Below are 143384 nucleotides of genomic sequence, written 5' to 3' on the forward strand. Positions count from 1 at the left end.
CATCTCTCCACAAACCGTGCTAAGCTAAAGTATTAAACTATGTTAATGTATTGGCTGTTTGTGGAAACCTGAATTGCTCAGAGTGTGTTATTCTTGGCTAAGACACGGTGATTGTCTGGCCAGATTGACTTTGTAATGTTGCATACATCATAGAATACAAACTCAACAAACATATTTCCCCTTGCGTCTTATACACAAATAGCATCCCCATTTGGCTGGTATTTCAGAAACAACAATGACAGGTTAGTGTGTGTGTGTGTGGGGTGCGGGGGGTTATAGTCCAGTCCAGGAACAGCATCAGAGCAGTGCTTGGTTAAACAGTAACACAGCCGAGGTCAACAAAGTGTTCTTCAACGTGAGCTGCTCAAGCACTCCAAAAATAAAGCATTTTCATTCTTGCTTTGAAAATACATTTCCCAGTCTGCAGTAATATATCTGCACATTTAGTGGCCTACATATAGGACACGGTAAGAGAGAGAGAGACAGGGTGGAGGAGGCTTTTCCTGCCTGCTGGGAGAAGAGAGAGGACTTACACAACATTATGTAAATATACTAATGTCATATACATTCTGGGGTTTAGGGAACTAATAACTCGTCTGGGAAATAGACTGTTTTGGGATGTGATTTAGAGCGTTTTGGGGAAATGTGGAGTTGACCTTGCATGCCATGTATGAAAAGCCATAGTATAAGTATTTGTATCATAATGTCGCTGTCTGATTAAAACCTCGTAACTCCATTTTTGTCCGTTGTTTTTTTAACATTTATTAAATGCAGTAACTCCACTCAATGTACCTGGAACATTTCATGACTCTAGGACCAAGAAAATGTATTCAAAACAGGTTCTGAAGCTCTAGAATTGCATGCTCGTTAATAGGAAAATATGTTCCTTTTTTTATTTCCTGAAAAGTTTCTGTTTGAAGATGAGGTTTCATCTGTTCATGAGGTTATAGTAGTCGAATGAATAACTGGGCAGCTCTTTCCATCAAGTAAATGGTGTGGGGTATATGTCATTTAATTCAGGATGCATTAGGTCTACCTAACGTCCAGTAAATGGTGTGGGGTATATGTCATTTAATTCAGGATGCATTAGGTCTACCTAACATCCAGTAAATGGTGTGGGGTATATGTCATTTAATTCAGGATGCATTAGGTCTACCTAACGTCCAGTAAATGGTGTGGGGTATATGTCATTTAATTCAGGATGCATTAGGCCTACCTAACATCCAGTAAATGGTGTGGGGTATATGTCATTTCATTCAGGATGCATTAGGTCTACCTAACGTCCAGTAAATGGTGTGAGGTATATGTCATTTAATTCAGGATGCATTAGGTCTACCTAACATCCAGTAAATGGTGTGGGGTATATGTCATTTAATTCAGGATGCATTAGGTCTACCTAACGTCCAGTAAATGGTGTGGGGTATATGTCATTTAATTCAGGATGCATTAGGTCTACCTAACATCCAGTAAATGGTGTGGGGTATATGTCATTTAATTCAGGATGCATTAGGCCTACCTAACATCCAGTAAATGGTGTGGGGTATATGTCATTTAATTCAGGATGCATTAGGTCTACCTAACGTCCAGTAAATGGTGTGAGGTATATGTCATTTAATTCAGGATGCATTAGGTCTACCTAACGTCCAGTAAATGGTGTGAGGTATATGTCATTTAATTCAGGATGCATTAGGTCTACCTAACGTCCAGTAAATGGTGTGGGGTATATGTCATTTAATTCAGGATGCATTAGGTCTACCTAACATCCAGTAAATGGTGTGGGGTATATGTCATTTAATTCAGGATGCATTAGGTTATAAAAATCAAGCAAAAAACATTACCTCTCTAGCCTGACTCCAGTATCAAACTACAATACTGCTAAAACAGCCTTTGACACAAAAGCCTACACTTTTAATCTTAACAAAGAAATCCTGAAATAGTCCTTGAGTGTTGTTTCAGTCACTGTAATATGGGTGGATGGCTGTAATACTGTTGTATGAGCCACAGGAGTCTAAACACGAAACGCAGGAGCTATAGGAAACCAACCAGGTGTCCATGTAATACTAGTTCCCAACCAGGCTGGAAGCCATCAGTCAAAGCAGCAGAGAGACTGTCCAGCCTGGCAATAAGGGCTCAGCTCTCCTCTTCTACCCAGAGATGTGCAGTCAGAGATGTGCAGTCAATATATTCCAGTGAATATTGGCTTGTGGAATGTAGCTTAGCACCAACATTGGTGGGCGTCTGAAGGTCTGGATGTTTCAGTGTGTTATCCTTGTTGACATGCGAGTACTGTCAGGAAGATCATGTGTGTGTGTGTGTGTGTGTGTGTGTGTGTGTGTGTGTGTGTGTGTGTGTGTGTGTGTGTGTGCGTGCGTGCGTGCGTGCGTGCGTGCGCGCGCGCGCGTGTGCGTGTGTGTGTGTGTGTGTGTTTCAAGGCTGGATGGATGGAGGGAGGGAGGGAGGGAGGGAGGGAGGGAGGGAGGGAGGGAGGGAGGGAGAGAGAGAGAGAGAGAGAGAGAGATGGATGGATGGATGGAGGGAGAGAGAGAGAGATGGATGGATGGAGGGAGAGATGGATGGATGGAGGGAGAGATGGATGGATGGATGGATGGATGGATGGATGGATGGATGGATGGATGGATGGATGGATGGATGGATGGATGGATGGATGGATGGATGGATGGATGGATGGATGGATGGATGGATGGATGGATGGATGGAGAGAGAGAGATGGATGGATGGATGGATGGATGGATGGATGGATGGATGGATGGATGGATGGATGGATGGATGGATGGATGGATGGATGGATGGATGGATGGATGGATGGATGGATGGATGGATGGAGGGAGAGATGGATGGATGGAGGGAGAGAGGGATGGATGGAGGGAGAGATGGATGGATGGAGGGAGAGAGGGAGAGATGGATGGATGGAGGGAGAGAGGGATGGATGGATGGAGGGAGAGATGGATGGATGGAGGGAGAGAGGGAGAGAGCGGCAGAAACAGGCACAGAAGATGTATGTAAACCCATGTAGAAACAAATGGTTGTGACTCCGTAGGAACGGGGCCAGATCCATAAGAGCTCAACACATAATCCCCACATGAATCAGACTTCCCACCAGAACGGGACCACACAAGCTCATATGAATAGCACATATCACGCACAGTCAACAATATCAACTACCCCGACTCAGTATGAGTCTAGGGTCTTTTCGTGAATGTGAACACAAAATAATATGCAAATATGGTGGCACTACAGCAACTGAACATATACCAATATATGTCTTCATACATTGCATTAGTATGAAGCTTTCTCCTGAATCTAGCCTAGGGTCCCTTTAAATCTGTGTGTATTCCGCTCATTTGATAAGCACCATAGTCATTTGATAAGCATCATAGTCATTTGATAAGAATTATAGTCATTGATAAGCACCATAGTAATTTGATAAGCACCATAGTCATTTGATAAGCATTATAGTCATTTGATAAGCATCATAGTCATTTGATAAGCATCATAGTCATTTGATAAGCATCATAGTCATTGATAAGCACCATAGAAAATTGCTAAGCACCATAGTCATTTGATAAGCACCATAGTCATTTGATAAGCATCATAGTCATTGATAAGTATCATAGTCATTTGATTAACATCATATGATGCTAGTATGGTCCATTTCTCATGTTAACCATTCAGCTGATGAGGCTGAGGCCAGGCCTAGACAGCCCCTCTGATACCTCCATTCCACTCCCAGTGTGTGTGTGTGTGTGTGTGTGTGTGTGTGTGTGTGTGTGTGTGTGGGTGTGTGTGTGTGTGTGTGCGTGTGCGTGCGTGTGCGTGTGCGTGCGTGTGCGTGTGCGTGTGCGTGTGTGTGTGTGTGTGTGTGTGTGTGTGTGTGTGTGTGTGTGTGTGTGTGTGTGTGTGTGTGTGTGAGTGTGTACGTGTGTGTGTGCATGTGTGTGTAAGCACATCGGTGTGTGTGTGCATGCAGTGGTGTCAGGATTGCATTCTGGCGACGCGGCAACGAGGCCATCATTTATCCCTGATTGGAACGAAGGCAGGAGTGCTGAATTTGTGTTACAATGCAGCCGCGCCATAAAGAGAGGCCACATTTCCTCCCCATTTCCCTCATGAATATCAAACATTGAAACCGTGCCATGGCGCGCCACAACAACACATAAGAAAAATTATGGCTCTGTTATTTTATTTGTATTACCTTTAATAGGCAGCATATTGGGGGTGGTATTTATTACTGTGTCAAGTTCTTCCTGTGGACATTCTCTGATTTATAAGACAGTCGTCATTAGTCAAATTGTGAAGAGATGTCATTTATATTTTTTGCCTCCTTGTGGTATTGCAACGTTTGCTTAGTTTTGAATGGACTACCATTAGGGGCCCGAATCTACATGAGTCTTGAGCCCACATGCCAGCTAGACGTGTCTCTATCATAGGCCCAGTACAGCTCACATCACAGACGTGTCCTGGGCTTATAGCTCTATTCCACGTGGACAGACGCCCAACAGACAAGAAATTGCATGGGTGCATCTGTACAACTCTATCCTGAGCCGTCCACTGCGTTCTGATAGTTTTGTGTTCGTATGTCTCTAACCGATCGAGGAACACGACTCAATCCAATTATGGTGTTTGGGGCTTTTCAAAGCAGCTTCCTACCTCAGCTGTACGTAGCTTTGTAAAACCCCATCCACACTGTTCCACAAAGTTACAACTAGATCCATTAAGTTGGCAGAATGAGCAAGAGACAGAGGGGTGACTTATAGTACTCAGTTCCTCCGTTATCCAATTTGATTGGGGTTTAGGAGTGATTTGTGGTGGCATCCCCCAGGGAAATAAAGAGTTTGATTAATGCAATCCTGGGCGGGCAGAGAGGTGTCACAAACCCCTCTCCTGAGGGAACGTTCCTGTTTGACAAACAAAAACACTATGGCAAATCTGAATCTGAACTCGCATGGCAACATGGCATACTGTAGCAGTCTGCTGCAACTGGCAGTAGTCTCTCTCGCTTTCTCCTACCTTCACTTTAAAGGGATTTGACTTCATGTGGAATTAGTTAGTATATTTATTCATTACTGAAGTTAATAATATGATATCAGTCTTGATTAGCATGCATAATGCCGTCTAATAGAATGCAAACAACAGAAGATGTGTATACTTATTGCCTACACAATATATTCCAGTGAATATTGGCTTGTGGAATGTAGCTTAGCATCAACATTGGTGGGCGTCTGAAGGTCTGGATGTTTCAGTGTGTTATCCTTGTTGACCTGCGACTACTGACAGGAAGATTGTGTGTGTGTGTGTGTGTGTGTGTGTGTGTGTGTGTGTGTGTGTGTGTGTGTGTGTGTGTGTGTGTGTGTGTGTGTGTGTGTGTGTGTGTGTGTGTGTGTGTGTGTGTGTGTGTGTGTGTGTGTGTGTGCTGTCAGAGAGATCAGGCAGGACTGCAGGCAGGAAGGTGAGGAGCCCAGGGCCATGCTGACAGAGCGCTCTCTTTCCATCCCTGGGCTCTGTGGAGTGAGTCTCTAGGAGACAAAGGCACTCCTACACAACACACACACCCACACACACCTTTCTCTCTTCAATCCTGTGTGTGTGTGTGTGTGTGTGTGTGTGTGTGTGTGTGTGTGTGTGTGTGTGTGTGTGTGTGTGTGTGTGTGTGTGTGTGTGTGTGTGTGTGTGTGTGTGTGTGTGTGTGTGTGTGTGTGTGTGTGTGTGTGCTTGCGTGTGTGTGCCTGCGTGTGTGTCTGCGTGTGTGTGCATGTCCCACACACCCTTCTTTCCCATCTTCTGAGAGTAACATTTTATCCTATCCATCCCTCTGTCAATCTCCAGTCTAGAGGGCTTTGTAGGCTCCAACACCTGCCTGAATGCGTTCAGAGACCAGACCCCATACCAAACCCATCTTTCTCCAGGCAGCCCTATCCTGTTGTATACATTCAAGACCTCATGAAGTCAACTTGCGTATAACCGTTTACCTATTACCACCAGCTCTAGTTGGTGAGTATCCCCAACTGCACTTGAAATGATCAAATATCACCCTGGAAATATGTGAAGGTTCCCTTTTCCATATCGACACGTCTGGGCCAATCACGTCGAATAGATACACAATCAATATTTCATACTATAACTACACACTTCGGTGATGTCAAAATGCTGCTGCTATCGCTGATCAATACAGCAATCTCACTGGCCAACTCTAGAGTGGAAAACAAAAGCACGGCCATTATAGGACGATACAAACAAACCCTCTCATTGTATAATTCATTGATGACTAGACAAGCCACCATAAATGCTGTATACAGTATTCTCTAATATTCTCCCTGGGAAGCTACCTAGACATCCATTTAAAGCAAAGTATGACATTTAGATTGATTTCTGATCCACAAGACACAATCAATAAGGGCCAGCTGATATATTTATGAATAATGAGTAGTAGGCAGATGAGGGAGGGAGGGAGGGAGGGAGGGAGGGAGGGAGGGAGGGAGGGAGGGAGGGAGGGAGGGAGGGAGGGAGGGAGGGAGGGAGGGAGGGAGGGAGGGCACATCACAGATCCATGGAAGAAGACCAAGCCAATCCCTCTAAACACCAGGCTGAGAGGAGAGGTGCACTGTACAGGTCAGGGATGCACAGGGAACAGATACAATCAGACTACAATAACTACACTTTACGTTACACATTTAAGTAATTTAGCAGAGGTTCTTGTCCTTAGCCACTTAGAGTTAGTGCATTCATCTTAAGGTAGGTGAGACAACCACATATCACAGTCATAATAAGTACATAATGGGTACATATTAATTGAAATAGATTCCCTGTGTAGTTTACTTTGAGGCTTCAAATTGTGTTTTAATAGCCTATAATGCAACCATGTCGCAAATTGAGAATATCTGTATCTGCTTGCTGTTATTCACTGTGCACCTGGTTTAATTAACTGGATGCATTATCATTAAAGTGCTAGGCCTGGCCTACTCCATTTTGGATTTAGCTTTAAATCAACATTAGGCTTGACACGAACACTAAACGTCTGTTATTAACGTATTTTCTGATTAGTCAGTGCATGGACCAAGTGAAGCAAATACATGATGTATACCTTAAGTAGGCCTTTAATTAAAATGACCATTGTACCAATACATTGTTGACCGTAATAGACGGTCATATGATTTTAATCGCCATTTGCAGTTGTTTTTTCTTCTTATGTCCACTTACTGTGCATGGACAAGATGTCTACTTCTAACACAAAGCATGGATTGGACAGAAAGCTCGTGACGTCGGTAATTAAATGTCCTTAATTCAAAGGTAAAAGTGCCAACCGAAATGGAGAATATGCTGTCCTCTATAAAAACGTTGGTCAAATAAATGCATATGCACCAAAACATGGGTCTAGTTTATACACAAATGGCCTATGAGAATTTGTACAGCTAATATCTTCGGATTTGGTGTTGAACGTAAACCAGTAGTGAAACCCGATATAGGCCATCAATAGAAGTAGCCGCATTATTATTATTATCATCATTATTAACCTATTATTATCATTATCATGATGTATTATTATAAATAATGGGAAATTATATTATGTTGGTGTTATTAATATTGCCTCGTGGTTATATTTCTATAGTGTATGATGATGATGATGATGATGATGATACTCTGAGGTTGTTACAGACTAGTTAAATGGCTGGTCAAGCATGCATGGAACCCACAGGAGCTTAATTCCCCAGACAGGTTCTCGAGGATCTCGTTCTCATTTGTTATTTGTTGTGGTTTCTGATTGAGTAGAGTAACAATTCCATTATATTTCAACGATTAGCGACGAGGTACACTGAAATACGTGTTTATTCTAATTTATGCTTGGCTGCAAACCTATGGGCCTATATGACCCGCAGGATCAAGCTTATAAGAAATAATAACCCCATATTAGCCCTTTTTTTGCATAGCTAGGCCTAGTCCTGAATATAGGCCTACATTAGGATATTATATTAAGTATAATGTGTTTAACTTGATTAACGTCAAATTGTTTTTGTAAATAAAAGCAATGTTGCTCGTGAGTGTCATTACCCTTATGCCTATATCATGTTGATTGTGTGTGTATTTATTTATATGTGGCTTAAAATAATGTTTGCGATAATTCAAAATAATATGAGGATTTTCTAAATATAACCTAATTTCTGCCATTATGTAAAAAATCATGTTGTTTATTCAAAGCATACTCATAATGTGAAACAACAGCTATTTGTGGAGCAGGCAGCGAGATAAAAGGTAGTCCAAGGTTCTTCCTTATTTTCTAAACTTCTAGTGATGCACTGAAAAGCGCGTGAAGAAAAAGTAGATTGCCATGTGGGTTTAGTTTTGTTTCACATCGGCTTACTGCTTGAGGAAAACACTGGGTATATGTTCCCTATCCCAGCATTATCACGATACTTCAAATATTTACATTAATATCAAACATGTGTATCAGTGAGAACATCACATAGGTGTACAGCCTATTGTAATTCAATATAATTGACAAATGCATAAATTAGTAATTGCACAATATTTTAGTGTTAATCCTTTGGAGTCCAGTTACTTAATTATACAGTCTGTTTCTTTCTCTTCCCGATTATAATTGTGTTTTATTGTCCTATATCGTGTCATTCAGCTTCTCTATTCTATCAAGTCAGGTCTGTATTTCTTAAATTGCGTCGCAGTCAACAAAACAATAATGCGACTATTACTCACCAAGGCTGGCCTGCCATCATGAGTAAGCGCGACACCTGCTGGTAGATAATATTTATCTAACCTAAAGTCAACAATGAACTCAATTTAATTTCCCTATCTAAAGCAACAATAGCTCACAGGTGAGGGGAGCGTCTGTCACATTCTAGAGTGTTGGCAATGTAAAGATGGTTCTACATGTATGGCCGTGGTGCCGAGAAGAAGGGGAGTTGGAGTTGTTGGGTCTGCTATAGGCATGCTAGATGGTATTGGCTTCAACAGCTCTTTCATCTCGAGTCCAATGCACAAACATATAGCTTAATGCGACTAGTGTTCCCTCTTTTATTCGGCTCACCATGACAACCGAAAGGCTGGGTTCAGAAATGCCTCCCCATCAATGAAACAAACGGTCTTAGCGGGGCTGCGCGAGACGGCATCTTTAACAGCGAGGGCACACACTGTTAACCCGTGAGAAAAACGCAGGAAAGCGAAGAAATTCGACGCTGACCACAAAAAGTATGAAGTCAGAAAAATAGTGCATGTTATGCAACTGGTATTAGTTTTAAAATGTCCGTGCAATTGTGTTCGAAGCAAACTTGCTTGAGGACCATTCCAGGCGGACTTATGAAAACCTGAATATTGTTGTCCATCTCTGCATCTGCATATAATCGTTTTAATTTCAGTTATCTTAAGGAAAAGGATAGGCTACATATGCTTTCGGAATAGCTCCATGATTTCGCAAGCCAGAATCAAATAGGCTATATGTTCATAGCCTTAGCCTATAGCAAAACATAGACTATAGCCTCATTCTAGTCCGTTGATTAAACTTAAAGTCGTGGGTTATGTCATTATTGTTGCTCAACTTTAAACAAACTTTTCTACAGCTGCACGGGATCGATTGATGTAAACGATTTGATATTCACTGGTGCCTATGCGACTCCTCCAGAGAATTCAACCAAGGGGTATCCTGCTTAAATTTGATTGATTGCACTTTCTCCAGTGGACATTCACTACAAAACAGCACAGCTTAACCGTCTGCTCACTATTTATAAAAGCGAGGCAAGGGAGCGAAAGCCAACACAAAGCATGTATTGATTTTTTGTTTCAAAAAGGAAAAACAACATATATGTTTTTTATGAGAGTTAGAGGTGGGAAATGTTTATGTCGGCAGTGTGACATAACATATGGTCTAAAATGACATCAAATGCGTTAAAATACGTGTTTAGAAATTCGTAAAGCTATACGTTTAGTATGGTATAGGCTAGTTCACATTACATTGCTTTTCCTTCCAGTATGGATACTATAGGAAATTCAAATATTATTTGACTTACCTTATATCCAAGAATAGTCGAAAAATGCTTTACATGTATATTTGTAATCTATTAATGGCCATCTCCTTTCCTACGAGTCGGTGCTCCCTAAGATTTTCTTTCCTCTGCCTCAACTGAGCAGAGCACTCCTCGGCTCCGCTATTATTTTCACTAAAATATATGAAAATTTATGCAAATGAAAATCAGCACTAACTGTTCGTCTCTTGTTATACTTGGGGATTTTTTTCCCCTTTCTTTTTTGCATACAAAACAAATGAACTCCCCAGCAGGGAACTTGGGGACCTTATAAAATAAACAAATAAATAATAAGCACACCATATTTCACAGAGACTGAATTTAGCGGCATGCATTGAACTCAGGGACATTTTTTTATGAAATGTATTTTTTTACTCTTTTCGGTGATCTTTTGGAAGTTAACGTTTTTCATTCCCATTACCCGGTGTCACGTTTCTCACTGCCGCGCTAGCCGCCCTTTGAAAGTGTGCAACCTGAAATGTATAGCAGTAATTTAGACAGATATCCTCACTGTATATTAATAAAAGGACGGCCCCATGGCACCGGCCCTATCCTTTATTCAATGTAAACAACTCCACGAGGCTTCCTCGGTTTTGAGCTGGGTCCAAATGAAATCTACTGGGAATGAAGGAACTCTGGCATCCACTCTGTGCTAAACTACACCAATCTATTATCTTTGCTCATATGCAATAAAATCTCTGCTCAGTCTTTGGCAAGGTGGGTTTTATTAGGAAACAACATGAGATGGTTAAGATCATCGTAATACTTGTTCCTGCTTTCTGACCCTATCTCGAATATAAGGTCATGGTTCAGGGTTATGGTTTATCCTAAACTTTAAGAATAGCCAATAATACTGGCAATAGCTGCTCTACAGTAGCCAACACTGTAAGCAAGCAGTAGCTCTGAAATCCTGTGCGTCCTTGCTAGTGCTCCACGTGAACGTGACTGCGTCTCAGCCAGTGGACGCAATATATTATATATGGTATTTATTCATTAACACTGCTGGGCGAATCCATATGCTGAGGGGGTCCACTTAACATAGGCTCATTCATTTCTGTGTTATGGAGTGCTCTAAAAAAAAGGCGCATTTTATAGGGCCCAAACGTAGACTAGTTGGTTGTGGTATTCAGATTTAAAAGGCAGACTTTTCCCCCTGCAAATCCCCCAAGGGCTGCTCAATTTACCCTTGTTTTGGTTGCCACTTTCTCTTTCCCTGTGGTTCAGTGAGGTTGCCTATGCGTTCTGTTTCCGCATGGACGCATCCCCACAACCTTTGTCCATTAACTCCCGAGGAACCAAATCCCAACCATCAAGCAAGACGTGAGGAATATTGAATATGATGGTGTTTTATGGATAAATGGCACAGAAATGGCATCACATAACTAGTCATATTGTTCAAAACATTCTCAAGGGCACACAATAAATGGTCTGGTTATGTGAAGGTACTAAGAGCATTACTGTCCTAAAGCACATTGACAGTGACGTTTGTAGGCCTACACCAACATCCAAAATGTACAAAAGTTCCCCATCTCCACCAAGCCTTTTACAATAGTTTATTTTAGGTGATCGCTATTATGCATATTAGGCTAATATAAACATATTTTATGCAGATAAATCCAATATATCATTAGGTCTATTTCCACCAATAACAGTTTTAAAACACTTTCTGGCTTTTGACAAGGTTAAATCTATTCTGATTTATATGAAAGTTATAATATGTTTATTATAAACAATAATTAATGTATAGCTCCATATTGCTCACGAATACATTCATCAGATATGTTTTTGTTTATTTAATTTCTTTATTTTGTATTAATTTGCTCATTTATTTATTTATTTTGGATTGAATTAAAAACCAGCCAATTGCAACGTCCGGAAGGAGGTTTACGCGCCTCAAGCGAGGCTGGCGAGCCCTGTCAATCATACCCCGGGTATCCAATCAACGGGAGTCTTGCACTCGACTTCCTCGTATTTGAAGGGGGCGAGACGTGGACGATGTGCGCACGCTTGGCACAGGGTAAACATTCGTGTGTCCTCGAGCTTTGAGGGAGGGACTGAGCGAACTGTCAGAGTAGAGAAAGAGAAGGAGAGAGAGCGAGAGAGAGAGACCGAACAAGCGAATGGGAGAAGAGGCTTGCAACCATCGCAGTGCACTGTAATACTGGATTGTACTTCAGCGGGAGTTAGCGGTTTGGCAGGTTTATACACATCAAAACAGAACAAAGAGAAAGACTCTACAGTACTATAAAAGGAACAGCGAAAGAAAAGAATAAAGCAACAAGGGAGAAATCTCAGCGGCTAAATTTCAAAAGAACCAAGGAGCCAGTGCTTGTGTTTTTCTCCCCTGCAATAGGAACATAAACTGGGACTTTGTATTTCGTGGAGAAATTGCTAAATTTCTTCGACCACTAGAAGTTTGTTGGGGCAAATATATTTTTTCTGTGTATTTTAATTTTAACTCTCAGACGTTCTAAATACGACAAAACTTTCTTGACGGACTGCACATGGTTTCAAACTGCTTTTGAGAACCTGGATTTTTATTCATCGCTATTTTATCCATTTCTATTTGAAATACATAAATGCTGTAAACACAACAAATACGGATTTAAATTCATTTTTGCTATCCTTTTTATTCTTCTGGCGTTTGCAGAACAAGTCAATGGTATTTGCCAAAATTACAACCCAGACTTTTAAAGTTTGAATAATTCATGAGATACAATTTGCCTGCTCGAAAAAAGTAACTGAAAAAGGGAGGGGGGTAATCAACAAACATATTCATAAGGGTTAACGGAATGGCCACCACGGCTTCCAACCCCTATCTGTCCAGCAATAGTATCCTCTCGTCCGGCTCGATCGTGCATTCTGACTCTGGAGGCGGTGGTATGCAGCCGGGCAGTGCTGCGGTTACCTCGGTGTCTGGTGGGTACAGGGGAGACCCCACAGTAAAGATGGTACAGAGTGACTTCATGCAGGGAGCTATGGCAGCGAGCAACGGAGGACATATGTTGAGCCATGCTCATCAGTGGGTGACATCCCTGCCGCACGCCGCCGCTGCGGCAGCTGCAGCCGCTGTAGCAGCAGCCGAAGCCGGATCGCATTGGTCGTCGAGTCCCGTCGGTATGACAGGCAGCCCTCAGCAGCAGGACGTGAAAAACAACTCGGGAAGAGACGATCTACACACGGGCACCGCGTTGCACCACAGGCCCCCACACTTAGGTCCTCATCAGACTCACGCAGGGGCTTGGGGGAGCACAACTGCGGCTCACCTCAACTCGATATCAGGGGGACAGCAGCAGCAGCAGTCGCTGATCTACTCCAACCCCGGGGGCTTCACGGTGAATGGAATGCTCAGCCAACCAGGGAGCCAGAGCCTGGTGCACCCGGGTCTGGTAAGGGGGGACACCCCAGAGCTGGACCACGGCAGCCACCATCACCACCATCACCACCAGCATCCGCATCACCAGCAGCAACACCACGGAGGGGTGAACAACCACGACCAGCACTCCGACGAGGACACACCGACCTCGGACGACTTGGAGCAGTTCGCCAAGCAGTTCAAACAGCGCCGGATCAAACTAGGCTTTACGCAGGCGGACGTGGGCTTGGCCCTGGGCACCCTGTACGGGAACGTCTTCTCTCAGACCACCATTTGTCGGTTTGAAGCTCTCCAGCTCAGCTTCAAAAACATGTGCAAGCTGAAGCCATTGCTAAACAAATGGCTGGAGGAGGCGGATTCTACCACTGGCAGCCCGACCAGCATCGACAAGATAGCGGCACAAGGTAGGAAGCGAAAGAAGCGCACGTCCATCGAAGTAAGCGTGAAGGGAGCTTTGGAGAGCCACTTCCTGAAATGCCCCAAACCCTCGGCCCAAGAGATAACCTCACTAGCGGACAACTTGCAGCTGGAGAAAGAAGTGGTTAGAGTGTGGTTTTGCAATAGGAGACAGAAGGAAAAAAGGATGACGCCCCCAGGAGTGCCACAGACGCCGGAGGATGTGTACTCGCAGGTCGGCAATGTGAGTGCAGATACACCGCCCCCCTCCATGGACTGCAAACGAATGTTCAGTGAGACATAGAGCAGAACACAAGACTAAAAAATATTTTATATAAAATTAAAACTGATAAACACAGACTATCGTCAAGATAGCCAAAACATTTTTGATACTGTGATTGTGATGGAATAGGAATAAGACTGCAAATGTGTTATATATTTTTCACCAGAACAAAACAAAATCCCCTTTTCCACCCAACCCCAAAACGCACCGATAACCTTCTTCCAAGCCCTGAAATGTCTTAACCTAAAAGGTTCCTTCTGCTCTTTCTTTCAGGGACATTTTTTAGTAGATTACTTAAAAGATGCAAGTTTAACTGGGCCGAGTGAACCGACCGACCAGAGGGTGACTACAAGTTCGTTCCATCAGGTAATTTTGGCGCATTAACAACACCAACTGGAAATTTCAAAGCAAGTAGTCCTATTAGAATTTTAAAAAGATTCCCCCTGTACCCTGTATCTGATTTGCGAAAGACAAAAGAGGCAGGCATTTGTATATTTAAAAATGGGACATTTTAAACCCCTACTTTAACAAAGGAACAAAAACTGCAACAGCATCAATACGAAGAAGAGTGGCATCCACGAAGCTTCCAACATATTTTTTGCGGGGAGGACTGCATGGTTTAAATTTTCACAAAGAGGAATTGGGATTTTGAGGCCCTCCACGCCTAATGATACAATATGAACTCACCAGGACTGTCCCCGCCATCTGATCTAAAAGATCACCTCTTTTTTTCAAATGGATTTTTTTTCATGGGACTTGAACACCGTGAATGAAGAAATAGAAATGACATTTGAAAAGACTATCTTCAGCTGCACTTATTTGAAATTCTTCTCCTCTCCGTTGCCAAGTGTGACTGAATGGGTGCTGTGGATGTAACTATACATGCTGCCATTTCGTAGCAGTATTCTTTGGTAGGTTTTAATAAACAACAGACTCTGTAAAGCCGGCAATATAGATTCATTATATCAGATGCTGATCTGACTTATTTACTTTATATTTTTCATCAAAATGACTTGTTTTAATATTCTATTCGGAATACATATCAATTATTCCAAACGGTAATTTATTTCCCCCCAGAACTTTGTGTAAGATGTTTTGCTTTCCTGTTTTCATTGTTGACTTCATTTGTTTTGTTTAATTTTGTATTCTCGTTTCTAAAAGGAGCACAAATCAACATAAGCTGACATTGACAGTTGTTAGGTAATAAGGGTATATTTTGATGTGATAATTTGATTGTAATTTAATTTCAGTAGTGATTCCTTACGACCTGATTGAGACCAATAAATTTGTTAGAATGAAATTACGTCATTGTGTGTTTTGAGATTTATATTTGGATTGAATATTTAGCTACGTTTGTTTATGAAACAAGGCATGCATTCGTGATATTATTTGATGTGAGAAAGGTTAACGCAGATAAATTGCCGATTGTTCTTGTTCCAACTACTTTTGTCACAGATTTGCATAACATAAGTATACAAAAAAAATACTATAATTTAGGAAAAATAGGCCTATGTTATATCGAATGCTGAACCTCTGTGCATCTCCACTGTCAATGTTATTGGAGCCCCATAGGGAATTATATTTGACAATTTCACCGGGCTATATTTGATTTATTCACAATTCATATGTATCTTTAACTAATTCGCTTCTCCACCTTCATCATAGCAGCAGCATCCGATAACTTTATTGATTATGTAGCATTTGCATCATCTAGCCTTATAATTAGTCCGTAGACGACTTGTCACTTCAAAGTACGGTCTATGCGTTTGTTTACATCCACCGCGTGACACTTCCGCAGTAGGATCTTGCGGATCTTATTCCAGAGCTCTGGTTAATGCTGTAGGCCTATCTCACCGGAGTTGTGCGTCATGTTTTACAGACAAACATAAAGGTAGATGTTGCTACGGATATTGTTTGTAAAATATTGAATCATTCGCCCTACGTCAGTATAGGAGTAAGACGATTCGATTCAAAGCAGTGTAGTCTATATATTTTAGTGTTATTGTTTTTATGCGCCAGTGTATTCATATATTCAGAGTGAAAGTTACATCTCATGGGCCTCATTTATGTTTTGAGAAACAGTATTGTTATTTTGCAAATATGCTCATAAGGTCAAGATTCTTCATCCCGACACACTCACATGCATGCGCATGTGAACACACTGTATACTATCCACTGTTGTCATTACGTTATTAGAGTTTTGGCATTGGATATTCTACTTTTTAGTTGCAAAGCGATGACTGTATCCTACACTGTTTAGGTTTTCCTTATAGGCCTATGGTGTAAATATGCTCTTGCATGGGATGGTGCAGGGTGCATGGACAACTCGTTTTTCACTGACTATAGCCTAATGCTTCCGAATTCCCATTATTGTAAACATCCTTTTGAGATGATTTAAATTAAACATACATCTCATTAGTGTGATAACAACACAACAAGCATGATGCTGACCTAATGCATAGCGAGTCTAAATATAGCATGTTACCCTCAAAGTATGGTAGTCTTGGCGTTGACAGATTTTATGGTTTAAAATAATACTTAAGAGAACTTTGCGAGTTCACATCGACACCAGGCTTTGGGGCAATGAGTTGGACATTGATTAGGCCTATCAAATTGGACATTGGAGCCAACGAATACAAATATATACAATAATGGCGTATAAACAAGTTTGAATTAGCTTTGGTTGTGTAAAATTGACATTAGCGTTGAGAATGCAATACCTATAAGGTTTGCGCATGTTTGTTTTATGTTGTGTGACTTTGGTCCAGCTTAGGCCTATAGGCCTGTGGATAGGCTACATCTTTATTTGCATAATAGTGCATGCCACGCCATAAATGATGCTACAGTGTAGCCTATATAAACTATTTCGATTTCTTAAGACTGAAATTAGGACGAAACCTATAGCTTGGAAATGCACTCGGCTCTCCAACTTTTTCGCAAGTTGACTATTCAGCTAAATGCACTATCCACGCTCGAAGATTTAAATTTCGCGGATGATTTCCCATACACTAGTTGCTTAGCAACTGAATTCAACGTTATAGAAGAAGTATGCATCACTTTCCTTTGTCCTCATTAATAAAAGTGCCAGTCAGACACGCGGGTAGATTTGGTCATTCGAATCCATGAAATCCCAGAGAAATGGGTGGCTATAGCCAACGTTCTGATTATAGACGCATGCAGTTTGGTTCGAACTGAATTATACAAAAATATTTTTGTAGTATTGGATAGCTTCTACTTGCAATATGCAATTTCCATAAATGCCTATAAAGAAAAGTAGGATAATTTAAGACAAGCATATAAAAAGTAAGAACATGTTTCGATATTTCAAATAGCCAAGATAATTGTGAGCACACGCGTCCATCCATATAGGCCTAAACAACTTTACGCCACCAACGCACCCAATATAATCGAATTGGTATTTGTAAAGAGGGATAACCCATTGACTAAATTTAGTTGTCAATAATTCCAATCCAATAAATGGGTGGGGCATGATATAACACAATATATAATAGGTTCAGGAAATCTATATTATTTTCCATATTCTCCATATTTGATCATCTGGGGCTTATTGCCCACCTTCGAAATGTGATAATTTGTCACATGACGTGTGTGATATGTTTCACACGTCTGCAACATTATTTTGTTCTGAATCGATGTTTCTGCGTTATGGGTCTAGTATAGGGACTATTACCTGCATTGCTTAATAGTAAATGAATTATAACCATTATGCAAACTTAGTGCGTTGTGCGTTTACCATTCATGCATGGGAAAGGTGCTTGTGCAGCATTATTTGTCTGTGTGAAGGGTTCAAAATTATCGACATTAATAGACAATTATACTATTTCTCTTTTACAGCGTGACATGTAAAGACTTCCAAAATAACACAACTGGTTTTGATGTGCTTTATGCACAAACTCTCTCTCGCCCAGCCAGCCTGTTCGCTCAGCATTTCATGTGTCTTCAAAACCTGGTGGGCAATACCCTGGCCTAGTCCTTTGTCTCCATAACGCATAAGGATATTTCTCGTTGTGGAATCTGTATGGCAGCGTAACTTTCTCTTTTAAATCGTGAACAATTGTTACCCGGGTTAAAGGGGGAGGCCCCCCGTCACCCCAAAGCCCTGCAGATTGGACATTCTCTCAACACAATGGGGTTCAACATAAGGCCTTTTTCATAGAGAATATTTGTTTCGCCACCAGACCAACCCATGTAGTGGTAGCAGAAATGTTCATCGACGTTTATGATTTGGTTAGATGTCAGCAAGGCCATCTATGCGCATAGTTTAGGTTTACAGTATGTGGCAGATTAACGTTGAGTGTTTTTTGATTCATTATTCAAATATCAACACTTTCTCTGCACTTCAGAATAAATCCGTTCAGTCACGGCGCAACAATGGACCTAGCATAACGAATGGCAACATTATGGACTGCTGATAGGTAGACTTGGGTGACATATCAACAACAACGACGAAAAACAACAACCTAACACAACAAATTGAGAAATAGCCTGATTCTTCAGATTGTGCTCTTAGACTCGATTAGACGTATAGTCCTAATATGTTATAATCTAGGCCTGTGTGCACCTCTTTACAGGATCTCAACATTCTTATTACGTCATAGCAGATTGAGGAATACATTTCCTTTATACTAAAGTGTTTAATATGGTTTAGTTTAGGTTATTTCTCACAACATCGGTTCTATTATGCATGCACGTATAGTGTTTTGAATTCCTTGGAAGTCTAATATCCCAGTCAAAATTTGACCCACACCATCGTTTCCCCCACATTCTACTTCTCCCACGTGCCGTCCACATGAATATGCATTAAACCGGCGTTGTTTTCCATGGGGAGGCTTCCTCGATGGCCTATAGTTCATATCCTGTTGCGAAAATTGTAGTCTTCTGTCGGTGATATAGATTCCACCACAAAAAAAATCTAAGCCCCCTCAAGTTCTGCTCTTGACTGATGTGATGATAAAATCGAATGTATATTTATTTGATATATTCCTAATCTCTTACGAGTCATGACATGCGTCTCCTTCCAAACTGAACTTCTTCTTCTTAGGCCTTTTGTTCTATTGCTAATAAATAAATAAAAATCCCTTAGCCCAGCTCTTTTTCACTAGGCCAAGTCTAATGGGCGTTGTAATAGGGTACTTCCCATGGTTATGTTATATTATGTCAATACTTCCACATGAAGCTCCATTTCATCAGAGATGGCCCTTGACGACAGAAACTTCCTCTGCTTCCCTTTCTGCGGGCACAGACTCGTGTCTCCCTCTAAAACGGTTTGGTTTGATATTCCTTATATGCATTTCATTGCCTGCAGGTACCCATCCTATTCTCCAGAAAGGGAAGGATAAAACCTTTAATCAACTTTAAATGATGTAACCAGTGATATTATAACAAAAACGTTCAAAATTGTGATGATTGATTTTATGATTTAATTTGTTTTGAAGAGTAACTTGAGCACAAAGGCATTGCGTTGTATATATCTACAATATTATATTATACATGTATTATAAAATAGTCTAATCAGTAGCATATTTTTATTATAATTTTGTATTAGTTTCAAGTTATTAATGTCACGTGCACAAGTACAGTGAAATGCCTTTCTTGCAGCTCTAAAACCAACGATGCAGTTGTCAATATCAATGTAGTACTAAAAATAACAGAAGGTTGAACAAAAACACACGAGAAATAAGAAATATGAAGAACATGAGAAGTAAGAAACCTATATACAGGGTCAGTTAATTAATGTGTGACTGATTCAAAGCCATGAAGGTGTATAAATAGTTAATATAGTGCGTGCTCTCTATAAACGTTGCAACTTCTTATGGCCTCATCCCTGCCTATAACATCTAGGTTATTGGACTTCACTTACAGGTATTTAGATCCAAATTAAAACGGAAAAGGTGGACATGTAATAGCACGATAATAACCACATATACAGAATATAGGTCTACTATATATCATTTATCACTCGGCATTCTGACAGCGAGGGTCCGGAGATTGGTCCGTACAAAGCACAGATTGAATTCCACGGATTGGCATGATGTGCTGCACGCGGGGTGCCTATTCCTAATTCCGACTGCCTCGTGCCTACCCGACCTGACATTCTCACGCGCAAGAAAGGAGGAGGACGCTTTAAAATATGTATGGCGGTGACGCGACTCTTGGGGTTTCCTTTCTATAAATCGTGAAGGTCAGGGTTTCGTGGTCACAGCGGATGGGTAGAATATAGTCTGTTTAACTAAGTACTCCAAACTAACATGCTTCAGTATCTGATCCGCCTGTCAAAAATACAAAAAAGTAACTTCAACTTTAATGTTTTATTTTTTTAATTTGTCATGTCATTAGAATGTGGGCCTACGGCCCTATGCCTATACACATGCATCTAAACGTGTGTGAGACACAAAAATTAACGAACAGTCAACACATAAAGACAATGAAATAGACGTTGATCTATAAACGTATTGTCCGCGTCCTTCCGTTTCAAGACGCTGTATTGATTCACGTTTAAAGAAATGGGTTGACATATCCAACAACCTGAAAATACAGTGGCTAGATGTAACTGGCCGAACAGTTGACAACTCTTGTCAGTTGCAGGTCAGGCACCGTAAAGAAGACAAAGTGCACATCACCCAGTCACACTCATCCCTTCATACTCCATCCCTTCATACTCCTATAAGACAACTTGACCATTGTGAAATAATCAAGGAGGACTCGGCTTTGGTCTGCCCTATAAAGGTCTCTCACCCAAATTGAACCGCGGGGTTTATGGTAGCCCACTTTCAGCCCATGAAGAGCCGTGCGTGAGATCCCGCTACATTACAAACATACCCGCAGTCACGCACGCATGTCTTCATTCACCAACCTCGCCAACCTCCCACAGCATCTATACATCTGATGTATGGGCATTCAGGACGTCATCTGCACAGAGGTAAGATGTGATATATTCGAGCGTACAGCATGTTGGGGGTTTTGAATGGACACTCGCCGCACTCTCTTCCTCATCAGGTCTGTTGCGCGCATCTGTTTTTGACATATTGAGATTTATCAGTAAACTTTGGATAAATCTATCGGGTGGGTTTAAATACAAAACTTGATCAAGCTTTGGCAGGAATATTAATGGCATGTCATTTTAAATGTGATAAAAGATGGCTTCAATTTGTTTTGTTTAAGTCAAGAAAAAACTTAGCCTAAATCCGTTTTGCCTTAGGCCTACCATTATAATGATTAATAGTAAATTAATCTTTATAATGCGTTCAACAGTAGCTGTATTATTATTATTACTAAGCTGGTACTTTACTTGATACAAGGAAACACGTAATGCTTCAAATATTCACATGCGAATCCAACTTTAGATCATGTGCAGGCTTCAAGTTTTCCCAAAAGATGATACCAACGTTTATCCTCGATGCACTTCATATACAGCCATGAAACTGCAACAAAGCCACGTATTTGCTATGGATTGTTTTGTCTCATGTCAAATTTCTTGTAGTAGAAAATATCGCTATGTTATGAAAATAACTTCAAATATGTATTCTTTTATTATTCATCTCTTTGATGTATGAAATGGATTTTGGGGTAAATGTGGCTCTCCAAGCTTCTATGACATTACAGCGCCATCTGCTGGAATTAATAGCTGGGTCTAATATTCTGCAAAATGAAGATGCTTTTTATTTTGTTTCCTACAGTTAAGAAAAAAACAGTATTGCATACAAATAATAATGATGATATTGGAAAGACCACGATAAAAACAAGATTTTCAAGTGGGAACATTCATTTACAAATTAGGCTACTCTGAATGTCTTTGTGCGCTTTATGTGCGCATTATATTCAAATATGTAAACTGTTTTAATCAATGAAAGTCAACTGTTTTCGTCATTGTTTAAACATAAATTATATTTATCATATAGGCTACGTTAATAATACCACATTTTTTTTAAATTCATATGTGAGGATTCGTATGTAGCGAATCCTGATTTTAAATGTATCACAATGTCAGCTGAGAGTTACAGTAGCCTACGTATAGACAGACCTCTTGCCCTGAACGCTTCGGGAAAACGGCGCTGCTGCTATGCACGAGACATTAATAACAACAGCATTTTAAACATGTACTTTCTCTGACTTTTAATTTGTTTGAAAATTGCAACAGGTATACGAAAATTGAGCCTAATTGTTTGTCATGATGCGTGAGTTGATCTTATCTCGAAGTTTTCCCCTTAAATGTAATTGTTAGGCTAGTTTTTTATGTAAGTTTGATTTCGTTCAAGACTGGAGATTTCGTTCAATTTTGGAAGTCTTTCCCATGCAAATTATTATTGTATTTAGAGTAGGCCTATACATTTCATCCAATTTAACTTTGTATATTCTTATCTTACACAAAATACAAAAAAATATTTTTTTAGGATTTTTGGGGGAATATATTCAATACAGAGGACTTGAAATCACATGCATGTTTGACCAACCTGATGTTATTGTTAAATAGCCTACGCTAGAGTGGGGCGACCCTCTCATTCACTTCTTTCTGCACAACACAGTTAAATCACCTATGTCTGGAGGGGCCTTAGTGTGTCTCATACCCACTCCCATAGTTTTACCATTACAGTTTCAACCAGCGTCGTAAGATACAGTAAAACGACAATAAACTAAACTACTGTATAACTCCCTCTCTCCTTTCTTCCTCTGTGTTCTCTGTGTTTTCTCATCAAAGTCAGCTGTTGACCAGTCATTCGCCTACTCTCCTCTCCTTACCAAACCTCTCCAGAGAGTTGGACATCTCCACTAAGGAGGGAGGGGGACAGTTGAGGGCGACACAGTCCTAAAAGAACTGAGTCATCTGGATGATATCATAGCTCTGATGATGTCATCTCCTTTTCAGGAAAATGATTTAATGGGGGCGAGAGGATGTCTGATGGCATTGTTTATCAAGATATTATTTTCTTTCCAACAGGCCCAGCATGTGAGTAAGGTATAGGGTCCACATAAGGTCAGTGGTGACTTCACTGTGTGCAAACTAACTATGTCCACCAAGGGAAAGAACCCAGACAGTTTCAATAATGACAACCAGATTATCTCTTGACATTGTGTGTTTAGTATTTTCAACCCACAATATGATAACTTATTAAGTCTACAGTGCACACTTTGGTCCACAAGCAAACTAAACCACTGCATATTTCAACATATAACTTGATTAATTATGCCTCTGAATTAATAGATTGTTGATCACATCTAGTATCTTTTTCTAGATGTTCTTAATGTCTGTTCTGTCCTTCAGACCTGGGTTCAAATACATGTGTATTTGAGTATCTGGTATTTCAAATACTTTTTCTATTTTCAAATACACAGCCCAAAACAAGTACATTTATTTGAGTATTTGAGTGGTTATAACATTTTATTGAATTTTTTTTTTTTTAAGTCTGCTAAATTGTATTTGACAGGACTTTCAAATACCTGGGTTTAGTGCATGGTCGTGAAGGCTATTTGAGTCAGTGTATTTGAGCATTTCAAATACTTTCCAAGTGTATTTCCAAATACATTAAAATATTAAACTACTTGTCTTTTAAAATAAAAAATATCTGAGAACTTACTTCGAATGTATGTGAAAGTAATTGCGATATTTGAAATAGTATTTGAACCAAGGTCTGCTGTCATTTAACTAGTAAGCGTAGCGTATTCAGCCAGGCTCACCACCACATGTGGTTTGGTTCTCACATATCAATACGCAGCAGAGAGAGGATGTTCAGGCGATCTACGGCCTCAGACCTTGTGTCCGATGGCTGCTCCACACAAAACAGAGCATTCCAAACAACTGACGCCCACAACCACAGCAGGCCAGTGCCAATGAATAACGCTTCAAAGTGCCCTTCGGTAATATTGTTCATACTTTACAATGAGAACTAGTCCAGATGCCTGCCTAGGGCCAAACAAATATATATTTTTTTTAAATGCATTCTTTAAAAAGTGTTGACAAAAAAAAACATTTCTCAACAGCAATTTCACATAGACAAGAGAATAAAAAGTTTCCATCATACATAAACAGACATCTGATATCTAATCTCACGGTGTGGTTATTGGTTACTAATCAAAATGTTACAGGATAACTCTTCAGACCAAACCAAATCAATTCACAACTAATAAAACCCCTAACACTCAAATCTCAATTTAAGGATCACTGAACTGGGCACAACAAAGTTTCAAATTAATAATTGAAATCAATTTTTTATTTTATTAATTTTACCTTTATTTAACTAGGCAAGTCAGTTAAGAACAAATTCTTATTTTCAATGACAGCCTAGGAACAGTGGGTTAACTTCCTTGTTCAGGGGCAGAACAACAGATTTTTACCTCGTCAGCTCGGGGATTCGATCTTGCAACCTTTTGGTTACAAGTCCAACACTCTAACCACTAGGCTACCTGCCGCCATTGCCTGTCTGTCAGGCCCCAAAATGCTAAACAGCTCCCTCCCTCTCTCACGTTTGACTGGAATCAATGTATCCAGAGAGGGTCTGGTTTGGTCCAGCCAGTGACGGGGACATGGAGGCGGCTGGGCTGATGGATCGATGGCTGGGACCGTGAAGGGCCCGTCCTCAGGGGGTCCGGTCGCGGTGACATCCCCTGCCACACGCCCGCCTGCCGCAGCCTCACGGCGGCCCGCCAGCAGAGGTCAGCTATCCCAGCAGGCCGTTCACTTGGGCAGCAGTTACCAAGGTGACAGCATGTCAGCGATGGCCCCTGAGTCCTGCGGGGCGAGCCGGGAGCCGATGCATCACTGCCTGTGATGGATTTGTCAATAATACTTAGACCGCAAGGAGCGAGGCCTCGCGTGAGAGAGACACACACACACACACACACACACACACACACACACACACACACACACACACACACACACACACACACACACACACACACACACACACACACACACACACACACACACACACACACACACACACACACACAGACAGACACAGACACAGACACAGAGATGTAGAACTGGCCATCCTCAACACACACACACACACACACACACACACACACGGAGAACTGGCCGTCCTCAATACACACACACACACAAGTACGCATATATGCACAAACACGCAAACACGTACAAACATGCCAAAACAGGCGCGTACTATATGTACAGACTCAAACACACACATTCACTCACTCACACACCCTTCACAAGAACGCAGCCTCACACATGCACTAGTGACATGCTGATTGTTTGAGGAGACATGTGCGTTTGCATACATGCATGGATTAAACCATGGGAGCAGGAGGCTAGAGCAAGCTGGCAGATAGAATTACTGTATACTCTGAGACCCAAAGGAAACAGAGAGAGAGAGAAAATGAGAGAGAGAGAGAGAGAGAGAGAGAGAGAGAGAGAGAGAGAGAGAGAGAGAGAGAGAGAGAGAGAGAGAAAATGTGAAAGGTAGAGAGAGAGAGAGAAAATGTGAAAGGTAGAGAGAGAGAGGGAGAGAGAGAGAGAGAGAGAGAGAGAGAGAGAGAGAGAGAGAGAGAGAGAGAGAGAGAGAGAGAGAGAGAGAGAGAGAGAGAGAGAGAGAGAGTGAAAGGGAGACAGAAAATGTAAGGGAGAGAGAGGGAGACAGAGAGAGAGAGAAAATGTGAAAGGGAGAGAGAGAGATGAGGAGAGAGGGAATGTGACTCTGTATCTCATTAACCAGAGTTAGATTGAAAGCAGAGAGAATCTGGTGGGTTTTGCCTCAGAGGGGTTGCTGTGTAACCATTTATAGGTTGGGGTTTGAATAGATTACTAATGGTTGGACACAGGTATTTTCAAGTTAGGTATTAAGGCCTCAGGCCCAAAGATAGATTGTGGTTAATTCATGCATTCTCACCTCTCTTTGGTTCTTTAGTTCTGTCCTACGAACTACACATGGAATATTTGCAGAAGAATGTGAGTTTCTGGTAGCGTAGGTACAGGGAGCTTTGAGGGATATTACACACGTGTAGTTTCAACTCCACACCAGAGAGGATATGGAGATTGAAATCATGTTGCCGTGCTAGATTACGTCTATAATGTTTATACGCTGGCTTCAGGTCATGACCTATGCCCTGGATTTATACAGTACGTATTCAATGACCAAGCCTCTGAAAGACTTGAGGTAGGAGCACAACTCACTCTTCATGATGGAGTGACATTTTTACCATCCTTTTCAGTCATTGGTAAATAGCAACCACACTGGTCCTTCAGCCACTGTACAGTGGGACGGAGGGAAGAAGGGAAAGGGGAAGGAGAGAGGGAGGGAGAGGTTAGAGTGTGAATAGGACCTGTGTTAGTCCTGTGTCTCTGCCAGCTTGGCAGCACCAGTGGATGGCAGTCTGCAGCGTAGAATGTGTCATCTGTATAGAGAGGAATGAATGGGGAACTCACATGACAAGTAGTGTGCAGTACACCTGGAGAAGCCGGGGGAGAGTATTGGTCAATAAATGACCAAATAAGTATGCAAGATCATAAGATGACAAGGAATTGTCTTTGACTCCCGAGTGGCGCAGCGGTCTAAGGCACTGCATCTCAGTGCTAGAAGTGTCACTATAGACCCTGGTTTGATTTCAGGATGTATCACAACCGGCTGTGATTGGGAGTCCCATAGGGCGTCGCACAATTGGCCCAGTGTCGGTAGGGTTTGGCCGTGGTAGGCCGTCATAAAAAAAATAAAAAAAGGTAAATAACAATTTGTTCTTAACTGACTTGCCTAGTTAAATAAAAACACATGCATTCAGACTAGTGACGTAATTCTAATGTGACACATCACAAAATAACTGCTTGTAACTTTTTTTGCAAACAAAAAATGGTGAAGAAAATATTCCAATGAATCTACATAATGTTAAAGATTTGCCTCTGGCTCTGGTCTACTCTTCTCTGTCAGGAGCACATTTCTATCACAGAGATACTAACTAAATAACTAAATATGCCCGTTTTTAAGTATGTGCTCTATATGAATCAGCACGTACCGTTGTTTAAAGAGCTTTGCTACTCGCTGAAATAAAAGTAATTAATTGGTGTTATACACCAAGGACATAATTATCTTTTTCAGTAACTGGCAGATATTTAATTACCAGTAATTGTTCCTGAGCCTTGTTGAAAAGTGTTGTACACCAGACACTGGTACTGTATTATACATTAATGCTGGTGCTGATACACACTCATTACCACACTGGTGTCAAAGAGTAGGCATGAAAACAACAGTGAAAGATTATTGCCCCCACCCCCTTCAGTGATGTGATAATGAGCTGACATGTAGGGGAGACCGGGGCACAAAGTAACAGTTTCGGTCTTTTGCTTATTTATGAAAACATTATTTGAGTTAGATTCATAATATTCATAATATAACAACACATATCTCAGCTACCATTGCACACTGTAACTACATTTCTAGGACATACCAGTCGTTTACAAGTGGTGGCAGTCAAAATGTAGGCAGGGTAACAGGCTGCAGGGTTAAATGTAACACTGTCTTCAATTGTAAAAATTAGGGTTAATTGAACAATTTTATGATTTGAAACTGATATGTGAAAATGTTCATTTAATCTTTTAGGTAAAAAATGTATATATTTTATATAAGATACGTTTAGCATTCAAAAGTATGAATATGTTTATGTTTTAAGGTATTGTCTTAGTTGTACTGGGAAACTTGATGTAAAGAAGTGAAATGTTATATCATTATGTAAATGTCTCTATATACCATATAAAATACCATCGGATTTTAGGTAAGGGGTTTAATAGTAACAAATGTTACAATTTGCATCTAATCTGAGTCTTGTGAGAAAATACAAGAATAATTGTAATCAACTACACCAATGAAAATACTTATTCTTACTGATAAAAATCCTATATGATTAGAAACATAGAGGATGTTCCACATGTCAATAATCAAAAAAACACAAAACGACTTATTGTCAATACAACAAAGTATAATAATGTCATAGGCATGTAGATAAACTAACCAATCATTTTCACGTTGATTAACAGCTTTCTAACTGGTTTCTAATTTGAGTTATGTCGTTGTGACTCTGTGCCCCGGTCTCCCCTACATACGTGTAGTACATACACATACAGATCTACTCCTGGGCCACATGTCTTTGTTTCCAGTCCTTACCATCCTCCACCATAGGTGTTAATGCCAGCCAGATTGGAAAAGAGTCATTTAAGACCCCTGTCTACCACAAAGGGCACCAATACTGATTAACAGGACTTTCAGTGAAGTGTGGTCCCATTTAAAAGTGTCAGGAGCTAAACTTACCTGCTGGGCTGATGGGGGGGGGAATTCAGGCCCTTGAACATGAGAACAGGGTTTAATAAGTAAACAGAGACACGGGAGAAAAGGAGAACAGTGCTTCTGATCAGGGCTTATTTGCCCAGCCTCCCTGTATGCCGCAGTAGCTGATTAGCCCTGCCGATTGTACCTTGTAATTGCTCTGCCTTGACCCCCTCCAGGCAAATATGACATTTTAGTGGTTTAACCTTTGCAGGCTACAGTGTGGTGAAATTGCCAGAGCAGATGTCTATGGAGCCCAGCAGTAGTTCCCAGGTCCCTCTGATCAACAGAGAAAATGCCTCCCAGATTGGACCCTTGACTATAGTCTCAATTTGCCGCCGCAGCCTTTCAGTCAGACGGCTGATTTCTTTACAGTGATTTCCTCCAAAATGATTTCACTACTCCTGTCTCTCGGACTACCTACCCTGGCTGTGATTTTGAGGTTGTAAGCGTGGCGTGTCATTTTGTGTCTGTGCAATCACTGTAATTATAGAGGGAGAGAGAGGGAGGGGGATCGATCAAAGGAAGGATTGTCAACTCATCAATCAAACCAGTCTAGCCATCAATCTATCGATTGAATTCAAATATCAATCCTAAGACTCTATTCGACATAGTTAACATTATTCCTTTTTATTGTGTTAATTGCAACCATTTCCCCTGATGAGAAAAGGACAACTTGTAATGGTTCAACCAAGGACTACTCAAAGGTTTCTCTCTCTAACTGAGAGCTCTAGTCTACATGAAAGACTTGACAATGTACAATTTCAGTTATTGACAATACAACAACCAAATCCATTATGTGGTGAAACAGTGGTAACCAACTGGTCGCATCGTGTTGAAGGATCCATGAAGAGTGAAGAAAACAACTCATTCCCACTGACTGTCATTGCTGTAATATTCCATGCATCCACAGATGACTTGAGGAGAATGGAGAGTCAAACTCCTGTCACGCAGTCGGATAAAAGCATTCTTTTCAGACAAATCTTTTTTTGTAATAAACTATGATTGATTTGCGACTACATGCTAGAGTTCTCTCCAAACCTCCATCCAACCCGCAGGCAAAATGAAAACAATATGAATATAGTCGCAAAAAGCTCACACAACCACATTGCACACAGACTGGAATTTCCCTGACTTTCAACTTCCATGTTCAAATATCTGAATATTTATTTGCCCAGATAGGTCTTCATTCCAACTAGCAACAGTCTGATTCAGCACAGGCATAAAGTAGGCATGCTTTTGATTTGATTGTGAAATCCTTCAGGTGTTACAATAAGTAAGATAAGCTCACTGTGAAACAAGTTGTTTCAACTTGAAAAAGAAAAAAAGGTTACCCAACTGCTTTATTAGTGTATGAGTCCTGTCTCTCTAAGTGTCTCTGGTGTAGGGTATGGGGAAAGCTGTGGGGAGACCCCTACTCATCCTATTTGCAGGCTGAGACCATTATGGGAAATGTTGATGGGACGAGGCGGGCGGCTTTGCCCTAAGTTGCCCTAAGTTTTTCTTAGGGCATTCTCAGCTATTTCCAGGGGCTCAGGTTTCCCCTGTCCCGTCTGGGTCCCCCCTCCCGCGCACCTCTTCCTCCCAAACCGCCGCCAGCTGGCTCCCAGGGCCCCCAGCGCCCCTCTCCACACAACGCTGTAATGACTTCCTTCCTGCTGCTCCCTCTCTCCGGTGCAGGGACTCCCTGCCTCTGCCTCCACCTCGACACTCACCTGAAATGAAAAAACTGTCCGGTGGAAGAGGGAGCAGGAAAAAGAGACTATTTCTTTATTTTATCCTGGGAAAGAACTGAAGTAACCCCTTCAGTTTGTTTCATGGGGGAAACCTAATACAGCGAGAAAGAGAGAGAGAGAGAGAGAGCGCGAGAGAGCAAGAGAGAGGAGAGAAAGAGAGAGAGAAAGAGAGAGAGCGAGCGGGAGGGGTCTCCAAAGTGGTTCCATATGATAGACGGAAGCCAAGCTTGGTCTGGGAGCCACACTGGTCCACTCCAGGGACACAGACACCTGATGGTCACACTTAGACCCATACAGACAGAGACATCCCATAACTAAGACAGAAAGTCCAACAGATAAAGAGAAGCATAGGGGCTAAAAGGACTGACAAATATCATGTGTTATCTTAGAAAATGGTAAACCGTGTGATGTTATCCTGTATTATATAGTAACTTACTTTATATCATAGCTTGTTATATCTTGTCATACTAAATCCTGTTTACTATTTCATTGTCAAGATCTCTAGAGAAACCTCCAGGGCTGAAGCCCCAATAAGACATTAGATGTGAATCCAGATGTTCAGTCTGAGGGTGGCTAGCTTAATGTAGCTCTCCCAGCCAGCTCTCCTCTCCTCAGCAGGACAGCCAGGCTCCCCATCTCCCTATGGGCCCTTGCTAAAAAAGACTAATATCTGTGGACATCTATAGCTGCTGCGGTCCAATCTGTCTCAGTGGTCGATTCGTTTCACGGCCTGCCAGGAGTGTTTTGTAATTAGCCTGATATTGATGAAGGCTGATTCCAGCAGGTAATCGCTGACAGTTCAGCTTTATGTCTCCGCTCCGCAGAATGTCTCTATTCATTAAAAGGTTTCACGAGTGTGAATTAATTTCCACTTCATGCTTTTGCTCTTTGATCAGCTGTGAGGGGGGATTTCATGGCCATCAGAGATAGGATATCTAGCTAAACAGTCTTCACGGTAGGAGACTGTGTGGCTCAGCGGGACGGGTGGGAAAATGGCCGTGGCCACAGCAGAGTGATCGGGGACATTTGATCTCATACCAGATTCTATGTGGGAATCAGTGATCACTGATGATCAGTTTGGGGGATTAGTCAAAGACCACAGACACACTGATTGTAACACCAATACTGTTGATGGAAGGTCTAATAGTAAACCAGAGGTTTACTGCAGAGTAGTCTGGACGCAGCGGTCTAAGGCACTGCATCTCAGTGCTAGAGGCGTTACTACAGAACCTGTTTCGATCCCGGGCTGTATCACAACCGGCCGTAATCGGGAGTCCTAAAGGGCGGCGCACAATTGTCCCAGCGTCTTCTGGGTTAGAGGAGGGTTTGGCCGGGGTAGGCCGTCATTGTAAAATAGGAATTTGTTTTTAACTGACTTGCCTAGTTAAATAAAGGTTAAATAAAAACATTTAAATGAATAATATCCACTATAGCAGGGGTACTCCACTCTTACCCTACGAGGTCTGGAGCCTGCTGGTTTTCTGCTGATTTAGACCTGGTGTCCCAGGTCCCATAAGTCCCTGATTAGAGGGGAACAATGAAAACAGGCAGTGGAACTGGCTTTGAGGTCCAGAGTTGAGCTTGAGGGTACTTTAACACAGGAGGCTGTTGGCACCTTCATTGGGGAGGATGGGCTCTTGGTAATGGCTGGAGCAGAATCAGTGGAATGGTATCAAATACATCAAACACATGGTTTCCATGTGTTTGATGCCATTCCATTTGCGACGTTCCAGCCATTATTATGAGCCGTTCTACCCTCACCAGCCTCCATTGTACTACAGGGTTGATAGAAAACCATTTTGCCATGAGAGAATGAATAAGGAGACAAAGGGCTGAAGGGAAGTGTTGGTTAGGAGTGGAATAGACATCCATTATTAGAACCACTATAACCCTCTGGCCACCAATGCCACCCACCACCACCCTCCTCATCTTGGCACTGCTGCCTATACCCTGAGGCTGGCTAAGGTGGTGGTGGGCGAAATAGGCTTTTTGACCTCAGGCATTATAGAATGACAACAATTACCTCAGCTCGTCTATTTAGCGTTTTGGTCAAGACAAGCTGGCTGCAGTCTGACTGGCCTCAGGCCAAGCTAGGCCATTAGTGCCTGGCCACATTAGAGATGCATTAGGTCAGAGCCTAAACTGTCCTGCACCCCAGCTGCTAACCGAGGCCCTCAGTGAGGGGCCATGGTGGGGCGAGGACCGGGACGGCTGCTCTCTGGGCTCAAATGGTACTATGGGGTTTTACACACAAACACACGCACGCACACACACACAGCCTGTTTATCACAACAAGGTAACTCCATGCCGGCCTATGTGTTAATACTGTATGAAAACTTAAATTGGACAAAATGGTCAACAGTCCTTTTGAACTTTTGGTATGTGTGTACTAATATACTAGTTGTTCAGGTGTGGCACAGTGTGTGCATCTGTGTGTGTGTTGTTCTGAATGTGTGTGTGTGTTTTGAAGGCTGCTCACTGGGCTGGCTCTTCAACACCATGTGGTCGCCTCATATCCCCAGGCTGCCTTTTCCAATCACTGCCTGCCTCTCTCTCTCTCTCTCTCTCTCTCCCTCCCTCCCTCCCTCCCTCCCTCCCTCAACTCACAACAGATAAGAGGCCAATCAGTGTTGGCTTGGGTACACATGCTTGTTCCTGAATGAGGGAGGAGGTGGGGGTTGTTGAAGAAGGCCTGGGGATATGTGTGGTGCGCTGGCATCCATGACAAAAGCATACGCCTGTTTCCACAAGGGGGGGGGGGGGGGGGGGGGGGGGAGAGCAACTCTCTCTCTCTCTCTACTCACCTCACGCCTGCCTCTCCTCTGAGATTAGTTATTAAGCAATTTGGGGGATACACACACCCTCACACTCATACACACACACACACACTAAGAGGAGACAAGCGGTTTACACTATGCAAAGCATTCTCTATGAAGGATGAGTTGGGGGAACTCTTGACAGAGAATAGCAGGGTCTTGAATTAATGTAGGTGGTTGCAAGCCTGTTTGTCACGAAAGAGTACCAGAGGAACGAGAGAGCCAAGGAGAGGAATAGGAAACACTATTAATAAATACGGTCGGCAGGTAGGCAGGCAGGCAGGTAGGTGGGTAGGTGGGTAGGTAGGCAGGTAGGTGGGTAGGTAGGTAGACAGGTAGGTAGGCAGGCAGGCAGTCGGGTAGGTAGACGGGTAGGTAGCCAGGCAGGTAGGCAGGTAGTCAGTCAGGCAGGCAGGCAGGCAGGTAGGTAGGTAGGTAGGTAGGCGGGTAGGTAGGTAGGTAGGTAGGCGGATAGGTAGGTAGGTAGCAGGGTAGGTAGGTAGGTAGGTATGTAGGTAGGCAGGTATATAGGTAGACATATAGAGAGGGAGATCATGTCTTTGATGTATTGATGCTGTCTACTGCTGCAGCTTGTTAGGCTTGGTTAGAGAGGAGAGGGGCATCACCCAGCTTATCTTAGAGGACATCAGTACAGGCTGGGGGAGGATGCCCTTGGACATGTTCTCATTCCCACAACACTGTATGACTACCTCTCTAACGGTCTATGTCTAACTTGGTGGAATCTTTACTAATATACATACTGTAGATACATACACATGAATGGTAATAATATAGTTAGTACAAGGTATACTCCAAGGGAATCCATTGATCATTTACTGGCCATGCACAAATGTGTTGCAACAGCCCCTGTAGTCCATTGTGATGTATAGGAGGTTCTTTGTTACATATCAGTGGGGTAAATACCAGGGAAAATGAGCTTGTGCAGACTGGCCCTCTGAGTCCATGTTTGTGGATGGACCATAATGGATTCTTAAAGCGATGAATGGCTTATAGGCATGACAGCCATGTTTCAGCGGGATGGGCTTATCCACGGCACAGGGCACTAAGGATATTAGGGAATCAGCGTAAAGCGCAGAGGAGACGACGACAGGAATAAAGCCTTGGCTCGCTGGTAAGCCCTCTCCCTCCTCCCTCGCCAGCCAGACCAGCCTGGAAACGTACGTGGTGGAGATGATGAAGCAAGAAGACTTGGCACATAGCCATATTGTGTGTTCATATCCCCATTACTTATTGCGTGGTTCATTTTGTGGGCCATAGCCAACAATTAATAAGTGTCACTCAATCTGCCATCATAGTGACTGGAGGTCATCGTTGTCTGTTGTGGCAGTGTCTTTCAGGATGAATGTCTGCTGGAATGCCTTGGTAGTCCATATGGAACAATGACTGGATTGGATGAAAGCCAATTTCCTAATGACTGTGAGTGAGGTAGCCTATCATAGATGTGCCAACAAGCAACCAGGCATCCATAATATAGGCCCAATAAATGAATGTACTTCTCCTTATACAGTATATCTCTTTCAGTCTAACAGTTGGCAAGGTATTTGTTATCTATTTAGATATATTTTTAACTAAACGCAGAAATCCAGATGAATAAAATGCTGTTATTTAATAAAACACAGTAATTACAACCTAGTGTCATGTTTCACAGTTTACACATGAAGAACGCTCTCCTCGGCGCACACACACACACACACACACACACACCCACACACACACACACGAATATCTCCACAACCCAATCTGCTGAGGCTCCCCTGTCCTGTCAGAGTGGGACTGAGGCAGAGGTTTGATTTATGTGGCACCCCTCACCCCCCACTGTGAATTAGAGACCACGGGTCGAACACTATTTTTCTTTGTGAGCAGGAGCATGCTCGTGGCTAAAACCGGGGCAAACACCGTTTATCATTAGCTCCGCGACAGCATTCCTTAGGCGAATTAACCACGCCACCATATCGACTGGCACGGGCCGGGAGTCTGCGCCCCTTCACTTTGATTCATCTCCCAGAATTCCCATTCCAACTCTATCAAAGTAATCTCAGTGAAGACACAGCATTGATCTCTAAACACCACACACACACACACACACACACACAAAACAAGTCAAACCAGGTCTGCAGTGTACTTCTTACCTCTTCTTCTAGATGCAGAAATGATCTGGACTTGCATACTACTTAATAGACCTATGAAGTGATGTTTACCCTTGCCAATTCATGTACTGTAACCTGTTGCTGCTCACTGCCTTGTGCCTCAGTCTCTCAATAATATCAAATAAGTGTCTGTACCAGAGGAGGCTGTTGAGGGGAGGACGGCTGATAATAATGTCTGGAAGGGAGTAAATGGAATGGCATTAAGTTATTTGATACCATTCAACTGATTCCTCTCCAGTCATTACCTCGAGTCCGTCCTCCCCAGTTAAGGTGCCACCAACCTCCTGTGGTATGTACTATGTATCCTACTTTAGTAAAATATTGAAAGACACCAACAGCACCTCTGCTTATTGTATCTAAAAGTAGAACGTTAAAAAAACAGAACATTCTAGAAACATTTTATTACAAACAATAAGGAAAAGCAATAACAACTAGAGATTTAAAATGGGAGGTTTTTACAGCAGTGGGGTGATTCTAGTTACAAGGTCAGTCAACTTTAGAGATGTACGGTATATTCATGTCAACTTACTCATTCATGTCATGATTAGAGTGAAACGTATCCCATCAGGTCACCCAGATGTGATTGAACAGGAGTATGACTTCTCTGAAGACTCTGGTGTTACTACAGGACACAGGAGGTTATTTGACCTGACACAGGGTCACAGTCCCTGTGTCACCCCCTACATAAAACCCTGGGTAGACAGGCTCAGTGAATGTAGAGTGGAATGTGTGCAAGTGGGTCAGTGTGTCAGAGGAGACGCTGTAGAAGGACAGAGTGCCGGCCGGCCAGTCCAGATACACTCCTACTCTGTTGGAGCGGGACGAGGGGACAGGTATGTCAGTTCTCTTATAATTGTGCCTGGCAGAGTAGCTGTCATAAAAGCTGTTCAGATTCCAGGACTTGTCATTGGCTCCAAGCCGACTGTTAGGACCCTTTCCTCTCCTGCTGATTCCTTTATATGTTACTGCTATACAAGCCCTCCCACTCAACTCTACCTCCCAGTAACAGCACCCAGTCAGACCCTCTCTACACAGCACCTGTTCATAGTCCTCAAATCTCTCTGGGTGATCGGAATATAGCTGCTCCTTCCAGGTCCATTCCACCTTCCTGTTCTCCTCAGACAGAGAGAGGGTTCTGTGTGCTGTGTTTGGGTCCAGTGTGAGATCACAGGCATCTAAAAATGGGGAGACCAGGATTTAAATATATTGTATTTGGGGGAAAAAACACTTGGAAAGCATGTATTTGAAAATACACAGTATTTACACAAACATTTAAATACTCCCATGCATTTGACCCCGGGTCTGTTTGGAATTTGAAATAATGTATTCAGGAATATGTTTTTTAAAAATACTTTAAAGTACTTCCAATAGAAGTAGTTGATTAGGGCCACATTATTTGTGAAAATACTAAAATACACAGAAAATAAGGATTTAAACAACACATAATCAAACACATGTATTAAACCCAGGTCCAACACTATGTCCATGCATTAAATAAAAAACTCACATTTCTGGGGCCCTGATTTTAACCTGCACCCTCTACCATGGTCCACACTATAGGAAAAGCAGAGGAGCAGACAGTCAATTAGTCTTACACACACACACACACACTTTACTGTAGACACACAGAGGAAGGAGACATACTGGGGAATACATTGTGTTACACTGAGTACTGATTGATCCAAAACCTCAACATACTTGAGTTTCTCCAGTTTACAGTGTGGATTCTCCCGTATAGCAAAGAGCAGCTTCACTCCTGAGTCTCCTGGGTCATTGTAGCTCAGGTCCAGCTCTCTCAGGTGGGAGGGGTTTGACCTCAGAGCTGAAGCCAGGGCAGCACATCCTTCCTCTGTGACCTGACAGCCTGACAGCCTGCACCATGATTTCACATGAATATCAAAAATGACAGATGCATTTTGCTTCTTCTCTCAAAGTTGATATGGATTAAACTTCAGTCTAAAATGTGATGTTCACATTGGATTATGATAAGGTACTAAACTATTTCAGACACTTCTAAACCATGTTGCTCACAAGCAACGAGGAAAACTAAAGTATTGCTAAAATAGTTATATTCCTATCAGCATGGCTAAAATACTGCTAAAAAATAATTGCTGAATTAATTATTGGAGAAAATGAAAATGATGTGGATTTAAAAAGTTTGTTTTACAGGACTTTTGTTTTGCAGTATTGAAACTGAAAGTTAATTAAATTGAAATTGGCCTCCAAACACATGTTGATCTAATGAACAATTATTACTTGTTGAACAAGTACAGGAATACTCACTTCAGTGTCACCAGTTTACATTGTGGACTTTCCAGTCCAGCAGAGAGTAGCTTCACTCCTAAATCCTGCAGGTCGTTGCCACTCAGGTCCAGCTCTTTCAAGTGTGAGGAGATGAGAGCTGTGCCCAGCGCTTTGCAGCATCGGTTTGAGAGGTTACATTGATTCAGCCTAAATGAGATGTTTAAAATAGACAATTTGAGATTTTACAGCATGTTATTTGAGAAGTAGCATAGGAGTATAACTATTTATACACTGCTCAAAAAAATAAAGGGAACACTTTAACAACACAATGTAACTCCAAGTCAATCACACTTCTGTGAAATCAAACTGTCCACTTAGGAAGCAACACTGATTGACAATAAATTTCACATGCTGTTGTGCAAATGGAATAGACAACAGGTGGAAATTATAGGCAATTAGCAAGACACCCCCAATAAAGGAGTGGTTCTGCAGGTGGTGACCACAGACCACTTCTCAGTTCCTATGCTTCCTGGCTGATGTTTTGGTCACTTTTGAATGCTGGCGGTGCTCTCACTCTCGTGGTAGCATGAGACGGAGTCTACAACCCACACAAGTGGCTCAGGTAGTGCAGTTCATCCAGGATGGCACATCAATGCGAGCTGTGGCAAAAAGGTTTGCTGTGTCTGTCAGCGTGGTGTCCAGAGCATGGAGGCGCTACCAGGAGACAGGCCAGTACATCAGGAGACGTGGAGGAGGCCGTAGGAGGGCAACAACCCAGCAGCAGGACCGCTACCTCCGCCTTTGTGCAAGGAGGTGCACTGCCAGAGCCCTGCAAAATGACCTCCAGCGGGCCACAAATGTGCATGTGTCTGCTCAAACGGTCAGAAACAGACTCCATGAGGGTGGTATGAGGGCCCGACGTCCACAGGTGGGGGTTGTGCTTACAGCCCAACACCGTGCAGGACGTTTGGCATTTTCCAGAGAACACCAAGATTGGCAAATTCGCCACTGGCGCCCTGTGCTCTTCACAGATGAAAGCAGGTTCACACTGAGCACATGAGCACATGTGACAGACATGACAGAGTCTGGAGACGCCGTGGAGAACGTTCTGCTGCCTGCAACATCCTCCAGCATGACCGGTTTGGCGATGGGTCAGTCATGGTGTGGGGTGGCATTTCTTTGTGGGGCCGCACAGCCCTCCATGTGCTTGCCAGAGGTAGCCTGACTGCCAATAGGTACCAAGATGAGATCCTCAGACCCCTTGTGAGACCATATGCTGACACATGCACATTTGTGGCCTGCTGGAGGTCATTTTGCAGGGCTCTGGCAGTGCACCTCCTTGCACAAAGGCGGAGGTAGCGGTCCTGCTGCTGGGTTGTTGCCCTCCTACGGCATCCTCCACGTCTCCTGATGTACTGGCCTGTCTCCTGGTAGCGCCTCCATGCTCTGGACACTACGCTGACAGACACAGCAAACCTTTTTGCCACAGCTCGCATTGATGTGCCATCCTGGATGAACTGCACTACCTGAGCCACTTGTGTGGGTTGTAGACTCCGTCTCATGCTACCACTAGAGTGAGAGCACCGCCAGCATTCAAAAGTGACCAAAACATCAGCCAGGAAGCATAGGAACTGAGAAGTGGTCTGTGGTCACCACCTGCAGAATCACTCATTTTTTGGGGGTGTCTTGCTAATTGCCTATAATTTCCACCTTTTGTCTATTCCATTTGCACAACAGCATGTGGAATTTATTGTCAATCAGTGTTGCTTCCTAAGTGGACAGTTTGATTTCACAGAAGTGTGATTGACTTGGAGTTACATTGTGTTGTTTAAGTGTTCCCTTTATTTTTTTGAGCAGTGTATATATATATATTCTTTTAAATATTTCTTCCTGATGATCAGTATTTAAAATGTCCTAACAGTTACTCACAGGGCTGTTCTGGAGGCTTTGACTACTGGCAGCATCCTCAGAAGACCCTCCTCTGATCTAAAGTATTTCTTCAGGTCAAACACATCCAGCTCTTCTTCTGAAGACAGCAACACAAACACCAGAGCTGAAAACAGTGCAGGTGACAGTTTGGCTGCTGAGAGACTTCCTGAGCTCAGGTATCTTTGGATCTCCTTCACTAGAGAATGGTCATTCAGCTCACTCAGACAGTGGAACAGATTGATGGTTCTCTCTGGAGAGGGATTCTTCCTGATCTTCATCTTGATGTACTCAACTATTTCCTCATTGGTATGTGAGCTGCTTCCTGTCTGTGTCAGTAGGCCTTGTAGGAGAGTCTGATTGGACTCCAGTGAGAGGCCCAGAAGGAAACGGAGGAACAGGTCCAGGTGTCCATTCTTACTCTTTAGGGCCTTGTCCACTGCACTCTTGAGTAAGTTCATCATAGGTTGTTGTTTCCGAAATTTCCGCAAAAAGGAGGAGTTCTGTTGGACCAGTGGGTTTTTATTGCAGTTTATGAATGTGAAAAACACATAAACAGCAGCAAGACACTCCTGGATGCTCAGATGAACAAAGCTGAACACTGTCTTCTGACTGGTCCTCCCCTCCACCTTAAAGATCTCGGTGCACAAACCTGAGTACACGGATGCTTTTCTGACTCCAATGCCACACTCGGTCAGGTCTTCCTCATAGAAGATAAGATATCCCTTCTCCAGCTGATGAAATGCCAGCTCTCCAAGTTTGAGGACTATGTTGTCACTTCCTACGGAATTCCCTTTTGCTCTCATCCTGTCTGTCTGAAAGATCAGGAAGTGTAAGTATGTCTCAGTCAGGGTTTTGGGCAAATCTCCACTCCCTGCTTGATCCAACAGCTTCTCTAGAACAGTGGCTAAAATCCAACAGAACACTGGTATGTGGCACATGATGTGGAGGCTCCTTGATGACTTGACATGGTTGATGATTCTGCTGGCCAGGTTCTTATCACTAATTTTCTTTGTGAAGTACTTCTCCTTCTGTTGGTCATTGAACCCTTGTACCTCTGTCCACTGGTGGATGTGTTGACGAGGGATCTGATTGGCTGCAGCAGGTCGGGAGGTTATCCAGATGAGAGCAGAGGGGAGGAGCTCTCCTGTGATGAGGTTTGTGATCAGTTGGTCCAGCGAGGCTGGCTTTGTGTCGTCTGTCAGAACCTTACTGTTGAAGTTCAGAGGAAGTCGACTCTCGTCCAGACTATCAAAGATGAACAGAACTTTAGAACCTTCCCCCAGTGTCTTCACCGGTCCCATGACAGTGAAGAATTGATGAAGCAGTTCAATCAGACTGCAGTCCTTATCCCCTATATTAGAATTAATTTGGCAAAAAGGAAGTGGAAAGATGAAATCAATGTCTTGGTTCTCCTTTCCTTCTGCCCAGTCGTGAATAAACTTCTGAACAGAGACAGTCTTTCCCACGCCAGCGATGCCCAGTGTAAGCCCTGTTCTGATTGGCTTTTTTTGATCAGGTCGGGGTTTGAAAATGTTGTTGGCTTCAATAGTGGCCTCTCCTGTGGCTGGTGTTCTGGATTCCAGATGTATGACCTCATGCTCATCTCTGACCCCTCCCCAGGCCCCCTCGATCACATGGAGCTCAGTGTAGATCTGGTCTAGGTAGATGGAATCACCTTCCTTTGACGTCCCCTCATATATACAGCCGTACTTCTTCTTAAGGTAGGATTTCAGTTTGTCTTGGACAGCAAGAAAAAACAAAGATCCAGTAAATTTACTTTTTATATTACTGCCATGGTAACGGTATGTGTTTGTTTGTGTGTGTGTATTGACGTCATTATGACATGTTTTGGTCAGGTTGTTTTGTCAAACGTCTTTTTAGCAACCATAAATGATCTGGTTATTTCACCAGATAATAACCAAAATATGACGTATTTTACATGATGTCTCGATGTCGGCATGAACAAATTCTTATTTACGATGACGGCCTACACCGGCCAAACCCGGACGACGCTCGCCCATTTGTCCACCGCCGCCCAAATCACGGCTGGTTGTGATACAGCTAGCTTGATAAGCTAGATAACGTTACTAATAATAAAGTTAGCAAGCTTGCTTAACATTGACAATATGGTCAAACTAGATACATTATCCATATTGATGATGTCGTAGTTGTCAAAAATAGATTTATTGTCATTTGGTTGAGAAGGTCAAAGGTCAATCACCACAACATTTTCTCTGAGTTTCCCACTTATAATTGCGACTGGGAGGGTTGTTCAAGTGAAACTTCCCAGTCGGAACTAGACATTTCCAATTTTACCTTTATTTAACTAGGCAAGTCAGTCAAGAACAAATTCTTATTTACAATGACAACCTAGGAACAGTGGGTTAACTGCCTTGTTCAGGGGCAGAACGATAGATTTTTACCTTGTCAGCTCAGGGATTTGATCCAGCAACCTTTCGTTTACCAGCCCAACGCTCTAACCACTAGGCTACCTGCCGTCCAATAACTCCAATAGTATGTGAACACGACATATGCACGTTTCAAATTCTGCCCTCTGGGTGCTGTTGTGTTGATTCAAACAGCTTACCTCTGACTTCTAAAACCACTGGAGCACTCGGGGCTGAGAGAGAGAGAGAGAGAAAGAAAGCTGTTTTAGTACATCAATTTCGTCTGTGATTTTCTGCTGCCTGCCACGTGTCGCTGCTTGTTATGTAAAAATGATAATAATCTGAAAAGTAGTATAATTGTCTAACCTGCTGCTTCTGTTGTCTCACCCTCATTGTACTGGTTCTTTAACGTATCAGACAGTTGGTTCTGATTCATCTTCCTCAGGATTTCCAGTGAGATCTTCACAGCTCCCTCAGGACCGTAGGTCTCCACCATCGTGTTTGTAATGTCCAGTCTGTCAGCATTCTCCAGCTGGCTCACTGGAATGTGAGGAAAGCCTTCCAGCACGTCCTGGGTCAGGCGCCATTTAAACATCTTTAGATCTACTTCGAGCAGGTCCTCCAGAGTGGCCAGCAGAAGCTCAGCAACAGAAGACATTTTGGATCACTGAGGATAAGACATGAGGAAGTTATCTGCAATAGACTTTAGATACACATGACTCATCTGCCATGGTAGTCATGCAGCATTCTTAAAAGTCAAATGCATCCAAGCCATTTCCCCTACCCGGGAAAATCATTACAGTCTCCCCGTTGTAGCTAGTCAGGTGTATTAGTACTGGGCTGGAACTAAAGCCTGCACACCTAGCTTTCCAGGACCAGGATTGGTATTTTCTTGCGACTCAAGCTAGAAAGTGTCTATAACCGACATTACTGGCTAAGTGAAAAACAACACTTTGAACATGCAGTGCATTCAGAAATCCAGACCTCTTTACTTTTTACACATTTTGTTACGTTACAGCCTTATTATAAAATGGATTAAATACAATGCTTTCCTCATCATTCTACACACAATACACCATAATGACAAAGTGAAAACAGTTTTTTAGAAATGTTAGCAAATTTATTACAAATCCAAAACAGAAATACCTTATTTACATAAGTATTCAGACACTTTGCTATTAGACTCGAAATTGAGATCAGGTGCATCCTGTTTCCATTGATCATCCTTGAGTCCACCTGTGGTAAATTCAATGAATTGGACATGATTTGGAGTGGCACACACCTGTCTATATAAGGTCCCACAGTTGACAGTGCATGTCAGGGCAAAAACCAAGCCATAAGGTCGAAGGAATTGTCCGTTGAGCTCCGAGACAGGATTGTGTCGGGGAACAGATCTGGTGAATGTCTGCAACATTGAAGGTCCCTAAGAACACAGTGGCCTCCATCATTCTTAAATGGAAGAAGTTTGGAACCAACAAGACTTTTCCTAGAGCTGTTCCCCCGGCCAAACTGACCAATCGGGGGTGAAAGGCCTTGGTCAGTGAGGTGACCAAGAACACGATGGTCACTGACAGAGCTCCAGAGTTCCTCTGTGGAGATGGGAGAACCTTCCAGAAGAACAACCATCTCTGCAGCACTCCACCAATCAGGCCTTTACAGTAGAGTGGCCAGACGGAAGCCACTCCTCAGTAAAATGAACATGACAGCCCGCTTGTAGTTTGCCAAAAGGCACCTAAAGACTCTGACCATGAGAAACAAGATTTTCTGGTCTGATGAAACCAACATTGAACTCTTTGGCCTGAATGCAAAGCGTCACGTCTGGAGGAAACCTGGCATCATCCCTACGGTGAAGCATAGCGGTGACAGAATCATGCTGTGGGGATGTTTTTAAGCAGCAGGGACTGGGACAATAGTCAGGACCGAGGGAAAGATGAACAGAGAAAAGTACAGAGCGATCCTTGATGAAAACGTGCTCCAGCACGCTCAGGACCTCAGACTGGGGCAAAGGTTGAACTTCCAACAGGACAACAACCCTATGCACACAACCAAGACAAAGCAGGAGTGGCTTCGAGACATGTATCTGAATGTCCTTGAGTGGCACAGCCAGAGCCCGGACTTGAACCAGATCAAACATCTTTGGAGAGACCTGAAAATAGCTGTGCAGCGACGCTCCCCACCTAACCTGACAGAGCATGAGAGGATCTGCAGAGAAGAATGGGAGAAACTGCCCAAATACAGGTGTGCCAAGCTTGTAGCGTCATACCCAAGAAGACTCGAGGCTGTAATTTCTGCCAAAGGTGCTCCAACAAAGTACTGAGTGAAGGGTCTAAATACTTATGGAAATGTAATATTGCCATTTTTTAAAATTCTATACATTTGCAAAAATGTCTAAAAACCTGTTTTTGCATTGTTATTATGGGGTATTGCGTGTCGATTGATGAGGGGAAAAAACGATTTAATCAATTTTAGGATAAGGCTGTAACGTAACAAAATGTGGAAAAAGTCAAGAGGTCTGAATACTTTCCAAATGCACTGTATCACTAGCATATTACACACGACCCAACAACTTACAGTAGTGATCATTAATTTATTTCTCCCCTTTGTGTGAAGCTCTGCTCTTCATTCTGCTGTCTGGTGAACTGAAGGGAGAGTCAAGGTACAAAGTGTTTCACTGATCCACCTCCTCCCTGTAGGAACCAGTTGGTCCCCAACATTGTCTCACCACTGTAAGCCTAAACATGTTGTAACAGAGAGAAGAATGTTGGTGAATATGTTTGTACATCAAACAGAATTCAAGTGTACACACCCAAATATACTCACAGTCAGTGGTGGAAACTACTTAAGTAGTACTTTAATGTATTTTTACTTAAGTAGTTTTTTGAGGTATTGTTGACAACTTTTACTTCACTACATTCCTAAAGAAAATAATGTACTTTTTACTCCATACATTTTCCCTGACACCCAAAAGTACTAGTTACATTTTGAATGCTTAGCAGGACAGGAAAATTGTCTAATTCACACTTATCAAGAGATCCTCCCGAACGCCTCCAATTTGGCAGACTCACTGAACACAAATGCTTAGTTTGTAAATGATGTCTGAGTGTTGAAGTGTCCCCCTGGCTATCCGTAAAACAAGAAAATCATGCCGTCTGGTTAGCTTAATATAAGGAATGTTAAATGATGTATACTTGTACTTTTAATTTTGATACTTAAGTATATTTTAGCGATTACATTTACTGTTGATACTTTAAGTAAATTTTAAACCAAATACTTTTAGACTTTTACTCAAGTACTATTTTACTGGGTGACTTTCACTTTCACACCATTTCCAACTAAGGTATCTTTACTTATACTCAAGTATGACATTTGGGTATTTTTTCCACCACTGCTCACAGTTCATAACCCATCTCCTCATGTCCATCCGTAAGCCCTTCCTCTCCACCAAGTACAAGTTCATTAACTACACAAACACTTCATATAGAGCTAACAAACTGGTTTGATAAAAAGTAAATTTAAAGAAAAACATTGTGAGGCACTACCTCCCTTTAACAGTGTCTGTACTGATCCACGTCAGGCGTAACACATAACATTAAGTCACTGTTCTCTTACTCAGTCCAGGCGATACTACTCTCTCTTATACTATATAACCCTTACTCAATTAACTCACTCTGCCGTGTGGATTCATTTCTGAAATATTTACTTTATGTCATCTCCGTTTTGAAGATGATATTCTACTTTGTCGTCTCATAATAGATCATGTGCAACAAATCGTTTTTTTACTCTGTTAACTTTTCCGGAGGACCTTACACAACACCAGGAAGCCGCAGTGGAGAGAAGAGTTTCTTAAAGGAAAAGTTCAGTATTTTAACATTTGGAAACTAGCAATGGTGGAAACTCCCTCCAGCCAATGCCTACAACAATCCTATATGGTTTTAAATCCATGAGTCCAAGTATCCAACACTTATGTCACAGCTGAAGCATAGTGAATAATTTTATTATAGTATACTTCTGTATAGTTGTATAGTTTATAGTTGTATGGTAGTTTGCATAGTTTTATAGTGGTAAAGTTTTATAGTTGTATAGCTGTTTGTTATTTAACCCCCCCCCCCCAAAAAAAACTCACCATGTCAACAAATCGTTCTGCAGTCTATGTGGTCCGATAGCTTCCAGCTTGGATTAGTTTTCGTAGCTCAGCTGAACAGGTGTAGTAGGGTTGGGTGATTTGTACCAGTTTAAATGTTCCCTACTATGTAGGGTCCGACACGAAACGTTGACCAAAATTATGAATGCTACCCTCATATCCCATTGTAAAGAATAATAATAAAATCACATATTTGTTATAATACCTATCTGTTCAACTAATTGTAGGATGCAACAAAGGGACTGAACAACCTATACATTTATTCTAGTTATTCTATGGATTTATCAAATACGGTTATTGTTTTGTAGAAACAAATACTTTGTATCCGAATTTTGCCAAATATACTGTGAGAAATGAAATGTAGCAACATTGTAACAGTTACATTGTAACACAAATGCATTGCTATCGACGTACTTCCTGTTTTCACGAGAGCGTCGTACAGCAAACATGGCGGCCTCCGGTGGAAGAACCGTGGGATCTTTTCTCTGGAAATGCGGCAATTGCTGCTTCAATTTTAACACAGTCTCTTCAAATTTAACCTGCCAGGTAAAGCCAAGAGTTTAATTCGGCATGTTTTCACGGTAATGTCAACGGGGCTGCACTGCAGAGAAGGGTTGAGTTGTCCTTGAAATAGCTAAGCGCTAGTAGCAATGCGCTGCCTTGTCAACTAGCTCACATGTAAACTGTCATTGAAGTAAGACAGCCAGCTAGCTAAGTAACTTAGCTAGTTGACTTTCTAGATGTTGTTCTTCTTGTCTCAACATGCATGCCATAATGGACATAGCTAGCTAGCTACATGAACATAGTGGACATACAAGGCTCAATATTTTGGTTTAATAGAACCTTAGTTAGCTAAGCCTCACAGAGCTTGTTGACATAGCTAGCTAACGTTATACTACGTTAATCCAAGTCCCATTTACTAGTGGATACCTTGCTGTCAAATGCACATCAGTTGTACTACGTTAATCCAAGTCCCATTTACTAGTGGATACCTTGCTGTCAAATGCACATCAGTTGGTCTATTTGTCAATGCCAAATCTCACCGTTTCAGACTAATTTAATGCACCTAAAAGACCAGAGCCACCTACAGAGACGGTCTATTAGCCCAGATAACTGACATTCATCTATCCCTGTAAAAACCAAGGCCCTGGGTTATAAAAGCACCAGTTCTATACTACAGTATGTATCCTAACATAAGAACCTCCTCTTTCCTCCAGGTGCTGTCCAGACAGCTATGTGTGAGCGCTGTGCTCCACAGGAAGAACCTGGCTGCAGCGGGCCCAGAGAAGTTCTCGGAGGAGTTCATCAAGAAGCAGGTGGAGGAGTTCAACATCGGGAAGAGACATCTAGCCAACATGATGGGAGAGGACCCCGAGACCTTCACTCAGGGGGACATTGATGTAAGAAAGACTGCACTGATGTCTAACATATGAATTTCCTTATTGATGCCAACATGTACCTCTCTGAATATTCTAACTCCTGTACAACTCCTGTCTTTCGATAGAGGGATGTAGTGTAATGCAGTTTTTTGTCCTTACCCTACAATCAGAGATGGATTCATACCTCAATAAGTCTATGGTGTCCCCCCTCAACTCAATTGAGATATGCATTTGGCTAGGCTATGTTTAGAAAGGTGGCACCTTATTTGGAGTAGATAAATTATGCTTTCTTTCTCACAGGAGATGTCACATGTATTTAAGGCGGTTTTCCAGCCATATTAGTTTAATTCCTGGTCTGTCTCTGGTCTGTCTGCATGCCATCAGCAGCATCTGGTGTAGCCGATCACACAGACACGCTCTAACAGTCACCAGCAGGGGCCAGCACTGTGTAATGTGGTGTGTCCACTGTATTAGCAACGCCTGATACACACACACACACACACACACACACACACACACACACATACATCCCATGTTTTATTCATTAAGAAGGAAGAATGCATTAGCTTCGTTTGCCCCACTCATTTAGTTTGATTTCCCATGATTCTTCACTTCCCGGCGGTCTCTAACCATTGTTCTATATAATGAACAGAACTGTTAGCACTTACCAGTGGGCTGTGTAAAGCAGTTTGTGGTCATACGCATGTCCTTAAAACACCTAGGTGATGGGGTAAGGAAGTTTAATTGAAAAGAACAGAAAGGCCCGCACACTGAATTTGCCCCCAATTACCACCTTTAATGACAACGTTTCGATCCAACACGGATCTTCATCAGGTCAAGTAGACCTCGTTATCCCATCCCCTAATATATCCACATTTTACCCCACATAGTCATTACACATACGACGCATAGTGGGTGTGGATGCTATACAAAACATGGCCGTACAAAAAGCTACACTTTATGCACATTCAATAATCAGGGAGGTACATGTTGGCATCAATAATTAAATTAATATATACAATCAGGCCGGGTTGGAACCTAGACAGCAGTAAGGGAATATTACGTTCAAAACTGTAAACACCCACCTACATTACCATTACGTGTGGGACGCACGGTGGTCGTGCATATAATTACAGAGTGACCTACTTCAAAACAACTTGTGCGCCTCTACTATTCTGGTATCCATAAGATGTGCACATATAGTCATTATGAAAATCAACAATAAGACCTGGATCTGATCACACAGACAGACTCAGCAGGGGCCAGCACTGTGTAATGTGCTGTGTCCACTGGATTAGCAACGCCTGATACACACACATCCCATGTTTTATTCATTACTTAAGGAAGAATGCATTAGCTTCGTTTGCCCCACTCATTTAGTTTGATTTCCCATGATTCTTCACTTCCTGGCAGTCTCTAACCTTCATCCTATCTAATGAATATAGCTGTTAGCAGTGGGCTTTGTAACAGGAAGTGACATGGAGCGTCCCGTCGTCAGATGAGTGGAGGAGAGGGAGAGATGTGGAAAATGGGGAGACTGGAGAGGGAAATGGGGGAGACTGGAGAGGGAAATGGGGGAGACTGGAGAGGGAAATGAGGGAGACTGGAGAGGGAATGGAGGACCACTGGAGGGGGAATTAGGGGAAAAAGAGGGGTAATGGGGGAGACTGGAGGGGGAAATGGGGGAGACTAGAGAGGGAAATGAGGGAGACTGGAGAGGGAAATGAGGGAGACTGGAGAGGAAAATGGGGGAGACTGGAGAGGGAATGGGGTACCACTGGAGGGAGAATTAGGGGAAAAGGAGGGGTAATGGGGGAGACTGGAGAGGGAATGGGGTCCACTGGAGGGGTAATGGGGGAGACTGGAGAGGGAATGGGGTCCACTGGAGGGGTAATAGGGGAGACTGGAGAGGGAATGGGGTCCACTGGAGGGGTAATGGGGGAGACTGGAGGGGGAATGGGGTCCACTGGAGGGGGAATTGGGGAGACTGGAGAGGGAATGGGGTCCACTGGAGGGGGAATTGGGGAGACTGGAGAGGGAATGGGGTCCACTGGAGGGGGAATTGGGGAGACTGGAGAGGGAATGGGGTCCACTGGAGGGGGAATTGGGGAGACTGGAGAGGGAATGGGGTCCACTGGAGGGGGAATTGGGGAGACTGGAGAGGGAATGGGGTCCACTGGAGGGGGAATTGGGGAGACTGGAGAGGGAATGGGGTCCACTGGAGGGGGAATTGGGGAGACTGGAGAGGGAATGGGGTCCACTGGAGGGGGAATTGGGGAGACTGGAGAGGGAATGGGGTCCACTGGAGGGGGAATTGGGGAGACTGGAGAGGGAATGGGGTCCACTGGAGGGGGAATTGGGGAGACTGGAGAGGGAATGGGGTCCACTGGAGGGGGAATTGGGGGAGATTTGCACCTGTGTGTTGTTGTTGACTCTGGTTCAGTTGATGTGACATTCTTATTAGTGCAAACAATGCAAGTGTTAGCAGTTGAGATAATAAAAGGGAAACTTAGTTTCGAAATTAGGCACTGTGCAGAAACTATTGTGTAGCAGTACTCTCTAAGTTGTTTATTGACATCGATGAAGTTGAGACAGAGTGGAGGAATCTAGAGTGCTGTGAACAACACAGTGAAATCTGTGGCAGGGAGAAGGTCTCTCCCTTTCCCCTCTCTCTGTCTCTCCCTAGGGGACTCTGCCATATTGCAGCCTAGGGTATGAAATGAACAGGTGCTGCCTTCATCTGGCACAGTGTTCCACTCTCCTCCTCCCCTGTCTTCTTCTTTTTACCTCCCCCTCACCTGCCTCTCTCTCTTCCACCTCTCACTCTCCTTCTCTCTCTCTCTATCTTTCTCTCTCTCTCTCTCTCTTTGATTCCCCTCGTCCTGACAGCCCAAAAGGCTGCAGCATGCTCTCTCCTTCTAGCACCTGTTCCCTCTCTTAATTGAGCAGACAGAGTGAAGGAGCAAAATAAGTTAAAGATGAGGGAGAGGAGGGATGAACAGACTGGCTGGAGAAGAGTGGCAGGGTGGACACTACCTGTCTGTCCCCCTCCCACACACACACACAAATGCACACCTTCAGAGACACGCGCACACACACACACACACCTTCAGACTCTCTCCCCGCCCACACACACACACCTTCAGACCCCCTCCACACACACACATACACACACACACACACACACACCTTGTCAAGAGTAGTGCCATCTGTAGCAGCACTAATGACCTGGCTCCACTCTGCTGCCTTCACAAGGTGTGTGAACTTAGGGTGAACTGGTGACTCTAGTCTGTCCTCTGGTTCCTGTCACCTAGCTGTTTGTTTGTTCTCTCTCCCCTCTAACTTTCACTGCTGTTCTCTAGGAACTTCCCTCTAGCCTTTGTCTGAACTCTTACAAGACTTGAGTGTCTCCTCTCGAACCTGTTAGCTAGCCTGGCTGCTAATATAATTTATCCCTGTTCAGAGCTGGCTGTAAAAACTAAAGGTTCAAATCAAATGTTATTGGTCACATACACATGGTTAGCAGATGTTAATGTGAGTGTAGAGAAATGCTTGTGCTTCTAGTTCCGACCAAGCAGTAATATCTAACAAGTAATCTAACAATTTCACAACAACTACCTTATACAAACAAGTGTACAGGAATGAGTAAGAATATGTACATAAAAATATATGGATGAGCGATGGCCGAATGGCATAGGCAAGATGCAGTAGATGGTATAGAGTGTAGTATATACATATGAGATGAGTAATGTAGGGTATGTAAACATTATGTAAAGTGGCATTGTTTAAAGTGGCTAGTGATACATTTATTACACCCAATTTTTAATTATTAAAGTGTCTAGAGATGATTCAGTATGTTGGCAGCAGCCACTCAATGCTAGTGGTGGCTGTTTAACAGTCTGATGGCCTTGAGATAGAAGCTGTTTTTCAGTCTCTCGGTCCCTGCTTTTATGCACCTGTACTGACCTCGCCTTCTGGATGATAGCGGGGTGAACAGGCAGTGGCTCGGGTGGTTGTTGTCCCTGATGATCTTTTTGGTTTCTCCCTGTTTAGAGCTGGCTGTTTAAACTAAATGTTTCTCCCTGTTCAGAGCTGGCTGTTTAAACTAAATGTTTCTCCCTGTTTAGAGCTGGCTGTTTAAACTAAATGTTTCTCCCTGTTCAGAGCTGGCTGTTTAAACTAAATGTTTCTCCCTGTTTAGAGCTGGCTGTTTAAACTAAATGTTTCTCCCTGTTCAGAGTTGGCTGTTTAAACTAAATGTTTCTCCCTGTTCAGAGCTGGCTGTTTAAACTAAATGTTTCTCCCTGTTTAGAGCTGGCTGTTTAAACTAAATGTTTCTCCCTGTTCAGAGTTGGCTGTTTAAACTAAATGTTTCTCCCTGTTCAGAGCTGGCTGTTTAAACTAAATGTTTCTCCCTGTTCAGAGCTGGCTGTTTAAACTAAATGTTTCTCCCTGTTTAGAGCTGGCTGTTTAAACTAAATGTTTCTCCCTGTTTAGAGCTGGCTGTTTAAACTAAATGTTTCTCCCTGTTCAGAGCTGGCTGTTTAAACTAAATGTTTCTCCCTGTTCAGAGCTGGCTGTTTAAACTAAATGTTTCTCCCTGTTTAGAGCTGGCTGTTTAAACTAAATGTTTCTCCCTGTTTAGAGCTGGCTGTTTAAACTAAATGTTTCTCCCTGTTCAGAGTTGGCTGTTTAAACTAAATGTTTCTCCCTGTTTAGAGCTGGCTGTTTAAACTAAATGTTTCTCCCTGTTTAGAGCTGGCTGTTTAAACTAAATGTTTCTCCCTGTTTAGAGCTGCTGTTTAAACTAAATGTTTCTCCCTGTTCAGAGCTGGCTGTTTAAACTAAATGTTTCTCCCTGTTCAGAGCTGGCTGTTTAAACTAAATGTTTCTCCCTGTTCAGAGCTGGCTGTTTAAACTAAATGTTTCTCCCTGTTTAGAGCTGGCTGTTTTAAACTAAATGTTTCTCCCTGTTTAGAGCTGGCTGTTTAAACTAAATGTTTCTCCCTGTTTAGAGCTGGCTGTTTAAACTAAATGTTTCTCCCTGTTTAGAGCTGGCTCTTTAAACTAAATGTTTCTCCCTGTTCAGAGCTGTCTGTTTAAACTAAATGTTTCTCCCTGTTTAGAGCTGGCTGTTTAAACTAAATGTTTCTCCCTGTTTAGAGCTGGCTGTTTAAACTAAATGTTTCTCCCTGTTCAGAGCTGGCTGTTTAAACTAAATGTTTCTCCCTGTTCAGAGCTGGCTGTTTAAGCTAAATGTTTATCCCTGTTTAGAGCTGGCTGTTTAAACTAAATGTTTCTCCCTGTTCTCCCTGTTCAGAGCTGGCTGTTTAAACTAAATGTTTCTCCCTGTTCAGAGCTGGCTGTTTAAACTAAATGTTTCTCCCTGTTCAGAGCTGGCTCTTTAAACTAAATGTTTCTCCCTGTTCAGAGCTGGCTCTTTAAACTAAATGTTTCTCCCTGTTTAGAGCTGGCTGTTTAAACTAAATGTTTCTCCCTGTTTAGAGCTGGCTGTTTAAACTAAATGTTTCTCCCTGTTCAGAGCTGGCTGTTTAAAATAAATGTTTCTCCCTGTTTAGAGCTGGCTGTTTAAACTAAATGTTTCTCCCTGCTTAGAGCTGGCTGTTTAAACTAAATGTTTCTCCCTGTTTAGAGCTGGCTGTTTAAACTAAACGTTTCTCCCTGTTTAGAGCTGGCTGTTTAAACTAAATGTTTCTCCCTGTTTAGAGCTGGCTGTTTAAACTAAATGTTTCTCCCTGTTTAGAGCTGGCTGTTTAAACTAAATGTTTCTCCCTGTTCAGAGTTGGCTGTTTAAACTAAATGTTTCTCCCTGTTCAGAGCTGGCTGTTTAAACTAAATGTTTCTCCCTGTTCAGAGCTGGCTGTTTAAACTAAATGTTTCTCCCTGTTTAGAGCTGGCTGTTTAAACTAAATGTTTCTCCCTGTTTAGAGCTGGCTGTTTAAACTAAATGTTTCTCCCTGTTCAGAGCTGGCTGTTTAAACTAAATGTTTCTCCCTGTTCAGAGCTGGCTGTTTAAACTAAATGTTTCTCCCTGTTTAGAGCTGGCTGTTTAAACTAAATGTTTCTCCCTGTTTAGAGCTGGCTGTTTAAACTAAATGTTTCTCCCTGTTCAGAGCTGGCTGTTTAAACTAAATGTTTCTCCCTGTTCAGAGCTGGCTGTTTAAACTAAATGTTTCTCCCTGTTTAGAGCTGGCTGTTTAAACTAAATGTTTCTCCCTGTTTAGAGCTGGCTGTTTAAACTAAATGTTTCTCCCTGTTCAGAGTTGGCTGTTTAAACTAAATGTTTCTCCCTGTTTAGAGCTGGCTGTTTAAACTAAATGTTTCTCCCTGTTTAGAGCTGGCTGTTTAAACTAAATGTTTCTCCCTGTTCAGAGCTGGCTGTTTAAACTAAATGTTTCTCCCTGTTCAGAGCTGGCTGTTTAAACTAAATGTTTATCCCTGTTTAGAGCTGGCTGTTTAAACTAAATGTTTCTCCCTGTTCTCCCTGTTCAGAGCTGGCTGTTTAAACTAAATGTTTCTCCCTGTTCAGAGCTGGCTCTTTAAACTAAATGTTTCTCCCTGTTTAGAGCTGGCTGTTTAAACTAAATGTTTCTCCCTGTTTAGAGCTGGCTGTTTAAACTAAATGTTTCTCCCTGTTTAGAGCTGCTGTTTAAACTAAACGTTTCTCCCTGTTCAGAGCTGGCTGTTTAAACTAAATGTTTCTCCCTGCTTAGAGCTGGCTGTTTAAACTAAATGTTTCTCCCTGTTCTCCCTGTTCAGAGCTGGCTGTTTAAACTAAATGTTTCTCCCTGTTTAGAGCTGGCTGTTTAAACTAAATGTTTCTCCCTGTTCAGAGCTGGCTGTTTAAACTAAATGTTTCTCCCTGTTTAGAGCTGGCTGTTTAAACTAAATGTTTCTCCCTGTTTAGAGTTGGCTGTTTAAACTAAATGTTTCTCCCTGTTCAGAGCTGGCTGTTTAAACTAAATGTTTCTCCCTGTTTAGAGCTGGCTGTTTAAACTAAACGTTTCTCCCTGTTCAGAGCTGGCTGTTTAAACTAAATGTTTCTCCCTGTTCAGAGCTGGCTGTTTAAACTAAATGTTTCTCCCTGTTCAGAGCTGGCTGTTTAAACTAAATGTTTCTCCCTGTTTAGAGCTGGCTGTTTAAACTAAATGTTTCTCCCTGCTTAGAGCTGGCTGTTTAAACTAAATGTTTCTCCCTGTTTAGAGCTGGCTGTTTAAACTAAATGTTTCTCCCTGTTCAGAGCTGGCTGTTTAAACTAACTGTTTCTCCCTGTTTAGAGCTGGCTGTTTAAACATCTTTAGGATATGTTAATGATATTTGACTTCTCTTTCCTTTTCTGTTCCAGAGAAGCATTGCATACCTGTTCCCCTCCGGCCTGTTTGACAAAAAAGCCAAACCACTGATGAAGGTAAGACTGGACGTCCTCCCTGTCTCTGTTTTCTGTCTCATGTAGAAGTGTATTAACTCAGAAACTTCAAATTCATTAGTGATTCAAAATCTTCATATTTTCTTCCAGCATCCGGATGAGGTGTTTCCAAAACAGAGAGGTAGGTCCTTTTAAATAGATTTACAACTGAGACGGATTGTTCTACTCCTATGGTCCTTTTCACGCTGTGTGAGAGCTGCACTTTCACAACATCACCAGCAGGGGGACCTCTGTGTTTTTCCTCAATCTCTAACAGTGATTGGGCTAGACAAAGTAAAGTGGTTTACACCAATGGCCTAACTCTCTCTCTCTCTCTCTCTCTCTCTCTCTTTTCCTCTCTCCCTCTGTCTCTCTCTCTCACGCGCTCACTCACTCTCTCTCACACACACACACACACACACACACACACACACACACACACACACACACACACACACACACATCCTCTAGCTGTCCAATGGGGCGCAGATGGACGGCCATTCCACTTTCTGTTCTACACAGGAAAGCAGTCCTACTACACTCTAATGCACGTGAGTACTGGGTGTGTGGGAGAGAGATCGGGAGGAGAGGGACTGAGGGTGGAAGTTTTTCTGGAGGTAGAAAGCCCCGGTCTTAGCCTCCAGGGCCTTATTTATGGTCCCCAGGGAAAGGTGCTCCTGTCACATCCCATTTCACACACACAGCCAGAGCTACAGCTGAATACAGCAGGAGGGCCGGGTGAGGAGGGCCGGGTGAGGAGGGAGGGAGGGAGGGAGGGAGGGAGGGAAGGAAGGGTGGGGAGGTATGGAGAGAGATGTGGATGGAGGTGGGATGGTGAGAGTAGGAGCAGTGTGAGAGGAGGGGGGGGGGGGTGTTTGGGAGAGGTGGGTTGTGGAAGGTAGGGAGGGGTGCAGACAGGCAGGGGGCGTGACTGTGTCTGTGACGGGCCCCTCTGTCCCCGTCCTAAATCCTGTTTCAGGCCTGGCTCGGTGACTACCATGGCTGATAGTCAGGCTTTGTGCCTGGATGAGAGCTGCTCTGCCCTGGGGATTTCACCAGAGAGGTAGAGGGTCCCTGGAGACCGGTGCTGTAGATTAGCTAGCTACCCACCTCTACCCACTCAGCTTACCCTCCATCCCTCCATCTTCTGTATTTTTCCTTCACACCCGCTCGTTCTCCCTCTTTACCTTCCTCTTGTTAATATGGTTGATTTGACCTAGGACAGAGGTGTGTTTCTCTGGCAGATAAGAAGTGTGTGTAACCTGGCAATATTTTGTCCTCTTGTCAACTCCCCCCCCTTCCCATGCCCTGCAGCAACACCTGGCTCCCTGCTGTTAGTTTAAATAGGGATGTCAGACCAGTGTCTGAGAGGGAGGGGGCTGTTTGTCTCTCTTGAGGGAAAACTACTCTCTCTTTCTCTCAATTCAATTTAAGGGCTTTATTGGCATGGAAAACATATGTTAACTAGATAATAAACAAAAGTGAAATAACCAATAAAAAATAACAGTAAACATTACACTCTCTATTGCTCTCTCTCTCTTCCCTTCTCCGTGACGGGGAACTCACCCCCCTCCACTCTTGGCTTTTCTCTCTCCCTCCTCCCCCTCTCAGCCCAGACCCCTGTAGTGCAACCCAACCATGTACAACAAACACCGCAGTGTGCCTTGCAGGGGAGAACTGAGTCAGAGATTAAAAGGTGGACGGGTCACTACTCTCTCTGTTTCCCCCTCTTTCTATGCATCTCTCTCACTACACAACATATTGTTTGATACCTCTGGAAGAATCACAATCCCAACATTTGAGTGTTAATTAACTCTGCAAACACACATCCACTTACATGTGCACAGTACTGTATTTACAGCCACAACACCTCCCCCCGCCCCCATAATACAACACACACACACACACACACACACACACACACACACACACACACACACACACACACACACACACACACACACACACACACACACACACACACACAGCTCTGCCAAGTCATTGGGGTGTAAAGCTGGCTGTGTGTATGAGGAAGAGGCTTCCAGGTTGAGTGCTCTGTGGTTCTGTTGGGTTTAGCCCCCTCACTGCTCCACTGCCCTCTTCATCTTATCTACCCCCTACCCTACCCACTGCTGAGGGGAACCAGGGGTACCTGACTACCCCCTACCCTACCCACTGCTGAGGGGAACCAGGGGTACCTGACTACCCCCTACCCTACCCACTGCTGAGGGGAACCAGGGGTACCTGACTACCCCCTACCCTACCCACTGCTGAGGGGAACCAGGGGTACCTAACTACCCCCTACCCACTGCTGAGGGGAACCAGGGGTACCTGACTACACCCTACCATACCCACTGCTGAGGGGAACCAGGGGTACCTGACTACACCCTACCATACCCACTGCTGAGGGGAACCAGGGGTACCTGACTACACCCTACCCACTGCTGAGGGGAACCAGGGGTACCTAACTACCCCCTACCCACTGCTGAGGGGAACCAGGGGTACCTGACTACACCCTACCATACCCACTGCTGAGGGGAACCAGGGGTACCTGACTACACCCTACCATACCCACTGCTGAGGGGAACCAGGGGTACCTGACTACCCCCTACCCACTGCTGAGGGGAACCAGGGGTACCTGACTACACCCTACCATACCCACTGCTGAGGGGAACCAGGGGTACCTGACTACCCCCTACCCACTGCTGATGGGAACCAGGGGTACCTGACTACCCCCTACCCTACCCACTGCTGAGGGGAACCAGGGGTACCTGACTACCCACTGCTGAGGGGAACCAGGGGTACCTGACTACCCCCTACCCTACCCACTGCTGAGGGGAACCATGGGTACCTGAATACCCCCTACCCTACCCACTGCTGAGGGGAACCAGGGGTTCCTGACTACCCCGTACCCACTGCTGAGGGGAACCAGGGGTTCCTGACTACCCCCTACCCACTGCTGAGGGGAACCAGGGGTACCTGACTACCCCCTACCCACTGCTGAGGGGAACCAGGGGTACCTGACTACCCCCTACCCACTGCTGAGGGGAACCAGGGGTACCTGACTACCCCCTACCCACTGCTGAGGGGAACCAGGGGTACCTGACTACCCCCTACCCACTGCTGAGGGGAACCAGGGGTACCTGACTACCCCCTACCCTACCCACTGCTGAGGGGAACCAGGGGTACCTGACTACCCCCTACCCTACCCACTGCTGAGGGGAACCAGGGGTACCTGACTACCCCCTACCCCTACTCACTGCTGAGGGGAACCAGGGGTACCTGACTACCCCCTACCCACTGCTGAGGGGAACCAGGGGTACCTGACTACCCCCTACCCTACCCACTGCTGAGGGGAACCAGGGGTACCTGACTACCCCCTACCCTACCCACTGCTGAGGGGAACCAGGGGTACCTGACTACCCCTACCCTACCCACTGCTGAGGGGAACCAGGGGTACCTGACTACCCCCTACCCTACCCACTGCTGAGGGGAACCAGGGGTACCTGACTACCCCTACCCTACCCACTGCTGAGGGGAACCAGGGGTACCTGACTACCCCTACCCTACCCACTGCTGAGGGGAACCAGGGGTACCTGACTACCCCTACCCTACCCACTGCTGAGGGGAACCAGGGGTACCTGACTACCCCTACCCTACCCACTGCTGAGGGGAACCAGGGGTACCTGACTACCCCTACCCTACCCACTGCTGAGGGGAACCAGGGGTACCTGACTACCCCTATCCTACCCACTGCTGAGGGGAACCAGGGGTACCTGACTACCCCTACCCTACCCACTGCTGAGGGGAACCAGGGGTACCTGACTACCCCTACCCTACCCACTGCTGAGGGGAACCAGGGGTACCTGACTACCCCTACCCTACCCACTGCTGAGGGGAACCAGGGGTACCTGACTACCCCTACCCTACCCACTGCTGAGGGGAACCAGGGGTACCTGACTACCCCTACCCTACCCACTGCTGAGGGGAACCAGGGGTACCTGACTACCCCTACCCTACCCACTGCTGAGGGGAACCAGGGGTACCTGACTACCCCTACCCTACCCACTGCTGAGGGGAACCAGGGGTACCTGACTACCCCTACCCTACCCACTGCTGAGGGGAACCAGGGGTACCTGACTACCCCTACCCTACCCACTGCTGAGGGGAACCAGGGGTACCTGACTACCCCTACCCTACCCACTGCTGAGGGGAACCAGGGGTACCTGACTACCCCTACCCTACCCACTGCTGAGGGGAACCAGGGGTACCTGACTACCCCCTACCCACTGCTGAGGGGAACCAGGGGTACCTGACTACCCCCTACCCACTGCTGAGGGGAACCAGGGGTACCTGACTACCCCCTACCCACTGCTGAGGGGAACCAGGGGTACCTGACTACCCCCTACCCACTGCTGAGGGGAACCAGGGGTACCTGACTACCCCCTACCCACTGCTGAGGGGAACCAGGGGTACCTGACTACCCCCTACCCTACCCACTGCTGAGGGGAACCAGGGGTACCTGACTACCCCCTACCCTACCCACTGCTGAGGGGAACCAGGGGTACCTGACTACCCCCTACCCTACCCACTGCTGAGGGGAACCAGGGGTACCTGACTACCCCCTACCCTACCCACTGCTGAGGGGAACCAGGGGTACCTGACTACCCCTACCCTACCCACTGCTGAGGGGAACCAGGGGTACCTGACTACCCCTACCCTACCCACTGCTGAGGGGAACCAGGGGTACCTGACTACCCCTACCCTACCCACTGCTGAGGGGAACCAGGGGTACCTGACTACCCCTACCCTACCCACTGCTGAGGGGAACCAGGGGTACCTGACTACCCCTACCCTACCCACTGCTGAGGGGAACCAGGGGTACCTGACTACCCCTATCCTACCCACTGCTGAGGGGAACCAGGGGTACCTGACTACCCCTACCCTACCCACTGCTGAGGGGAACCAGGGGTACCTGACTACCCCTACCCTACCCACTGCTGAGGGGAACCAGGGGTACCTGACTACCCCTACCCTACCCACTGCTGAGGGGAACCAGGGGTACCTGACTACCCCTACCCTACCCACTGCTGAGGGGAACCAGGGGTACCTGACTACCCCTACCCTACCCACTGCTGAGGGGAACCAGGGGTACCTGACTACCCCTACCCTACCCACTGCTGAGGGGAACCAGGGGTACCTGACTACCCCTACCCTACCCACTGCTGAGGGGAACCAGGGGTACCTGACTACCCCTACCCTACCCACTGCTGAGGGGAACCAGGGGTACCTGACTACCCCTACCCTACCCACTGCTGAGGGGAACCAGGGGTACCTGACTACCCCCTACCCACTGCTGAGGGGAACCAGGGGTACCTGACTACCCCCTACCCACTGCTGAGGGGAACCAGGGGTACCTGACTACCCCCTACCCACTGCTGAGGGGAACCAGGGGTACCTGACTACCCCCTACCCACTGCTGAGGGGAACCAGGGGTACCTGACTACCCCCTACCCACTGCTGAGGGGAACCAGGGGTACCTGACTACCCCCTACCCACTGCTGAGGGGAACCAGGGGTACCTGACTACCCCCTACCCACTGCTGAGGGGAACCAGGGGTACCTGACTACCCCCTACCCACTGCTGAGGGGAACCAGGGGTACCTGACTACCCCCTACCCACTGCTGAGGGGAACCAGGGGTACCTGACTACCCCCTACCCACTGCTGAGGGGAACCAGGGGTACCTGACTACCCCCTACCCACTGCTGAGGGGAACCAGGGGTACCTGACTACCCCCTACCCACTGCTGAGGGGAACCAGGGGTACCTGACTACCCCCTACCCACTGCTGAGGGGAACCAGGGGTACCTGACTACCCCCTACCCACTGCTGAGGGGAACCAGGGGTACCTGACTACCCCCTACCCACTGCTGAGGGGAACCAGGGGTACCTGACTACCCCCTACCCACTGCTGAGGGGAACCAGGGGTACCTGACTACCCCCTACCCACTGCTGAGGGGAACCAGGGGTACCTGACTACCCCCTACCCACTGCTGAGGGGAACCAGGGGTACCTGACTACCCCCTACCCACTGCTGAGGGGAACCAGGGGTACCTGACTACCCCCTACCCACTGCTGAGGGGAACCAGGGGTACCTGACTACCCATACCCACTGCTGAGGGGAACCAGGGGTACCTGACTACCCCCTACCCACTGCTGAGGGGAACCAGGGGTACCTGACTACCCCCTACCCACTGCTGAGGGGAACCAGGGGTACCTGACTACCCATACCCACTGCTGAGGGGAACCAGGGGTACCTGACTACCCCCTACCCACTGCTGAGGGGAACCAGGGGTACCTGACTACCCCCTACCCACTGCTGAGGGGAACCAGGGGTACCTGACTACCCACTGCTGAGGGGAACCAGGGGCTCCTGACTACCCACTGCTGAGGGGAACCAGGGGCTCCTGACTACCCCCTACCCACTGCTGAGGGGAACCAGGGGTACCTGACTACCCACTGCTGAGGGGAACCAGGGGCTCCTGACTACCCACTGCTGAGGGGAACCAGGGGCTCCTGACTACCCACTGCTGAGGGGAACCAGGGGCTCCTGACTACCCACTGCTGAGGGGAACCAGGGGCTCCTGACTACCCCCTACCCACTGCTGAGGGGAACCAGGGGCACCTGACTACCCCCTACCCACTGCTGAGGGGAACCAGGGGTACCTGACTACCCCCTACCCACTGCTGAGGGGAACCAGGGGTACCTGACTACCCCCTACCCACTGCTGAGGGAACCAGGGGTACCTGACTACCCCCTACCCACTGCTGAGGGGAACCAGGGGTACCTGACTACCCCCTACCCACTGCTGAGGGGAACCAGGGGTACCTGACTACCCCCTACCCACTGCTGAGGGGAACCAGGGGTACCTGACTACCCCCTACCCACTGCTGAGGGGAACCAGGGGTACCTGACTACCCCCTACCCACTGCTGAGGGAACCAGGGGTACCTGACTACCCCCTACCCACTGCTGAGGGGAACCAGGGGTACCTGACTACCCCCTACCCACTGCTGAGGGGAACCAGGGGTACCTGACTACCCCCTACCCACTGCTGAGGGGAACCAGGGGTACCTGACTACCCCCTACCCACTGCTGAGGGGAACCAGGGGTACCTGACTACCCCCTACCCACTGCTGAGGGGAACCAGGGGTACCTGACTACCCCCTACCCACTGCTGAGGGGAACCAGGGGTACCTGACTACCCCCTACCCACTGCTGAGGGGAACCAGGGGTACCTGACTACCCCCTACCCACTGCTGAGGGGAACCAGGGGTACCTGACTACCCCCTACCCACTGCTGAGGGGAACCAGGGGTACCTGACTACCCCCTACCCACTGCTGAGGGGAACCAGGGGTACCTGACTACCCCCTACCCACTGCTGAGGGGAACCAGGGGTACCTGACTACCCCCTACCCACTGCTGAGGGGAACCAGGGGTACCTGACTACCCCCTACCCACTGCTGAGGGGAACCAGGGGTACCTGACTACCCCCTACCCACTGCTGAGGGGAACCAGGGGTACCTGACTACCCCCTACCCACTGCTGAGGGGAACCAGGGGTACCTGACTACCCCCTACCCACTGCTGAGGGGAACCAGGGGTACCTGACTACCCCCTACCCACTGCTGAGGGGAACCAGGGGTACCTGACTACCCCCTACCCACTGCTGAGGGGAACCAGGGGTACCTGACTACCCCCTACCCACTGCTGAGGGGAACCAGGGGTACCTGACTACCCCCTACCCACTGCTGAGGGGAACCAGGGGTACCTGACTACCCCCTACCCACTGCTGAGGGGAACCAGGGGTACCTGACTACCCCCTACCCACTGCTGAGGGGAACCAGGGGTACCTGACTAACCCCTACCCACTGCTGAGGGAACCAGGGGTACCTGACTACCCCCTACCCACTGCTGAGGGGAACCAGGGGTACCTGACTACCCCCTACCCACTGCTGAGGGGAACCAGGGGTACCTGACTACCCCCTACCCACTGCTGAGGGGAACCAGGGGTACCTGACTACCCCCTACCCACTGCTGAGGGGAACCAGGGGTACCTGACTACCCCCTACCCACTGCTGAGGGGAACCAGGGGTACCTGACTACCCCCTACCCACTGCTGAGGGGAACCAGGGGTACCTGACTACCCCCTACCCACTGCTGAGGGGAACCAGGGGTACCTGACTACCCCCTACCCACTGCTGAGGGGAACCAGGGGTACCTGACTACCCCCTACCCACTGCTGAGGGGAACCAGGGGTACCTGACTACCCCCTACCCACTGCTGAGGGGAACCAGGGGTACCTGACTACCCCCTACCCACTGCTGAGGGGAACCAGGGGTACCTGACTACCCCCTACCCACTGCTGAGGGGAACCAGGGGCACCTGACTACCCACTGCTGAGGGGAACCAGGGGCTCCTGACTACCCACTGCTGAGGGGAACCAGGGGCTCCTGACTACCCACTGCTGAGGGGAACCAGGGGCTCCTGACTACCCACTGCTGAGGGGAACCAGGGGCTCCTGACTACCCACTGCTGAGGGGAACCAGGGGCTCCTGACTACCCACTGCTGAGGGGAACCAGGGGCTCCTGACTACCCACTGCTGAGGGGAACCAGGGGTTCCTGACTACCCCCTACCCTACCCACTGCTGAGGGGAACCAGGGGCTCCTGACTACCCCCTACCCACTGCTGAGGGGAACCAGGGGTACCTGACTACCCCCTACCCTACCCACTGCTGAGGGGAACCAGGGGCTCCTGACTACCCCCTTCCCTACCCACTGCTGAGGGGAACCAGAGGCTCCTGACTACCCCCTACCCTACCCACTGCTGAGGGGAACCAGGGGTACCTGACTACCCCCTACCCTACCCACTGCTGAGGGGAACCAGAGGCTCCTGACTCCCCCCTACCCACTGCTGAGGGGAACCAGGGGTACCTGACTACCCCCTACCCTACCCACTGCTGAGGGGAACCAGAGGCTCCTGACTACCCCCTACCCTACCCACTGCTGAGGGGAACCAGGGGCTCCTGACTACCCCCTACCCTACCCACTGCTGAGGGGAACCAGGGGCTCCTGACTACCCCTCCCCCCCTTCATATCTAAACCCCGTTAGGACATGAGTATGATGTTAGAGCCGGGACACTGGAGCCTCTGAAGCCAGAGGATTTCATTCTGATATTCCTCAGAGCTTTGCTCTATAAGGGCTCACTGGTGAAGCCATATCAAAAGCATGCTAACAGGGTGCTGCTTCACACTGCTTATTGAATTTGAGGAACTAGAAGTGAGTCGAGAGTTGAGTATAAAATGTTCAAGTGTAGGAGGCATTCATTTCTCTTCTGTATCTCTTTCTTTTCTGTATCTCTTTCTCTCTGCTTGTCTCCCACTATCCTCCTCTTTTTCATCCAGGCCTCTATACCTCAATCATTTCCCAGCCATTGTAGGGCCCAGTGTTCACAAATGTGTAACGCCAAACCCCCTCACACCACCACCTGCCCTCCCTTTTTATAAAGATTATTTTATTACTTCTTTTTTTGTGACACAAATTGGTTTTTGCTTGATGTTTGCTTTCCCCCCCTCTGTCTGTCTCTCTCTTTCTGTGGCGGAGTGTCGGCGGATTAGACTCCACTCTATCAAGAAGGAATTAAACAAACATCTGCTGAATAATGGACAGGGAAATGAGTTCTCACCCAGTCGCGGGGGGGGGGGGGGGGTGGATGGATGGATGGATGGGGAGTTGAGGCTGCTTTGGGACGTGACAGAATGCCAGGCTGACGGCCCGGGTCGGGGCCCTCTATCACCAGCCTTAACGTACTGTACCGCGATTGATGGGCTAACGCCAAGCTCGTGGGCTCCATGCCAATTTAGACAAGCGTGCCCGCAGACAGCGGGTAGCTAGCCCTCTCGCTCCGCATGGCGGCTTCTTGGGGAGAAAGGGGGAGTAAGCTTTAGCCCAAGTGCTCCCCAATTCAATTTTCCCACCCAATTAAATCCAGCCAAGGATGGGGACAGATATGGGATCTGCTTTCATAATGGAGAATCCTCTCTCTTTCTCTATCTCTAGGGTGTGGGTGTGTGTGTGCGTGCGTGTGTGTCAGATGTACTCAATACGAGTCTTTTTTTGATACAACACAAATACACATTGTTAATATTGAGTGAAAGGTTCATAGACCATAGGGTGTTCCATGTTGTTTAATCTTGTTGTCTGTGTCCTCCTGTCCCATTCAGGACACCTTCACTAAAGCCCTGGCAGTAGAGAAGCACCAGGACCGTCTGAGAGGAAAGGGTCTCTTCACCCAGGATACCAAGCAGATGTGAGGATAGTTGTTTTCACAGAGCAGTGAAATAAGTTCACCGGTGAATGTTGATATATATATATATATATATGTGTGTGTGTGTGTGTGTGTGTGTGTATCTAACTGTCTATGTTCAGTTCTCTGGTGGGTAGTCGGTGGTTGCTGAAAGAAGAGCTGGAGGAGTTGTTGGTGGAGACCATCTCAGAACACGATGTAAGAAGGAACTCTTTTAATGCCATCCAGATATCTGGTCCTTCTCCTTCTCACTTCAACAGTTCTGCTGTGATAGTATTTACTGAGGAAAAAGACCTTAGATATCACTAGCTAGGTTTCCATCCAATTAGCACCAGATTTTCATGTGAATATTCAAAAATCTGCATAAATAAAATATGTGCATTTTCCCACCAGAGAATAATCAATTCCATCAACTTGAATTGTTGCGGATAAAAGTGCGTGATTAGGTAGTCCACATAAAAATAAGGTTTGCGGTTAAATTCCCATGTACCAAATAAAAAAAGTTAAATGAATTTCTCCCATTTTCAACAATACTGATGGTTTTGTCACACATGTTGCGTTATATAGCGACTGTGCACCCTGATGTTGGCACGTGCACTCTAGCCAACAGCTAGCAGATACATTGTGGGTACAGCCTACATGATGAGATTATTATGGACTAAAGAGCGAGATTCGTTTAATTTGACAAAAGTCACCCAAGCATCAATCATCATGTCACCAGAATAAGACCCTCAATATTTATTGGAAAGGAGAATCAAACTCATCACCTTGCACTTTCACCACCCTGTGAAGTTCATCATTTATTTTATCTGTAGCCTAATAAACTGGATGATTTAAACTGGATGATGTCATCACGTGACTCCAAGTTTACTTCCATATGATGGTTATTACACTGCTCAAAAAAATAAAGGGAACACTAAAATAACACATCCTAGATCTGAATGAATGAAATATTCTTATTAAATACATTTTTTTTTACATAGTTGAATGTGCTGACAACAAAATCACACAAAAATTATCAATGGAAATCAAATTTATCAACCCATGGAGGTCTGGATTTGGAGTCACACTCAAAATTAAAGTGGAAAACCACACTACAGGCTGATCCAACTTTGATGTAATGTCCTTAAAACAAGTCAAAATGAGGCTCAGTAGTGTGTGTGGCCTCCACGTGCCTGTATGACCTCCCTACAACGCCTGGGCATGCTCCTGATGAGGTGGCGGATGGTCTCCTGAGGGATCTCCTCCCAGACCTGGACTAAAGCATCCGCCAACTCCTGGACAGTCTGTGGTGCAACGTGGCGTTGGTGGATGGAGCGAGACATGATGTCCCAGATGTGCTCAATTGGATTCAGGTCTGGGGAACGGGCGGGCCAGTCCATAGCATCAATGCCTTCCTCTTGCAGGAACTGCTGACACACTCCAGCCACTTGAGGTCTAGCATTGTCTTGCATTAGGAGGAACCCAGGGCCAACCGCACCAGCATATGGTCTCACAAGGGGTCTGAGGATCTCATCTCGGTACCTAATGGCAGTCAGGCTACCTCTGGCGAGCACATGGAGGGCTGTGCGGCCCCCCAAAGAAATGCCACCCCACACCATGACTGACCCACCGCCAAACCGGTCATGCTGGAGGATGTTGCAGGCAGCAGAAAGTTCTCCACGGCGGCTCCAGACTCTGTCACGTCTGTCACGTGCTCAGTGTGAACCTGCTTTCATCTGTGAAGAGCACAGGGCGCCAGTGTCGAATTTGCCAATCTTGGTGTTCTCTGGCAAATGCCAAACGTCCTGCACGGTGTTGGGCTGTAAGCACAACCCCCATCTGTGGACGTCGGGCCCTCATACCACCCTCATAGAGTTTGTTTCTGACCGTTTGAGCAGACACATGCACATTTGTGGCCTGCTGGAGTTCATTTTGCAGGGCTCTGGCAGTGCTCCACCTGCTCCTCCTTGCACAAAGGCGGAGGTAGCGGTCCTGCTGCTGGGTTGTTGCCCTCCTACGGCCTCCTCCACGTTTCCTGATGTACTGGCCTGTCTCCTGGTAGCGCCTCCATGCTCTGGACACTACGCTGACAGACACAGCAAACCTTCTTGCCACAGCTCGCATTGATGTGCCATCCTGGATGAGCTGCACTACCTGAGCCACTTGTGTGGGTTGTAGACTCCGTCTCATGCTACCACTAGAGTGAAAGCACCGCCAGCATTCAAAAGTGACCAAAACATCAGCCAGGAAGCATAGGAACTGAGAAGTGGTCTGTGGTCACCACCTGCAGAACCACTCCTTTATTGGGGGTGTCTTGCTAATTGCCTATAATTTCCACCTGTTGTCTATTCCATTTGCACAACAGCATGTGAAATTTATTGTCAATCAGTGTTGCTTCCTAAGTGGACAGTTTGATTTCACAGAAGTGTGATTGACTTGGAGTTACATTGTGTTGTTTAAGTGTTCCCTTTATTTTTTTGAGCAGTGTATATCAATATTTGGAGAGCTTACTGACAACTTTGCTGTTTCCATCATGCCTTCCAATATTTGTATTTAACATGTTCTTTACTCACATAGAAGGTTGGCTGTCAACCTGGTTGTTGGCATGCTAGATACTGTATTACTGGTATGATGCAGTTCACCTAGTCACCACAAGAGGCTGCTGTTTAGATACTGAACAGAGCCCTACAACGCCAATAGAAAGTAGGCGTGTGTACTTATGTTCTTACGCTCCGGGGTGATGTTTCCCCTACAGACCCAGGATCAGCTTCCCCTCCACCAATCCTAACCTTTACCATTAGTTGGGGAAATTATAAACTGACCCACGATCAGCGTCTAGGGGCAACTCCTATTCTTCCATGTTGTGTGTGTCTCTCGTCAGTATGCACGGTTCATCCAGCTGATGGAGAGGTTGCTGTCTCTGCCCTACTGCTCTGTGGAGGAGGACTTTGTCCAGCGCTACCGCAGACAGCTAGAGATCCAGTCCTCCAAGCAGCAGGTCCAGCCCCTACAGTACGACCAGCACGGAGTGGCTTACAGCACTGGAGATGGTAAACAGCAATCAATCAATTAATACGATTGGGCTTTTATCAATCAATGGATCAATAACATAGCATTTATTTACATTTGACAGCAACCCGGGTCTAATCTTTCCCTTTCAAAGAATGACCTACAGTCATTGGTTGGCCAGGGCTTCATGGTAGAAGAGAGAGATCTAGGATAATAAGTTGTGTGTGTGTGTTTCCCAGGCAGGAGGAAGACCGCTACAGGTACTGTCCTACTGAGAGACAGCAGCTCAGGATCCATCAGCATCAACGGGACAAACTATGTCCACTACTTCCCTGTCCTGCAAGACCGGTCCGTATTCCTTCCCAGTAGACATCCACCGTAATGCTTTCAAATAGCATGTGTTTTCAGACCAGTACTGATCAGAGAGGAAGCTTTAGAGGATTGACATGGCTCGTTAGTGCTTCCTCTCCCACAAGTCCCTGCTTCTTTCCACACTCCTCTCCCCACCCTTCCTTAACGTGCACGCCGTGCCACGTGCACTCAAACAAAACACTGTTGAAAAGTAGCTTTATGTTGCACTTCACTGCGTTATAGCCTCTTTTATTTATCTGGGATATAGCAGAGTTAATTACACAACTGAGTGGGTTAGGTGTGTGTGTGTGTGTGTGTGTGATCTCCTGGGCTGAGGACAGACTGAGACAGGACTAATAGGACCTGAAGGGTGACGGTGGTTTGACTGTGTCAGCAATACGCCTTTCATTTAGTCTGCTGGGATGTGGGCCAGAACACACACTCCATACACATTGACACACACACACCCCTCATCTGTCTTTTTCATGCTGAGACAGAAGAGTGACTGCTGTAGTGTCTAAATATGACTGTGTGGCTCTAACAGAGGTTAACATGACTCTATACACACACCGCAGCTCTTTACAATCCTCTAGACAACCACTGCTGTTGATAACTGGTATCTCAGTGCCCACTCCATTGACTGACTTACTTACCCTTTTCTCTCTCTCTCTTTATCCTGTTATCCCTCTTATTCTCTCTCTCTCTTTCTTTCTCGTAACCAACTCCTCTTTCTCCCTCCCTCCTTTCCACCTCTCTCCCTCCCTCCCTCAATCTTTTTATCCCTCCCCTCACCCTTCTTCGCTCCATCCCTCTCCTCCCCTTCTCTCAATCTCCATCCCTCTCCTCCCCTTCTCTCAATCTCCATCCCTCTCCTCCCCTCCCTTCTCTCCATCCCTCTTCTCTCCTCCATCTCATCCCTCCCCTCCCTTCTCTCATCTCCATCCCTCTTCTCTCCTCTCCATCCCTCATCTCTCTTCTCCTCCCTTCTCTCCATCCCTCGTCTCTCTTCTCCTCCCTTCTCTCCATCCCTCATCTCTCTTCTCCCTCCTCTCTATCCCTCTCCTCCCTCCTCTCCTCCATCTCATCCCTCTCCTGCCTCCCTCTCCTCCCTTCATCTCATCCCTCTCCTCACTTCTCTCCATCTCCCTCCTCTCCATCTCCCTCCCTCCTCTCCATCTCATCTCTCTCCTCCCTTATCTCCATCCCTCTCCTCCCTTCTCCATCTCCATCCCTCTCCTCCCTTCTCTCCATCTCATCCCTCTCCTCCCTCCTCTCCATCTCATCCCTCTCCTCCCTCAATCTTTTTATCCCTCCCCTCACCCTTCTTCGCTCCATCCCTCTCCTCCCCTTCTCTCAATCTCCATCCCTCTCCTCCCCTTCTCTCAATCTCCATCCCTCTCCTCCCCTCCCTTCTCTCCATCCCTCTTCTCTCCTCCATCTCATCCCTCCCCTCCCTTCTCTCATCTCCATCCCTCTTCTCTCCTCTCCATCCCTCATCTCTCTTCTCCTCCCTTCTCTCCATCCCTCGTCTCTCTTCTCCTCCCTTCTCTCCATCCCTCATCTCTCTTCTCCCTCCTCTCTATCCCTCTCCTCCCTCCTCTCCTCCATCTCATCCCTCTCCTGCCTCCCTCTCCTCCCTTCATCTCATCCCTCTCCTCACTTCTCTCCATCTCCCTCCTCTCCATCTCCCTCCCTCCTCTCCATCTCATCTCTCTCCTCCCTTATCTCCATCCCTCTCCTCCCTTCTCCATCTCCATCCCTCTCCTCCCTTCTCCATCTCCATCCCTCTCCTCCCTTCTCTCCATCTCATCCCTCTCCTCCCTCCTCTCCATCTCATCCCTCTCCTCCCTCCTCTCCATCTCATCCCTCTCCTCCCTCCTCTCCATCGCATCCCTCTCCTCCCTCTTCTCCATCTCATCCCTCTCTCCATCCCTTCTCCTCCCTTCTCCTCCCTTCTCTCCATCCATCTCATCCCCTCCCTTCTCTCCATCCCTCTCCTCCCTTCTCTCCATCCCTCTCCTCCCTTCTCTCTATCCCTCTCATCCCCTCCCTTCTCCCCATCCTTCTCCTCCCTTCTCTCCATCTCTCTCCTCCCTTCTCTCCATCCCCCTCATCCCCTCCCTTCTCCCCATCCTTCTCCTCCCTTCTCTCTATCCCTCTCCTCCCTTCTCTCCATCCCTCTCCTCTCCCCCTGACAGGGAGCAGTTGATGTTCCCCCTCCACTTCATGGGGGTGCTGGGGAGGTTTGACATGCAGTGCAGTGTGAGTGGCGGGGGCCATTCCAGCCAGGCGGGGGCGCTACGCCTTGCCATCTCCCGCGCCATGCTCAGCTTCCTGTCTGAGGGACAGGTGGAGACCATGAGACAAGGTTGGTAGTGGTACTACAAACACATACACACAACTAACGAGACACACATACACATCATTCAGAAAGCTTCATTATCTTTTTTTGTATTTTTTTGTATTTTTATTTAACCTTTTATTTAACTAGGCAAGTCAGTTAATAACAAATTCTTATTTACAATGATGACCTACCAAAAGGCAAAAGGCCTCCTGCGGGGACGGGGGCTGGGATTAAAAATGTTAAAATCTAGGACAGAACACACATCACGACAAGAGTCACCACAACACTACATGTTGAGAGACCTAAAACATCAACATAGCATGGCAGCAACACAACATGACAACAATATGGTAGCAATACAACATGACAACAGCATGGTAGCAACACAACATGGTAGCATCACAAAACATGGTACAAACTATATTGGGCACAGACAGCAGCACAAAGGGCAAGAAGGTAGAGACAACAATACATCACGCAAAGCAGCCACAACTGTCAGTAAGAGTGTCCATGATTAAGACTTTGAATGAAGAGATTGAGATAAAACTGTCCAGTTTGAGTGTTTGTTGCAGCTGGTTCCAGTCGCTAGCTGCAGCGAACTGAAAAGAGGAGCGACCCAGGGATGTGTGTGCTTTGGGGACCTTTAACAGAATGTGACTGGCAGAACGGGTGTTGTATGTGGAGGAGGAGGGCTGCAGTAGATATCTCAGATAGGGGGGAGTGAGGCTTAAGAGGGTTTTATAAATAAGCATCAACCACTAGGTCTTGCGATGGGTATACAGAGATGACCAGTTTACAGAGGAGTATAGAGTGCAGTGATGTGTTCTTTAAGGAGCATTGGTGGCAAATCTGATGGCTGAATGGTAAAGAACATCTAGCCGCTCGAGAGCACCCTTACCTGCCGATCTATAAATTATGTCTCCATAATCTAGCATGGGTAGGATGGTCATCTGAATCAGGGTTAGTCTGGCAGCTGGGGTGAAAGAGGAGCGATTACGATAGAGGAAACCAAGTCTAGATTTAACTTTAGCCTGCACATTTGATATGTGTTGAGAGAAGGATTGTTTTAATGTACATGAAATGAACAACATTGGCCGCTGTTCCTCTGTTGCTTTGTCGTTGATGTATTGTACTATTTTTGGTTTTACCTTTGACCTGCATCTCTGCCTCCCTCTCAGCTGGGCTGCTGACCCCTGACCCCAGAATTAAGGAGAGGAAGAAGCCGGGCCAGGAGGGAGCGAGGAGGAAGTTCACCTGGAAGAAACGCTGAGGTGAAGGACAGAATAGAACTGGACACAGGGAAATCACAGCAACATCTTCATCATTATCTTCCTCTGAGATCAGAACTGTTATTAGTAAGTGGACAAATTGTTCATCCAACCCCTGTTGTAGCTTTTTATATGTCCCCTAAAGGTGTTTTAGATCTGGAAATGGACACCAAGTACATGACTCAAATACATGTACAAATTCAAAGGGGTTCTGTCCATGTGAGGGTAGAATTCCCAACTCCATATAGGCTGCAATGTTTTTTTTTCTGACACCAGAGGGCCATCTCTGGCAACACACCTGTCCACTGTCTTTGTCTGTATATTGAAAATAAAATGTTTTTCAAATACCTTGCTTATAATATGCTGTTTTTATTCCATATAAAAAATAAATGGCCAGTAACGTTACAGCTGCACCTTAACCAGGCGCTGTCCACTGTCATGGGGTGCTGAAAATCTACGTTAGGGATTCTGCCTTAGTCGCTGTCCATGGTGATGAACCCTGCGGTAGCAGATTCTGTATTTCTATTTCGTGCCTTCAGAACTTTCACCCCTGCGTTAAATTGGAAAAGGTCACCACAGTTCCATAATTTGCCGTCTCAATTTACACCACAGGATGGCGATAAATGCGCATAAAATGCCCTGGTTTAACCAGGGGAGTGATCAAGATGCATGGGCGCTCTGAGCATGCGGTTGTAGAATATGTACAGTGGCTGGTGAAATTATTATTAAATTCAATAGATCTTTATGTGTATATTAATGAAGTCAATTGTGTATGCTTGTAGATTATAAAATATAAATGGTTTAGCCAATATCTTGTGTTATCAAAAGGTAGGCTATAAAACAATTATGTATTTTCACTTTGGACGTAATCTGTCATTCTGTTTTAATAAACATATTTGAAACAAAAATGTTGCACTTTCTTTACGGACACTTATCAATGTCACAACTGTGAAGTTTGAGGAGAGAACGCTTGCACGCACCTGTCCTGAAATCACTAATTAGACAACAGTTCCCGCGGTGGACTCAGCACGCTGGGGGTGGAGACAGTTTGTAGCACGCCACCATCCCTCATTGGGCGGCATCTGAATGCGCTAGTCCTGATGGGCACTATCAAATCACAGTGTGGGCAACGGGTGAGCTGAGACTGAGTGTAGCTTACCCCGTCCACCATTTAATACAAAATATATCGGGTATTTGTACTTTTCCATCCAATGGATGCAGCAGTGATGAACCCCCAGATAATGACTGATATCAACGGCAACAGCAATGCCGCGAACGCGGAACTGGAGGTGAAAAAGCTCCAAGAGCTGGTTCGGAAATTGGAGCGGCAAAATGAGCAATTGAGGACGCGGGCGAACGGCTGCACTGGCAGCCCCCACATTCTACCTCCCTCTCCGGCCTACATGGCCGGGAGCTACTGCATACCTAGTCCGTTACCGACGCTACTGTGCCAGTCTTCCTTGGAGTCATTTTTCCCGTTGGACGAACCGTTCGAATATTTACATTCACATTATGTTGATACTGCTCTCGAGACGGAGGCTGATTATATGGAACTTACGGTTCTGGATGAGGTGGACATTCTGGACCTAGATGCTGTATTCTCTAATGACGACTCTGAAGCTACCTGGTAACTATTTCACAATGTGCAACGGTTTGTATAATGTAGTTGAGGTGGCAAATTTAATCGGACAGATTTCTTTGAAACTTGCAGTCTTTATTTGCATATGACAATTTGTCTATACGATGTACGATGGTGATGCAGTGTTCTGTTTATTTTAAAGGATATGTGACTGTTACTCTGGTAGACGTAGGCCTATGGAATATAATGATGTACCTGCAAATGAGACTCAAATCCTAGTAGGAATGATATACGACAACAAAGCCACACCTTCGGGGCAAATTGGACAGAAAGATGGAGCTGACACTTGTTCCAATGTCATTCGATTTTTCTTTAACAAACACATCGATTTGTTGCAATTATCATAGTCAACGATTATGATTGAGCAGACGGCCACTGCTGTGAAAATGTGCCTGTTGAAATGGAGGCTAGACTGCATCAGTCTGAGACATGTCGACTTGGGGGTGGACGACTAGACACAAAAGTGCTATTATTTTAGTGGTAAAACGAATGCATAAGAATACCCGCTGATAAAAGATGACATTCTACTTTTGACTCATTCTTTATTATGGCAAATCCATTATAGTGCCCAAAACCAATTTTGGACTGCAGTCAGAATTGGCTGCTCCACACTATGCGCCACGGTTTACGCTTGTTGGCTACAATCAATATGATTATTTTCTCAGGTCCTAAGTGAGGTTTTGGCTTGATGTACATTTTTGGGATCATAGTAAAACTGGAAAACGTATCCCTGACCCGAAACCAGTCTTCCCTGTAGGCCCATAAGGGTTGATATGGGACTATAGGGCAGTAAAATCCTCTTCATTCCTCCTCTTCTGGCTCTCATCCTGTCTTCCCTGCAGGCTGTATGTGTCAGCCAAGGCCCGGCTGTGGGGGGAGAGCCCTGTTACCCCCCTCCAGTGGAGCAGACAGGTCCTGGACAGCCCCAGAACAGAGGTGGAGTCTGCCCGCTCACTGTGCCTCAGGTTGGACCAAGGTATGAGGAGGGGTGGAAACTAGGGACCAAAAAGGGTGGATAGATGGATGGCTATATAATAGACCATAGGTTTCTATCAACCTGATGAAACGTTTTGTATTCAAAGACTTTTTCAACAGATGGTTATGATTCTACTTTACTGTGTGTGTGGGTACATGGAGGTGAGGGGGAGGCTAGCACTGTGTGTGTGGGTACATGGAGGTGAGGGGGAGGCTAGCACTGTGATGCCTTGAGCACAGTGTGAAACAGGTCCTCAAGTCTCTCAGGATTATGTAACCAGCCAACTCCAGACTATTTTGGACTCTGAGGTAAAAGTACAGCACCTTTCCAGACAGTCACTAGCCACACACAGCACTGGCTACATCAAACTACACACAGCACTGGCTACATTAAACTACGCACAAGACCGGCGTCATTAAACTACGCACACACGACCGGCGTCATTAAACTACACACGGTGGTCACGCACAAGCGGAGTCACTCCTGAAAAGACAGCCGTATACAAACCTACAGACCCACACATTCGCAGCATGGTTATGACAGTGAGTGCATTCATTTCACCTGGTTAGGTGATGGAGATCACGTTCTAATTCACAGCATCTACCTGAAGAAGGGTTGCAGTGGAGAGGTGGCCGGGTCGAATGAGAATGAATGGGTGGCCGTGAAGTGAAGGTATGAGTGGCCGACTTTGGGAATTTAGCGGTAACGTCAGGGTTAATGCCTCTACTCCTGAGACATTCCATGGTGTCCAATGACCACAGAGTGGACCTTGGGTTAATGTCTGAGAGGAAGCTGTGGTGTGAAACAGGACAGTGGAGGAGTGAATAGATGTGACGTCTCCCACGGTCTTCGCTGAAGGTAATGTATTAATACAGCTTTAGTCCTCTAAGCTCTTAATGAGAGGTGAAGCACTGGCCGCAACTGTCTGTGTGCGTCACTTTCAACAACTTGGAGTAAACACACACATCAGCTTAATTGCATTTCTTTTTACTATTATATATTTGAAAAGTATCTGTTTTTGCACATTAAATCCAATTTAACTTGGCGTTCATATTATACACTTGTCATGCAACAGCTTATCGTTGCATCAGTGAAGCTGCCATTTTATTTTTTTAACCAGGCAAGTCAATTACGAACAATTCTTATTTACAATGACGGCCTAGGAACAGTGGGTTAGCTGCCTTGTTCAGGGGCAGAACGACAGATGTTTACCTTGCTAGCTCTGGGATTCGATCTAGCAACCTTTCGGTTACTAGTCCAACGCTCTAAGCTACCTGCCGCCAATGCATCAGTGAACTACAGGTAACCGCCAAAATAAAGGGAACAACAACATAAAGTGTAATACTTATAAAATATACTTTTATCCCTCATACTCATGTTTCCTTTATTTTGTCAGTTACCTGTATTTTACTACAATATATTGCTGTAAGGATCTCAACTAGAAGCCCGTATATTAATTTCACAGTAGCTGTAACTGCAGGAAAAGATTTCCACTGCTTTCTCACTTGACCTACTATCTGCCTGTTGCTACGTTCACAGGGCCTCCCTCGGCAACCAGAGGGGTAACCATGGTTACCGTGTTTACATAAAAGGCATCTCGCCTCGATGCTGCTAAGTGGTTTATATTCTCAGTGACAGGTATAACATAACCCCACTATCTGTGGTGCAGGGATATATGCAGCGCTGTGTTGAGCAGCACACAGTCGAACCACCACACAGAGGGAGAGAGATGCTTTGCTTTCTCAGCTCTGCCACATTTATTATTCATTCTTCTCTCTCTGTTCTTTTGATCCACCACATCTCCTCTAGATAGATTGCTGGGATATTTGTTTAGCGCGTGTTCATTACTGTAGGTCTCCTCTATGAATATATATCAGAAGGTGTGTGTGGTCGCTGCTCTGGTCCTGGCCTGTGCTGAATGGGTGTGTTGAGCAGTGTGTGTGTGAGGGTTGTGAATGCAGCTTTGTCTCCTGGGCATTGGACAGCAGATGTGTTCCCTGGCTGCTACTGAATAGTGGTTCTGTGACTGTCACAGCAATGTGACGCGCTGGGTGTGAGGTAAACAACCGCTTCACACTGCTGACCTCTGTTCCTTGTGAGGGGCCCGGAAAGCACTGACAGCTGTGTGTGTGTGTTTTTTGGGGGTGGTCCGATACAGTACAGTATGATATTGCCTTTTTCCCTCCCTCCTCCTCCTCCTACCTCCCATGCGTAGTCCATAGGTGGCGGGGGGTCTTCTCCAGCCACTCTTCCCCTGCCCTCCCCCTGAGACGTGTAGCTGGAGTGTCCCCCCTCAGTGCCTCGTTCTCCAGGTCCTGCTCCACCCCTCCGCCCGCTGACAGACCTGGTAAATACACACACAGATTACTATGTGACATGGGTACAGATTGCCATAATGTTACCATAATATTACCATATGACATTAGCTTAACTAGGGGTTTTTCAACCTTGCAACCTGATCAGGAGAAACTCTTGTCCCTATTGAGCAGAATCAGGGCCATATTGAGCAGAAAGATCCTGGGCCTTGTTGAGCAGAAACTCAACACTCCTGATCAGTTCACCAGGTGAGGAAAACCCCTGGTCCTTAGACACGAGGGCTACTCCATCCATGATTACTTCTTAAACATGGTATTTCACAATTGAAAAAAATACCAGTCTCTTCATTGGAATAGTTTTCTTTTTTCTCCATTGAAACAACTCTCCATGATTCTCTTTCTCTCCCCCTTATCCTGTCTCCTTCCCCTCCCTTTCTTTCTCCCTCCGTCAGCCTCATTCTCCTCACCCCTCCATCCTCTCCTCCACCTGTCCCTGACTCCTGTAGGGAAGGCTGAGAGAATTCCCACATTCCTCCCAGCCAATCACTCAGCTAATCGCAGTAAGCCTCGCTCGCTCCCCCGCTGGCCCACGTTGGCTCAGTCTCTATGTCATGTCAAGGTTTGCATCTCAATAGTCTGTTTGAAAGAGCTTCCTCTCCTTGTCTCCTCTCCTTGATTCCTGCTGATGTTAGAGATATGGACAGGTGAAACACCTTAAGTTTCATCTACTGGCTGTCTTGTCAGATCAGAACAGAGGTGGACACAAGAAGAGAGGAAGCCACTATAGACTATTGAGGCCCCCAAGGTCATCATTCATCATTTGTCACTGCACGAGAAGGAGTGTTTCAGTGTGTGTTCAGTTTCTGCTGCTTCAGGTGTTTGCCATGTGAAGTAAAACATAGTGGGATGGTCTGTCCCCTCACTTGAGTGGAATAGTCCCTTTGGTGATGGAAGCGCCACATGTCACACAGCTAGGTCGAGCCTGTGGGACCTGGTTGGCGGCCATAATGGAAAATGGCCATGAGGGCTTGGAGTGGCCATAAACACAATATGGCCTTGTCTAGCTTTGTCTGTGATTTGTGGTGCTTCTATCACCAAAGGCACAATTCCATGACGTGGCCTCCCTACTAACAGTGACTCTGCAATGTTTCTTAAAGGGAGAGTGATGTTTTTTTTGCTGCCAATGTACCTCCTAATCTTGCATTTCATCTGGTCAGTATTCTTTGTGTTCATTGTTAATGTAAAATCTCTGCAATGTAATTTGTCTGTGATCTGACCTTTGAACTCTGTTGTTGTGTGTCGAAGGCCGCAGCCTCCGGCGGTTCCTCCTCAGCCCCCAGTCTTCCATGGACAGTGAGCTCAGTGCCTCAGAGCTGGAGGATGACTCCATCACGCAGGGATACAAACTGCAGGACCTTGTTGACGTCCAGGTCATGGCTCGTCTGCAGGAGGACAGTGAGTCCCTCACCCTTTATTAAAAACTGTTGTTGTTACATAGTTATGACTATATATTGTTTTACATAGTAAGAGGTGAGTTTTCCCCCCTTTCTATGTAAAAGTGTTGAAAATGCTTTATAAATCAGAACTATTAAGCAGGTGACCTGAAAGGGAATAACTCTGGGCCCCAAGGTTAAAAGTAGGGCCCAGAGTTGTTCATGTGGTTTTGGATTCCTGGCCATTTTCTTGCCCTTTATTGTTCCTCTCTCTCCTTATGTTCCTCTCTCTCCTTATGTTCCTCTCTCTCATTATCTTCCTCTGTCCTTCTCTCCCTTCTAACACTGTAACGTGATTCAAGACCTTAGACTTCATCCAGGCTTTATTAACCTTAACCTCAGGCGTAGAAGGTGACGACTGATTGTGTTCCGTGTTTGTGTGTTTGCGCTTGTCCGTATTTCCCCCTCCTTCAGGTCTTCGTCAGGACTACTCCACCACCCCCACCTCCATCAACCGCCGCAGCGCCAGCTTCTCCTTCCTCTCCCTTCAGCACAGCGGCGAGGCCGACCTGGAGGAGGATGAGGAAGAGTACGGGCAGCTACCTCCTCCCCAGCCCCGCCTGACCCGTGTGGGACCCACCCTGCGGCGCGGCCTCTCCCACTCCCACACCTTCTCCAGCATACGGGACTGGAGGAGGAGCACAACCAGCCCCTCCACCCCTCAGTACCCCTCTGGAGGATTCTCCTATCAGCCCCCACCCCAACCCCAGGCCCTGGCCAGCCCCACACTCAGCACCTACACACCCGAACAACAGGGCTTCAGGCCTGGATCAGGTGAGCAGGCCTGGCCCATGCAGGCACTTGGGTTGCGTTCATTAGAGAAAATGGGAGATAAAAAAATATATATATATTATGACAATAAATGTTTTTATTGGACAGTGTTCTCCTGTTCGTTGTCTATTGGACTCAACCCTGGCCCTCTGCTTAAATTTATGAAATCTCACACTAATAAGAATTCTTGATTTGCAAGACTCTCTAATAATGTTTGTGTATTTATGTTCGCTTTGTATTTTGGGGATCACATTTGGAATGCAGATGGATTTGAGTACATTTTTCAAACAAGCCTTTTGTGTTGTCTTGATGGAACATTTGCATAACAATATTAGAAGGGCTACAAAATAATTGACACACGACGTGATGGCCCTCTTATGAAATAGTTATACTAATCTATTTATAGGTTTGTTTTCAACTTGTCATTGTTTATGTTAATAGGGGAACAGGTCATTTTTAAGGTCACCCACTCGTTAGTCACTACTGTACTGGCAGACTACCAGGGATGTGCTCACTGTAAGCCTCTTGAGACACTGACTGTTCTGTAAGCTCTTGGAGGCTATTCTGTTTCTGTTCTGGGAGCTAAACAGGAGAGGGACACTGAATAGAGGGTGGTGAGATTACAGGAGATGTTTATCTTTGGGGCCTCAACTGGTGTTCTTCAAGAGAGACTAGTGAGTGGCACGTATTCCTCTTGAGGGCTCTATGTAGAATCTGAGATGATAAAGTCTTAGTCATCTAGATCTGTGGCCTTGAATTAATACAGGAATTTGTGTGTGTGTGTGTGTGTGTACATTCTATTTAGATAAGCTGCGGAGGAGCATGCCCAACCTGTTCAGGGCTCCCAGTGTGCCTAGCCCACTGAGCCCAGCCAATCACATCGTCTCTCCTTCCACCCTTCGGAACAGTCTGAGCTTCGACTCGTCCAATGGGCTGGCCAGCAGGCTACAGTCCTCCAGTGAGATACCGTCTTCTTTGTTTTAGCTCTGACCATACACATACTATAAAACTGCAGGGCTTGATTAACTTGCCAGAATTCATCAAATTGAAAATGATCATTCTAAGTCGGTGGTCCATACATTATACAGTAGATCTGAGGAAAACAGGAATATTATATCAATCCATTAATAATCCATTAATCTGTATATGATGTATTGTCAACCCCCTGTTCCTCTCCCACTAGTCCCTTCACCCGGTCAGTTGCAGAACAGAGTCCAGAGTGTGGGGAACTTCCAGTCGTTGTCGCGGCAACCCCTCAAAGCCACAGCCTACGTCAGCCCCACTGTGAAAGGGCCAGTTACCATGCCGACCTCCACCAGTCTGCAGTCCCTGAGCGGCATCAGTGGGATCCCCCTCCCCAGTAAACCAGCTGTGGGGGTTGGGGGCACTCCTACACCCCCCCGGAGCAGCCTGCCCCGCCCAGCCTCCTTTATCGGGACCAGCTCCACCCCTCGAAGCAAGATCGCCCAACCCACACGCAGGTAGGCTACTGTAGGACACTAGGGGAGCGCCAACAAGCTCAAAACTAGGTTCTTGTTGTCTGGGATCGTAATTTCCTATTTTTCATCTCAATCTGATCTTTTCCCCAGTTTATTGACGCCTCCTAAGAGCTTGTCCAGCCTGAGTGCCCTACGAGACGGGAGCTGGAGAGATGGCTGCTACTGAGAGAGGGATGAATGGAGACGTGAATGGAGAGATGAGATGCAGAGAAGAAGAAGAGCTGGCAATGTAGAGAGACCCTGCTGGTTGGGGTCGATCACTGCCACACAAAGTGTTCTTGGGGAATTGAGAAGGCAGGTCAACCAAACTATAGGGAATAACAACCTTGTGTAGAACGCCCTCATGATTGGGTATGTGAGGTGTGGTCAGCACTCAAAGTCAAACGTGCATTCTCCACCTGTCCAATTTGGTCTGTGCCAAGGGGAATCGCCCTGTTATTTTTATGCACTAACAAGTTAACCACGTTATGGTTACATTAACATACTAAAGAAAGAGCTGCCACTTTATGCTAATTAAGCCACATAATTCGTTTTTTTTAACTTTGGAACTCTGATTAATAAAAGGTGTATTTTCTCTTAATGGAGAGCACCAAATATGCTGCTAAAAAAAGTCTAAATCACTCCCTATTGTCTGGGTGTATTTGGTCTAATTTTTACATGGCAAGGTATATTTAAAATAAATCTTATATTATTTATTATCTTATGATTAGTGTAGAGACTAAAGTTAACTTTCAGTGTGCATTGTTGGATGCTGATTGTATTGATGCAATATTCTTCATGATTTTTTTAAAATGTGAAGCATATTAACCAAATTAAAGCTAATGTCTGAATCTGTTTACAAAATGTCTCACCAAGACAGGGAAATGACTTCAAGTTGTGTTTTGGACACTTTTTAAACTATAAAGATTCACTGGCATATCTATGAAATATTTGTAATTGTTGCACTGATTGTACAAGTGTGAATTGAAATGTAATTGTTTTTGTTCATTTTATTTGTGATATTGCACTTTTATGGTTAATTATAATTTTGTTGATGAAGAGCACAGGGTAGATGTTTTGTCTTTTTGGATGAAGGATTACTTTTTAAAGATCACTTACGTAGCATTCGCTGTCTGTTTTAATATTTTTTTCAGTATTTAAAAAAAGCAGGTTAGTCTTCATGGCCATCTCTTTCTCCAAAACATTTTTTTTTTACTGTATTTAATTGAATGAGTGTAGTTCTTTTAAAAACTAAAATTAAAGATTTTCAAATGATAAAAGTATTATTTGAACCTGATATTCAATTATGTCTCAAGTTAGTGGGCTACTGGTTATTTTCACAGGTGAAGTAATTACATTTTCGCTAAATTTGTCAGATTGATTGTATTCAGTTTCCGTATCAAAAAAACATGTAACGCTTTCTGTTTTCAAGCCTATCCCAAACATTAACCCTTACCTTAACCATTCACCGTTAATGCCTAGCCTCAAAAATGTGGAGTTAAAGTCTGAACAACCTTACACGGAACCCAAACCGGCTGTGAGCGTGTGCCATTGTGCATACATGTATTTTGTCCCCCCACACCAAACGCGATCACGACACGCAGATTAAAATATCAAAACAAACTCTGAACCAGTTACATGAATTTGGGGACAGGTCAAAAAGCATTAAACATGTATGGCAATTTAGCTAGCTAGCTTGCACATGCTAGCTAATTTGTCCTATTTAGCTAGCTTGCTGTTGCTAGTTAATTTGTCCTGGGATATAAACATTGAGTTGTTATTTTACCTGAAATGCACAAGGTCCTCTACTCCGACAATTAAACCACACACAAAACGGTCAACCGAATCGTTTCTAGTCATCTCTCCTCCTTCCAGGATTTTTCATCTTTGAATTTATATGGTGATTGGCATCTAAACTTTCATAGTATTGCCACGACAACCGGCAACACAGTTCGTCTTTCAATCACCCACGTGGGTATAACCAATTAGGAGATGGCACGTGGGTACCTACTTCTATAAACCAATGAGGTGATGGGAGAGGCGGGACTTGCAGCGCGATCTGCGTCAGAAATACGAATGACTTCTATTTTAGCCCTTGGCAACGCAGACGCTCCTTGGCGCGCAATAATTTAATAACATGGATTTCTACATTTATTTTGCAACGCTCGTGCACGCGACGTGTCCGGTCTGGTCAGCATGTTACACTTAGAAATTTGACGTTTGAGTAATGTTGATGAACGTGTAATTTTGGTGTGAGACTGTGAGCGCTAGTTGTATGCTACCCTAGTAATGCTGCATCGGATAGAGTATTCTATTTAGTCAGTTCGCAATATTTTAACAGTCAAAGCCACAGGCAGGCATATACCGTACCTGTATCTTTTAGCCTACTGTGCATAACATGTTCAAGGTTTAAATAAAAACTCCGTTCCCATACCGGGAGTCGAACCCGGGCCGCCTGGGTGAAAACCAGGAATCCTAACCGCTAGACCATATGGGAGGTTGGAAGACGTATGAGTACTTTAACAGTGAAATCCACAGGTAAGCTTATTGGTACTGTAGAGTGGTAATTTCCAAACCCTTGTACTCCCAACAGTACACATTGTGGTTGTAGCCCTGGACAAACACCTCATTCAGCTCATTGAGGGTTTGGTGATTAATTGAATCAGGTGTGCTTGTCCAGGGTTACAATAAAAATCTGTACTGTTGGGGGTATTCGAGAAGTGATGTAAAGTACTTCAGTAAAAATACTTTAAAGTACTACTTAAGTCGTTTTTGGGGGTATCTGTACTTAACTATTTATATTTTTGACAACTCTTACTTCACTACATTCATAAAGAAAATAATGTACTTTCTACGCCATACATTTTCCCTGACACCCAAAAGTACTCCTTACATTTTGAATGCTTAGCAGGACAGGACAATTGTCCAATTCACGCACTTAAAGAGAAAATCCTTGGTCATCCCTACTGCATCTGACGTGGCAGACTCACTAAACAAAAAATGCTTTGTTTGCAGTGATGTGTCGTTCGCGAACGAGTCGGCTCTAAGAGCCGGCTCGCATATCAGAAAAGCCGAATTTATTTACAAAAAATAAGATATGAATAATCAAAATATTTCAATTAGTTGAATTAATTAATTCAAATAACGAAAAAATAAATAAAATAATATAGGCCTAAATGCTCAAGCGCACACCCATTCGTTCTGACTGTCTGCTCAGACTAACAGTCTCACCTCTTGTTCCTGACAATCAGACACGCAGTGTCAACCAATGAACCAAAGATGCGTGAGGGAGGGCCGAGCCAACTCACTCACAGTCATACACTTAGCAGCCGAGGAGAGAGGAAGGACAGCTGTGAAAACAACAGCTGGAAAATTGGTCTGAAGCACAGTAGCATTTGGATGCATTTTAATAATGTAGACAATGTTAGAACACAGTGTATAATTTGCCAAAACAAAATCTCATATAAAGCCGGTTCTACGCACAACCTACACCGGCATATGAGAAACTGTGCACCCAACCGTGAAGCTAGCTGTAGCGGAGCTTTGAGAAACTAGCGGGCCTGCTAGTGATAGTGGTGGAGCCAGCACCTTCACACGTGGAGATGTATCCACTCAATTAAGTATGCCTACGCGACCCACACCTACGCAGTCTTCTATGGACCAGTTTATGCCAAAGTAGCAAACAAGGCCAAATTGGCCAAATCTGTAGCAAAACAAGGCCAAATTGATATTGCATTGGCTAAAATGATTGCCACCGATTTCCAGCCATTTTCAATCGTGGAGGACAGAGGTTTTAGAAATTAGAGCAATAGTCTAAATCCAATGTACACAATTCCGAGCAGGAGAACACTTTCAAAATCACTTATTCCACATCTGTACGAGAGCACACAGGCTTCAGTGCTGGAAAGAGTCCACTCCCTGACTGCTGGACATCAAGAGTAACCACTCTTACATGTCGGTTACATGTCACTTCATTGAAGATACCCACAGCTTACTAAAGTCATGACAGGGAGACTGCATAGTGGCTACATCCGTTCCCACTGAGAGGGTCTTCTTGAAAACGGGACAAATAATTACTGAGAGAAGAAAGTGAGGCAAATTTGATACTTAAGTATATTTTAGCAATTAGACTTACTTTTGATACTTAAGTACATTCAAAACCAAATACTTTCAGACTTTTAACTTCTTATGGCTGCAGGGGCAGTATTGAGTAGCTTGGATGAAAGGTGCACAGAGGTGCCCATAGTAAACTGCCTGCTCCTCAGTCCCAGTTGCTAATATATGCATATTATTATTCGTATTGGATAGAAAACACTCTGAAGTTTTTAAAACTGTTTGAATGATGTCTGTGAGTATAACAGAACTCATATTGCAGGCAAAAATCAGAGAAAAAATCCAAACAGGAAGTGGGAATTCTGAGTTTGGTAGATTTTCAACAACTATTGAACAAACAGTGGGATATGGATGAGTTTGCACTTCCTACGGCTTCCACTAGATGTCAACAGTCTGTAGAACCTTGTCTGATGCCTCTACTGTGAAGTGGGGCCGAAAGAGACAGGAAATAGTCAGTGCTACCATGACCTGGCCATGCTCTGACCATGTGCGTTCACATGAGAGGGAGCTATGTTCCATCGCACATCTGAAGTCAATGTAATTCTCCGGTTGGAACGTTATTCAAGATTTATGTTAAAAACATTCTAAAGATTGATTCAATACATTGTTTGACATGTTTCTACTGACTGTTAAGGAACTTTTGGACATTTCGTCTGCTTTTAGTGAACGCGCTTCCTGATGTTGGATTTGTTTACCAAACACGCTAACAAAAATAGCTATTTGGACATAAATGATGGACATTACCGAACAAAACAAACATTTCTTGTGGAAGTGGGAGTCCTGGGAGTGCATTCCGACGAAGATCAGTGTCATGACGTTGGCATCAGCAAAGGTAAGTGAAGATTTATAATGCTTTTTATGAGTTTTGTTGACTGCACAATTTGGCGGGTAACTGTATGGCTTGCTTTTGTGGCTGAACGCTGTTCTCAGATTATTGAATATTGTGCTTTTGCCGTAAAGCTTTTTGAAATCTGACACAGCGGTTGCATTAAGAACAAGTGTATCTTTAATTCTATGTAAACATGTATCTTTCATCAAAGTTTATGATGAGTATTTATGTTATTTGACGTGGCTCTCTGCAATTTCTCCGGATATTTTGGAGGTATTTCTGAACATGGCGCCAATGTAAACTGAGGTTTTTGGATATAAATATTAACTTTATTGAACAAAACATATATGTATTGTGTAACATGAAGTCCTATGAGTGTCATCTGATGAAGATCATCAAAGGTTAGTGATTAATTTTATCTCTATTTCTGCTTTTTGTGACTCCTGTCTTTGGCTGGAAAAATGACTGTGTATGTCTGTGATTTTGCGGTGACCTAACATAATTGTTTGTGGTGCTTTCGCTGGAAAGCCTTTTTGAAATCGGACACTTTGGTGGGATTAACAACAAGATTACCTTTAAAATGGTATAGGATACATGTATGTTTGAAGAATTTTAATTATGAGATTTCTGTTGTTTGAATTTGGCGCCCTGCACTTTCACTGGCTGTTGTCATATCATCCCGTTAACGGGATTGCAGCCATAATAAGTTTTAATCAAGTAGTATTTTAGTGGGTGACTTTCACTTTTACTTGAGAAATGTTCTATTAAGGTATCTTTACTTTTCCTCAAGTATGATAATCTGGTACTTTTTCCACCAATGTATTCGAGGAGCAGGGTGAGGAAACACTGCTATAGAGAACATGTTCAATGATGTTTAATTAAACAAAACAGTTGTTCCCATACCGGGAGTCGAACCCGGGCCGCCTGGGTGAAAACCAGGAATCCTAACCGCTAGACCATATGGGAGATCTTGAAAATTGACAGGACTATAGACTATTTGTTCCGTCTACACGGGACGGATTACATATTTATATTTAATTACATCATTCAATCCATTCTTCTCATATTCCTTATAATAAACTGCGACTAAAATGACACTTTCAGACGACTGTGTTGTCAAAATAAAGCCAATAAAAGCGATAACAGTAGCGAGTACAACCAGTTTTGACCCTCAAAGACATCCGTATATACGTCATAAGAAACGGACGCCGTGTTGATGGTTGAGAAATGTTCAACATTTTCTGCTTTTGTGTGTAGCTAGCTAGGTTGTTTAACCTTAATTATATTCACGTTATATTGGATCAGAAGACACAATGTGAGTATTTTGTTTCACGTCACACCCATTGCAATTTCGTTTAAGATTTACTAAAGCTAACTATGTAACGTTAACGTTATTGGTACCGGAGAGCCAAGTCTGTGACCAAAAGGCATCTGAACAGCTTCTACCCCCAAGCCATAACACCTTGCCCAAACCGGCTGCGCGCGTGCACCATCGTGCCCAAATGTAATTTGTCCCCCCACACCAAACGCGATCACGACACGCAGGTTAAAATGTCAAAACAAACTCTGAACCAATGACATTAATTTGGGGACAGGTCGAAAAGCATTAAACATGTATGGTAATTTAGCTAGTTAGCTTGCACTTGCTAGCTAATTTGTCCTGGGATATAAACATTGAGTTGTTATTTTACCTGAAATGCACAAGGATCTCTACTCCGACAATTAATCCACACATAAAACGGCCAACCGAATCGTTTCTAGTCATCTCTCCTCCTTCCAGGCTTTTTCATCGTTTAAATTATATGTTGATCGCATCTAAACTTTCATTGTATTACCACGACTACCGGCAAAACTATAGAACAAACTTCACGTCAGGATAGGCAACCGAAATTAATAAATGTGTGTTATATTAAACAGAGGGAGTAAAATGCTACTAAGATCAGTGAAATGTAGGCTAAACTGACAACAGAGTGCCATTGGAGGACAGAGGTTTCATTAAATAGTACCCGCAAAACACCAGTCTCAACGTCAACAGTGAAGAGGCGACTCCAGGATGCTTGCCTTCTAGGAAGAGTTGCAAAGAAAAAGCCATATGTCAGACTGGCCAATAAAAAGAAAAGATTAAAGATGGGCAAAAAAACAGACAGTGGAGAGAGGAACTCTGCCTAGAAGGCCAGCATCCCGGAGTTGTACTCGCGAGACTTGTGAGACGTCTGTTTCTCAAACTACACATTCATGTATTTGTCCTCTTGCTCAGTTGTGCACCGAGGCCTCCCACTCCTCTTTCTATTCTGGTTAGAGCCAGTTTGCGCTGTTCTGTGAAGGGAGTAGTACACAGCGTTGTACGAGATCTTCAGTTTCTTGGCAATTTCTCACATGGAATAGCCTTCATTTCTCAAAAGAAGAATAGACTGATGAGTTTCAGAAGAAAGTTCTTTGTTTCTGGCCATTTGAACCTGTAATCGAACCCACAAATGCTGATACTCCAGATACTCAACTAGTCTAAAGAAGGCCAGTTTTATTGCTTCTTTAATCAGAATAACAGTTTTCAGCTGTGCTAACATAATTGCAAAATGGTTTTCTAATGATCAATTAGCCTTTTAAAATTATAAACTTGGATCCAACTTGCCATTGGAACACAGGAGTGATGGTTGCTGATAATGGGCCTCTGTTCGCCTATGTAGATATTCCATTAAAAATCAGCCGTTTCCAGCTACAATAGTAATTTACAACATGTACAATGTCGACAGTGTATTTCTGATCAATTTGATGTTATTTTTTTTTTTAACGTGCTTTTCTTTAAAAAAAAACACATATATATATATATATTTATATATATATATATAAAGCAAATTTTTTGTCCATTAAAAAAACATACATTGTAGACATATGTCTTACTTTTTAACTCTGCACCATAGGGAATTGTCTCATAAATTAGCATTTCACTGTAAAGTCTACACCTGTTGTATAACATGACCAATAACATTTGATTTCATATTGTTGCATCTATTCATTAGCTAACATTAGCTAGCTAGTTCAGTTTGTATGACCATGGTTGTGTTTTAGTGTACTGTCCAAATTGCTATTCTGATCAGCTTTCAAACACATGTTTATGAAGTTGTTTATTTTGTTTGTATTACTCAGGTCGGAATATTGGAAGTCCCAGCCGAAGAAATTCTGCCAGTACTGCAAGTGCTGGATAGCCGACAATAAACCTGTGAGTGTTGAGTAAATTGTCATGTAATTTGCACCGGTATGTAAAGTTGGTGTACTTAGCTGACTAGCTACCCATTCAGGCATAATCATCATGCTAGTTATTCAGTCTCTTTGACTAGGCCCTTCTCATGTTTCTAACGTTGAATGAAATCTTACTTGTTCTTGGTGATCTGTGTCAAAGAGAGAGTAGTCTGTTACGTTATGACTGCACGGGGTTGTGGCTGAGGACAAGATTTGATCATGTATTCACCCCTGTGCTTGTTTGTTTCTCATGCAGAGTGTTGAGTTTCATGAACGAGGGAAGAATCACAAAGAAAATGTTGCTGCCAAAATTGCTGAGGTGAGTTGTCATCATTGGGTTTTGCCTTCACTTGTGGAACATAGAAAGATGGGTGCCTGTCAGTGCCAGGGTTGTAGCTACCATACTGCATAAGAAATACAGATGCCATAAATGTTGTGTCAATCACCTGAGACTATACTGTTTTCTATCTGGGCTCTATGTAGTCTGCTGATAACACGTTATTACACAGAGGTATCAACAGGGGTCACTGTTGCAAGGGAAACTATTGATGCGTTGTAAACGCAGCTTGGCATGCATAGCCCTAATGGCTAGCCTAGTGGTGTATTTCAGCAGAGATAAGGTCCAGATAAGCCACTCTCACCCCATGCTGTCATCTCATTGGTGACTTGACTGATACTCCGGCCTCTCTTCTGTACAGATGCAAAAGAAGAGCATTGACAAGGCGAAGAAGGAGGATCGTCAGTCTAAAGAGTTTGCAACGATGGAGGCGGCTGCACTGAAAGCTTATGAGGAGGATATGAAAAGGTTGGGGATAAAACCATCAGGTAACTTCTTAGTTAAGTGTTTTATTGATTTACTAACTTAATAACCTGCCAGTCTGTTTTTATTTGTACCGTCTAATAAGTGTGTAACTTATTACCATTGTTTCTTATAGTTTTTGTATTCTTATATTTTATTATCTCGTTGTTGCTTTGTCGAGAAGGAACCTGTCAAGTAAGCATTTTGTCGGATGATGTATACCACGTGTATACTGTACATACGACTAATGAAACTTGAAGCTTTTAAAAAGTTGTTAGAACACAGTGTAAGTTGTTTTGGATAAGAGTGTCTGCTCAAATGGCTAATATATATCAATGTGATTTTGTGTGTTTGCTTAGGTTCCCCATCTCAAACCAAAGCCCAAACTCCAAGCCCAGTTCCATCTCATTCTCCATCTCCATCTCAATCTCGAAAACAAGAAAAGAAGCGAAAGCCTGGAAAGGAGAGGATGCCCAGAAACGAATCAGAGAACTGGGTGGAGGGAAAGACAGGCGAAGGACTCACATACTACTACAACTCTATGACAGGAGGTAGGCAAGGTTCACACAAGGTGCTTGAAGTGTTTAAAGTAATTGAATTTGGCACTCTGAAATTCAATTACTTGAATACCTTAAAAATCTGAAATTTTCTCAAGTTGGTACTTGAAAAGTACTTGAATTAAAATGGGAGGAGAACAGAAAACTATCAAATATGTTAATATGAAAAATATTAGAAAAATATATTGCTAGACTACCGAGTTTTATTTCATGTGTTTCGCACTCTGGTTGCCAGGCGAGCTCCCTCATTCTACCCACACTGCCACTCAGCCAGGCAGGTACAGAACCGACTGATCAAATCAAATCAAATTTTATTTGTCACATACACATGGTTAGCAGATGTTAATGCGAGTGTAGCGAAATGCTTGTGCTTCTAGTTCCGACAATGCAGTAATAACCAACAAGTAATCTAACAATTCCACAACTACTACCTTATACACACAAGTGTAAAGGGATAAAGAATATGTACATAAAGATATATGAATGAGTGATGGTACAGAACGGCATAGGCAAGATGCAGTAGATGGTATAGTGTACAGTCTATACATATGAGATGAGTAATGTAGGGTATGTAAACATAAAGTGGCATAGTTTAAAGTGGCTAGTGATACATGTATTACATAAAGATGGCAAGATGCAGTAGATGATATAGAGTACAGTATATACATATGAGATGAGTAATGTAGGATATGTAAACATTATATTAAGTGGCATTGTTTAAAGTGGCTAGTGATACATTTTTACATAATTTCCATCAATTCCCATTATTAAAGTGGCTGAAGTTGAGTCAGTATGTTGCCAGCGGCCACTAAATGTTAGTGGTGGCTGTTTAACAGTCTGATGGCCTTGAGATAGAAGCTGTTTTTCAGTCTCTCGGTCCCCGCTTTGATGCACCTGTACTGACCTCGCCTTCTGGATGATAGCGGGGTGAACAGGCACCTTGATCCTTGATGATCTTTATGGCCTTCCTGTGACATCGGGTGGTGTAGGTGTCCTGGAGGGCAGGTAGTTTGCCCCCGGTGATGCGTTGTGCAGACCTCACTACCCTCTGGAGAGCCTTACGGTTGTGGGCGGAGCAGTTGCCGTACCAGGCGGTGATACAGCCCGACAGGATGCTCTCGATTGTGCATCTGTAGAAGTTTGTGAGTGCTTTTGGTGATAAGCCGAATTTCTTCAGCCTCCTGAGGTTGAAGAGGCGCTGCTGCGCCTTCTTCACAACGCTGTCTGTGTGGGTGGACCAATTCAGTTTGTCTGTGATGTGTACACCGAGGAACTTAAAACTTTCCACCTTCTCCACTACTGTCCCGTCGATGTGGATAGGGGGGTGCTCCCTCTGCTGTTTCCTGAAGTCCACAATCATCTCCTTTGTTTTGTTGACGTTGAGTGTGAGGTTATTTTCCTGACACCACACTCCGAGGGCCCTCACCTCCTCCCTGTAGGCCGTCTCGTCGTTGTTGGTAATCAAGCCTACCACTGTAGTGTCGTCCGCAAACTTGATGATTGAGTTGGAGGCGTGCATGGCCACGCAGTCGTGGGTGAACAGGGAGTACAGGAGAGGGCTCAGAACGCACCCTTGTGGGGCCCCAGTGTTGAGGATCAGCGGGGTGGAGATGTTGTTACCTACCCTCATCACCTGGGGGCGGCCCGTCAGGAAGTCCAGGACCCAGTTGCACAGGGCGGGGTCGAGACCCAGGGTCTCGAGCTTGATGACGAGTTTGGAGGGTACTATGGTGTTAAATGCTGAGCTGTAGTCGATGAACAGCATTCTCACATAGGTATTCCTCTTGTCCAGATGGGTTAGGGCAGTGTGCAGTGTGGTTGCGATTGCGTCGTCTGTGGACCTATTGGGTCGGTAAGCAAATTGGAGTGGGTCTAGGGTGTCAGGTAGGGTGGAGGTGATATGGTCCTTGACTAGTCTCTCAAAAGCACTTCATGATGACGGAAGTGAGTGCTACGGGGCGGTAGTCGTTTAGCTCAGTTACCTTAGCTTTCTTGGGAACAGGAACAATGGTGGCCCTCTTGAAGCATGTGGGAACAGCAGACTGGGATAAGGATTGATTGAATATGTCCTTAAACACACCAGCCAGCTGGTCTGCGCATGCTCTGAGGACGCGGCTGGGAATGCCGTCTGGGCCTGCAGCCTTGCGAGGGTTAACACGTTTAAATGTTTTACTCACCTCGGCTGCAGTGAAGGAGAGCCCGCAGGTTTTGGTAGCGGGCCTTGTCAGTGGCACTGTATTGTCCTCAAAGCGAGCAAAAAAGTTATTTAGTCTGTCTGGGAGCAAGACATCCTGGTCCGCGACGGGGCTGGTTTTCTCTTTGTAATCCGTGATTGACTGTAGACCCTGCCACATACCTCTTGTGTCTGAGCTGTTGAATTGCGACTCTACTTTGTCTCTATACTGGGACTTAGCTTGTTTGATTGCCTTGCGGAGGGAATAGCTACACTGTTTGTATTCGGTCATGTTTCCGGTCACCTTGCCCTGGTTAAAAGCAGTGGTTCGCGCTTTCAGTTTCACGCGAATGCTGCCATCATGATTAGGGACTGCCAAACGTCACATCGATAGCTACAATGCTGGGCAAATATAGAGCCTTTTGTGCATAATAGAACATTTATGGGGTCTGTTATTTCAGCTAATGAAACATGGGACCAACCCTTTTATATTTTTGTTCAGTGTAGTTTACCCACCTTTTTCTTACCACTTCATCACTGGACCTAACCAACCCACAGGGCGGGGTCGAGGTGAAAATAAATGCATCGGACTTAGACATGTCGAGCATGGTGTAACCGGCCCTGGAGGGGAAAGGCACAACGCTGCATCCTGCACTAGTTCTACATTATGAGACTTTTTCTCTCCAGAGCTTTTTTTGTTGTTGCCTCATTCAAGGGGGGCCTGCGATATTCCACTTTATCAAGCGGCAGCCGTGCTCCTGCTGTTCTGGTTGCCGTTCACGTGCCGGTTTCCTCACACAGCCCGCCCTTCTCCCGACCGGTCGACTCTAAAGCTGCCAGTCAGAAGCAAGACGCTTTTTCGTAGCTATTAAGTAGTAGATTCCCAAATGCCAAATAAAATTACAATACTGTCATAAAGCTGGAGTTGTAATAATGCGAATAAGAAATGTGTGTTCACAAGTAGGCATGTCCCAAAACTCTGCTCATCACTACTCTAATTACATCATCAGTACTGATTTACCACTAATGTATGTAGTAAATAAGTAGTGAAACACGTATTATTGAGTAGAGCTTCTAAGGTAGTAGCGAATATACCGTAGGTTTTGGCAAATATACCGCCATCTGGTGACGAATAGAAACAATTGCATAATAGGAACTATTACAAATTGATGGTCCTCGAAAGCCCTTGAATTTGGTTTGCAACTATCCGTACGAACCCTGGGTAGGCTGAAGACCACAACAACTCCGCAGATATCAGAGATGACAGGTTAAAAGTCAGACTGACTTTTAATAAATCAGTTTTGAACATACACCTAGGACCATTCACCTTTCTCCTGAAGCATTGTGTTTTTATATCTTTTCAGAATCTCAGTGGGACAAACCAAATGGGTTGCAGGGAAAGAGCACACCATCTCCACAGCCTGGTCAAACTGAGGTAGACACTACTTTTTAATGTATTTTTCTTAATACCTTTCATTTCACCAGGAAGTCTCTTGTATGTTGTTACCCATTTGATATGTTTAGAGTCAGTGTAATGTACCGAGGTAATGCATTCAAGTCCTGGTGTGAACACACTTTTTTTTCTGTAGATCTCCTTAGGTAGTAGTGCCTGGATGGAGGCCGTCAGTCCTGATGGATTTACCTACTACTACAACACAGAGACTGGAGGTCAGTCTGTAAAGACAGGTGATGACAAGAATGATGTATGTTTGACATAATTATGTTTGACATAGTTTTGATGTTTCCCCCACTCTGACAGAGTCCAGCTGGGAAAGACCTGCAGATCTCCCTGCCGGTGGTGAGTCTGGGTCTGGGCTCGGGCCCAGTGGAGAGACAGTGGGCCCCCCAGGGGTAGATGACCCATCTGCCCTGCAGCCAGAACCCCTCTCTGGGGAGGACAGCTCCAACAGTACCAACGGAGCCGGGGAGGGAGAGGATTCCAAACAGGTCACCAAGATTCAGTTCAGGGTGAGACTGAGTTCTCAATACAACCCCATTTGTAGTGAATGGGCACAAACAATAGTGGGCATTAGTTTAGGATTTGAGTCATGGTGACTGGCGATCATTTCAATAATCATTTGCTCTCCCCACAAAAAGAATACACCGCCTTCAGACAAGGAGGGAGAGGATAAAGATGGTGAGGATGATGATGGGGGGAAGGGAGACGAAGGGGCCAAAGACACACCGGCAGCTGTGCCTGAGGAGAAAGAGGAGAGGCCTGCTGTTAAGAAGCCCAGGAAGACCAACCCTTACGGAGCCTGGGAGCAGATACAGGAAGAAGAAGAGCCTTAGTAAGAGACTGTTGTACTGTCAATGTCTTCATTTGGATTTAACTATGAGATTTTGTTACAGTTTGCCTTAATGAACAGGACCCTGTTGCTAGTCTGTCTCTACTTTACCCAACTTGTTGTTGTGTGCCTAATTAAATGCTAAACTAATAACTCACCTATCTGCTCTATACCCCACCCACCACCACACATGTTCTCTCCTCCAGTGAGAAAGTGGACCTGCAGCTACCACAGGTGGAAGGTGCAGCTAGCGCCCCCGCCCCCACGGAGCTGCCACCTGAGCCCAAACCCAAGTTTAGGGAGCGTATCATCACCTCTCTGGGCGACGAGGGTGGCCCCGCGTCGGGAGCCGGGGCCACGTTCAGGAAGAGGAAAGCAGAGAACGGGAAATCCTCCAGGAGCCTGAGGCAAAGGGGAGATGATGACTAATACCCAGGCTAACTCAGATATGAACTCTTTTTAAACAGACACAAGGCTTGACAAGCTGGGGGATGTTGTTGGAGACTATTGTTATTGTGTAAAGGGACAATTCTAGCAACGTCATATCAATACCTGGATACGCAGGTCAGGTCCCTGTGGGCTACAGAGAACCCGAGTTAGCTACTCACCAATATGCCATAAGTTCATAATTGTTCAGGTTGAATTTTACCCATCCAACCAACCAAGTTACAGTATATCCGCAGCTTTTGGGGTTGAATAGGACAAGCAAACGTCTGAAACAAGCTGGATTAGTGGCTTTAGCTGTCTTAACTTGAAGTGTTTGTCTTACTCTTTACAATTTCCTTTTTCAATGCCTGATGCCCTCCTGCTTTTTTATTTGAGTTGAATAGCATACAGCCGTGATGGACAGACAATATCATTCCCAGAGATATTTTGTTATGCGTGTGTGATGTATTTTTAACGGGATAATTTCTGGATGGCTTGTGAAGGACCGCTGTGATGTCCTTACTGTGGTGGTGGTGGTTGTCATTTTCCACATCACCACCAGTACATGCTCAGGCCTGGGTCTCCCAAATCCATCTTAGCACTAAGGTCATCTTTTGTCTATTTCGTTTCAATGGAATTAACATGATCCTAGTGCTACGATGCTTTGGGGAAACCCAGCCCTGAACCGTACCAACATGGTTGGAGTATGCGAGAAGGAGAATGCAAAGCAAGTTTTCTACAGTATGATTGATGAAATATTGTACTTGAATATATATTCTGCTGGTGTGGACATTTCCTCTATGCTTCTTCCTTTAGTCCATCAGCCTTTAGTAATCAAGTCTTCCACGGATTTATTTCGCAGACTTCTGTCAGAGCAACTCAAACATTTCACAGGGGCTCGAGTAGCCTCGAAGGTAATACAACCCTTCATTGGTGCCAATACACGCTCATTGCTATGGCTGTGTAGGAGAGATACTGATGCCATGGCTGGCCAGCTGCCAGACAGCCTGGGTGCTTGAGATTAGAACGTGTGTGTTGGGCTGAAACATAGCTCTGACACACCCAATAGGAGCAGGGCTCATCACCAACTATTTTCGGTAACATTTTAGGACTTTTAAGATGCTAGGGTGTAATTGTGCATATGCTTGAGACTGGTTAAAGAGCTGGGTTATCTGCAGCCAGGCTCTCTGCTCTCTTTTCTCCACCCACATGCCATTCTTTCACAAACTGAACCAGGATCAGTGTTCGCGCCATTGGTTCCATGTCTGGTGTGACTGTTCTCCTGTCAGTGCTGCAGCAGTGGGTCATGTCAGCTAGCTCCCAGAACTAAGGCGTCACACTGTCTTGAGTCAGTATCTCTGACTGCAGGTCACCACCAGCTCCAGCAGAGCCTCCTTGTCTCCGTGTTCCAACAGCTCTGAGATCAGATCATCCAGGGGCTCCCCGCCCCTCATGAACTCCTGCCAAGAGAATACAGAAGACACATTAACCAACTATTACCTACATGTAAAAGCATGACATGACAAACATTACACAACAAATCAACTTCCATTATAGACTGCTTGTTTGCATAGTTAGAAGCCCACCTTGATATCTCTGGTCACATAGCCAGTCCGGTGATCTGTCACGCGGTCCTGGCTAAAGTTGTAGGTGCGAATCCTCTCCGACTGGGAGCGAGTGCCCACCTGGAGAAGGAGTAACATGAATGGCTCTGAGGTGAGTTGGGGGGAGGGAGGGGGGGGACAGTAAAGCGTTTGGATGGGACTGTGTGTCGGGGATCACCTGCTGTTTGCGTGCCGTAAGTCTCTGCTCCGTCTCTCTGCCCATCATGCTCTGGTAGAGGCGGGCCTTCAGCACACGCAGGGCCGTGTCACGATTCTGCAGCTGAGAGCGGGACGTCTGACACTCTGCCACCGTACCTAGGGTCAGAGCAGGGGTCAGTCAGAAATTCCATTTCAATTCAGTCAATATCAGGAGAGCAATTCAAAATCAAGAATTGAGAAGTGCCATTGGTTTTCAATAAAGATATAAAAAATCTTCTTAAAGTGGATTTTCAATACATATTCTGTCTCCCCAAACTGTAAGCTCTTACCTGTTGGCAGGTGTACTATTCGGACAGCACTGTCCGTTGTGTTGACACTTTGACCTCCCGCCCCTCTCGATCTGAACGTATCAACCCGCAGGTCCTTAGGGTCAATGCTGATGTCCAGCTACAAAACAGAATGCCAATTTATTATCGTTCAGACAGACAGACAGATAGGGGCAGACAGACAGGTGTACCTCGTTGGGTTGTGGCAGGACGATGACGGTCATGGTTCCTGTGTGAATGCGTTGCATCCTGGAGGACAGGCCCACCTCGGGGATCCTTTGGACCCGGTGTGTCCCTCCCTCATGCTTCAGACGCCGATACACACTCTCCCCCGCTATCCTTACTGCCGCATGGTGCAGTCCACCTGAGTGAATCAAATCAGACAATAAACACACCAATCAATCATACATACACGCAGACACTTTCATCCAGTGACCCATAAAACACAGAGACAGTAGGACAGACAGAAGAGAAGCATTACCATATTCAGCAGGTGTGTAGTTGAAGATCTCAAAGTCCCAGTTCTTGTAGCTGGCAAGGCCTTGGTACATGTCAAACATCTCTCTGGTGAACTGTTGACAGATGTCACCTGGATCAAAACATGTGTACCAGAGAGGGGACATACATTATCATTAGGACCAGGAGTGTAATGGAGAGCCATTGTCCATGGCCTATGCTGTTCATTGAGTAATTACAGTTCACTGACTCACCTCCTGTTGTCCGCCCTGTTACCACCTCCAGAATGACATTACTGGTGTCGTGTGGGTCACTGGGTACTAGTGTCCGGATCAACTGGGGGAATATGAATTCAGATTTTCTCATCAAGTTCCAGACTGACCAAGGCAGACATTGAAAATGTTCTGTGTCTAATGTCTGTTCGTACATCTTTTCTCAATGACTCGATTCTTTGGGTGATCTGTGCTTGTTCCTCTTTCAGTAGCTGGACCATTTGTCGGTCTTCCTCTTTGGAACCGACTGTCCCTGTAAAAGGACAATATGGATGACTCTGTACAACATTTTCAGTTATATGACACATTTCAGTTCGCACATTGTTATTGAAGCATGGCGACCTCTTCTGGTCATTGCGGCACGCAGGCGTTACAGACACTTATGAAAGGAAGATACAAAAAGACCACTAGCTAGTTAGCAATTAACAAAATACACAAAACAGAACACAGCTTACTTACTCTGAAGCAGAGTTTCAACCTCCTCTAGGTCTTTCACGGCGTGTTCAGCGCTCTGAAACGCAGTGGCCACTGGTGAAAGTCCCACCTGTCTCTTGTTCAACTCTTTCCTGGCGGGCTCGTTGAGAAACCCATGTTGTAATGTTTTGGTGACATCTCTGTACTCTTCCACAAGCTGCCGAAGATATCTTTGTACAGACTCATTCCTGTATAAATCTCCCAAATGATTGTTACAATAACGTCTTGATGATACGAGTGATCGACTTGCTAGTTCCTTCCATATTCTCTTGCGCATGTGGAGGGGCGAGATGAGGCGGGCGCACGAGCCACACAGTCGAATATATTTCTGCATAAGCATCTGGCTACAGTGTATACGAAGTAAGTGTAAACTGGTTACATGAGTTTATCATCTCATATTTAGTAACATTGTAAAGAATATAATCACGCTTCCAGCAAGGTCAAAGAGTGGTGTTGAATTCTGGGATATGTAGTCATAGATAATGCTTTTCGCACAGTATTTTACAACAGCACCCCTGGTGGTGTTATAATGCGATTTAAATTCATCTGTAATCTGATTGGTCCTCAAAGAGGGGGGGTACTAAACTAAGAAAACTACCTCCTAAAACTTCTATTGGTAATGAGAATACACTGAAATACAAACATATCTCGGGGAAAGCATAGCCTAACATTGGGTCTGTTTTTATGAAACACAGTGGATATTTAACGTTCAGTATTAAACAGATCTTTATGAAATGGAAAGCAGTCTGCCAAGAATTCAGCAGCTCAGGAGAACAGAACCAACTTCAAACAGAACTCTTATTGGTACCGTCGTTTTCATGGGATTACTTCAAGTGGTATCAAGTGTTGCTGTTGTACTTCACTTGACAGGTCATCTTCAACAGGTAAGGTAATCATAGTAATACAGATACTACTGCATAGGTCTCTTAGATTGGATTATACCAAGAGTCTCCTCTAAAAAATTATCATAAAATCTATGTAATTCTATAGCACAAAATTGTATTTTGTAAGAAAAAAGTTATTGTCATAACAGTTTGCAGGTGCTGCAAGAAAACATTGGACAAAAAAATGATTATATACAATGATTGCCACAAATACACATTGCACTAAATGTAATCCATTTCAAGTGGTTGCTCTCTCACCACAACATCTATAACACATTACACTTCAAACAGAGGCAAAGTGTTTCATATTGTATGGACGGTTTTACTGGCTATTGTTGCTTATGGCTTACAAAGTAGCCTTATGTATTACAAGAGAGCAACAAATCAAATAAAAGTTGATTGGTTTACACAGATTTGCAGATGTTATCGCAGGTGCAGCGAAATGCTTGTGTTTCTAGCTCCAACAGTGCAGTAATACCTAACAATACAAAACAATATACACATAATCCAAAAAGTAAAAAGAAACAAATTAAGAAATATCAGAATGAATAATGTCAGAGTCCGGAATATAAATATGTATATTGGTGTGTATAGACAGTAGGGACAGTATATCAATAGAAAAGGTGTGTACAGCAGTAGTTATATAGGATGAGCTATGACTAGAATACAGTATATACTGTACATATAAAGTGACCTAGTGGCCTCATGGGTGGAATGTTATTCATATTTTTCATAATTAATAAACATTATTTCAAAAACCTGCAGAAAATCCGATATTTCTATGTCAAACGGTTTTGTTATATTTCAGTCTTCTGTCATGTATATAAAGGGTAATATTGAAATGCAAGCTCAAAATGTAATACATTTCAACTCTATATCTGACATGGTGCAGATGTCTTCTTTTTAAGCCCACAACCATGTGTGTGAAGGTGAATACTTGTTTCAAAGTAGATTTGTTTAAGATTACCAAGAAATACACTGTGTGACCCTGATTTAGCCTACTGCAGTAAAAAAAATTAAGTGACAAGTGGTCAATAACTCTATAAATGCATCTAACAGCAGTTTATCGATGCCCAATGAGGGATTTGGGCTACTGTGACCTCTAACCTCTCTTGCCGCTGTCTCTGTTGGCAACTTCAGGTCACCCAGACCGGACCAGCCCTAGTTGAGACTTCGGACGACCTCCAGAGAGGGGAGTCACAGAGGTGCCCAAAAAACCCCAGGGAGGTCACACCATCAGCCCACCTGCCCATTCAGCCTCCCAGTGGGCACATCCAGAGAGACATCCAGAACACCATGATCCACTGGGACTACGCCCATGGACACCTGTCCAAGATCGGGTACCATGACGGCAGGATCCTGGTCCGTGAGGAAGGCCTGTACTACATCTACGCCAAAACCTGCTTCAGGTACTACGACCAGGTAGAGGAGTCACTGTTGGAGTCTGAGTCTCATGCTCCAGGGAGAAGGGGGGTTTCAGCAGAGCCTAGCATTCACAGAGTAGATGGAGCTGGGGCCGGGGCTGGTGCCCTTCTTATACAATACGTGTTCCACGAGCGTCACAGTCACAGTGCCCCCCCCAAGTCAGCTGTGCTGATGAAAAGCGGCAGCACCAGGCACTGGCAGAGGGGCCACTACCACATGTGTTGTCAGCAGCAGGGAAGGGCTTTCCCCCTGGGGCCCGGGGACAGTATCTATGTCAGCGTGTCCAACTCCTGGCTGCTGGACCCGGAAGCTGAGGGAAGCTACTTCGGGGCCTTCAGAATCAGCAGATGATGAATGAGGAAGGAGACGCAGGGCACTTAATTGATAAATTAGTAACTGATATCTCTTTAATCCCATTCCCAGCTCAGGGCTGTAGATGAGGTGGAATTCATATCTGTTAGATAGCTGGACTGTCTGCATATGGAATAGATTTTTGTATTTTTATACTGCGAAAACAAACTGAATTTGGCTTACTTTTAATTTAGTTTTATGAAGTTTTCAATATTAATGTATTTTCTGATGTCTCTCGTATTCAATTCTGTGTTCAGTTTTTTGTGTTTATAGAACATTCCAATAAAGCCATATACAATTGTAAAAATACAGGAGAGAGATTATAAATGCTCTGTTATTATCACCAATATTGCCATGCTTCAACCCATTTGATAGGAAAACAGGGATACCATTAGACCATTACGTTTCACCCTGAGAAACTGTTTTACCTCAGCACATCTCTGAAAACTTGACACTGTCCCTCAGGCGTACGAGCGCAGGGCGCCTCGATGTGCTTTCTGTGGTTAGAAGGGAATAACTCCAGTTAGTGTTGCATGCTGGGAGTGCTGTGTCATGCACATTTAGAGGCCCCCTACGCTCCTTACTCATTCCCTGATTTCACTGACCCCTATAGTCCTGCCGATCCCCCACCTCACCTCATGTCTCTGATTGAAATGAAATGAGATACTCTTTTGTTGACGCGTAATGTCATTACTATGCTCAGTTTGCCTTCTTCACATGAAAATCCATTTGAAAAGTGAGGAATCGATCTGTCCATGCTTGGATTAGAACAATTCAACACACATACACCATGTTTCCCTTGAAAGCTTTCTTCACTCCCATGTCATTTCCATGTCAAAGCGTGCATTAATGCCACCTAACTACATCATCTCAGCTCTACAGTTGCACTGTTAAGAGAGTATTAAAGTCGTCCACCCAAACAAAGACTGTTTCATTTGTTTTCAGTCTGGCATATAGCTGGCACCACTCTATAACCTTTCAGAAAATGGGCAACAATAGCACACGAATCAGCTCGGCTTTCAATAAAGGTTTAATTTGTAAAACTGCTGATGCCATCAAATTACTATACTTCAAATCAGTAGAGGCTGCTGAGGGGAGGACAGCTCATAATAATGTATGGAACGGAGCAAATGGAATGGCATCAAACACATGGAAACCTCAGTATTCACCTCAAAACACAAGTAGCCCAAATAACAGCAGATGAGATGAATAACAGGGTATTAATGTAGTTGACCACCCACAGCCAACAACCCCTGTTTTAGAGCTATTAATGGTACTGTATCTCCATGCATCCCCTCTTCACTGTCTCTCTTCCTATTTTGAGGAAGGATGGAGTGGACAAAATAATAGCAACAGATACTTTTAGTTAATGTTTTGTTGTGTTGACACAATGCAGACTAGGGTAAAAACAGGAACACCTGTGACCTAGTCAAAACCGTCTCTTTGGCACACACGTTTTAGTGCTGATGAAACACAGGGAATGAGAGACAATGTCAGGGAACCAGACAGGAAATAGTTGTGGTTATAGTGAGTCACAGATGGAGGGAGGGATTGGAAGGAGGGTGGGATTGGAGGAAGGGAGGGACAGTAGGAGGGAGGGGGAGCACCCTGTTGAGTCATACATACAGTTTATCCTGTTGTGTCTATGGGACAGACTGAGATTGACTGAGGAGGGCTCTATTTAATCAAACACACATGAGAAATTCAAACGCATAAAAAGTGCATAGGATGTAATGGCTCAATAGCCTATAAGATCATGATGTTCACTGCAGCACATACGTTTTGTTTTCAGAACTGGTTATGGGGAACCGGCACACACCTGTACCTATTGCGTACACCGTAAACGTGTCTCTATAAAGCCACAAGACTCAGAAACCACAGCAGCTAATAACTCAGAACTTTAGCATCTGGAGGCAAACATGTTAACAATAATAGCCCAGTGTTTTCCCTATACCTAAGCATTCAACCACAAATGGGGAACTCCAACTGTCATCACATTCAAACAATTTGCTATTTTTAGTGCGAAAACAAACCCAATCAAAATATTTACATCCACCAGTGTAACAGTTTTAACTTTAGTCCGTTCCCTCAAACCGTTCCCTCAAACCGGGCGCGAACCAGGGACCCTCTGCACACATCAACAACAGTCACCCACGAAGCATCGTTACCCATCGCTCCACAAAGTGGAACCACTACTTCAAGGTTTCAGAGCAAGTGACGTCACCGACTAAAAGGCTGCTAGCGCGCACCACCGCTACCTAGCTAGCCATTTCACATCGCTTACACCAGCACAAATAACTGTCAGGACCTGTGCTAATAAATCAAATCTATCGGCTATTGTTTAGCAAATGGTGGGTCCCTCACCAGCCTTCAGCCCAGCTAGCGCCTTCACAGCCAAATCCTACTGGGTCATGGCTTTATAGGCTGCATGGGCCTGGGAAAGAAACCTTGTTTTGTTCATCTGGATGGTCGCAATACATTTCCAGTAGGCTGCACAAAAACTGAAAGGACTTGATCCCATCACACACGCGCACACACTTACGGGAAGTGTGCGTGGAAGCGTAATGGGGATGTATCAGTACTGGCTTTGTTATTGTAATATTTGTGTTGTGGAGAAATGACCAGGCAGGAGACGGGAGTACAGTTAGTTTTCGTTTAGTCAAAACCTCTCGTGCTCTACAGCCCCCGGCACAATAGTGTGCATGTGCATTTCCTATTAGGTGTAGTTATCTAACACTAACGCAATACATCACTGCTTAGTAACAGCATAGTAACTAATATAAACAGATATAGATCCCAGATACTACACTTATATCCTTCCTATATTCTGGTTTTAGTAAGGAAACAAAATGGGTGACTGAGTACATATCCTGGAGGGCTGCTGTGTGCAATCAAATAGCCTACAGACACATTTTCTCCATAACTGCCGTCTTTTCATATCATAAATGAGATTTATAAAGATATAGAGAGAGCGAGAGAGAGAATGGTCCCTACTTTATTCGCTAACCCTAAAACACCACTTGTGGACCTAACCAGTAGGCTATGGCCTCACACTGGGAACAAAGAAACATGTAAATACACATAACTGACATTTATACTGTCTCATACCACCAGAAACCTGTCATTTATCACATACAAATTATGTATAGAATCAAATCCGGACATCTGGCAATCCATTGTAAAATAAATTAATACGAAAATTAGGGCCACATTTCCCTTAGTTTACTTCACTGACTAGTGGATTTTAATAACAATCACTATTTATTTCCCCTACATTTTGAGAGGGAATGGCACAAATGAACGTTTCTCCAATATCTGGAAAATGAAGATGAGCCACTCAATTCAATGGAACTCTTTGGGTGTGTCCGAACTTGTGGTTTCTTTAATTGTTTAATTCTTAACATAAGTATATTCTTTTACTCGGCAAAGGTGCAGTCAGTCAATATGGGGCGTATTGGGGGAATCACACCGGAAACCCCCCAAGAACGTCCGCCAGGCCAAGAGAGCGCACGTGCTGAGCTGAGCGCGAAAATCAACTCTGTTTCGCGCACAACAACAAACGTGTCAACATGGCCAACTCTGCTGGGATGACGGTGGAAAATGGCAAGAAAACATATAGCAAATTCCTTATAAAATGTTGGACTATCTGTATTATCTTGGGAAGCTTTGCTAAAACAGCAGAAAGTATGCCTAAAGTTGTTGGGGTTGGGGCTATTAAAGAGCTAACGTTAGTAGGACTACAACAAGCTAATTTAGGAAGCTAGCTAGCTTAACTAATAACAAACCACATTATTTCTTCAGACGTGACAGCGTCCCTTCCATGTATTGCTGTAGAGCCACACGGAGTGCCTGACTTCTCTCTAACACAAGCTTTAGAAGACGTCTCTCAACAAGGATATGCCCAGATTGTGGCCCTCCAGGAGAAACAACAAGTGCTCAGCTCTCTCCAGGTGAATCTCTCCTTACCTGCTAACACACTGACCAGTAACATTTTAAAACTCCAGGAACACTGTAATTATTGCTGCTTACATTATATACATTTTCCATGCAACATTAATATTAGAGCATTTGTTTTAACACTCAGTGTAAAGCAATGCTGTTTTCATCTGCTACCAGGCCATACTATCAGACATTGAGAAGAAAGGCAAAGAAGCTGAAGTGGAGTTAAAATCCAACGTGAGGCAGATTCTCATCCTGGAGGGTGAGATGGAACACCTGCAAGACCTGGGCTTGCGTTCCATCACCGTCTACAACGAAAACACAGAGCCCGACTGCTGATCGAGGAAGAGGAGGACAACTCCAGCTGCGTGTTGGCCGGTTACAACACCTACCGGAACAAGATGGAGGGCCACCGGACAGCCGTCTCGCAAGCGGAGAGCCAGACGAGGGCTCACAGGGAGCTAGTGGAGAAGAGGGCTCTGGTCAGAGTGCTCACAGAGAGGAGCTGAGGGCCGACCTGGAAAACCCAGAGGGGAACGCTGTGAAGCAGGCACAGGTCAGAGCAGCTGAGGAACCAGTGTCGATGTTGACAGATTACAGTCATATGGGATACGTTAAAAAAACACGTTAATTTTGTCCTGTGATCCCTGTCTTCTCCACTTCAACTGTTCGCAAGTTGTTATCGTGAATCAGTAATAAAACTGCAATCTCTTGACAGAAAGAGATGGATGACATGAGGGGGCAGATCTCAGACCGGAGGAAGATGGTGACTGAGAGAAGAGAGCTCATCTTGAAGGAGTTTGAGAGTCACACACTGATCAATAAGCATATCGAGGTACGGTAGTGAATCCCTGTTGTCAGATGCTCACTTACCCCCTTTTTCCTCTAATCCAACAGAAAATAACTCACTCCAGACAGTTTATGTTAGATAAAGACCCACCATGTACAGTATTCATAATAAAAATAACTTTTTATCTGGTACCTTTCGAACATGCAGCTCAAAGTGGTGTACATGCAAAAGGAAAGAAATGCAAGACAATGTCAACAAAAATCAAAAAGTACAATATCTGTTTAAAACCCAAGTGTGTTGTTCTCAGATCCAGAACAGACGGTATGATGCCATCGTGAAGCGTCTCCACTGCCAACTGATGAAGGCCCAGTCCGGCCACAGGCAGTTGTCTGATGATATCTACCACATGGAGAGAGAGATCCAGGACCTCAAGAGACACCTCGAGGTGCCATAAGTTAGCATTCTGGTTCATAAAACTGTATGTTTTGTAGTATGACCTAAGGCTAGGAGTTTTCCCAAGCCAAGACATACTTCAGCCCTAGTGTAGGTCTGTGCATAACAGTTTTGTTGCTGTTCATTTTCTATTTGACATTTTTCTCTCTCATAGTTTTTTAAGTGACAGTAATGAATTGGAAAGCCATTAACCAAAAACATGTTTTTACAGAAAACTGGCTTTCCCTCCCCATTACAAATAACTTGGGTTTCCCCCTGAATTTAGAGATAAAGCTGTGACACTCACTGGCCAGCAGAGGGCAATGGTGTCAACCAAGAAATAGCAACTATTCCCGTGTTACTGTATAGAAGACAATAATCACTGTCAGTCACTTTGTAGACAAAACAACCTTTATTGGTGTGTTTCTCTCCTGTCTCTCATCATCTTGACAAAAACAACAGATCAGAACAGGAGACAAACTGATGAAATGGAGACGTGAAGGAAGCCTTTTATACATTAAACCATGGCAGGGATCGCCTTAGCGTAAATGCTGTACATGATAAAACATAGAACCAACTACCGGCGGATTACACACACTAAGACACGCAACATCAGAGGAACAGAATATTGAGTCATCATCCACGGTTTTAGGGTTAGAGAATAAAGCAAGGACCAAACTTCTCTCTCTCTCGAATAATTGATGGTGCGTTTAAACGGAACAAAAATAAGATGAAACAGGGTAGAAACGTGTCAGTGTTCTTGTTTGTTTCTGTGAACACAGTGCTTTCTCATTATGTTCCCTTCCCGACATTAAAGAAGTCTCGGTCCCGAGACTCTTTCTCTCTCCTTTTCTTTGTTTATTTCTCTCACATTGCCTGTTTCCCTCTCCCCCTCCTTCTCCTCTTCCCTCTGTGGGCTGGGGGTTGCAGCAGTAAATATAGTTGAGTTGCTTTACTGTCCATCAGAAGGCTTCTGAGTGTCAGATCAGAATTTGCACTTTGGAAGTCTAATTAACTGTCCATTTCAAATATAACCATGACATCCATAGAACCATCTTCAGTTAAATTATATGTGATCATATAAACATAACAGAAACACCATCAGTTTAGTCAGTTCAGTCCAGATTCACAGTGGTCATGCATGTGTGTCCAGCCAACTACCGCCACCCACCATCCATGTCCCTTCAGACACCCCGGGGGGGTTAGGGTTAAGTTTAGACTAGGGGCTCTTCATCCATGAATTAGCCCAGGGGCTGTAAATGCTTGTCCTGGGGACCCACAGTGGTTTTTAATCCAGGACTGAAAGAGAGTTTCTCCCTGAGCGTGTGGGGGTTTGAGGGACAGCCAGCCAGGCAGTCCTACAGGCAGTCTTCCAGCAAAGACTCTGGTCTAGGTGTTGTTAGAGGGGGGGGGGGGGGGTCACAGCGATGAGAGGAAGCACAGTAGCAGTGTGGCAAGGCTGGGTATTAGGGCTGGGGCTAGCAGGGACTCTGGGCTCCAGTCTGCAGCTCCATCAGTCAAAAAGGGCTCTGGAGAGTCAAACCCTGAACTGCCTGGAACAGACAGAGAGAATGACAGCATGACTCAACAGAGAGCGAAAACACTGAACTCTGAACAGACAGAGAGAAAGAAAACAACAGAACAGAGAGGACAGAAAACATCTGAAAGGAGAGATGGGACAGAATAGAACAGAGAGAAAGAGAAGGCCAGAACGATCTGCAAGCGGAGAGAAAATGATAGAAGCATTTGGAAGCAGAGTGAAAGACATCTTAACAACCAACTGATTGGAGAGAGAACAACAGAATGGAGAGAAAATGACTAAAATAGACAGAAAATAACAGGAATAATAAGAAGAAAGTGTTGGAATTCCAGATACAGCGAGAGAGAAAGAGAATGAGAGAAAGTGTAAGAGGAGAAAGAGAGAGAGGAGACTAATGTCGCCAAGACCTCAGCAGGGGGTTTAAGCAACCTAATTACAATTTAATACAGTTACATACACACACACACACACACACACACACACACACACACACACACACACACACACACACACACACAGTCACAGTGATAATTGTAGAGTCTTTAGAAGAAGATGAGGTTTCTATGTCAGAGTCAGAAAAAAATTGTAATTACAGAGGAGAGGAGTCATGTCTCTATTAGGAACTGAATTTAAAGGAGAGGAGTCATGTCTATTAGGAACTACATTTAAAGGGGAGGAGTCATGTCTCTATTAGGAACTACATTTAAAGAGAGGACTCATGTCTCTATTAGGAACTACATTTAAAGGAGAGGAGTCATGTCTCTATTAGGAACTGAATTTAAAGGAGAGGAGTCATGTCTCTATTAGGAACTACATTTAAAGGGGAGGAGTCATGTCTCTATTAGGAACTACATTTAAAGGGGAGGAGTCATGTCTCTATTAGGAACTACATTTAAAGGGGAGGAGTCATGTCTCTATTAGGAACTACATTTAAAGGGGAGGAGTCATGTCTCTATTAGGAACTACATTTAAGGAGAGGACTCATGTCTCTATTAGGAACTAAATTGAATGGAGAGGAGTCATGTCTCTATTAGGAACTAAATTGAATGGAGAGGAGTCATGTCTCTATTAGGAACTAAATTGAAAGGAGAGGATTCATGTCTCTATTAGGAACTACATTGAATGGAGAGGAGTCATGTCTCTATTAGGAACTTGAAGGAGAGGAGTCAGGTCTCTATTAGGAACTAAATTGAATGGAGAGGAGTCATGTCTCTATTAGGAACTACATTGAATGGAGAGGAGTCATGTCTCTATTAGGAACTTGAAGGAGAGGATTTCTGTCTGTCTTTCTACTGTCCTGTCTTCTCTGTGTGTGTGTTTGTGTGTGTGTGTGTGTGTGTGTAGTTAGAGCGTGACTTACCTGGGGGTCTGACATACACCTTCAGCCTCAGACACGGCCTCCCTACATGGTTGGGATGAGGAGACGCTGACAGAGAGAAAGAGGGAGGGAAAGAAAATTAGATGGAGATAGTTTGTAGTTTGCTATGTCGGTTACGCCACTGTGAATGGGGTCCAAGTTAGACCTGGGTGATCCCACTACATCTGGTGTCCATGAGGTTGAAAGGGAGACACACACAATTACAAACACACACACACACACACACACACACACACACACACACACACACACACACACACACACACACACACACACACACACACACACACACACACACAGTAAGAGGATAAGAAGAGCCAAGTCTGACCTCAGAGCAACATCATAAAAATCTGCTACTCAGAGGAAATAACCATGACCCTTCCTCTGCCCTCCCTCTACCTTTCTCTCGTTCCTCCTCTTCTCTCTCTCCTCATAGCAGTAGTAATACATATACTAGTAGTTGTACTGTAGCAGTAAGAGGAGTAAATCCTTAACTTACATTGAAGTTTAACTTACATTGAAGTTAAAAATTGTACTTCGTCACGCATTCATGTCAAATTCAACTTAAATGGACATTTCAACTCACCCCATAATATGTTGTTGTTGTACTGCAGTAGTACGACATATTTTTTCCATTTATAGTAGTAGTACTGTAGTAGTACAAGATATTACTCACATTTATAGTAGTAATACTGTAGTAGTACAAGATATTACTCACATTTATAGTAGTAGTACTGTAGTAGTACAATATATTACTCACATTTATAGTGGTAGTACTGTAGTAGTACAAGATATTACAAGATATTACTCACATTTATAGTGGTAGTACTGCAGTAGTATGACACATTTATCCTATTTATAGTGGTAGTACTGTAGTAGTACAAGATATTACTCACATTTATAGTCGTAGTACTGTAGTACAAGATATTGCTCACATATTAGTTATATTGTAGTGGTATGACATATTACGCACAGATATAGTAGTATTCGTGTCCTGGCCTGAACTCGAAGCCCAGGGAGAAAGGCGTAAACAGCTGGAACTTTTCTGAGAAGCGCAGGGGACCGTCAGGACCGGTAGGACGGTTGCACTCCCAGCGTTTGAACCCCCTCATCCTGTGTTGACAGGAAGTGTACCCCTCGTGGTTGACCATGAACAGGATATAGCGTTCCATTCGACCGTGAGCCGGAGGGCCATTGGTGTAGAATGGACAGTAGATGTCGAGGTAGTCATTTATATTGACCGCAACCCTGTAGTCATGGTGGAACCTAGACCGCAACATAACAACATGGTTAAAACACTGCCACAACACAACCACAGGGTTAGGATGGATTTACACTGCTTTCTCTTTCCATCTAGCTGTCTCTCTCTCTCTCTCTCTCTCTCTCTCTCTCTCTCTCTCTCTCTCTCTCTCTCTCTCTCTCCTTGCTTCTGTTTCTCCCTCTCTCCCATTCCTCATATCTCTCTCCCACTCCTCATATCTCTCTCCAACTCCCTGTCCTCCACCATCTATATCCTCTCTCCCCTCATATCTCACCTCTCTCCCCCATCTGTTGTCTGTCTGTAAGCATTAATCAGAGTGCTCAACCACCGTGACCAAGCGGATACACACACACACACACACACACACATTACACAAAGATACAAACACATGCGCACAACTCTACTTTCTGCTGAAAATGTATGTGGGTCTTTCTATTTAATAATGAGGCCAGTGTGACATTGGGCAAAACATTTCTAAATGGTTTGAAACAAGATAAAAAAGGATTTTCATGCTGTTCCAGATGTGTACCTAGAGGAATAAAAGGGAATACATGCAAATTAGCCCATGACTCCACCTATACAACAACACAGGACTAGGACTATACATCCTTTAAGTAGGGTTCATACACACACTGGCAAATCTGATTCAAGGACGTTCAGGGACGCTTTCAAGCCCTCTATTGTCCTTTTCAAGGATCTCAACAATGTTAAACAATTGTATAATTGATATAATTGTACGTGTAGGGCCTAATATAGAACTCCCATCCACCCAAAAAGCATGCAAAAAGTAGGTCATTACCACCTTAAGAAACAGGTTTTTTTTAGGCCTTGATATTCTAAGTATTATTATTACGTTTTAAAATATGTGAGAATAATGTGGACATTGCCTGACTAAATAGATCGGATGCATGCATGGCGATTTTTCACTAGATGTTGTCGTCCTCATAACAACCGCACGTGGTTTTACGGCAACATAGTTGCGTCAGGAAACAAACGAGTGGCAAAAACAGATCAAAAATGAAATCTCAGAAAATTATATGGGAGCAGGAGAACTTATAAATTGGCAACAATAATTAGAAGGAATTTTCAAGCACCAAATTGAGGAAATGTCAGATTTTCAATGCAAAGTAGGCATATTCTAGTACTTGAATTTCTGAGCTCCAAATTCATGTTCTGGTGGGCTACTTCAAGCCCCTTGTTGTTTAAAATGGCAGGTGTAACATGGAAAATAAAATGGATTTGTCATGTATTTCATTACCAGATCATGTTGTGAATAAGCCTACTAGGCTATGTAATTTGTCGTCATTATATCCAGAATAATTAATAGGAAGAGTGTTGGGTGTTGTGCAATAGTCTATCTTACACAATTGCGCACAGCTAGACTCAGGAATGAGACACCAAAATATTCTGGACATACAGTACCAGTCAAAGGTTTGGACACCTACTCATTCAAGAGTTTTTCTTTATTTTTACTATTTTCTACATTGTAGAATAATAGTGAAGACATCACAACTATGAAACAACACACATGGAATCATGTAGTAACCCAAAAAGTGTTAAACGAATCAAAATATATTTTAGATTTTAGATTCTTCAAAGTAGTCAACCTTGGCATGTAGTGTATGATCCCCCTTATACTGTATCTTAATCTAATGACATGAAAAAAAATTGGCAGATTATTATCAATGACTTGTTAACAAGTTGTCCAGTATAAGAAATCCTCACTGGTACCCTAGTTTATAGAAAGACCTGTGTGGATGTGCTTCATTGTGTGTCGAGGTAGTCATTTATATTGACCGCAACCCTGCAGTCATGGTGGAACCTAGACCGCAACACAACATGGTTAAAACACTGTGTGAAGGGTTTAGGTTGTGAGGATTTCTTCTCTAAAACAGAAACGCAGCTTTTCTCCTCCAGTGGCCAAACCTTGCCCCCCACCGATCTAGAAATAGGCATCCGCTCAGGGGGAAACACACACAGACATCAAGCGACGCCCATAGTGCAGCAGCTCTGTTCCACTCTTTCCGTTTTCAACCCTGAGAATGAAAACCAATAGTAAAATGAGAAGATCTACACACATAGCTGGCCGGTCAAAATAATGCAACTCTCTAGCCTCATGGGGTTTCATATAATCAGATTTTTATTTTGTTAATTTACTACCATTTATGTTCTTGACATTGCGAGCTATTCACTGGTGGAGATGTAGAAGTAATCTGAATAAGGGCTGGATCCAATCCAATCGTGCATTACAGGCAATGTTCCCACATTGCTCAATCGGAAATGACCTTTAAATGCCAAGCGTGTTTCAATGTGCGAACGGATTGAATCCCGGCCTAAGTATATTCTGTTACATACCCAATATTGGGGGTGAGTTAGAGAGAGTAGCCTAACAGGGATGATTGAGATAGTGACAGGACTGACTGACTATAGTAACAGGACTGATATAGTAACAGGACTGACTGACTATAGTAACAGGACTGACTGAGATGGTATCAGGACTGACTGAGATAGTAACAGGACTGATTGAGATGGTAACAGGACTGTTTGAGATATTAACAGGACTGATAGAGATGGTAACAGGACTGATAGTGTAACGGTAGTCGTCATATTCCTCCTCCTCGGACGAGGAGAGGCGAGAAGGATCGGACCAATACGCGGAGTGGTTAGTGTTCATGATGAATGATTTATTATAACGGAAAAACTGAACACTGAAAATACAAAACAAATAAACGAAGTGCAGAAAACAGATACAGTACCGTGTGGTGAAAAACACAAACACGGAAACAAACACCCACCAAACACACGTGAAACCCAGGCTGCCTAAGTATAATTCTCAATCAGGGACAACGATTGACAGCTGCCTCTGATTGAGAATCATACCAGGCCGAACACAAAAATCCCAATATAGAAAATCAACCATAGACAAACCCACCCAACTCACACCCTGACCAACTAAAATAAATACAAGACAAAGGAAAACAGGTCAGGAACGTGACAGATAGAGATAGTAACAGGATTGACTGAGATAGTAACAGGACTGACTGAGCTATAACAGGGGTGATTGGATAAGTAACATGATTGATAGAGATATTGACAGCACTAATAGAGATACAGTTGAAGTCAGAAGTTTACATAGACTTAGGTTGGAGTCATTAAAACTAATTTTTCAACCAATCCACACATTTCTTGTTAACAAACTATAGTTTTGGCAAGTCGTTTAGGACATCTACTTTGTGCATGACACGTGTCATTATTCCAACAATTGTTTACAGACAGATTATTTCACTTATAATTCACTGTATCACAATTCCAGTGGGTCAGAAGTTTACATACACTAAGTTGACTGTGCCTTTAAACAGCTTGGAAAATTCCAGAAAATTATGTCATGGCTTTAGAAGCTTCTGCTAGGCTAATTGACATAATTTGAGTCAATTGGAGGTGTACCTGTGGATGTATTTCAAGGCCTACCTTCAAACTCAGTGCTTGACATCATGGGAAAATCAAAACAAATCAGCCAAGACCTCAGAAAAACAATTGTAGACCTCCACACGTCTGGTTCATCCTTGGGAGCAATTTCCAAACGCCTGACGGTACCACGTTCATCTGTACAAACAATAGTACGCAAGTATAAACACAATTGGGACCATGCAGCCGTCATACCACTCAGGAAGGAGACGCGTTCTGTCTCCTAGAGATGAACGTACTTTGGTGCGAAAAGTGCAAATCAATCCCAGAACAACAGCAAAGGACCTTGTGAAGATGCTGGAGGAAACAGGTAAAACATGTCTATATCCACAGTAAAATGAGTCCTATATCGACAATCTGAAAGGCCGCTCAGCAAGGAAAAAGCCACTGCTCCAAAACCGCCATAAAAAGCCAGACTGCGGTTTGCAACTGCACATGGGGACAAAGATCGTACTTTTTGGAGAAATGTCCTCTGGTCTGATGAAACAAAAATAGAACTGTTTGGCCATAATGACCATCGTTATGTTTGGAGGAAAAAGGGGGAGGCTTGCAAGCCGAAGAACACCATCCCAACCGTGAAGCACGGGGGTGGCAGCATCATGTTGTGGGGGTGCTTTGCTGCAGGAGGGACTGGTGCACTTCACAAAATAAATAGCATCATGAGGCAGGAGAATTATGTGGATATATTGAAGCAACATCTCAAGACATCAGTCAGGAAGTTAAAGCTTGGTCGCAAATGGGTCTTCCAAATGGACAATGACCCCAAGCATACTTCCAAAGTTATGGCAAAATGGCTTAAGGACAACATAGTCAAGGTATTGGATTGGCTATCACAAAGCCCTGACCTCAATCCTATAGAAAATTTGTGGGCAGACCTGAAAAAGCGTGTGCGAGGCCTACAAACCTGACTCAGTTACACCAGCTCTGTCAGGAGGGATGGGCCAAAATTCACCCAACTTATTGTGGGAAGCTTGTGGAAGGCTACCCGAAATGTTTGACCCAAGTTAAACAATTTAAAGTTAATGCTACCAAATACTAATTGAGTGTATGTAAACTTCTGGCCCTCTGGGAATGTGATGAAATAAATAAATGCTGAAATAAATCATTCTCTCTACTATTATTCTGATATTTCACACTCTTAAAATAAAGTGGTGATCCTAACTGACCTAAGACAGGGAATTCTTACTAGGATTAAATGTCAGGAATTGTGAAAAACTGAGTTTAAATGTATTTGGCTAAGGTGTATGTAAACTTCCGACTTCAACTGTAGTAACATGATTGATAGAGATATTGACAGCACTAATTATAAATAGATATATAAAGGTAAAGAGACTAAAAGCGTATAAATAAATATTTTTCTTGTTAACAAAGTAGAGTGTTGGGCAGAAGGGTAAGCTATATTCTGAATAATTCACATTACACACACACACACACACACACACACACACAAACACACACACACACACACACACACACACACACACAGGGTAAGCTCTTGTGTGAATTATTCAGGTCAGCCAAACTGTTGCTGCTGTTGGCTGTGCTGTGTAGCTGTTTCATATTTAATGGTCCTTTTGATGTGTATTAATTAACTACTGCTAGCTCTGCTGTTTCTCTTCCTTTAAACACACACACACACACACACACACACACACACACAAAGACACACACACAAAGAAACACACACACACAAAGACACACCTCCTTAGCCTGTGGGCCTAATGGCGAGATGAAAGAGAGGAAAGAGGAGGAAGGGGGATACGGGGGAGGAAGAGAGATACCCCTCAACTAACTGATACAGGAGTAGCTAGGAGAGTTTGTGTCGTTAAGAAGCGATGTGTGTGTGTTCCTCTGGCGCTCTCATTTTAATCCTTGTATAGGGGTTGTGGTGGGAATCTGCACACCATGCTAAATCGATACACACCCTTTCGCTTTAAAGAGAGTGTGTGTCTGTGTGTGTGTCCACCTTAGTATGCAGCTCAGACACAGACATAGCGGGGGAATATTTGGACTGGGGGGGGTTACATAAGACAGACACTTAAGTGGTTTTGACCTTGGTTACAACCCCCTCATACACACACACACACACACACACACACACACACACACACACACTTGCACACCCACCCACATACACACACACACACAAACTTTATTTTAAGCACTGAGTGCAGACATGAAGGCAGCGTGTGTGTGTGTTAATGTAGATTAAGAGCCTGAAAGAGGACACATTGAACTGAGGGAAACAGGGGAATCCATATCCTTTATCCCCCCCTTCTCTCTATTCTTGCCTTTTCCTCTAGGTCTTACCATTCCCTTTCTCCTACCATGACCCTCTCCACTTTCCCTCCATCTCCTTCCCTTTCCTCCATCTCCTTCTCTTCCCTCCATCTCCTTCTTTTTCCTCCATCTCCTTCTCTTCCCTCCATCTCCTTCTCTTCCCTCCATCTCCTTCTCTTCCCTCCATCTCCTTCTCTTCCCTCATCTTCTTCTCTTCCCTCCATCTCCTTCTCTTCTCTTCCCTCCATCTCCTTCTCTTTCCTCCTCCTTTTCTTCCCTCCATCTCTTCCCTCCATCTCCTTCTCTTTCTCCTTCTCGTCCCTCCATCTCCTTCTCTTTTCTCCTTCTCTTCTCTTCCCTCCTTCTCCTTATCTTCCCTCCATGTCCTTCTCTACCCTCCATTTCTTTCTCATTTCTCCATCTTCTGTTTTCTTTTTCTTACCAGTTGTCCTTCCTCTTCTCTAAACAGTTCCTTTTCACCATCTCTCACTCCATCCCTCAGTAAAAAGATCAAACAGGCTGTTTGCTCTCTCTCTCCCTCTCACCCCCACTCTCTCTTTCTCTCTCTTTCTGGCAGGATGACAGCTCTCACTCGTCCCAGGGCAGGCCCTTATGTAAACAGCCCCATCGCACTCAGGCTGTGTGTGTGTGTGTGTGTGTGTGTGTGTGTGTGTGTGTGTGTGTGTGTGTGTGTGTGTGTGTGTGTGTGTGTGTGTGTGTGTGTGTGTGTGTGTGTGTGTGTGTGTGTGTGTGTGTGTGTGTGTGTGTGTGTGTAAACCCTCTCATTACCATATCAAAGCCTGTGATCGCTCCTCTCCTCCCAGTGTTAGAGTGGCATATTAATAGTTGTGTAGGTTAAACTTCCAGATAAAGCAGGCTGATGAAGGTTAGTTCTCTCTGTTTGAAACAGTTCACTTACTTGCATTTCCCTGCGGTGTGTGTGTTTGTCGATTGAAGAATATGATACAGGACTGGGCTTTGATTGGCTGACAGATTTGATTGGCTGACAGATTTGTCTTTTGATTGGTCCTACCCCGAGGCTCTCAGATGACCTTCAGCAACTTTCTCAACTTTCTTCTCTCATCCACCACTTCTCTCCTCTCATATCCCTCTACACTCTCCTCTCATATCCCTCTACACTCTCCTCTCATATCCCTCTACACTCTCCTCTCATATCCCTCTACACTCTCCTCTCATATCCCTCTACACTCTCCTCTCATATCCCTCTACACTCTCCTCTCATATCCCTCTACACTCTCCTCTCATATCCCTCTACACTCTCCTCTCATATCCCTCGGCACTCTCCTCTCATATCCCTCTACACTTTCCTCTCATATCCCTCTGCACTCTCCTCTCATATCCCTCTACACTCTCCTCTCATATCCCTCTACACTCTCCTCTCATATCCCTCTACACTTTCCTCTTATATCCCTCGGCACTCTCCTCTCATATCCCTCTACACTCTCCTCTCATATCCCTCTACACTCTCCTCTCATAGCCCTCTACACTCTACTCTCATATCCCTCTACACTTTCCTCTCATATCCCTCTACACTCTCCTCTCATATCCCTCGACACTCTCCTCTCATATCCCTCTACACTCTCCTCTCATATCCCTCTACACTCTCCTCTCATATCCCCTCTACACTCTCCTCTCATATCCCTCTACACTCTCCTCTCATATCCCTCTACACTCTCCTCTCATATCCCTCTACACTCTCCTCTCATATCCCTCTACACTCTCCTCTCATATCCCTCTGCACTCTCCTCTCATATCCCTCTACACTCTCCTCTCATATCCCTCTACACTCTCCTCTCATATCCCTCTACACTCTCCTCTCATATCCCTCTACACTTTCCTCTCATATCCCTCTACACTCTCCTCTCATATCCCTCTACACTCTCCTCTCATATCCCTCTGCACTCTCCTCTCATATCCCTCTGCACTCTCCTCTCATATCCCTCTACACTCTCCTCTCATATCCCTCTGCACTCTCCTCTCATATCCCTCTGCACTCTCCTCTCATATCCCTCTACACTTTCCTCTCATATCCCTCTGCACTCTCCTCTCATATCCCTCTACACTTTCCTCTCATATCCCTCTACACTTTCCTCTCATATCCCTCTGCACTCTCCTCTCATATCCCTCTGCACTCTCCTCTCATATCCCTCTACACGTTCCTCTCATATACCTCTGCACTTTCCTCTCATATCCCTCTGCACTCTACTCTCATATCCCTCTACACTTTCCTCTCATATCCCTCTACACTCTCCTCTCATATCCCTCTGCACTCTCCTCTCATATCCCTCTACACTTTCCTCTCATATCCCTCTACACTCTCCTCTCATATCCCTCTACACTCTCCTCTCATATCCCTCTACACTCTCCTCTCATATCCCTCTACACTTTCCTCTCATATCCCTCTACACTCTCCTCTCATATCCCTCTACACTCTCCTCTCATATCCCTCTACACTCTCCTCTCATATCCCTCTGCACTCTCCTCTCATATCCCTCTGCACTCTCCTCTCATATCCCTCTACACTCTCCTCTCATATCCCTCTACACTCTCCTCTCATATCCCTTTACACTTTCCTCTCATATCCCTCTGCACTCTCCTCTCATATCCCTCTACACTCTCCTCTCATATCCCTCTACACTCTCCTCTCATATCCCTCTACACTCTCCTCTCATATCCCTCTACACTTTCCTCTCATATCCCTCTACACTCTCCTCTCATATCCCTCTGCACTCTCCTCTCATATCCCTCTGCACTCTCCTCTCATATCCCTCTACACTCTCCTCTCATATCCCTCTACACTTTCCTCTCATATCCCTCTACACTTTCCTCTCATATCCCTCTGCACTCTCCTCTCATATCCCTCTACACTTTCCTCTCATATCCCTCTACACTTTCCTCTCATATCCCTCTGCACTCTCCTCTCATATCCCTCTACACTCTCCTCTTATATCCCTCTGCACTCTCCTCTTATATCCCTCTGCACTCCCCTCTCATATCCCTCTACACTCTCATCTCATATCCCTCTGCACTCTACTCTCATATCCCTCTACACTTTCCTCTCATATCCCTCTACACTTTCCTCTTATATCCCTCTGCACTCTCCTCTCATATCCCTCTACACTCTCATCTCATATCCCTCTGCACTCTACTCTCATATCCCTCTACACTTTCCTCTCATATCCCTCTACACTTTCCTCTCATATCCCTCTGCACTCTACCCTCATATCCCTCTACACTTTCCTCTCATATCCCTCTACACTTTCCTCTCATATCCCTCTGCACTCTACTCTCATATCCCTCTGCACTCTACTCTCATATCCCTCTGCACTCTCCTCTCATATCCCTCTACACTTTCCTCTCATATCCCTCTGCACTCTCCTCGCATATCCCTCTACACTCTCCTCTCATATCCCTCTGCACTCTCCTCTCATATCCCTCTACACTCTCCTCTCATATCCCTCTACACTCTCCTCTCATATCCCTCTACACTCTCCTCTCATATCCCTCTACACTCTCCTCTCATATCCCTCTACACTTTCCTCTCATATCCCTCTGCACTCTCCTCTCATATCCCTCTACACTTTCCTCTCATATCCCTCTGCACTCTCCTCTCATATCCCTCTACACTCTCCTCTCATATCCCTCTGCACTCTCCTCTCATATCCCTCTACACTCTCCTCTCATATCCCTCTACACTCTCCTCTCATATCCCTCTACACTCTCCTCTCATATCCCTCTACACTCTCCTCTCATATCCCTCTACACTTTCCTCTCATATCCCTCTACACTCTCCTCTCATATCCCTCTACACTCTCCTCTCATATCCCTCTACACTCTCCTCTCATATCCCTCTACACTCCTCTCATATCCCTCTACACTCTCCTCTCATATCCCTCTACACTCTCCTCTCATATCCCTCTACACTCTCCTCTCATATCCCTCTGCACTCTCCTCTCATATCCCTCTACACTCTCCTCTCATATCCCTAGGCACTCTCCTCTCATATCCCTCTACACTTTCCTCTCATATCCCTCTACACTCTCCTCTCATATCCCTCTACACTCTCCTCTCATATCCCTCTACACTCTCCTCTCATATCCCTCTGCACTCTCCTCTCATATCCCTCTACACTCTCCTCTCATATCCCTCTGCACTCTCCTCTCATATCCCTCTACACTTTCCTCTCATATCCCTCTACACTCTCCTCTCATATCCCTCTACACTCTCCTCTCATATCCCTCTACACTCTCCTCTCATATCCCTCTACACTCTCCTCTCATATCCCTCTGCACTCTCCTCTCATATCCCTCTACACTCTCCTCTCATATCCCTCTGCACTCTCCTCTCATATCCCTCTACACTCTCCTCTCATATCCCTCTACACTCTCCTCTCATATCCCTCTACACTCTCCTCTCATATCCCTCTACACTCTCCTCTCATATCCCTCTGCACTCTCCTCTCATATCCCTCTACACTCTCCTCTCATATCCCTCTGCACTCTCCTCTCATATCCCTCTACACTCTCCTCTCATATCCCTCTGCACTCTCCTCTCATATCCCTCTACACCCTCCTCTCATATCCCTCTGCACTCTCCTCTCATATCCCTCTACACTCTCCTCTCATATCCCTCTACACTCTCCTCTCATATCCCTCTACACTCTCCTCTCATATCCCTCTGCACTCTCCTCTCATATCCCTCTACACTCTCCTCTCATATCCCTCTACACTCTCCTCTCATATCCCTCTACACTCTCCTCTCATATCCCTCTGCACTCTCCTCTCATATCCCTCTGCACTCTCCTCTTTTATCCCTCTCTCCTCTCCGGGACTAGTTTTGTACGGTACTACCCCTCCCGGGTATGAGAGGGTTGGGGAAGCTTATTGAAATAAATTGACTAAAAGTATGTAACTGCTCCAGTGAATTTGATGAAATTGTATAATTGAATCTCACAGTAGATGCTTCACATTTGTCTGATTGACTGACGACTAACTAACTGATTAACCAACTGACATAAACATAAGAGTTTTCCCCTCATTCCTGCCCCACCCTTCTGTCTCTCTCCCTCCATCCCTCTCTCCACCCATCCATCCTCGTGTGTCTACTGAAGTAGCCTGACTTAATCACTCAAAGCTGGAAAACACTTAGAGGCTCTTCACTAAATCCATATCGAACACACACACACACATCCATATCAAAATGAGGTTATATCTGCGGGCAGTTTGCCACATCTTTGATCAATAATAGAAATTCTGTTTTATTAATAACTCCAAACACTGACATGCCCCGTAAGCACATTACCAGAAAACAAGCAACCATAACCCCTTTCTGCCCCCAACCCTTTACCAGACAACCACCACCCCAACCCTTTACCAGACAACCACTACCCCAACCCTTTACCAGACAATCACCACCCCAACCCTTTACCAGACAACCACCACCCCAACCCTTTACCAGACAATCACCACCCCAACCCTTTACCAGACAACCACCAACCCAACCCTTTACCAGACAACCACCAACCCAACCCTTTACCAGACAACCACCAACCCAACCCTTTACCAGACAACCCCCAACCCTTTACCAGACAATCACCAACCCAACCCTTTACCAGACAACCCCCAACTCTTTACCAGACTACCACCAACCCAACCCTTTACCAGACAACCACCAACCCAACCTTTACCAGACAACCACCAACCCTTTAACAGACAAACCCCAACCCTTTACCAGACAACCACCACCCCAACCCTTTACCAGACAACCCCCAACCCAACCCTTTACCAGAGAAACCACCAACCCAAACCTTTACCACATAACCCCCAACCCTTTACCAGACAACCAGCATCTATAGAGGATTCTCTAACCAGACAACCAGCATCTATAGCGGATTCTCTAACCAGACAACCAGCACCTATAGAGGATTCTCTAACCAGACAACCAGCATCTATAGAGGATTCTCTAACCAGACAACCAGCATCTATAGCGGATTCTCTAACCAGACAACCAGCATCTATAGCAGATTCTCTAACCAGACAACCAGCATCTATAGCGGATTCTCTAACCAGACAACCAGCATCTATAGCGGATTCTCTAACCAGACAACCAGCATCTATAGCGGATTCTCTAACCAGACAACCAGCATCTATAGCGGATTCTCTAACCAGACAACCAGCATCTATAGCCGATTCTCTAACCAGACAACCAGCATCTATAGCCGATTCTCTAACCAGACAACCAGCATCTATAGCAGATTCTCTAACCAGACAACCAGCATCTATAGCAGATTCTCTAACCAGACAACCAGCATCTATAGCGGATTCTCTAACCAGACAACCAGCATCTATAGCGGATTCTCTAACCAGACAACCAGCATCTATAGCGGATTCTCTAACCAGACAACCACCACCTATAGAGGATTCTCTAACCAGACAACCACCACCTATAGAGGATTCTCTAACCAGACAACCAGCATCTATAGAGGATTCTCTAACCAGACAACCAGCATCTATAGCGGATTCTCTAACCAGACAACCACCACCTATAGAGGATTATCTAACCAGACAACCACCACCTATAGAGGATTCTCTAACCAGACAACCACCACCTATAGAGGATTCTCTAACCAGACAACCAGCATCTATAAAGGATTCTCTAACCAGACAACCAGCACCTATAGCAGATTCTCTAACCAGACAACCAGCATCTATAGCGGATTCTCTAACCAGACAACCAGCATCTATAGCGGATTCTCTAACCAGACAACCAGCATCTATAGCGGATTCTCTAACCAGACAACCAGCATCTATAGCGGATTCGCTAACCAGACAACCAGCATCTATAGCGGATTCTCTAACCAGACAACCAGCATCTATAGCGGATTCTCTAACCAGACAACCACCACCTATAGAGGATTCTCTAACCAGACAACCACCACCTATAGAGGATTCTCTAACCAGACAACCAGCATCTATAGAGGATTCTCTAACGAGACAACCAGCATCTATAGCGGATTCTCTAACCATACAACCACCACCTATAGAGGATTATCTAACCAGACAACCACCACCTATAGAGGATTCTCTAACCAGACAACCACCACCTATAGAGGATTCTCTAACCAGACAACCAGCATCTATAGAGGATTCTCTAACCAGACAACCAGCACCTATAGCAGATTCTCTAACCAGACAACCAGCACCTATAGCAGATTCTCTAACCAGACAACCAGCATCTATAGAGGATTCTCTAACCAGACAACCAGCATCTATAGCGGATTCTCTAACCAGACAACCAGCATCTATAGCGGATTATCTAACCAGACAACCAGCATCTATAGCGGATTATCTAACCAGACAACCAGCATCTATAGCGGATTATCTAACCAGACAACCAGCATCTATAGCGGATTCTCTAACCAGACAACCAGCATCTATAGCGGATTCTCTAACCAGACAACCAGCATCTATAGCGGATTCTCTAACCAGACAACCAGCATCTATAGCGGATTCTCTAACCAGACAACCACCACCTATAGAGGATTCTCTAACCAGACAACCACCACCTATAGAGGATTCTCTAACCAGACAACCAGCATCTATAGCGGATTCTCTAACCAGACAACCACCACCTATAGAGGATTATCTAACCAGACAACCACCACCTATAGAGGATTCTCTAACCAGACAACCAGCATCTATAGCGGATTCTCTAACCAGACAACCAGCACCTATAGCGGATTCTCTAACCAGACAACCAGCACCTATAGCAGATTCTCTAACCAGACAACCAGCATCTATAGAGGATTCTCTAACCAGACAACCAGCACCTATAGCAGATTCTCTAACCAGAACCAGCATCTATAGAGGATTCTCTAACCAGACAACCAGCATCTATAGAGGATTCTCTAACCAGACAACCAGCATCTATAGAGGATTCTCTAACCAGACAACCAGCATCTATAGCGGATTCTCTAACCAGACAACCAGCACCTATAGAGGATTCTCTAACCAGACAACCACCACCTATAGAGGATTCTCTAACCAGACAACCAGCATACTTTCTAACCCATTTTTCTGTCTCACTGTATAAACTTCCTCTTTTTCTCTTCAAATGATTTAATTAACACGTTTCTACTTTTAACCCTCTTATGTCTCTCAGCTTTCTCTACTGAAGTGTCGTCTTGAGGATTAATAAAGTATTAACCTATCAGCCTATACATTTGAAAGTCTAAGTGATTTGACGGTAGTTTAGAGAAAGCATTTGGCTAATAACACTTTTGTCAATGTCTACGTACAAAACATAGAACATTTCTAAATAATTAGACACTCTTGTAGTGTAGATGGATCAATAATACATTATTTATCCATCTGACTGTGTAAAAAAAATCTAAAGTATAAATGATTTGCAGAGTACAGGGTTACAGCTGAGGTTAGTGTGTGTGTGTGTGTGTGTGTGTGGGGGGGGGGGGGGGGGTTGAGCTAGGCTTAGAGACGAATGTGGAAGCAATACAGGAGATATTCTTCTTCACAGCTGAAACATGTTAAAGCTGAATAGTACATTTGCAAAATAGCACAGTGCACGTATGCACGTATGCACGCACACACACCTGAATGAGGATGGCAGATAGAACATGAATTATACATCCGGGCAGTCTCTCTGGATTAGTGAGAAAGAAGGAGGGAGAGAGAGAGAGAGAAATTGTGCCTCATCACCTCCTCAAGACTAATAAAGACAGCAGTGTGTGTGGGGGGGGGGGGGGGGGTAATTCCCTCTCTCCCCAACCAGAGAGAAAACAGCCTTTGAACTCTGAACCAATGAGGAGATGTTGCTGGGAGCATTTCCTCACCAGCTGTGGCACACACACACACACACACACATCTCTGAAAACCTCTCTCTCAAACAGACAATTATTTTCTTTCCAATTGTGTTTCTCTCACAGATGTAGACAGCAAGAAAAACTTCAGAATAATAAGCTATCACAATCCCTTTCCAAAACAATCACACACACACACTAATGCTTAAAGTTAGTGGTTGGTCACCATGAGTAAACACACCCAAAGCATGGATTACAGTCTGTCCTTGTCCATAGGACCGCTTTCAGGGTAAGGAAACTAATAAGGCATTTAATCATTTGGGTGAACTATCCCTTTAAGAAGCCCAGCGTAAAGCTGTTAGTAATGTTAAAAGGTAGCTGCACCGCCACTTTCTCAGCAGTCTAGTTTTTAGGACCGACCCAGTTTAGAACAGTGCACCATCTCTAACACGCACACACACACAAAGACACACAGTTCTGGGATCTGGAAGGAAGAGAGAAGTGTGCGTTTGAAGTGTGTGTGATCAAACAGTGAGTATGCAGCTCCACAGCCGTACGCCACAACTCATACCTCACACACTCCTCCTTTATCTCCTCTGTCTCTATCCCCGCCTTTCTAATAGTCTATTTCTCTACTTCTTTCCTTTCTCACTCCTGTCATTTCATTGTCGTGTGTGTGGGTGGGCGTGCGTCTGTGTCGAATACCTTCTTTCCATCTCTTATCTATTTCTATGTAATATTGAATGTTTCCATCTAATATCTCTAGTATATTGTGTTTCTAATACAGTACACCAGATATCTTGTATCTATCTGCTATCTTTGACATCTACTATCAGGTATTGTATAGATCAATAAAAACAAAGGCTATGAAGTATATACCAGTATAATGTGTGTCCCTCAGTGTTATTTCATTGGTTACCGCCTTGAAAATCAATGATTAGAAAGATATACAAGAACCTTGAGCATTCTCTCCAGTGGCAAACTGTTATCAGGGAGGGGTCTATATTAAATACAATTATTAGCTAAACACACCCTTTAAGTACGTCATACATTTGAAGATTCCATTAATCATGTGGTGTGTCTCAATCCAAAGTGCCACTTGGTGTTAGTGAATTTAAATGAAGGGAAATATCATTGTGAGCAAAATGATGAATCATATCACTTCAGTGCATTCTTTTTAAATGATTGATGACCTTAGATTTCAGCATTTGTGATCTCCATTTCAGAAAAACCTCAACCTAAAATGTCTCATTGTGTAACGAGTGCGCTGAGAGTCGGGAAGCAAGTTCAGGGAGTGAGTGTTTAAATACATAAAAGCAACTAAATACAAAAACAAGAAACACAAACAATGCACAGACATGAACTGGAACAGAAACAATGACGCCTGGGGAAGGAACCAAAGGGAGTGACATATATAGGGAAGGTAATCAGGGAAGTGATGGAGTCCAGGTGAGTCTGATGAGGCGCTGGTGCGCACCGATGATGACAGGTGTGCGCCATAACGAGCAGCCTGGTGAGCTAGAGGCCGGAGAGGGAGCACACGTGACACATTGGTGTTACCCTCATTGGTGTTAATACTCCTACTGGTGGCACAACGTTATCGTAATGGTAAACATTATTTAAAGTCATTAAGGTACCATATTAGTTGATTTACAATGGGAAGATGTAACTAAATACATTTAAATAAATACACATCTAGAATGAAGTACTATTTTTCCCAAAGTGCCACGCCCAAATGTCACCGTAATTCAAGAACGACCTGTCAGTGAAGCGAGATCAGATCAAGAATAAGGGGATATTTCAGACAAGTGCCTCCATCTTTTAAAATGTATCATGAGTGGTGATGTGATTGCAATATCAAACACACACACACCACTAAAAACAGAGATTTCCTAACAAAGTTTGCTGAGTGAAAGTTGTTCTGAGTCCTGACCTTAAATGTTTTATAGACGTTTAACATCACCTGTGAAGCTAAACCAAGTGGAAAACAGATCGTGTACACCAGCAAAACATCTCTTCCTGTCTCTCTCCACATAATTTTTCTCATCCATCTCTCGCTTCACAACTCTTCTCCTTCTCTCCTTGCAATCTCTGTCTCCCTCCCTCCCTCTCTCTCCCTCTGTAAAAATGGTGTACTGAGAGCTTACACAAACACACATAACATAAGCTTTGATTATTGTATTGTAATCAGGTCAGAGACATTAACAGGCTTTTGTTGTTGTCTCCTGTTTCTTTTCTGTTGTTTGGAAGTGTTTGTCATAACTGATGTACATCAGTCATAGTGGGAATAAAAGGAAGACAGACAGACAGAGAGACAGACAGGCAGACAGAGGCTGTTTCATGTCGAACAGAGAAGACAGTAAGATAGAGAAACACACACACAAACACACAAAGGTTTGCTGTTACATGTAAGTGTATAGTAAAGATGTGTATGTCAGAACAAACTGAAAGATATATATGTGTATGCCACAGGGGACAGTAGAGAAAGTGTGTGTGTGTGTGTGTGTGTGTGTCTTGGGGGGCAAGGGCGAGACAGATACATGGATGTGAATGTGGCGCAGAGGACAGGAGAGACTGTACATGGCTAAGTCTGTGTGTCTGACACAGTTGAGAGGAGAGTAGGTTTTTCTGCACACACAGACACACACACAGACAGACATACACACTATCTTCCCCGTTCAGTTTCTCTCTGAGGACATCCATCCCACAGCATGAAACCCTCTGCAACCATCATTAGAGACCTCTGGAGGAGGATGGAGAGAACCACAAAGCCTCCCAGAAGAGAGAGGAGAAAACGTGATGGGGAGAAATCGGGATCAGGAGGAAACGGGATAGGGAGAAAACGGGATCAGGAGGAAACGGGATAGGGAGGAAACGGGATGGGGAGGAAACAGGTTCAGGAGGAAACAAGGTGGGGAGGAATCGGGATGGCGAGGAAACGGGATGGGGCGGAAAAAGGGAGGAGAAGAAAATAATTACTTTGAAGGATAAACCCTGGGATTAGATTTGGCTATTCTCTGAGGCTAGAGAGACAGGATGTGTGTGTGTGTGCATGTGTGTTTTGCAGAAACAAGGCTGTGTGTGTGTGTGTGTGTGTGTGTGTGTGTGTGTGTGTGTGTGTGTGTGTGTGTGTGTGTGTGTGTGTGTGTGTGTGTGTGTGTGTGTGTGTGTGTGTGTGTGTGTGTGTGTGTGTGTGTGTGTGTGTGTGTGGTTTGAAACTCTTCTGTTCATTTGTTTCTGTATAAACAAACTTTTCCATCAACCTTCCATCACACATTAATTCAGCGATATAACAATAGCATTGCACAAACAAAGCATGTTGTCTGATGTAGCACATTGACAGAGGGAGGAGGGGAAGAGCAGAGTGAGAGGGGAATAAAGAAGGAAAGAGACGGAGAGAAAAAGAGAGGAGAGAGAGAGGAGAGTCTTCCTCCTTGCCTGTTAAATATTTGAGCACTTGTGGAGAGACAGAGCTGTTAGCTGAACTAAATCAGCAGCGTCGGTGTGTGTGTGTGTGTGTTGCAGGGGGAGACAGGGCTGTTAGCCGGTTAGTGGTAATTCAACCGTGATAGAGAGGGAGCACTTTCACTGTTTATATATGTACCTGAGAGAGAGACAGAGAAGGGATGGAGGGAGGGGGAGGCAGGGAGGGAGGGGGAGGCTGTCCAGTCTGTCAGAATTCATTAGACTGACAGAGCGAAGCTGCTCTGCACCATGTCAATGAGACCCAGCTAACCACAGCAGTGTCTGCGTGTGAGTGAGTGAGTGAGTGAGTGAGTGAGTGAGTGAGTGAGTGAGTGAGTGAGTGAGTGAGTGAGTGAGTGAGTGAGTGAGTGAGTGAGTGAGTGAGTGAGTGAGTGAGTGAGTGAGTGAGTGCGTGCGTGCGTGCGTGCGTGCGTGCGTGCGTGTCTATCAGCTATACTCAATAACTAGAGAGGGAGGCATGATGCCCTCATTGTCTATCAGAGACAAAATGAGCTTTCAGCTCAATTATAGCATCCACACACACATGCACAGACTGTATCATCCTACCTGGGGTTCGTGCTGTTCCAGTAGACAGCATGGTGGTCGAAGATGATCTGGTCTTCAGCCCAGACGGACAGACAGGAAGACAGGACAGTCAGACACATCAGAACCACCTGCGTCACACATGTACACACACTCCTCTGACCAGGCCGAGCCGTCCACCTCACACACCTCAAACCAGTTACACACAACATCATAGTGTCCACTTGAAGTCTACTTGTTAGATCCACCTCCACAGTAGTGTTCGCTGGTTATGTTAGCTTACAGTTGAGTTGGAATATCCAGTGCATGGACAGTCTCAATCAGTGTCTGGGCATTCAAAGATCCCAGTCCATTCCGATTGTTCCAGCCTGTTAGTGGAAACAGGGTGGCAGAGGTCGTAGTGTGCAGGACTTTGAATCCAGGACTTTGTAATGCGGTTTGAATCCAGGTGTGTTGTTTTGGCGTGTTTTTGTTTACAAACCTTATCCTGAACCTTGACCACTTTGCTAGCATGCCCAAAGCTAACCTTATCCTAACCAATCGCTAGCATGCACAAACCTAACCTGTTGCGCTTGCATGTTGCGCAAATCACTCAATCTCAATCAATACAGGAAGAGTGTCTATGTTCTTGCCAGGGACTGATACTTTTCCTCCCATTGTACAACATGTGCTCCCCTGAATATGACATCCAAACTAGTGACTTTCATTCTCCTGAATCCACGCATTTATCTTAAGTCCACTGTCTGTTCATTGATGATTGATTACAGTGATGAGACGTTGTTATTATTTGACATATTTCTGTATTTCTATCAATTCTGGCTAGATTAATTATCAGCCATCTCACGATGTCGTCCTCTCTCTTTCGATCACACACAATCGGCACAAATAGAAACCTCTTCTCTCCACTCCTCTCCTCCACTCCACAAAGAGACGTGAAGCCAAATCCAATCTGGGTTTAATGTCGTCCGGGGACCGAACATCCTGACTCCCCTCAGCTCGCTGGGACTGAACTGTCTTCAGTAAGAGATATATTGGTTCCTAACAGTTTCCTCAGGGAGTTGTTCCAGTGCTGAACAGTTTCTTCAGTGAGACATTATGTTTTGGTACTGAAGGTTCCTCTGTAAGATGTTTCAGTACTGACCAGTTTCCCCAGTAACAGATTCTGTTTCGGTACTGACCAGTTACCCCAGTAACAGATTCTGTTTTGGTGCTGAAGGTAAGATGTTTCGGTACTGACCAGTTTCTATCTGGTCCTGAACACCTCCCTTCATTAAGGGAGGTCCATTTGAATATTCTTCAGATGTCCGTTCGGGTCAATAAACCACGACAGGTTAATCGTTTCCTCAGTGAGAGTGGTTGGTTGGGTCCTGTTATTGCTGCTCGTTTTTATCAGAGATCACCAGCTATCACACTCCTCCCGTCCCAAGTTCCTCTTCTGTCTGTTTCTGCTGATTTGGATGTAAAATCCAATTCGGCTTCATGGTCCACACTCCACAATGTTCTTTACGGATCAACACACAGAGACTGGCAGAGACACACACACAGACTGGCAGAGACACACACACAGACTGGCTGAGAGACAGACCGACAGAGTGAATAACGTGGCGATCCTTCCAACAGTCTCTCACGGTGACAACACTCCTCGTGGTGAATCTGATTCTCAGCTCCCACTGCTGCCAGAATCTCCGCACTGCTCGTTTTCACCTCCTTCTCTCCCTCCCTCTACCCATCCTCCCTCTTTCTCCCTCCCCCTCCCTCCCTCTCTCACTCTGAGCTGGCGGAGTCTCTCAGTCTCTTACCTCTGGGGACAGTGTCTGACTCACTGCTCTCGAGGCTCTGAAGCCGCTTAGTTCAGCTGTATTAAACTGTATGTATCCACATATACATAACATGGGTTAGGATAATACTGACAGTGTTAGGATAGATTATCACTGTCAATCCAGTTACTACATCTTTACAAATCAAGTCGTGTAATCAAGTTATTATAACACCTTTTTTGTACAATTAAGGTATTACTACATTCTTAGTATTAAGAGTATTGTAAGAATAAATACTTATTTGTATGAACAGACCTATATATATATACCCCCATCATAACCAATATAACCCAAATACAGCTGTAAAATAATACATCTACTAGCATACTGGGTCTGCTCTGTGTAATAAACTATTCTAACCATCATAACCGAAATAAATTAATAATAAACTAACCATTCTAACCATCATAACCAAAATAAATGTATTATAAACTAACCATTCTAACCATCATAACCTAAATTAATTAATAATAAACTAACCATTCTAACCATCATAACCAAAATAAATTAATAATAAACTAACCATTCTAACCATCATAACCGAAATAAATAATAAACTAACCATTCTAACCATCATAACCTAAATAAATGAATAATAAACTAACCATTCTAACCATCATAACCTAAATAAATGAATAACAAGCATTTCGCTACATCCACCAAATGTGTATGTGACCAATAAAAATGTGATTTGAATAAAGTAACCATCCTAACCTAAAAAATGTTTTTATAAACTAACCATTCTGACCATCATAACCTAAATAAATTAATAATAAACTAACCATTCTAACCATCATAACCTAAATAAATGAATAATAAACTAACCATTCTAACCATCATAACCTAAATGAATAATAAACTAACCATTCTAACCATCATAACCTAAATTAATAATAAACTAACCATCCTAACCCAAACAACCCAGACCCAGCTGCATGTGGTCTGACTGTCTGACTGAATTATTCATACGGTGGCTGTCTGGAGCACGCATGTTTAAACACACACCTCTCATCCCTCCTCTACCCCTCCCTTCTAGTCTCCTGTGTCGCTCCTCTCCATCTCTCTGCCGGTCTGCAGCGTGCATGTTTAAACACACATGCAGGAGGATGAAGTAGCTTGTAGATGCTCTACCCAACCCAACACACGAGCAGAACAGGGTTGAGCAACCCTGGAGCTGTGTGAGCTTAAGTGCCTTGCTCAAGGGCGCAAAGGCAGTATGTAGGACATGGGATAGAGGCCACTGCCAGCAGCCCTCCGGCTGTCTGCTCACTCCCGGCAGATATTCCCCATGAGCCCTGGGATCTGATTTGGCAACCCTCCGGTTACTGGCCCGCTTCATATGCAGGATAATGACAGATTAGTTTTTTTTTTTTACAAGGACAGTTATGAAATATATAAAATAAAAATATAGTACCAGTCAAAAGTTTGGACGCACCTACTCATTCCAGGGGTTTTCTTTATTTGTACTATTTTCTACATTGTAGAATAATAGTGAAGACATCAAAACTATGAAATAGCACATACAGTGGAGAGAACAAGTATTTGTTACACTGCCGATTTTGCAGGTTTTCCTACTTACAAAGCATGTAGAGGTCTGCAATTTTTATCATAGGTACACTTCAACTGTGAGAGACGGAATCTAAAACAAAAATCCAGAAAATCACATTGTATGATTTTTAAGTAATTAATTTGCATTTTATTGCATGACATAAGTATTTGATACATCAGAAAAGCAGAACTTAATATTTGGTACAGAAACCTTTGTTTGCAATTACAGAGATCATACGTTTCCTGTAGTTCTTGACCAGGTTTGCACACACTGCAGCAGGGATTTTGGCCCACTCCTCCATACAGACCTTCTCCAGATCCTTCAGGTTTCGGGGCTGTCGCTGGGCAATACGGACTTTCAGCTCCCTCCAAAGATTTTCTATTGGGTTCAGGTCTGGAGACTGGCTAGGCAACTCCAGGACCTTGAGATGCTTCTTACGGAGCCACTCCTTAGTTGCCCTGGATGTTTGTTTCGGGTCGTTGTCATGCTGGAAGACCCAGCAACGACCCATCTTCAATGCTCTTACTGAGGGAAGGAGGTTGTTGACCAAGATCTCGCGATACATGGCCCCATCCATCCTCGGCTCAATACGGTGCAGTCGTCATGTCCCCTTTGCAGAAAAGCATCCCCAAAGAATGATGTTTCCACCTCCATGCTTCACGGTTGGGATGGTGTTCTTGGGGTTGTACTCATCCTTCTTCTTCCTCCAAACACGGCGAGTGGAGTTTAGACCAAAAAGCTCTATTTTTGTCTCATCAGACCACATGACCTTCTCCGATTGCTCCTCTGGATCATCCAGATGGTCATTGGCAAACTTCAGACGGGCCTGGACATGCGCTGGCTTGAGCAGGGGGACCTTGCGTGCGCTGCAGGATTTTAATCCATGACGGCGTAGTGTGTTACTAATGGTTTTCTTTGAGACTGTGGTCCCAGCTCTCTTCAGGTCATTGACCAGGTCCTGCCGTGTAGTTCTGGGCTGATCCCTCACCTTCCTCATGATCATTGATGCCCCACGAGGTGAGATCTTGCATGGAGCCCCAGACCGAGGGTGATTGACCGTCATCTTGAACTTCTTCCATTTTCTAATAATTGTGCCAACAGTTGTTGCCTTCTCACCAAGCTGCTTGCCTATTGTCCTGTAGCCCATCCCAGCCTTGTGCAGGTCTACAATTTTATCCCTGATGTCCTTACACAGCTCTCTGGTCTTGGCCATTGTGGAGAGGTTGGAGTCTGTTTGATTGAGTGTGTGGACAAGTGTCTTTTATACAGGTAATGAGTTCAAACAGGTGCAGTTAATACAGGTAATGAGTGGAGAACAGGAGCTTTTCTTAGAGAAAAACTAACAGGTCTGTGAGAGCCGGAATTCTTACTGGTTGGTAGGTGATCAAATACTTATGTCATGCAATAAAATGCAAAGGAATTACTTAAAAATCATACAATGTGATTTTCTGGATTTTTGTTATAGATTCCGTCTCTCACAGTTGAAGTGATGATAAAATGAAAATTACAGACCTCTACATGCTTTGTAAGTAGGAAAACCTGCAAAATCGGCAGTGTATCAAATACTTGTTCTCCCCACTGTATGTAGTAACCAAAAAAGCCTCAGAAATTGCAGCCCAAATAAATGCTTCACAGAGTTCAAGTAACAGACACATCTCAACATCAACTGTTCAGAGACTGCATGAATCAAGCCTTCATGGTCAAATTGCAAAGAAACCCCTACTAAAGGACACCAATAAGAAGAAGAGACTTGTTTGGGCCAAGAAACACGAGCAATCTGTCCTTTGGTCCGATGAGTCTAAATTTGAGATTTTTGGTTCCAACCGACGCAGAGTAGGTAAACGGATTATCTCCGCATGTGTGGTTCCCCCTCGTGAAGCATGGAGGAGGTGTGATGGTGCTTTGCTGGTGACACTGTGATTTATTTAGAATTCAAGGCACACTTAACCAGCATGGCTACCATAGCATTCTGCAGCGATACTCCATCCCATCTGGTTTGCACTTAGTGGGACTATCATTTGTCTTTCAACAGGACAATGACCTAACACACCTCCAAGCTGTGTAAGGGCTATTTGACCAAGAAGGAGAGTGATGGAGTGCTGCATAAGATAACCTGGCCTCCACTATCACCCAACCTCAACCCAATTGAGATGGTTTGGGATGAGTTGGACCACAGAGTGAAGGAAAATCAGCCAACAAGTGCTCAGCATATGTGGGAACTGCTTCAAAACTGTGGGAAAAACATTCCAGGTGAAGCTGGTTGAGAGAATGCCAAGAGTTTGCAAAGCTGTCATCAAGGCAGAGGGTGGCTACTTTGAAGAATCTCAAATATAAAATATATTGATTTGTTTAACACTTTTTTGGTTACTACATGATTCAATGTGTAATTTAATAGTTGTGATGTCTTCACTACTATTCTACAATGTTGAACATAGTAAAAATAAAGAAAAACCCTTGAATGAGTAGGTGTCCAAACTTTTGACTTGTACTGTATATTGAAGAATATCCAACTGTGTGGGCGGGAAATTACTACTATTTCATCACCACCATCAGACCCCTACGGTTATAAGTGGGACATGAGGACTGAACAGAAGGCATTGTCACCAAAGCAATGTCCTATGAGTAAAATTACAAGAAAATGTCACAAAGGTGATGTCACAGAGGTAATCACCAGGGCCCAGTTTTTCTAAAGTTAACTATCTGGATTTCAGTTATCAGATAGGATTACATGCATAGAAATAGAATGAATAGAACAGTAGTTCAAGTCAATGATTTGCCTATTTCTATGCATTTAATCCTATCTAATTGGCGAAAAAGTAACCTCTGTAGCAGTAAGGACAGTCAGAGAAATAATCACAAGGTAAAGTCACCTCTGTATCAGTGGGGACAAAGTCAGAGCGAGAGATGGCTCCACCTAGTGCCGTATTATTTTCCTGGATACAGTGATGTATACTGTATCCCTATACATGGCTCTGGCTCCACCAAGTGGCCATACAGGGATTGACCAGATTCCCAAGCCTATCAGAAGGCAGAGAAGCTTGCTTAAACCGCTCAAATCCTTTCAGATCTACAAGTGTGCCTATAGGGAGTAGGGGCCAGGGGTAGTGCCTTGAGACTAGGGGGCCATTTGGAAATCAACAAACATAAAAAACACAGACACAAGGCTGTGTTCCATTAAGTTTAATTTCTTTGTGATACAAAACTCATCTTTACAGCCCTCCAGAGAAAGCTGGCATTACCTTTATATCAAAATATACATGTTGGAATCAACGTTTGTTAACTATATATCAAAATATACATGTTGGAATGAAATTTAATATTTAATCCAAATCACTGTGGTACAAAAACACTAAATATAGACAGACAAAAACCCTCCCACTGCTTCATGACATCACATCCTGTTGACCCCTGACCCCAATAAAACCCATAATGGAAAATGAAAGCGACAACCGTTACCAGGAGAGGAATACAGAACTACATCACAGCTATCCACTATATCATCATCAACTAGGTCAACATACAGTATATATTCATGCTTAAAGTACTCTACCAACATAGAGGAATTTTACTGTAATTAAACAGAAATGAGACAAGACACCAAATATCACAAATTCAAGGTATAACTCACTCAAAATTACTATTTTTAAATCTAGTGGCTGACTGATTAGGTATAAAATGAAAACAAAATCAAATCCCTAGAGGCAGTCTTTCAATTTGGACCATAGAATCAAACCAGTGGGAGAAAAGAGAGTTTAGAACATTGTCTTTTAAACTGACAAGGATTGTTTAAATAGCAGGGGTGGTAGGTACTTTGGTCCTCAATAACATCAACAATCAATAGCTACATGAAACCGTTTATGCTACAGAAGAATCTACAGCAAAAGCAATATATAGACAGTCAGTGCCAGAACAAAGGTAATAAATACATTTGTGTTGTAGGCACCAAATATCTACGGCTGTATGAAATAAAATTGGAGTATTGCATGTGTATGTGTGTAAAATATTAGGGGTGAAGTAGGCACTAAAGACTAAATGCTGCATGATTTTAAGTGGCACCTCTGGAGCAAGAATTAAGACTTGATGCACAGTGACTGGTAGATATCAAACGGTATAGAAAATGATAGAGTATAGAACTACCAATGTTACAAAAATACAAATGGAATGCATAGTGTACATCTAGAAATCAAAAGGGAAGACCACAGCCATATATTTCAAATCAAATTATTGATGTTCAAAGAAAAAGCTTATTTGAGAGTCCTATCGTATAAAATCAATGTAATAGCATGGAAAGGCTAGCCGGCTGGTCTGGTTAAGGCACTAGACTGTTGCTGAAAGGCATTTTGTTAGATCAATATGACTAGTGGTGAAGATCCCAAGGACAGACAGTAGAAACAGAAAACATTAAATGGATTTTTTTAAGTATATCAAATGGAAAAAATAAAACATTGTAATCTAGAAACAGAAAGACTAGATGTGCATTCTGAAGAGTATAGAAACAGAAATACTAGACGTGCATCTTGGAGAGTTCTGCGAGTTTCCCTCCATAGAAGTAGAACTACTAAAATAAAATATGAACCGATTATATCCATAGTAAACGTAAATAATGATAAAACTTTTTTAAAAGTATAAAGGAATGATTAAGTGTGTCTCGTGTGGAATAAGACTTGACATACAAACGACATGGAAGGCATTCTGATGAACAGGTTTGGTCTATACTCTGTAGTAACTGTGTGTGTGTGTGTGTGTGTGTGTGTGTGTGTGTGTGTGTGTGTGTGTGTGTGTGTGTGTGTGTGTGTGTGTGTGTGTGTGTGTGAGAGAGAGTGATTGTGTTAGATTGTAGATTTGGAGAAAGACACTCTGAGGTGGTGGTTATCTCCCAGGTCATGGTTGTGGAACTCGATGAGACTCTCAACAGCTTCCTCCACTGAGCTCATCTGGATCAGAGCCATCTTACGGTCCTTCCTATACACACACACACACCAGGAAAGAGGATTCCCCATTACATCAAGTAGTGATGCAATAAAGACTAGTACATCATCAGGTAGTGATGCGATAACGACTAGTACATCATCAGGTAGTGATGCGATAAAGACTAGTACATCATCAGGTAGTGATGCAATAAAGACTAGTACATCATCAGGTAGTGATGCAATAAAGACTAGTACATCATCAAGTAGTGATGCGATAAAGACTAGTATATCATCAGGTAGTGATGCGATAACGACTAGTACATCATCAGGTAGTGATGCGATAACGACTAGTACATCATCAGGTAGTGATGCGATAAAGACTAGTACATCATCAGGTAGTGATGCGATAAAGACCATTCCACCACTGGGTAGTGACGTCATAAAGACCATTACATCGTCGGGTAGTGACGCCACAAAGACTATTACATCAGTAGGTAAAGATGTCGTAAAGACAAGCACATCAATTACCTCAACTAACCTGTACCCCCGTACACTGACTCGGTACTCCCTGTATATAACCTCCACAATGACTCGGTACCGGTACTCCCTGTATATAGCCTCCACACTGACTCGGTACCCCCTGTATATAACCTCCACAATGACTCGGTACCGGTACTCCCTGTATATAACCTCCACAATGACTCGGTACCCGTACTCCCTGTATATAACCTCCACAATGACTCGGTACCCGTACTCCCTGTATATAACCTCCACAATGACTCGGTACCCGTACTCCCTGTATATAACCTCCACAATGACTCGGTACCCGTACTCCCTGTATATAACCTCCACAATGACTCGGTACCCGTACTCCCTGTATATAACCTCCAGAATGACTCGGTACCCGTACTCCCTGTATATAACCTCCACACTGACTCGGTACCGGTACTCCCTGTATATAACCTCCACACTGACTCGGTACCGGTACTCCCTGTATATAACCTCCACACTGACTCAGTACCGGCGCCCCCTGTATATAGCCTCCACACTGACTCAGTACCGGTAATCCCTTTATATAACCTCCACAATGACCCGGTACCGGTACTCCCTGTATATAGCCTCCACACTGACTCAGTACCGGTACTCCCTGTATATAGCCTCCACACTGACTCAGTACCGGTGCCCCCTGTATATAGCCTCCACACTGACTCGGTACCGGTACTCCCTGTATATAGCCTCCACACTGACTCAGTACCGGCACTCCCTGTATATAACCTCCACACTGACTCAGTACCGGTGCTCCCTGTATATAACCTCCACACTGACTCAGTACCGGTACTCCCTGTATATAGCCTCCACACTGACTCAGTACCGGTACTCCCTGTATATAACCTCCACACTGACTCAGTACCGGTGCCCCCTGTATATAGCCTCCACACTGACTCGGTACCGGTACTCCCTGTATATAGCCTCCACACTGACTCAGTACCGGTACTCCCTGTATATAACCTCCACACTGACTCAGTACCGGTGCCCCCTGTATATAACCTCCACACTGACCCGGTACCGGTACTCCCTGTATATAGCCTCCACACTGACTCAGTACCGGTACTCCCTGTATATAGCCTCCACACTGACTCAGTACCGGTACTCCCTGTATATAACCTCCACACTGACTCAGTACCGGTGCCCCCATGTATATAACCGTGTGTTACTTTTTATTTTAGTCTACCTGATAAATATTTTCTTAACTCTTCTTGAACTGCACTGTTGGTTAAGTGCTTGTAAGTAAGCATTTCACGGTAATGTCTACACCTGTTGTATTCGGCGCATGTGACAAATAACATTTGATTTGATCATTAGGTAGTGATGTCATAAAAGTGTAGCTGGATGTTGAGACTTACTGGAAGAACTTGAAGGCTGTTACTGAAGCTCCTGAACTGCTGAACAGTGCCTTCAGATCCTCCTCTCCTACTGCAGGACTAGAGAGAGAAAGAGAAAGCATTAGCAGAGAAAGCAATAGGACACTCAAACAAAGGGGATGTTGTGTGTGTGTGTGTGTGTACGTACGGTATGTTGGAGAGGTGCAGTGTGCCAGAGGGAGGGTAGATGTTGTTGTAGTTTTTGGAGCCAGGCTTCTTAAAACGGTGGAGAGGAGAGGTGGCATAGTCCTTAGTCAACCCCTGGTCCTCATGGCCTTGAATAGGATAGAGTAGAACATGTCATGACAACAGTAGTGGATGTTAGACGGTCCATACCATCTCTCTGGGCAGCTGTGTGTTTAGACATGGTAGTGTGTGTACATACCTTCTCTGGGCAGCTGTGTGTTTAGACATGGTAGTGTGTGTACATACCTTCTCTGGGCAGCTGTGTGTTTAGACATGGTAGTGTGTGTACATACCTTCTCTGGGCAGCTGTGTGTTTAGACATGGTAGTGTGTGTACATACCTTCTCTGGGCAGCTGTGTGTTTAGACATGGTAGTGTGTGTACATACCTTCTCTGGGCAGCTGTGTGTTTAGACATGGTAGTGTGTGTACATACCTTCTCTGGGCAGCTGTGTGTTTAGACATGGTAGTGTGTGTACATACCTTCTCTGGGCAGCTGTGTGTTTAGACATGGTAGTGTGTGTACATACCTTCTCTGGGCAGCTGTGTGTTTAGACATGGTAGTGTGTGTACATACCTTCTCTGGGCAGCTGTGTGTTTAGACATGGTAGTGTGTGTACATACCATCTCTGGGCAGCTGTACGGTGGTGTGTTTAGACATGGTAGTGTGTGTACATACCTTCTCTGGGCAGCTGTGTGTTTAGACATGGTAGTGTGTGTACATACCGTCTCTGGGCAGCTGTACGGTGGTGTGTTTAGACATGGTAGTGTGTGTACATACCGTCTCTGGGCAGCTGTACGGTGGTGTGTTTAGACATGGTAGTGTGTGTACATACTGTCTCTGGGCAGCTGTACGGTGGTGTGTTTAGACATGGTAGTGTGTGTACATACCTTCTCTGGGCAGCTGTACGGTGGTGTGTTTAGACATGGAGACACGTAGAGACCGGCCCTGGAGGCGCACCCCGTTCAGGTGGCTCATCGCTGAGGAGAAGACAAGCCCGTCAAACACCAAAACACACACGTGCTACCAACTACTTCAACAACACAGACGCACGGTCACATACACACCGTACCTAGCTGAGCCTGTGTGCCATCAGCCATCTGGACCAGAGCATTGTCCTTCTTATTGAACAGAATCTTCACTCTCATCACGTCGCCATACACACCTGGAGAACACACACAGGTTAAAACACAGCACACACTCCAAACTAGATGCACTTTTCATGAAGAAAGAGACTTAGTTGTAATGTCAGTGTTGCAATGTGATTGTCTTGATCAACAGCAGACAGACTAGACTACTGTAATGCCCAGACAACAGGTTCTATACCACCACACTACTCAGTTCTGGCCATTGAAATGAAACGACTGATTCATGTAAAGGAGAGCTTGGATTTCTGATTCAGAGACAGACAGATCACAACATGAAAACCAGCCCAGGTAACAGATAGTTAGATTCAGTACCAGTTGGTAATTAAATAAATATATAAAGTGAAACAGATTAAAGAATGATAAAATAATAAACATAAATATTTAGGTCAATATAAGGGTAAATGAAGACTGAATGAGGTAGGTACAGTGATGATATAATATTATTGGTAACAGTAGGTAAATGTAAAATCTAAAGTCATAAAGGGAAACGAAAGGCTGATAACATACCAAAGAGAATAAAGAGGCAGTTTGGTGTAACGCTCTTTATAAACAGCAGGGGGAGGTAGAGGAACCAGGGAGGGGGAGAGAGAAAGAGGGAGGGTGGAGGGGTAAAGTGGGGGAGGAGAGGAGTCAGGGATGGAGGGATGGAGTCCAGCAGTCAGCAGCCAAGAGGTCCACGGGAGGATCACATGGAGGAGAAAGAGAGGGAGAGGAGGAGAAAGAGAGATAGGGGAGAGAGAGAGAGAGAAAGATGAGAAGAAAGAGTTGGCATAGGAGTGAGTTTTTATAAAGGGCAAAGAGCAGGATGAGATGGGGAGGGAGAGAATAAAAGAAAAGGAGGTAAAGAAAAGAACAAGGTCAGTAAACACAAAAGTGTCTAAAACACTGTCACTATGGCAACACTAGGAGGAGAAAAGAGACATATTAACAATGCAACAGTACAGGTCAGATAATACAGTACAATAACATGGGGGGTGTCTCTATATAAGGACTATTGTGTCTCCAGCAACTCAAGAATATACAAAAAGGAAGCCATGAAATGGAAGATAACAGAAGACTGTTAGTTCTAAACTGTGGAGACACACCCATTTAAAGGGCTCAGAGGAAAAGTTTACTATGGTGTGCTTGTACGATAAAGGATGTATACTGGTGTGCTTGTGGGTGAGAGAAAGAGTGTGTGGGTAGTAACAGTCCTGACCTCTGGGTTGAGGTTGCTGACCAATAGGACACCAGCTTGTCCTCCTCCACCGCCGAGGGCTTGCAGGCCGAGACGACTAGCGGCCATGCCCCCTGGACCCATACCGAATGACGCCAAGGCACCGGGCATAGACAAACCTAGACACACACAAAGAAAAACACACGTTATCTCAAGCACCAGGGCCAACCTGTGCAGCTGGAGTAGACCGACCGATGATTTGACAATGTAGTAATATCTATGTAATAAACGGAGTAAGAACAGATTTGTAGTAGGCCACAGGTAGAGTGAACCAGCTGACTGTGTTAATGTGAGGATGTACCTGCAGCCTGCTGTAGAGTGAAGGCCTGGGGGAATCCGTGTCCATAAGGAGACGCTGAGATCAGACCTGGAGACCCTGGAAAGAGATAGAAGGTGGGAGAGAGGGAGAGGGAAGGGAAAAAGACATGAGTCTGATTTCAGTGTCAGTTTGACAGTCTCCAGAAGAGCACCCTGGTAGCTACGTGCTAGCTCCTGGTACAAAAAAAGTTTGAGAAACACCGGTCTAAAGTGTGTGTGTTACCGAAGGCGGCAGCAGCCATCGCGTGCTGGTCCATTCCAGGCTGAGGGTTGTGTTGCTCTCCAGTAGAAAGGTCAGGTCTGGTGTAGTCACGGCTCTTATCGTTGTTAAACTTCACGTTGAGGCTGGTCAGCTTGGAGAAACTCACCCTCAGAGTACAGCAGCCGTTATAGATGTTCTGACCGTCTAGAGACTGCAGAGACACAGAGGGATTAGGGGCGTGGAAGTTCAGGCAAGTCCATTTACAGCATCTATTATTGATGTTCTGACCATCTGGAGCCGGCAGAGAGAGCGAGATGGAGAAATCAAAGTTTCTATGGGGGGGGGGGGGGGGATATACGTACCATTTTGGTGTGCTGTGCCGTCATGGGGTCAGCGTATTGGACCAGAGCCTGGAACTGGTTGTTCTTAGTGAAAGTGATGATCTTCAGAACAGACCCATACTTGGAGAAGATCTACAGGGGAGAACACACACAGGTTACATCCCTGCTGCAGGCATTTTGACAACAAGCAAAAGAAAACCATTTGAACACACTCATGACTAAGAAATACTGGTGGAGTGTGCGTACCTGGTGCAGGACTTCCAGTGTGACGGGGTAGAAGAGGTTTTCTACTATGACTCTAAGGACAGGGCTCTGGGTGGCCATGCCTCTGGCTCCCATCTCTCCCCCTCCAACTGACATGGTAGCACCCATCCCACCCCCCATACTGGTCATGGTAGAGCCCAACATGGTGCCACCCTGGACAGCATTCACCGCCTGCAGTGCTGCCTGGACTCTCTGGAGGGGGGGGGGGGACAAACATACACTGTTATTACATTGTACTGTGGGCACTATGCTGTAACCTCTGCATATGACAAAGAAACTTTGATTTGACAAATGTGCTACAGACATACAAGTTAGTGAGTCTCATATAGGTATGGGTCAATGGTGGAAGTGTCCTCTTACCACTTGGTTAGGTGAGTTGTCGGTCTTGAGTTCCTTGTGGTTGCTGTACTGCATGAATACAGGCTGCTGTCTGATGAGGGGGGTGACCGTAGCGTAGTAGTTCACCATGGTCTGAGCCTGGTCCACAGTGTTCATCTCCAGGAACGCCTACACACACACACACACACACACACACACACACACATAAGATCAGCCGGGGAAGGTGTGTGTGGACACCGTGTATGTGTGCCTGAGTGTGAAC

The 143384-nt window shown here is 44.5% G+C and overlaps 9 protein-coding genes and 2 non-coding genes across 18 annotated transcripts in view; 5 read left to right on the top strand and 6 right to left on the bottom strand.

The window, feature by feature from the left end:
• The first annotated feature begins 12838 nt into the window (after positions 1–12838).
• Positions 12839–14485, top strand: LOC120050505 (POU domain, class 3, transcription factor 3-B). Of its 2 annotated transcripts, XM_038997092.1 has the most exons (2): positions 12839–14062; positions 14375–14485. In XM_038997092.1, the coding sequence occupies exons 1-2, from the start codon at positions 12839–12841 to the stop codon at positions 14483–14485; spliced, it is 1335 nt and encodes a 444-aa protein (XP_038853020.1). The 2 variants fall into 2 exon arrangements, with proteins under 2 accessions (XP_038853020.1, XP_038853022.1); XM_038997094.1 differs by lacking the exon at positions 14375–14485 and having other exon boundaries at positions 12839–14122.
• A 21010-nt stretch (positions 14486–35495) lies between these two features.
• On the bottom strand, positions 35496–45877 carry LOC120051372 (NACHT, LRR and PYD domains-containing protein 12-like). 4 transcript variants are annotated; one of them, XM_038998210.1, is made up of 9 exons: positions 45793–45877; positions 44241–44401; positions 42036–42336; positions 41870–41902; positions 39283–41020; positions 37393–37560; positions 36808–36981; positions 36617–36663; positions 35496–36284 (listed from the first exon to the last, which is right to left on the bottom strand). In XM_038998210.1, the coding sequence occupies exons 3-9, from the start codon at positions 42325–42327 to the stop codon at positions 35749–35751; spliced, it is 2988 nt and encodes a 995-aa protein (XP_038854138.1). In that variant the 5' UTR covers positions 42328–42336; positions 44241–44401; positions 45793–45877; the 3' UTR covers positions 35496–35748. The 4 variants fall into 4 exon arrangements, with proteins under 4 accessions (XP_038854138.1, XP_038854137.1, XP_038854135.1 ...); XM_038998209.1 differs by lacking the exon at positions 45793–45877 and adding an exon at positions 45370–45489; XM_038998207.1 differs by lacking the exon at positions 45793–45877 and adding an exon at positions 45337–45487.
• A 338-nt stretch (positions 45878–46215) lies between these two features.
• Positions 46216–72839, top strand: mrps9 (mitochondrial ribosomal protein S9). Its single transcript, XM_038998211.1, has 11 exons — positions 46216–46356; positions 47028–47210; positions 54556–54618; positions 54727–54757; positions 55087–55166; positions 64901–64986; positions 65106–65181; positions 67847–68015; positions 68214–68322; positions 70524–70693; positions 71848–72839. Exons 1-11 carry the CDS (start codon positions 46258–46260, stop codon positions 71937–71939), a joined length of 1158 nt encoding a protein of 385 aa, XP_038854139.1. The 5' UTR covers positions 46216–46257; the 3' UTR covers positions 71940–72839.
• A 4485-nt stretch (positions 72840–77324) lies between these two features.
• LOC120050506 (SLAIN motif-containing protein 1-like) lies at positions 77325–80808 on the top strand. The gene is made up of 5 exons (XM_038997095.1): positions 77325–77427; positions 78173–78322; positions 79937–80089; positions 80315–80612; positions 80721–80808. The coding sequence occupies exons 2-5, from the start codon at positions 78214–78216 to the stop codon at positions 80794–80796; spliced, it is 636 nt and encodes a 211-aa protein (XP_038853023.1). The 5' UTR covers positions 77325–77427; positions 78173–78213; the 3' UTR covers positions 80797–80808.
• Positions 80809–83034: 2226 nt separating this feature from the next.
• On the bottom strand, positions 83035–83106 carry trnae-uuc. Its single transcript has one exon. It is a non-coding gene; the product is annotated as a tRNA-Glu (tRNA).
• Positions 83107–86445: 3339 nt separating this feature from the next.
• On the bottom strand, positions 86446–86517 carry trnae-uuc. Its single transcript has one exon. It is a non-coding gene; the product is annotated as a tRNA-Glu (tRNA).
• Positions 86518–86754: 237 nt separating this feature from the next.
• Positions 86755–95826, top strand: LOC120051376 (WW domain-binding protein 4-like). 2 transcript variants are annotated; one of them, XM_038998214.1, is made up of 10 exons: positions 86755–86866; positions 88696–88768; positions 89045–89107; positions 89487–89613; positions 89947–90138; positions 93682–93752; positions 93907–93985; positions 94077–94285; positions 94415–94608; positions 94812–95826. In XM_038998214.1, coding segments are annotated over exons 1-10 (1233 nt in total). In that variant the 5' UTR covers positions 86755–86864; the 3' UTR covers positions 95035–95826. The 2 variants fall into 2 exon arrangements, with proteins under 2 accessions (XP_038854142.1, XP_038854143.1); XM_038998215.1 differs by lacking the exons at positions 93682–93752; positions 93907–93985.
• LOC120051375 (peptide chain release factor 1, mitochondrial-like) lies at positions 93555–98775 on the bottom strand. 2 transcript variants are annotated; one of them, XM_038998212.1, is made up of 9 exons: positions 98308–98775; positions 98004–98101; positions 97831–97912; positions 97602–97709; positions 97312–97484; positions 97124–97241; positions 96814–96950; positions 96618–96716; positions 93556–96491 (listed from the first exon to the last, which is right to left on the bottom strand). In XM_038998212.1, the coding sequence occupies exons 1-9, from the start codon at positions 98660–98662 to the stop codon at positions 96381–96383; spliced, it is 1281 nt and encodes a 426-aa protein (XP_038854140.1). In that variant the 5' UTR covers positions 98663–98775; the 3' UTR covers positions 93556–96380. The 2 variants fall into 2 exon arrangements, with proteins under 2 accessions (XP_038854141.1, XP_038854140.1); XM_038998213.1 differs by lacking the exon at positions 98004–98101 and having other exon boundaries at positions 93555–96491; positions 98308–98422.
• A 119-nt stretch (positions 98776–98894) lies between these two features.
• Positions 98895–101972, top strand: LOC120050507 (tumor necrosis factor ligand superfamily member 10-like). The gene is made up of 2 exons (XM_038997096.1): positions 98895–99206; positions 100347–101972. Exons 1-2 carry the CDS (start codon positions 99057–99059, stop codon positions 100980–100982), a joined length of 786 nt encoding a protein of 261 aa, XP_038853024.1. The 5' UTR covers positions 98895–99056; the 3' UTR covers positions 100983–101972.
• A 5590-nt stretch (positions 101973–107562) lies between these two features.
• On the bottom strand, positions 107563–116550 carry LOC120050809 (ephrin-A2-like). Its single transcript, XM_038997339.1, has 4 exons — positions 116510–116550; positions 110035–110327; positions 109044–109109; positions 107563–107696 (listed from the first exon to the last, which is right to left on the bottom strand). The coding sequence occupies exons 1-4, from the start codon at positions 116548–116550 to the stop codon at positions 107563–107565; spliced, it is 534 nt and encodes a 177-aa protein (XP_038853267.1).
• An 18892-nt stretch (positions 116551–135442) lies between these two features.
• Positions 135443–143384, bottom strand: part of LOC120051377 (polypyrimidine tract-binding protein 1-like) — a 14001-nt gene continuing 6059 nt past the window's right edge. The window contains exons 6-17 of one of the 2 annotated variants that reach the window (XM_038998216.1): positions 143144–143290; positions 142766–142975; positions 142541–142651; positions 142200–142389; positions 141960–142034; positions 141641–141777; positions 140950–140983; positions 140367–140459; positions 140185–140274; positions 139258–139384; positions 139092–139169; positions 135443–137239 (exon numbers count right to left, since the gene is read on the bottom strand). In XM_038998216.1, the coding sequence (XP_038854144.1) occupies positions 137107–137239; positions 139092–139169; positions 139258–139384; positions 140185–140274; positions 140367–140459; positions 140950–140983; positions 141641–141777; positions 141960–142034; positions 142200–142389; positions 142541–142651; positions 142766–142975; positions 143144–143290 (1425 nt within the window). In that variant the 3' untranslated portion in view covers positions 135443–137106. The remainder of the gene's footprint in view (positions 137240–139091; positions 139170–139257; positions 139385–140184; positions 140275–140366; positions 140460–140949; positions 140984–141640; positions 141778–141959; positions 142035–142199; positions 142390–142540; positions 142652–142765; positions 142976–143143; positions 143291–143384) is intronic. The other variant, XM_038998217.1, reaches the window with a different exon arrangement.

This window comes from Salvelinus namaycush, chromosome 7 (assembly GCF_016432855.1).
Source record: "Salvelinus namaycush isolate Seneca chromosome 7, SaNama_1.0, whole genome shotgun sequence".
NCBI classification, from domain to species: domain Eukaryota; kingdom Metazoa; phylum Chordata; class Actinopteri; order Salmoniformes; family Salmonidae; genus Salvelinus; species Salvelinus namaycush.

Bases quoted from the DNA above. Each gene is read 5' to 3' on its own strand.
- LOC120050505 (XM_038997092.1), top strand. From the start codon at position 12,839: ATGGCCACCACGGCTTCCAACCCCTATCTGTCCAGCAATAGTATCCTC. The intron at 14,063-14,374 runs GTGAGTGCAGAT...TCTTTCTTTCAG, and splicing joins TGTACTCGCAGGTCGGCAAT to GGACATTTTTTAGTAGATTA.
- LOC120051372 (XM_038998210.1), bottom strand. From the start codon at position 42,327: ATGTCTTCTGTTGCTGAGCTTCTGCTGGCCACTCTGGAGGACCTGCTC. The intron at 41,903-42,035 runs GTTAGACAATTA...TCTCTCTCTCAG, and splicing joins TGAGACAACAGAAGCAGCAG to CCCCGAGTGCTCCAGTGGTT. The intron at 37,561-39,282 runs GTGAGTAACTGT...CATCTCATTTAG, and splicing joins AAAGCCTCCAGAACAGCCCT to GCTGAATCAATGTAACCTCT.
- mrps9 (XM_038998211.1), top strand. From the start codon at position 46,258: ATGGCGGCCTCCGGTGGAAGAACCGTGGGATCTTTTCTCTGGAAATGC. The intron at 54,619-54,726 runs GTAAGACTGGAC...ATTTTCTTCCAG, and splicing joins AAGCCAAACCACTGATGAAG to CATCCGGATGAGGTGTTTCC. The intron at 55,167-64,900 runs GTGAGTACTGGG...TGTCCCATTCAG, and splicing joins CCTACTACACTCTAATGCAC to GACACCTTCACTAAAGCCCT.
- LOC120050506 (XM_038997095.1), top strand. From the start codon at position 78,214: ATGGACAGTGAGCTCAGTGCCTCAGAGCTGGAGGATGACTCCATCACG. The intron at 78,323-79,936 runs GTGAGTCCCTCA...CATTCTATTTAG, and splicing joins GGCTCGTCTGCAGGAGGACA to ATAAGCTGCGGAGGAGCATG. The intron at 80,613-80,720 runs GTAGGCTACTGT...TCTTTTCCCCAG, and splicing joins ATCGCCCAACCCACACGCAG to TTTATTGACGCCTCCTAAGA.
- LOC120051376 (XM_038998214.1), top strand. The intron at 93,986-94,076 runs GTCAGTCTGTAA...CCACTCTGACAG, and splicing joins CTACAACACAGAGACTGGAG to AGTCCAGCTGGGAAAGACCT. The intron at 94,286-94,414 runs GTGAGACTGAGT...CCCCACAAAAAG, and splicing joins TCACCAAGATTCAGTTCAGG to AATACACCGCCTTCAGACAA.
- LOC120051375 (XM_038998212.1), bottom strand. From the start codon at position 98,662: ATGCTTATGCAGAAATATATTCGACTGTGTGGCTCGTGCGCCCGCCTC. The intron at 97,710-97,830 runs GTGAGTCAGTGA...GTTTTGATCCAG, and splicing joins AACAGGGCGGACAACAGGAG to GTGACATCTGTCAACAGTTC. The intron at 97,242-97,311 runs GTACACCTGTCT...TCTGTTTTGTAG, and splicing joins TCCTGCCACAACCCAACGAG to CTGGACATCAGCATTGACCC.
- LOC120050507 (XM_038997096.1), top strand. From the start codon at position 99,057: ATGGAAAGCAGTCTGCCAAGAATTCAGCAGCTCAGGAGAACAGAACCA. The intron at 99,207-100,346 runs GTAAGGTAATCA...TGGCAACTTCAG, and splicing joins TGACAGGTCATCTTCAACAG to GTCACCCAGACCGGACCAGC.
- LOC120050809 (XM_038997339.1), bottom strand. From the start codon at position 116,550: ATGGTGAAAAGGAACTGTTTAGAGAAGAGGAAGGACAACTG. The intron at 110,328-116,509 runs GTAAGAAAAAGA...GTTGCGGTCTAG, and splicing joins GAGAAGAGGAAGGACAACTG to GTTCCACCATGACTACAGGG. The intron at 109,110-110,034 runs GTGCGTAATATG...TCTCTCTGTCAG, and splicing joins ACACGAATACTACTATATCT to CGTCTCCTCATCCCAACCAT.